General features: G+C 41.4%; 6 protein-coding genes across 13 annotated transcripts; 5 read left to right on the forward strand and 1 right to left on the reverse strand.

The window, feature by feature from the left end:
* The first annotated feature begins 3427 nt into the window (after positions 1-3427).
* On the forward strand, positions 3428-19009 carry pik3cd (phosphatidylinositol-4,5-bisphosphate 3-kinase, catalytic subunit delta). 3 transcript variants are annotated; one of them, XM_084014753.1, is made up of 23 exons: positions 3428-3764; positions 4431-4637; positions 5342-5570; positions 5685-5914; positions 6033-6215; positions 7000-7155; positions 7970-8056; positions 9168-9389; positions 10679-10775; positions 11043-11173; positions 11263-11313; positions 11408-11575; positions 11941-12062; positions 12155-12298; positions 12392-12491; positions 12590-12756; positions 13190-13296; positions 13541-13619; positions 13710-13877; positions 15607-15730; positions 15956-16101; positions 16193-16325; positions 16421-19009. In XM_084014753.1, exons 2-23 carry the CDS (start codon positions 4497-4499, stop codon positions 16556-16558), a joined length of 3123 nt encoding a protein of 1040 aa, XP_083870879.1. In that variant the 5' UTR covers positions 3428-3764; positions 4431-4496; the 3' UTR covers positions 16559-19009. The 3 variants fall into 3 exon arrangements, with proteins under 3 accessions (XP_083870879.1, XP_083870877.1, XP_083870878.1); XM_084014751.1 differs by having other exon boundaries at positions 3429-3764; positions 7967-8056; XM_084014752.1 differs by having other exon boundaries at positions 3429-3764; positions 4440-4637; positions 7967-8056.
* Positions 19010-19802: 793 nt separating this feature from the next.
* On the forward strand, positions 19803-39039 carry ctnnbip1 (catenin, beta interacting protein 1). The gene is made up of 4 exons (XM_084015116.1): positions 19803-19960; positions 27735-27849; positions 28748-28838; positions 36240-39039. Exons 2-4 carry the CDS (start codon positions 27754-27756, stop codon positions 36296-36298), a joined length of 246 nt encoding a protein of 81 aa, XP_083871242.1. The 5' UTR covers positions 19803-19960; positions 27735-27753; the 3' UTR covers positions 36299-39039.
* Positions 39040-55665: 16626 nt separating this feature from the next.
* On the forward strand, positions 55666-92325 carry clstn1 (calsyntenin 1). 4 transcript variants are annotated; one of them, XM_084015765.1, is made up of 19 exons: positions 55666-55872; positions 71309-71431; positions 73538-73567; positions 75146-75341; positions 75752-75960; positions 78105-78254; positions 78545-78730; positions 78856-79104; positions 80826-80947; positions 81097-81259; positions 81599-81649; positions 82570-82727; positions 83261-83409; positions 84964-85208; positions 86748-86918; positions 87186-87331; positions 87506-87641; positions 88500-88684; positions 89075-92325. In XM_084015765.1, exons 1-19 carry the CDS (start codon positions 55791-55793, stop codon positions 89267-89269), a joined length of 2946 nt encoding a protein of 981 aa, XP_083871891.1. In that variant the 5' UTR covers positions 55666-55790; the 3' UTR covers positions 89270-92325. The 4 variants fall into 4 exon arrangements, with proteins under 4 accessions (XP_083871891.1, XP_083871893.1, XP_083871892.1 ...); XM_084015767.1 differs by lacking the exon at positions 81599-81649; XM_084015766.1 differs by lacking the exon at positions 73538-73567.
* lzic (leucine zipper and CTNNBIP1 domain containing) lies at positions 89821-96019 on the reverse strand. Its single transcript, XM_084015776.1, has 7 exons — positions 95840-96019; positions 95423-95550; positions 95155-95290; positions 94961-95059; positions 94749-94844; positions 94431-94512; positions 89821-94159 (listed from the first exon to the last, which is right to left on the reverse strand). The coding sequence occupies exons 2-7, from the start codon at positions 95521-95523 to the stop codon at positions 94104-94106; spliced, it is 570 nt and encodes a 189-aa protein (XP_083871902.1). The 5' UTR covers positions 95524-95550; positions 95840-96019; the 3' UTR covers positions 89821-94103.
* Positions 96020-96250: 231 nt separating this feature from the next.
* LOC311017755 (nicotinamide/nicotinic acid mononucleotide adenylyltransferase 1-like) lies at positions 96251-102267 on the forward strand. The gene is made up of 9 exons (XM_084016333.1): positions 96251-96422; positions 96542-96664; positions 97167-97350; positions 97868-97992; positions 98661-99059; positions 100756-100845; positions 101131-101309; positions 101430-101531; positions 101656-102267. Exons 1-9 carry the CDS (start codon positions 96344-96346, stop codon positions 101713-101715), a joined length of 1341 nt encoding a protein of 446 aa, XP_083872459.1. The 5' UTR covers positions 96251-96343; the 3' UTR covers positions 101716-102267.
* Positions 102268-102980: 713 nt separating this feature from the next.
* On the forward strand, positions 102981-121687 carry ube4b (ubiquitination factor E4B, UFD2 homolog). Of its 3 annotated transcripts, XM_084015761.1 has the most exons (29): positions 102981-103306; positions 104653-104872; positions 106234-106369; positions 106764-106851; positions 107186-107330; positions 107460-107685; positions 107948-108427; positions 109224-109328; positions 110528-110669; positions 111384-111484; positions 111679-111793; positions 112406-112489; positions 112910-112966; positions 113444-113560; positions 113751-113849; positions 113935-114048; positions 114571-114769; positions 115218-115356; positions 115471-115570; positions 115745-115872; positions 115967-116065; positions 116279-116514; positions 116599-116725; positions 116864-117008; positions 117847-117981; positions 118142-118333; positions 118951-119125; positions 120163-120309; positions 120527-121687. In XM_084015761.1, the coding sequence occupies exons 1-29, from the start codon at positions 103283-103285 to the stop codon at positions 120589-120591; spliced, it is 4140 nt and encodes a 1379-aa protein (XP_083871887.1). In that variant the 5' UTR covers positions 102981-103282; the 3' UTR covers positions 120592-121687. The 3 variants fall into 3 exon arrangements, with proteins under 3 accessions (XP_083871887.1, XP_083871888.1, XP_083871889.1); XM_084015762.1 differs by lacking the exon at positions 109224-109328; XM_084015763.1 differs by lacking the exons at positions 107948-108427; positions 109224-109328.
* The last annotated feature ends 209 nt before the right edge of the window (positions 121688-121896 follow it).

Consider the following 121896-nt stretch of genomic DNA (forward strand, 5'->3'; position numbering starts at 1 on the left):
TATGAAAAAAGCTAAATTTTTGAAAATAATATTAAGAAAGCTTAATATCTGCAAATGTATGAAATAAGCTAAATAGCTGAACAAATATGAAAAACCTGAATATTTGAAAAGAATATGAAAGGCAAAAAAATGTTGAAGACATGTTGAAATGTCCATAAAGAGCTGAACATTTTAATATTTGAATGTTCTTTTTGTTTTTAGTATTAGTAGGGTACTAATAGAAGTAGTAGGAGTAGTATCAGTAGTAGTAGTAGTAGCAGTAATACTAGTATTATTAGTAAAAGTAGTATTAGTAGTAGCAGTAGTATTAGCAGTAGTACTAGTAATATTAGTACAAGTATTAGTATTATTAGTAGTAGTAGAAGTAGAAGTACTACTAGTACTAGTAATATTAGTACAAGTATTAGTAGTATTAGTAGTAGTAGAAGTAGAAGTACTAGTAGTAGTAGTCCTAGTACTACTACAAGTAGTGGAGGTAGTATCAGTAGTAAACTAGAAGTAGTACTAGTACTAGTACAAGTACAAGTAGTGGACATGGTATCAGTAGTAGGCTAGTAGCAAAAGGAGTAGTAGTACGAGTAAAAGTTCAAGTAGTGGACGTAGTATCAGTAGTAGACGTAGTAGTAGTACTAGTACTACTACAAGTAGTGGAGGTAGTATTAGTAGTAGGCTAGTAGTAGTAGTAGTAGTACTATTACAAGTAGTGGACATAGTATCAGTAGTAGTACTAGTACAAGTTCAAGTAGTGGACGTAGTATCAGTAGTAAACTAGAAGTAGTACTATGACTAGTACAAGTACAAGTAGTGGACATGGTATCAGTAGTAGGCTAGAGGAGTAGTAGTACTTGTAAAAGTTTAAGTAGTGGACATAGTATCAGTAGTAGAAGAAGTAGTAGTAGTACTAGTACTACTACAAGTAGTGGAGGTAGTATCAGTAGTAAACTAGAAGTAGTACTAGTACTAGTACTACTACAAGTAGTGGAGGTAGTATCAGTAGTAGGCTAGTAGTAGTAGATAGTACTATTACAAGTAGTGGAGGTAGTATCAGTAGTAGGCTAGTAGTATCAGTAGTAGTACTAGTACAAGTTCAAGTAGTGGACGTAGTATCAGTAGTAGAAGAAGTAGTAGTAGTAGTAGTAGTACTACTACAAGTAGTGGAGGAAGTATCAGTAGTAGGCTAGTAGTAGAAGTATTAGAAGTAGTATCAGTAGTAGGCTAGTAGAAGAAGTAGTAGTAGTAGTAGTAGTACTAGTACTACTACAAGTAGTGGAGGTAGTATCAGTAGTAGGCTAGTAGTAGTAGTATTAGTAGTAGTACTATTACAAGTAGTGGACATAGTATCAGTAGTAGGCTAGTAGTAGCAGTAGTAGTAGTACTAGTACAAGTACGAGCAGTGGACGTAGTATCAGTAGTAGGCTAGTAGTAGAAGTAGTAGTAGTATTAGTCAGACAGACAGAGAGTGAGACAGAGAGAGATAGACAGACTTGTGTATACATTTTAAAGTTTAAATGGAGTTTCTAGGTGAAAGTATGTTTAAGCAGAAGATGTTTGACAAAAAAAACTACAAATCCCACTGACTGCTCCTGTCTGCCGCTCCTGTCCGCCAATCAGAGCACACCTGCTGTCACTTCTAAAGATCAAAGCCACAGAGATCAAAGCCATCTACGCGCCTGTGTAACTGTCAAGAGCCTGTCTCTTTTCCTCCATTTCGGACGGTCCGAACAAAAGCTTCTCACGCTCACACCGAAAGTCGTATTGCCAAAATTTTCGCACCGTTAGCGCCACAAGACTCTGCTGAAGACACTGATCACTTTTATTTTTTCCTAGTCTCAGAAATGTGGACGCTAGGGCGAGTTAGAAAATGCTGTTCATATCAGGTTTCTTTGAAAATCTGCTTCTCAATTAACATTAGAGTGGATGAGGAAAAAAAGAGACTTGGCCGCACTTAGAGGTTGCTAGTTCAAATTCTGTAACTGTCACAGAGTTTTTGATCACATTGATAGAGACAGGACAAGTTTGTCTACAAAATTGGAAAATATCACGTCTGTAACGTGAAGTTTGTGGCCAGGAGGAGTTTGGAAAGAAAAAAAAGCTGAAGTATGACGAGCAGCTCTCACACTCTAACGATGATGTCACGCACTCTAGCAGGCGCAATACACACCCATTGTAAACTCTGATCAGGTCTGAAAAAAACATAAAACATAAACTGTGATTATAGAAAAACTGTAAAAGATATCAAAAAACTGAATATGAATTGAATAGTTCAGAATCTTGTAGGTTGTTTAAAGTTTAAATGGAGTCTGTAGGTGGAAGTATGTGAAAGAAGTCGGAGTTCAAAGAGGAGGATGTTAAAGAGGTTTTCAGGCTGATCTCCATAGGAATGCATTGAAAAAAAAATATGGAAAAGGCTGAATATATGAAAAAGTATGAAAGGTAGAAAAAAGGTTGAAGGTGAGCATAAAAGAGCTGAAAAAGCTGAACATTTTGATAGTTGAATGGTTTTTGTAGCTGAAAGTATGCAGAAGTTAGAGACGACCAAAAAAGGTACGGAAGAAGAATAATAAAAAAAAAAATAATAAAGATTAGGATAACATAGGTTGGAAATGCTTTAAAGCATTTCCACCAATAAAATGTGAATTATTAGATCTGTTTGTGAGCTATAAAATAGATTTAAAAAATGTTCCACCACCAAAGACGGCAGTACTTAGAAATGAGTCAGTAATAATAATAATTTAAAAAATGCATGATATAATTGATAATATGGAGCATTTTTCTGCATTAAATCCTTCTGCACCTTTCCTATGGTGTTTTTTTTTTTTTTTACTCACAGGATGAACTGAACTTCCTCCACCACTATCCAGTTAACTACCATGTAAAGACAGTTGATGAGTAGTAGATGAGTTGTTTTTTGTTGAACGTTGTGAGGAAATGAGGAATACATTTAAAAAAAAATAGCTTAAAAGAATTAGATGCTCATGTTCACTTGAAAGGTTGTAAATGGCAAACATATATATATATATATATATATATATATATATATATATAAATAAAAATCATCCAAGTAGTTCACTTTTTGTCAATTAAGCAATCATTAAATGCGCAATTGTTTCAGGGAAAACAGGAGATGGGGGCGGAGAGAGAGAGGGGGGGGGGGGAGAGAAAGAGAGAGAGGGGGGAGAGAGAGAGAGAGAGAGAGAGAGAGAGAGAGAGAGAGAAAGGGGGGGAGAGAGAGCGAGAGAGAGAGAGAGAGAGAGAGAGAGAGAGAGAGAGAGAGAGAGAGAGAAAGGGGGGGAGAGAGAGAGAGAGAGAGAGAGAAAGGGGGGGGGGAGAGAGAGACAGACAGACAGAGAGACAGAGAGAGAGAGAGAAGAGAGAGAGAGAGAGAGAGAGAGAGAGAGAGAGAGAGAGAGAGAGAGAGAGAGAGAGGTACTTTCTCTTCGCTTGAACTCAAGTTTTGGTGGACGGTCCCTAGACCCGGACTGGCAGAGCGCAGCCGCTCAGTCCGGCTCCGCGCGTCAACACCGCCGCCGCATGAATGACGGCGCACTTGACCGACGCAGAGGAAACACTTCGCCGCTTCACGGGAGCGGAGTCCGGGGCGCCTCGTCTCGTCTGAGCCGGATTCACCTCACCTCCACGGGACGGATCCGCGTCCCGCAGCCCGCAGCCCGCAGCCGGCCCGAGCGAGCCGCGATGTCACCGCCTCCATCTTCGCCGGAATAAAGCCAGGGAGAGATGCCATGACCGGCCGGTAGACCCGACAGGCGAGTATCTGCGCACAGGTTGGCACGTTGGACGAGTTCCAGTCCAACAGCCCATATATCACGTTGTGTCTGTTGTCTGTCTCTCACTGAGTTTAGAGATGTTTCTTATGCTGAGATCTGTACATGATGTGGATGTTTTAAACGCAGCTCACGTAAGGGCAAGTTTCCTCTTTCCAAAATCAAGAGTGTAGAATAACTTTATTTAAAAATGACACTTAAAACACAGTGTGTTCTCTCTGAGTATGTGCAGGAAGCAGGGTGTCACATTGGTTTCATTCAGTGGATTGAGGTTTCTTATTTAGGGTGTTTCACCTTATTTGGCCCCTGTGTGCCATTCAGTGTGTGAAGGCGGGGATGTGTGAACCGAGTCTGCATGCAAAGTATTAAACTGCAGATTATAAACTAATAGCAGCACTCCAAAAACATCTCATTATTGCCTCTGTTAACCTTTTTTTTAAATCTTCTAATACAAACATTAAGTTGGAGGGAGGGATTTGGTGCAAACAAGGTCCTTCAACTACAAGCTGGTTCATCATCACTCTTTCATTCATGTCAGACACACTCTACATGTGCTTTCTGATCCCACTGAACAACATTTTGAAGATAGGCAGCACCGTAACACACATTAATGGTGAGACATATTAACCCAAGGCTGTGTTTTCTCAGCGTGGACAGCCGGCTCGTGTTCCGGTGAGCAGCAGAGGAGCTGACGGTAAATGAAAGACCGTCACCATGCCCCCAGGGAAGTATGGGATGCAGGAGGAGTGGGAGAAGGAGGGGGACCAAGAGATAGTGATGGACTTCCTGCTGCCGACGGGGATCTTCCTCAAATTCCCCGTGTCTCCAAATGACACCATAGAAACCATCAAAAAAGTAAGTCATTTTCAGCTTTTAGAGAAAATCTGGTGGAATATATGTATTTTTCTGCCACGACACACAGTGTTTTATGTCATCAGCATTGAATTTTATGTTAGAAAACAACGCTGTTTCTTGAAGATACGATTGATAGACTGCAGTAAACATTGCTGGTGACCACAGCTGCAAAATACTGTTGTTTACATTTACAATATTTGCTCAATATGCTTTTAAGCAAATTGGTTGACTGGAGACATTAAAGTAATTAAAACATGCTCCAAACAATGCTCTCTTGTGCCTTTGATTCATCTTGAAGTTCTGATGCAACTATTAAGAGAGGGAGCCACAGATTTCCTCCTCAGTAAACACGGCCAGCTCTCTGCTGAGGCTCATTCACGCCGTTAAACGGGAATGTGCCAGTTTCTATGCCAACAGGCTGTTTGATTTAGCTATGTAAAGTAATGATGCTCCTGGAAGCTGTTAAGATGGTTAAGAGATTAAATGTCTTCTCAAGGAGTTCTTTTAAAAACTGCCAGGTTCATTGTTTTTCACATTTTGAGTGGTGGCTCATCTGTTATTCTTTAACAGCATTTAGTTGACATATGAAAATATTAATGAGGATGTATTTTTGAGTCGCTTCCCCCCCCCCCCAAACCACTTTTGAGAGTGGTCAAAAACGCCACTCTCTCAGCCTCACGCATTGCCGGCGTCTCTTGTTTCAGATGGTTTGGAAAAACGCCAGCGGCGAGGCCCTGTTCAGTGGGCTGGGCGACCCCAACGCGTACGTCTTCACCTGCATCAACCAGACCGCGGAGAGGGAGGAGCTGGAGGAAGAATCGAGGCGCATCAACGACGTGCGGCCCTTCATGTGCGTCCTGAGGCTGGTGGCGAGGGAAGGCGACCGCGTCGAGAAAATCACCAACACCCAAATCAGCCTGTTAATTGGCAAAGGTCAGCAGCATCCTCATGCCATAGAGCTTCCGTATAGAAGGGTTTTTTTGTGGGGGTCGGAGGTGTTGCTGCCTTGCTTGTATCCGCTCACGTCGCCATGGTGATTTTGTTCAGGTCTGCAGGAGTTCGAGACCCAGAAGAACCACGAAGTGAATGAGTTTCGGACGAAGATGCGTGCGTTTTGCGAGGAGAGGGCTCAGGAGCGGCAGATGTTGCCATGGCAGCAGTGGATGAAGTACAGCTTCCCGTGTGAACTGGAGCCATGCAGCTCTCTGACGGCGGGGGTCGCCAAGTCCAAAAGCGTCAAGAAGATTTTCATCAATGTCAAGTTCGAGGCTTGTGATGTGAGTCGAGCCGCTGTTGTAGTTTGTGAAGGTTGTCGAGACAATTCGTAGCGTCATTCGGGGACGACCTCCATCGACATTAAAGCTGTATATTTCTGTGTGTGATTTTCTCTGAAAGCTGGCGGAGAGCTTCATGGTGCAGCAGGACCCTCAGGACTTCCCCGTGGCTCTGATGAAGAGCGCGCTGAAGAAGAGGGCCACCGTCTTCCGCTCACTGCGAGAGGATCCCGAGGACTACACCTTGCAGGTCAACGGGAGGTGGGAGTTCATCTACGGGAAACATCCCATGTGCCAGTTCAAAGTGAGTGATTGTGGCCGCAGCGGATTTTTATTGTTTTGCCCATTTTATTTACTTTTTCTCATTTCTCATTTTCTCACTAGTTCTCATTCAGACTGAAGCCAGTTTTCCTCTGTGATATTTTTATTTTTTTATGCTTTAATTTCACCCTCTACCCTCACAAACCTTTAGGCCCTGATGCAGAGAAGCATGATTTATTTTTTAGCTGTGATGGTGTTTTGATGATTCCATACAGCGATTACTACGATGAGCAAAAAACTGAATTCTAATCGCATCATAAAATCAATTTCCTCTTTGCGTCAAAGGCTCTCGCGTGCATTTTTACAACAATCACTTTCTTTTGCCATGAGTCACCAAGAGCTGACGATTTGAGAGGATACAACGGCACCTTTTGACATGACCTTAGAACGTTCCGTGCACTGCAGACATTCTTGTGTCATTTCTTTAATTACCATACCAAATATTTGTTTAAAAATGCTTTGCCCTGTAGCCGAGACTGCCTGTCAGATCAGGAGCGGGGTGAGTCAAGGTTGTGGTGGCAGGAGACTCCAGTGTTGACTTTGAAACTCCAGCTACCCGCAGCCGTGACTCATATCTATCTGGCTGCCCCGCAGAAAGGAGCTGCATCCGTCCACACATAATGAGATTTTGGTTGCATTAACCTACAGCAAATGAACCGCCTCCAGGAGTTAACCAGCGTTATCAGACCACTGACATGACGGATGGCGTTACCAAATAACAAAACCTCTCCTTCTGTCCCCCTCCTGTTGTCTACCTTCTTTTGCAGTACATATTCTCGTGTTTGAGAAATGGCCAAAACCCATATTTAACCGTGGTGCACCACTCCACCATCCGCAAATACCAGGAGGAGCAGGGCAGGATGTGCAGCCAGATGTACAAGAGTCGCTCCCTGTCCAGACCTCCTCCGCTGCCCCTGAAGAAGGTAAGAGTTCAGCGGACGAATGTTTTCTTTCATTAACAGAGCAGCCGCTCGTCCTTCCTCTCTCGTCATCACAGTTGTTCCTCAACCGGACTTTGGCACGTTTGAAAAACATGCCGTGGAACCATGTTGATAATTTACACTTGGCTCCTTTGCTGGCATTCACTCTAGTTTAACATAAAGCACACATTAGCCTCTTTGAAATGGATGAATTGTGTTTTTAAGCTTTTATCTATGACATTTGGGAGAAAAAATGTAACGTTTTTATTTATTTTAATGTTTATTTCATATGGACATAGCAATTACATTGGACAGACCAGATGCATTGTTAAGCGTTTTAGCACATGTGCTAATTTGCCACACTTGTCCATAGGCAGCTTTGAAGAGATAGGGCAATTAAAATAACAAGAATGGAAAAAGGAAAGACCAGACAAAGATAGGGAGAAAAAAGCAACAAAAATGGGAAAAGAAGACAGAGAAATACAAGCAACTTTCAATAAGGAACATAAAAAGGTAACAGAGCAAGGGCCATATGAGCAAGCAGTGAACCAGTTAAGAATTATTCATGTGTGCACTGTTGATTAGATTAGAAAATGTTTTTCAGAGTGAATCGAAGTAACTTAAGGACTGTTTATCAGTTTCTTCCAGTTTGTTCCCCTTTTTTTAAAACTTTTTATTTGTACGTTGTTGTGTATCTGTCGTTTGACGTGTTGCCAAACAGGAAATTGTAGCAACGCTCTCATGGCGGTGGAAGGTGCTGATTTTGAAGGTGAAGAACGTCGGATTAAAATGAAACCCTCTCTCCCTTCCACAGCAGAACACCTCCTCTCTGTGGTCCATCAACGAGCCGTTCTACATCCACCTGCTGCAGGGCAGCCGGGTCAACGCCGACGAGGGGATGAAGGTCGGTGTGGCTTCGCCGCGCGGCTTCGTCGCTCAATGAAATGTGGCATCCACTTGTTTACCAATATCTCTGACAATTTCAGTTGTAGGAAGAGCGAGGTTGACATGTAAATGACAAGGGATCACATGGTGCAGACCGCACGTTTCCCATAATTCATCAAGGCGGTTGGTTGAAACTTGAAAACAGGAAGTGGGGAGGGCCAATCTGCTTTTGACATCTCATTCTGAGGCCTAGATTCTAAGAAAAAAGACTGCATGCTGTCTCTGGCTCTCTCGCTTTCAATGCACTTCTTGTTTTTAAACGCGATGCAGTCATTTTGTTACTAGTGCAGACGGCCCAATCCAAGTGCGGTGTTTGTTAAAATGTTTGTTCAAGGCTATCTCCCTGTAAACGAGCACGTCCAGATATCCAGCCATACTCCATCTTCACTTCTTCTGTCAGTTCCCTGTATTTCCTCATCCCCATTTGACAATTTTTGAAGTAGGCTAGTCTGTTAATGTGTGTCTGCGTTTGTGATTCGGTTTCATAACTAACTATGTTACTGTTTAGAGGGGTTATTAAGTGCGAGTGCACTTCCGCCTGCTGCCTCAGAGCACCATCATGACTCATGGCAAATTTGTCCTGTGACATAATTATCAGTCATGTCTGCAGTTGGCAGGCAGAGGTTTGAAAACGCGCCCCGGGGCGGGAGAGAATAGCCACTAGTATATATTTAGTAAATATAGATTTAGAATATCTTGATTTGGCAACAAAAAAATGAAGAAAAAAAAAAGTGGGAGCTTAATGGCCGGTACGATCTTGAATTTTGACTCCAGGGTGATTGTTTGTCATTTTGGATGGAGTCTGTGTAGCATTAAGAAAAGGCGACGAACTCACGTTATGAATGTGTGGACCCTTTGACTCATCGCCTGAGTTACACAGGAAACTCTGAATCATCTCTCGACGGCTGTAAATCTTCCACAACACAATCTCCCTCACTCAAACTTCACTTCAGCATTCAAACCACATGGCGTGCCTTCATCTAATCACTACTGTGTGTGTGTGTGTGTGTGTGTGTGTGTGTGTGTGTGTGTGTGTGTGTGTGTGTGCGTGTGTGTGTGTTCCCCCCCAGCTTGTGGTGCAGGCCGGTCTGTTCCACGGCAGCGAGCTCCTCTGCAAGGTGGTGACGACCTCGGAGGTGACTGTGTGCTCGGAGCCGCTGTGGGATCAGAAGCTGGAGTTTGACATAAACGTGGCCGACCTGCCTCGCATGAGCCGCCTGTGCTTCGCGCTCTATGCAGTCATTGAGAAAGCCAAGAAGCCCCGCGGCACTAAGAAGAAGAATAAGAAGGCGGTGAGCTTTGCCAGAAACTCGCATCATTTATTTTAGGTCTCCTCAACGTACAACTCCAGTGATGGAGGAGGAGAGTGTTAAGGCGGGGGGGGGGGGGGGGGGTGTTAGCAAGCACAAACAAGATCTGCTTCCTCTCTCTGTGTTGTGCAGTGCGTGTAGCCGGTGTGTGTGTGTGTTGTGCAAGTGTGTTCAGTGGCAAGGGCTGCGGTTAACATTTCATCCGCTTCAGGGCTTTTATCTGCATATCGCTCCGAGGAAGGAAGGAATTTACAAACGTTTATAAGGAATTCTAAATTCATCTTCTCACCAGCCGTCGTCACTAAATATATTTCGGGTTAAAGTAGAGGCTAAAACTATTTGGATCCTCACAATCGTTATTTCAACGAATCCTTCAAATGCAAACATTTTTCAGAGAATAAGAATAAGAATGCTAGTCGTTGCAGCATTAATTACAGTCATACATAAAAAGGAATATGCTACTTCAGGCCACTATTTGTAATAATAGTAATATAGCAATAGAGGCACACTGAGGTTAAGGTTGTACTTTCCTATTGTTTTATTAAAATCCTGTTTAATGCATGCAAGTACAACAGCAGCAGTAGGACACTGAGAGAACGCACCCACTCATTTTACTCTAACAACAGGGAACAACAATAGATTCCTCTTTTTCCTGCGACTGTGCTCTCAGCTTCTCTCGTAATGAAGCGTGAAGCTTTGGGCGACATGTTTACGAGCTCCTCCCTAACGCGGTGCCCAGGTGTGTTGAAGAGATCACTTCTGCTTTCTGAGCTACTTCTCTCTTCTTTTTCCCAGAACTGAAGTCCTGCAGACAGACAGCAGTTTATCTTTTTTAGCTGCTCTATCAACTTTTTTTTTGCTGCGCCTTATTTCCACTTCTGCTGCTTGACGTTCCAGATTTAGACCACATGAAAGCAATTCATGTTTTATTCCTTTCACTTTATAATTTAACCATGATGATTGTGATGTAAAAGTTGCCTTGAATCATCTTTAAACATTTTTATATCATTGAATATTTAAGTTTTCTCAATGCTGTTTAATTTGAATTCAAGTGAACATCATTCAATACCTTTCTTTAAACAATGTTAGATATATTTTTTGAATGTTGCAGAACTAAGTCTGTTAACGTGTTTAACACGTTTGACAAATGACTACAAATGACTGTATGTATTTTGATAAATAATATTTTTTTTGTTGATCTGATGGTCAAATCTAGCAGATGGTCTTCAAAGCTATTTAACAACGCTAACCCTCCCCGTCCCTCTCTTCAGGACTGTCCGATCGCCTGGGTGAACACCATGGTGTTCGACTACAAGGACCAGCTGAAGACCGGGGAGTTCCTCTTGTCCACGTGGCCATCTGTTCCTGGTACTTTCACGCCTTCTTTTTTTCTCTTACATTTCCTCCTCTTCAAAAACACACTTTGCATGTTAACGGCCTCCTCCACCACCGTGGCAATGACATGCGGCGCAATCACTACAAGACTGCCCTTTTTAAGATGTGGAAATGACAGTTGTCCGTTGGTGTTGAAACGCGTCAATTACGACTACGTTTTTATTCCATGAAATTGCTTGTCGCTTTTAGAGATGTGTGAGTGATCTGCAGACATTTGATGTGTGGTAATTGTTTCCACAGATGACAAAAGCGAGCTTTTGAACCCAATGGGAACAGTTGAGAAGAACCCCAACATAGACAGCGCCGCAGGGCTCCTCATTCGCTTCCCTAACATTCGGCCTCATCCCCTGTATTACCCTCAACTCGACAAGGTATACTTATTCTCAAAAAGCTCGTATTTGAATACATAGTGAAATATTTTTACTTGTATTAGAGTCATAAAATCCTTGTCTATTTTCAGGTGAGCGACGTGGAGGAGAATGGTGAATCGGCTATTGCCACAAAAGAAGAGGTGAGACTTTTTACATTTCACATTTTCCACTGATCACACATTTAAAGGCACGCTTTTGCAAATTTGTTTTGGGGGTTGTTTTTGCTCTCTGCAGTACATGAAACTCAAAGAAATCCTGGACAACAAAAACTCCACCGAGTTTTTCGAAGACGAGAAGGAGCTCCTGTGGAAGCTCCGCAGAGAAGTGCGTGACTGTTACCATGAAAGTCTGTCCAAGCTTCTCCTCATCACCAAGTGGAGTCGGCGCGAGGATGTAGTTCAGGTATGAATGGGCAGTTTTTCCAAATGTTTCATGTTTAACAGATACTGTATAATGTTAACCTTCACCATTTAGTGGTAACTTATGTAGAGCTGAGGATGATGGGAATGTCGTTAATTTTGCAGGTATTTGGTCATAAAGTAAAAGTCAGGGAATCACCAGTCAGGAGTGTTCAAGTTTTAATTTTCAAGATTTTTTTTATTGTCACACACAGTAGAAACATAGTTCACACTGAGCAATGAAATTCTTATTTTTCAGTTTTCACACAGTAACCTCAAATAGAAAATACGATCGTAAAGCATAAAAATATATACTAAAAAGTAAAGGTATACGCATATGGTGGAAAATGGTCATTTGACTCTTCTCAGATGGTGAGTTTACTGAGGAACTGGCGGGACCTCCCGGCCATCCACGCCCTGGAGCTCCTGGACTACAGTTTTCCCGACCCAGCAGTCCGCTCTTTCACGATCAGATGCCTCAGGAAGCTCAGGTACGCCCACATTTCTGTTCACGTTTTCACTCCATATAGCATCACACATATAACGGCGTCATAATTCATAGAACATTTTTCTCTGCACACAGCGATGATGAACTGCTACAGTACTTAATCCAGTTGGTCCAAGTTCTGAAGTACGAGTCCTACCTCGACTGTGACCTCACCACTTTCCTGCTAGAAAGGGCTCTGTCCAACTGGAGGATCGGACATTTTCTGTTTTGGCATCTCAGGTGAGGTGCAGCCCGGCAGAAAACACAAGTGTGTATATTGGCCGGTTTTTGTTTGTTTGTTTTTTTTGACAGGAGAATATGTGTTGATTGTAGGTCAGAGATTCACGTGGCGTCTGTGAGTTTGCGTTTTGGCCTGATTCTGGAGGCCTACTGCAGGGGAAACATCCACCACATCAAGCCTTTAACCAAACAGGTAACGTCATCACGCAGATACACTCCGAGGTCAAGCTCCGAAACTATGTTTTTTTTTTGTTTTTTGTCCTGAATCTCCGCCTTGCCTCTCCCACACAGAACGAGGCTCTGGGCAAAATGAAGGCCCTGAGCGACTTCGTCAAGTCGGGCTCCCAGAAGATGACAGCGGATGACTTGAAGCTGTGTATCAGACAGGAGTCCTACCTGGAGGCTCTGTCAGACCTGCTGTCACCACTCAACCCCAGCATCCTCCTCGCTGAGATCTGGTTAGTGCCACACACACACACACACACACACACACACACACACACACACACACACACACACACACACACGACAAATTACATTGTTTTTTACTCCTTAATTGGATTTTCAGGGGCCGGTTTGTTCCCTCTCTATGTTTACTGAATTACAAAATAAAACATTTACATACGTCTTGACAAATAAAGTCATAGCAATACCGGTGGACTACTTTACATTTCTATATGCCATCTTACACTTATTTCCTCACCACTAAAAGCCCTACAGGTGACGATGGTGCACTTGTTTTTATTATATTGGCTCTTACCTTGTTTGCCCTGGACATCATTTCTTACACTGGCTCACAGGGGACATAATCGTGTGTGTGTGTGTGTGTGTGTGTGTGTGTGTGTGTGTGTGTGTGTGTGTGTGTGTGTGTGTGTGTGTGCCCCGTTGCAGTTCAGACAAGTGCAGGTTTATGGACTCCAAGATGAAACCACTCTGGCTGATGTACAACCCCAGCACCCAAGGAGACATGGTGGGCATCATCTTCAAGAACGGAGACGGTGAGATACAATTCAAGGCCACACATGATTAGTACGCGTTAACATACAGTCGTAATGAAGTTGTAGCTCCGTTTAGTTTGGGCCAATACACAGAAGGATTAAAATGCAGGGATGGTCGCACATAAAAATGCTCTGGAAAGAAGAACGTACACTGCAGGTTTGGAAAAGGATGTCCAAGTCAAACGACAAAATACTTTTGTAACGATGAAATCAACATCCACCTTCTTTCACTCATCACCTTTAGATCTTCGACAAGACATGCTGACCCTCCAGATGATCCAGCTCATGGAGAATCTATGGAAGAGAGAAGGCCTGGATCTCAGGTAGAGTGCCAGCAGCTGTTTCGCAGCAGCTGTCCATGCTTCTGCACAAGGAGCTCCGCTGACGCTATTCATCTCTCCTCACGCTCACAGGATGATCCCGTATGGCTGCTTGTCCACCGGGAACAAGATGGGGCTCATCGAGGTCGTAAAGAACTCCGACACCATCGCCAACATCCAGCGCAACAACAGCAACAGCGCCGCCACGGCTGCCTTCAACAAGGATGCCCTGCTCAACTGGCTCAAATCTAAGAATCCCGAGTGAGTGTGATGAACAACGTTGATGCGATGGTTACTAACCTGGCCATCTTCTGCTGTGTTGATGCTCTGTTGATATCTCTAGAAGTGATGGCCTTCTTTAACCCCGGGAACCAGACACTGAGTCCGTTATACGAACAATGTTCAATCTGCAGAGTTTTACCTCTCCATCCAGTTTAAAATTGTTTATCAGGAACAGCAAACTCGTCTTGGCGGGATTCCCCAACTGCTCCCAGGCCAGCTCGGTCATAAGCTGTGTCCCAAATACATCCGTTATACCAGTCAGGTTTTGTTAGTATGTAGTGTGAACAACATATTTTCTACTTCTTGTTCATGAAGATTTGTTCAAATTTGAAATGGCCATTAAGATTCCACAATCTCATTTTCACTGAAGTCTCTCAACTTACGTTATGTCTTATTTGTTATATATAAAAAGGTAAAGTACGATTTCTTGTTAACTACTGCATTCTCAAGGATGTGTCTAAGTGCATTGCAAGATGTGTGAAAAAATACTATAAATAATAAGGGCAAGGGTCAGTAACACCTTTACTTTAATCCTAACCCCTTTTAAAAATGATTTCTATAGTATAGAAGCAATTCATAAATAGTCTATAATGCTGGTGTAAGTAGATGGGCATTTTAACTGTTGATTGATGTATTTGTCAACAACTATTGTTACGTCCATGAGGCACCCACAAGTAGAGGCTGATGTATAAACATAGTGAGTATATATAGAAATGCCCTTTAATATTTTAATACATCAAATGACTGTATGAAGAGGTTATAATACTTATTAATCAAATAATGTATATAAGGACACACAAAATACCCTAAAGTCTGCTTATAATTACATTATAGAGTGTTATAAAGCATTATTATTATTTTATACAGTGCTTGAAAATGCTAAATAAAGGGCGGGGGGCTAATAACAAATATTGTAGGGACTGGTTTAATATTCTAATTAATATCCAATAGCATTTTAACAGTTTTGTTTTTTTCTTTGTGTAATTCAATGCAGTTATCAGTAAACATTTCAATATTTCACTGAATATTAGTTTTATATTTCAAAAATCTGCATAAAAAGGTGTTTTTTCTTGACAGTAGAAAAACTTTTTTCCATCTACGAAGGCAGCATGGAAGTGTTATGTTTTGAGAAAGGCCTTCTGGATGTCTGCACCAGCGCCTTGAAGTGTTCCCTTCCATGTATTTATTGTGTTTTAAAGCCATGACAGACCAACACAAAGTGCACAGGCGTCTGCAGGTTTAGCGATATTAAGTGAGAGTAGATTTTGATTTGGTGCCAGACAGTCTGAAGGTCTTGTCTATTCTAAAAGCTCCTGGAAGAGAGAGAGAACCATTCATTGTAATGAATGAGCCTTTGTACGTCACGTTGACAAGACAGGCCCAGCTGACCGCACGACAGACCAGAGAGGTAATTAGCTCCAAATGCTGCAGCGCCCGCAATGGACCGGAGAAAATTAGTAAAAAGCTTAACGCAGTGAAACCCCCAGAGCAAGTCTAGACTGCGAGAGGACACGAGGGCCAATCATTAACCGGCCACAGGATCTCCTGCTGTGAATGTTACATGTAGCAGAGAGGACATTCCTCATGACGATGTAGTTGTGTGTTGAAGGAGTGCAGGTTATATGACCACCAAGTGTAAAACGTACTGTGAGGACAAAAACCCAGCCGTGCTCTGTATCCTCATGTCTCTGCTCTTGTACGTCACCAGAGACACACTTGATCAAGCAATAGAAGAGTTCACCCTGTCCTGTGCTGGCTACTGTGTAGCTACTTACGTCCTGGGCATCGGAGATCGTCACAACGACAACATCATGATCCGGGAAACCGGCCAGGTGGGATGGTTTTCATCACGTTACAACACTAGTCTACCACAAGGGGGAGACTAGCTATGTGGGAGGTGGGACAATAAGTGCTCTGCTTCATAATATAGTATGTTGCAGTCACTGCTAAATGTTGGGGGTAAAAAACATCAATTATTCTTCCAAGACAAACTTTTTTAAATCCTTCATGAGGTATTATTGAGTCTTGATTGGGTTTTTTCACCTTTTCCTCCTCAGTTGTTCCACATCGACTTTGGACATTTCTTGGGCAACTTCAAGCGTAAACTGGGGATCAACAGGGAGCGTGTGCCTTTTATCTTGACTTACGACTTTGTCCATGTGATCCAACAAGGAAGGACCAACAACAGCGAGAAGTTTGAGAGGTAAGGTGTTTCTGTATCTGTCTGTTCACTGACCTGGGATTCCGTTTGCCCTTTTTATAACCGATGACTGATTATTGCGCCATGTGGTCAGGTTCAGGGAGTACTGCGAGCGGGCCTACAAGATCCTGTGTCGGAACGGGACGCTGTTCGTCAACCTCTTTGCTATGATGAAGGCAGCAGGACTGCCAGAGCTCACTTCCTTCAAAGACATCCAGTATCTAAAGGTATGCAACGATGACCATGCTAATGATGATGACGGTGATGATGATGATGATGATGTTGATGTTGACATGTTTTCTTTTGTTTTTCTTTCAAAAAGGACTCTTTAGCTTTGGGAAAATCAGAGGAAGAGGCACTGAAGAATTTCAAAGTGAAGTTCAATGAAGCTCTGCGGGAAAGCTGGAAAACGAAGATCAACTGGATGATGCACTCCTTGGCCAAAGATAATAGACCGTGAAGAACGCTGCACCAAGGAAACACGAGGACAGACCATAAATGATGGATTTTAACTTATGGAGACAAAAGGGAAGAAAAACACGTTTGTCCGGCCGGCCTGTCCGTGGTACATAACGACTAACTGGAAGTATCCAAAGATCATCATAGTGTAATCTCAACACGCAGCTATTTTCACGACGGAGGAAATTCATCGCATTTATCTTTCTCCCGTCAAACATGGGAATGCCTTTGACTCCAGGATATACCATCAAAAAAATGACCAACATGCTCTTTTTTTATGTGTTAAAATAGCTACTTGAAAACCACCTGCACACGCAAAAAGTGTCATGAATCACTGAAACCGAATCAGAGACTGGAAGTTCATCTAACAGGCGACATGGAGTGGAGAGCGAACTGCAAACGAACTTTAGACGACGCCGTTGAGTCGCGGAGTTCAATAATAGCCACAGTTTCACCTCAAGTCTTTTGTACGGCTCTGATGGTGGTCTGTCTTATTTCCTCTCATTTCAACTGCCGCCTTGCAATTGTGTCTTATTTTTTTATTCTATTGTATTTTATTTAATTCGATTGCTCTGAAGTACTTGTAGAAAGCCGTGAAGGATATTTTTAAAAAAGATGTTGTGTTTTATTGCTGTATTGATGTGTAATATTGCCTTGAAGTGCAGTTTTGCCTCCAGAGTGCCAGGCAGGAAGCATTGTAACAATTGCAATTTATTGAAAGATGAGAAAATAACTTTTAAAGGGAACTTAATTTTCATCCATGTGTCTGTGTACCCAGCAGACCCTTAACAACCAAACCGCTACTACACATTAAAGGAATAGTTATTATTTGTCTATCCGTTAGATGTGATGCTGAGGCCAGCAGGCTTTAGTTTGTCATAGATTAGTTTAAAGCCTGGAAACATACAGAAAGAGCCTGGTTCAGTCGATACGTGACAAAATCTGCCTGTTTCAAGTCTTACAGTAAGCGAAACTGTCTCCAGCTCCATATTTAACTGGACATATATAAGAGTTGTATCCCTTTCTTCATCTTAACTCTCTGAAACGGTGTATTTCCCAAAATGTTGAACTATTCCTTTAATGAAAACTACCAATAACATCTGGAAAAACAATAAATGATCTCAGGTGCTAGGCTAAGCTACCACATGGATGAATAATATTGAAAACAACTCAAATAAGGATCTTGTACTAGCCACAGACTTGTGGTTGTGTTTCTCAAAATGTTGCCCTTTTGAAAGTGTAAATCTTGACTACTGGTATGTGTTCTATTATAGATGATGCAGTGTGTGTGTGTGTGTGTGTGTGTGTGTGTGTGTGTGAGAGAGAGAGAGAGAGAGAGAGAGAGAGAGAGAGAGAGAGAGAGAGAGAGAGAGAGAGAGAGAGAGAGAGAGAGAGAGAGAGAGAGTGTGTGTGTGTGAGTGTGCCTGTGTTTTTCCTGATATTTAAGTTATGCACTGTGATTTCCATTTCATTTTTGAACTTGTGTGCCATGAAAGGGATTTGCCGCTTGTACTGTCAAACACCTGGATGCTCATGTGCTGTATGATTTCACTTCATGCTGCGCTCAGGATACTTTACATGCTGTGTGTCTTGCTGTCATCCGTGCAGAGAAGAAGATGTGCTTTTCATCTTTTCTTTCTTTTTTTTTTTACTGAAGATAAAGTATAGCTGTAGATTACACAGTGAGGTGTTTTCATTTCCTTAAGCTACTGAAATATTCACTGTGGAATAGGTTTAAAATCTGAGTCGTCAATGTCCCTCAGTATGAGCTCAGCTACACGGCTCTCAGCCAGAAGGAGTGAGTCTACTGAGTTTATGAGCTACTTTACAAATTGTAAAACATACTGCTGAATTAGTTGTAATTTATGAACAATCAAAATATTTTAACATTCAGGCCTTACTTACATGTGTGCAGCTAAAGCTGCTAAATCATTGTCTGATCTGAGTACCTGTCCTTCTGCATCCTGTTTTTGCATTTGCTTCACTGTTGGGAGGGAAACACGCTCAGTGAACAGTTTTGCTACAGCAGAGCTCACTGTGGCTTTCTAGGATTCAAGCCATATGTTCGTTAATTTAATGCATCTTTAAAAAAAGAAAAGGGCTGATCATGGATGAAAGCCAGAGCTACCAACATCACCACTCTTTTCCATTTTTTCCCTGAGTCCTTAGTGTTGGCCTTCTGTCCAAGTGTGTGGGCGTTTTCACTTCACAAAAACATGTTTTTTCCCCCTAACAAAAGTGTACGCAGGGTGGTTGTGGCAAATGTGATAAAGTATGTTGAGTGTGTCCCCTGTTGTTTATGGTTTTGGCAATAATGTAACACACAGATATACTGCAATGCGGGAAATGTCTCTCTTGAACAGTGGAATGTGCTGTATAATGCTGTCAGTGTTTTTCTCATTATTGAACACAGAACCACATCATCAATGAATACAAGCAAATGTCATCTATCCTATGGGTCATAGATTTTGACTGCTTTCACTATTATGCACATGAGAAATGTAAATAGCATTGATGTTGGCTACACATTTGTATAACTTAAAACAAGCCAATATACATGGTTTGATATTGGAGCAATTTCCATTTGTGTGGGTAATCCTTGCAGAGTCGTCAGTTTGCCTAAACATAAAGAATCTGCATTAGTGCCTCCTAAACAAACAAAAAACCCAATTGTAGAAGAATATTTGACAAGCAACGAAGCAGGTACAAGTAAAATATCCCCCCAGACATTGAGACGAAACATGATTTGGTTCCATACAGTAAGGTTTTTGTATTTTCTGAGGCTTTTGTTTAGCCATGACAACTAAGCTAATTTATTCAGTTAGTGTACTTGTACTTCACTTGGATATTTCCATTTCAATCTACTTTACACTAATACTCTGCTGTAGTTTGAAAGCCAACAATGTACTTTTTTACTCCACTAGGTTTATTTGATAACTTTAGTTACTTTGAAGATTCATATTATGATTACAAAAAAATGTCATTATGGATGGACCATTAAAGAAATTTTAAATTAGCCCCAAATGTACCAGCTGCAACATTAGTTATGCTTACATATTAATGCATAACTAATTATAACCCAGTATTATATTAGTTACTATGGGGACATTCTGCACAATGACTACTTTTACTTTTGGTAGTATATTTTGAAGCTAACGCTTATGTACATTTACCTACTTCCTCCACCACGTACAGTGGATGAGCGGTGTTGCCTGTGCCGATGGCGACCCCTGTGGCCGGCAGCGGTACTGAAGATCCAGCAGGACTCTCGCTGGCTGCATTCAGCCAGTAGTTCGACGAAGCTCTGCCGACTGGAGGGATGTGACCCCGGAACAGGACGCCCTCCTACAACAACACACCATTCAAACAGAGCACAGAAGAAAGAAAAGCTGGACCAGGAGGGGTAAGCTCATACGTGCCGTTTTCTTGACGAGGCGCACATCGTCAGGTTTTCTTTAAAAAACGATTCGCGTGTGTGATTCCCGGCGTTCACACTTCTGGCTGAGCAGCGGTACCTGGATGGTGTTTGCACCCATAGGAACTTCATTCAGGCTTTTGTCTCGGGCATGCTAGCGAGCTAGCTCGGCTGGGTTAGCATCGGCTACTTTGCCCGAGGTAGCGCGGGTATGGCCGCGACGAAATTAAAGCGATTGACGGGTTGAAATGAAGTTGTAAAGTGCTTGAATGTACCGTTCGTATATGTGTTTCCCACGACGGACGTTGACTGGGATTAGTGTCGGAAAAAATGCGCTACGGCTCGCTGCCTAGCTAGCAAGAAGCGCTGCTACAGTTTGAACGGTCTCTGTCCCGCAGCACGATAAGATCCGCTCACAGTCGTGATTGCTGTCCATCTCCCGGAAAACCAACCGTTTCTCCCTTTCAGTTGTGCGTCCGGACACGTTTGTTTTCCGTATTATTTTATTTTCAGCCAGAGTGAGACTTTAAAGAAAACTAACATTTACCTTAAAAACTCGAAAAAAACATCTCAGCTAGCGCGAGATGTAACGTTTCGCGTTAACGTTACAATCCTCGTAACGTCGCCAACGTTTACGTTGCGGTGTTGACATCGTATTTAAATAACGGCAGCGTGACATGAATTTAGCAGACTAATGTTACATATAGATGGGGCTCGCGTACATGTCACATTAGCGTTACATATTTATAGCAGAGCCATTCGTCCTCTTTACGTTACCAGCCAGCCACGGTGATGAGTATACTTTAGACACAAAAGCTTCCGTACAATTCCTCCAATTTCTTTCACAGTTTTCTTTTCACATTTAACTCCATTTGTTTTCTATTTTTGGACCATGCCACCCATGGGTTCATTGTGCCACGCTACCATTTACAGTGTCTGCTTCCCCCCCTGCACATGTCAGATAGCTGACAGCCCTTTGAGTGGTGAAGCTGGCACCCGGCCGGCAGCAGGGCACAGATGAGTGCTGCAGCCTGGTGGGTATCAGGGCTTGGCCACGGGCGGACGCTCTGAATCCTCCTGGCAACCGGCAGGGTTGGTCATGGACCACAGTATGTCAAGCATCCCTTAGTTTGCACATTCTCCTAACTGGATGGATTTTGGAGAGAGATAAGGACCCCTGGCCCTCCCTTTCCCTCGCCTCTTCGCAGTCAGGGCAGGTGCTCTTGAGCGACCGCTTGAGTCCCACAGGGACTTCATCAGCTGCCGGCAAGCAGAGTTTGGAGGGAGGGATGGTACAGATCATAACCTCTCACTCCGTGTTGGAACACATACTTGTCAGCCTGTCAGCATTTACTCAGCCCTCGTAGTGGCCCGACATGATCATACCAGAGCTCCCAGTCCAAATGACAGGCATTCAGATGACCAGCAAGCCGAATCGAACTTGAGAGTGTAGCCATCTTTTCCTTCTTCTTTCTTTGTCTGTTGTGCATGGTACCCTGCACATTTGCAATGCATTGTTTTTTCCAAGCACATAGATCCTATAACTTTCAGGATTTTATTCCTTGCCTTGACATTGGCGCTTTTGAAATCTTGCAGCCACACCCCCCCAAGGGACCAGCTTAAGGCAGAAGCTTCTGTTTCAATTCCTTTGAGGGACCCTGAGCAGTGAGCTAAGATGTTCTGAGATCATAGACCAGATTTAATTATGTAATATAGTATGAGCTGTGAAAAACTGTAGTTGAATGTGGAATTGTGGACATATTTGCAAGATCAGGTTACCTGAATCTTGTGAAATGTTTTTACTGTAAAAAAAATATCTATACATGTTTTTAATTGCACTGTAGCATTAAGAATAAACAAGTTATTATTTGTTGCCTAGTAGAAGCTAAATAATGGGGAAAATGCTTCTTTACTATTGAGTAAATATTTCCCATATACATTAAGTATAAATTATTTAATTACCATGTCCTGCCTACTGTGGACTACTACTCTGGAGGTCTTAGTATCAACTTTATGTTATGTTATTACAGAAATAGTCAAAGGACAGTCAAGCACACCCAGAAACCCAGCTATGAACTAAGCCTGTACAGTTGAGCAGGATTGTTTGAGTTCATGCCTCACGTGGTGACAACAAGACATGACCTACTTATCAATCATGTTTTCACAATCCAGTTCATCACCATTGTCCCCAAATACTGTAGCCATTGTTGTGGGCACTGTACATGTGAGGGGATGGCTTCACACAAAAGCAGCATGTCGACATCCAGCAAGTCTAAGCCAGAGCCTTTCTGTTCCGCGATGTCTGCTCGTCTGGCTCACGCTGTTTCTGGACCCCAACTTGCCCCGACTTAGAGGGAGTCAATCTGCTGGGTGTAAGGCTGGTCAAAGGCTTTTCATTATGTCTCCTGCAGGTTTCCCCCCTCTTCTCTGTTTTTTTAGCATCTTTGGATTTTGGACTGTTTGTTTGAAAAGTAAAACATTTAACAACAGACATTTAATCGTAAATCAAAAAGATCATTACTTGCAGACCAATTGTTTCCCTAAACTATTATAGGGTGTTTAATTCCGTAAAGTCACAAGCTAAACAGACATATTTGTGTTTGCTGATCTATAGTGATGAGTGAGAATATTGCTCTCCTAATTTCAGCATGACCACTAGTTGTTTTAATAGCTTTCGTTGACATGGATAGCCATCAGTATTAGTGAGCGTCTGTACCTGCAGTGACACAGCTGCTCTGCCGAACCAGGCAAGGTTGCTGGCAGCTCAGCTGGCAGCCACACCAGACTTCTAGCCTCCTGAAGTTTCTCACACATTCGCTTGGGATGTTGGCGCAGCTCATGATTGAATTCTTCGTTATTTTTCCTTCTCGGTTTTTGCCGGAGGCTGTTGACCTCCCAGGGTCTTGTAGAGTTCAGGATTTTAGCGGCATTTGTTTAAAACCGAACCTGGTTTGTCGGTCAACTTTGGGGTTTGTTTCTTGTTTTTCTGCTTGCTGGAGGAATTTGATTTCTTAAAACAATCAGTCATTGTGCATTATGTGCACAGCTGATTCTAGAGCCAATAACAAGTCTGACAAGTGGACCGGGCCATGTGTGACTGGGCTGGTGCACTTTGGCAGCCTCAGGCCTTCGTGACCCTCGGCAAATGTGAGGTCCTATCGCATTGCATACAGTAATCTCTGGCAGCAGATCCCCATTGCACTGTGTGGCCTGGTCACAGTGCTGAAATGGTCTTGAGAAGTCTCCATGTTTTTGTTTCTCCGAGACACTAATGGACACTGATACACAAGTGTACATAAGAAATCTGGAATGCAGTGGCCATGGCTTTTTTATGCAGCGTGGCTAAATGTATAATTTGCAGTGATGTGAATTAGCTGTGTGAAATTTTGCTGTCCACTTAAGTTATTCTAAATCACAACATTATTTTAGATCTTGACCGTTTTTAAACGGGGCACATTTTGATGGATATATTTTATTCCTCAGAACGAGAGAAATCTGTCTCTTTATTTAAGGTTAAACTTGTTTCACTGGTTGACATAACATTGCAGCAACCCTTCAATGTTTGAAGCTTACTGATGTAATATTTATCACAGAACATATGTTAATACACATTTTAAAGCTTTTTTTCCACTCAGCCAGTGCAATTTATATACTTCAACGCACATCATTTAAATTTGAAAATGCCGCACACTGGAACAAGGCTGGACTGCTAGAAAGCAAGCTGTAAGCACAGGTACAAAGATATATTCATTTCCATATTAAATATGTAGCCCATCACTACAAAGTGTGACATGTATTGGAGATCTGAAGCTGGTCCTGGTGTTGCTTTTTTTCTCTTTTAGATTACCCGGTTCAGCAACAGCGATGCTCTGGTTTAGCTGGGCTGCCTAGAGGGGCTCAGTGTCTCAGCTCAACCCAACATCACAACACAGACAAGAGCCCAACACAGGGGAGGGGGGGGGGGGGGCGCGGGCGCGGATTAGGCCTAGATCAGCATTAAAGAAAGCCTTTGATTATGTCTGGAATATTAGCACTATGCGTCTGAGGCTGGCTGAGCATCCCTCGAGGGATTAGTGTTGAGCCAACCCACCTCAAGAACCTAACATCAGGCACACAAAAAGGACTCTGACGGGATCCTCATTGTGGCCCTTGAAACGGTTTAAGGCCTGTTATACAGAAGAGCGTGTACATCAGCACAATGCTAGAATGACCCAAGTAGGCTACACATAGGAAGGTTTATTTCCAGAACACTATAGGTTTTAGCAGCATGTCACTAAAGTTACTTTTTTGTGAATGCATCCTGATCAAATAAATCATTTTAGACAATTTTTTTAAGCAGTATTATTTAAAACGACTTAGCGGATGTGTCCGATCATACAAGCATCATATAAAGCATCATATAAAGCAGCTTAGCTCTAACTGTCTGTCAAGTAGTGGTCGAGATTGGACTTGGTTGTTTGACAAAGTGGCAAATAAGTAATTTGTTCACTGTTCCCTATAAAAGAAATTCTCTTCTCAGAATAGTTTGATCGGAACGCAGCTTTAAGATATATAACATAAAATACACAAGTCTCTTACAATCTTATTGGTCAGTCTGCATTTTGTGGAATAGAAAGGTTGATGGGAGAGCTGGTTTTGTCAAAAATAGAAGTTTGTGATACATTTATTATGTAAGCGTCCCAAATATAAGAGCATGTGAAATGATTAGTAATAAAATCACAAGAATCAAAATCAATTAATTATAAAAAGTTTTAGAAATCACGTTGTCCCAGATTTTGACACATGTCTCTAATAATCCACCTTCCTATGAGCCCATACAGTACGTGAATCATGTTTAATCAGATTTATCTTGACCCACTGTGTTTAAAATGTTGTCATCCAGCAATGATACCCAGGAAGACATCATTTAGAGGTTAAATCTGTGGCAGTGAGGCACTGTATGCCAGGCAGCCTAGTACCATCTAGCACATTGTTGTAATTATAAACATGGTTGGAGAGCTAGTTTGTTCAGCAGGACTCCTTGGATAAAATGTTGTGAAAAAGAATGGGTGAAATCCATAAAAAAAAAAAAGACTCCTGTCTCTTTCCTCTTTTTAAAAGTGTTGCCACAATAGAAGTACATCACTGATCAACCTCATTTACATTTGCACGTTCTCTCTACCTCCTAGAGAGATTATCCCAACAGGATTTCGCACACCACGGTTTGTTCTTATAGTTGTAAGACTGTGAAAGTCGGATAAGATAAAATGTGTTTTTCAGGCTGGCGAAAATACAAATTGCAACCCTCAAAACCGTCAGCAGCCTGGGCAGAGATGGTACTAAATATGGACAGTTTCAAACTTCAAACACAAACATCAGAGGATCAGAAATGCCTCAGTCATGAAAGCAGTAGGCCTATTTATACAGATGATGAATATGGAATATATATCAGGCTTTTGTGCAGCAGCAGAACAGAAAAGTTGACAAGTCTTAAAATATGCCTGAATAATAATGGATGTTTGTTGTATCGTCCTTGTCTTTTAAAAATACCAAAACATGATCACACCTCTTGTGGCAGTTGGAGTCATCCTGTTCTTTTCAGTCACTGTACTCTTTAAACCCTCGCAGGCAGTGGCCATTTTATTCCCGTTGAGCTTCTGAAGCATCGCGACTGGTGCTCCTGAGTTTATATCAGGCTTCATTCTGTGTGGAGTCTTGGCTCTTCCATTTGTCTGTCGAGAGGGGCTTGGAGACCCGATCAAACGTGTTTCTGCTGCCGATATGACGACACTCTCCCCCCCCCTTCACCCTCACCAACAACATCATCCCTATAGGTGTACTGAGAGACTGACTCCAGCTCTCTCATGTTGCTTTGAGACCTCAGTGGCTCTCAGATAATGCCTCACTCTCAGGTGGAAGTGAACCCATCATCTCTCCCCATTTCGTTGTCCTGTGGGCACTTTTGTGGCTGAAAACAGACAAGTGGACAAAGTCAAGTGTTGTGTTAAACAGCCACCAAATTTTAGAATTATAAGAACTACAGCCAGAATCTTGGTCTCCAGCTGCAATGATCTGGATGAGTCCACACACTCACAGCGGCACCCAAACGCCAGCCAATGGCCAATGGTGCCCCATTCATCCTTTCCCCCCTCCAGGCACCGGAAAGTGGGGACGGCAAGCCAGCTCCTCAATTAAATATAACCCCACATCAAACAGCCTGTCAACATGCATTAGTGGTCCTTTGTATAGATAAGAGGCCACAATAAATTGCCAGAACTATCATAGTCACTGCGGCTCCCTCCTGGCTTTTTATGAAAAATTCTTAGGGGAGAAAAAATCCTGACTTGCATACTGATATTCTCTCCATTAAATCGTATTATTTTTAGTGGATTTGTTCTTTTTAAAGATATTTTTCTTCTCTGAATAATTTCTGCTTTTAGCTATATCAATTAGTAAATTTAGGCTGGATGTCAAGCTGTGCTGTATGCCTCGTCTTGTTGGTGCATTATAGTGGAGATCTAATGCGACAACAGCCGACCTTGATGTGTGTGCGCTATCACAGCGGAACCTATCCCTTTTTCTGTCATCCGCATTAGATTTGGCAGCTCCTTTTATCGCCTTCTCCCTCCCCTTCCTCCCCCTTTGCCTATATTTTGCATCTCTGCAGACTGACGGAGAAAATAGGTCATTAGTAAGATGCAGAATAAGAGATGGAAGGAGAAGGCAGGGGTGAGATCTGTGTGAAAACTGCCATGCAATATTAATGACGGCCATTCCTGCTGTGAAGTGCCAAACCTGCACTTTGACTGCACTGAGACAAGGCCTCTGACTTCTAGTATCATTACCGTTTGTTGTTATATTATATAATTGAGGTGCCTATCACACAGACTGCTCTGTATTATTTACCCTGATACCCTGCTGTAGGTCTGAAACGTCTGGTTTGAAAAATGTTTGATTGAATTGCAGGCGGTCATTTATGTTATAATTTCTTCTAAAGATTAGTGACTATATGACAGGTAATCCTGTAGTCATACAGAAGACTAGAAGTGGGCTTAGTCACTGTGAAGTCATCCACTAGTTTGTGAACTGGCCTTTTCAAGCCATGTTTTCTGCAACCAGAAGTGAAACAGAGAGTGGAGGGGCACCGAACGATGAGTAAGACATTTTAGGGGACCAAAATGTTATAATGAACTTTTATGACCTGAATTGTGATTTGTTAAAACTGCAACAACTGGGACACCACCCAGACCGAACAAGGCTATGGTAGCAACGTGTCAACCATAAGCTTGACAAGCCCGAAAGCATACCTTGTTTATCGTTTGTTTTACTCTATATGGGACCATTATACATGAAACAAACATGTTGAATTAAAGAAGACTTGAAACATCCAATCAAACTTCTTTACACCCAGAAGAGTCGCCCCCTGCTGGTTATTATGAAGAGTGCACGTTTAGCTTAAGTCGGCTTCACTTTTTAGAACCGGAGATTATTGCCTCAGAAGGAAAACATACACACACACACACACACACACACACACACACACACACACACACACACACAACATACAGAAAAAAAACAAAGTCAAATCACTATTTAGCGTTTCAAGTCTGCAAGGCTGAGTGTTCACAATCAAAAGAGTTTTAATGGAGTATCAGTCCGTCTTTCATGACCTGTCAGAGCATGTGCCTCAAACAACCCTAGTGTTTAAGTGTTAAGTGTTTGCTTAGCTGTGATTTTCTTCTTTCTTTCTTTTTTTTTAACATGAATTTGTTTGTGTGTCCAGAGCCACAGGAGCAGGGGGGATGAACCGCGAGGAGGCCCCGGGGAAGTCTCCTGAAGACATGTACGTCCAACAGAAAGTGCGGGTCCTGCTCATGCTAAAGAAAATGGGATCAAATGTGAGTGCAGTGTCTCGACTAACGCAAACTATGGTCATGTGACATTTTTAATTTGGACATTCACATTTTACAGATTAAAAAAACCCAGCAAGAATAACGTTAAGTGTTGAGTTTGACCAAATCGTTGTTTTCTGTCACGATCAGAAAGCATCATTTCCATGTCAAAATGTTTGAGTCAATGTTTGAGACTAGTGCACATGCCTGTTCAGAGCAGGCTGAATGCTCATACAAACAATTTCACACTCAACGCTGTGCTTTCTTGCTCCTCCCAACTAAACTGACCCCAAATAGATTTCAGATATGAATAATATTTACTTATGTTCTAATTCACTTTACCCTGAAATAACAATAACAATACAAAAGAAATACAATAATAATACAAAAGATCCCCAAATCACTTACAAAAGTATGCATCTCAGCTGTATACTATTTACTGTGTACTTTTACTTCAGAGGAAATCATAGTACTACATACTGTACTGCAGATTAATGGTCCACTCACAAAATATTACAATTAAAATACAATGTATTGTTATTCATAAAACTATCTGTTTTACTGTGTAGTTTTAATAGTTCATATTTTTACTTCAGAAAGAAAGTTTTCGGTACTGTTAATAAAAGCGGTTAATATGATAATATGATGGTAGAATAGAGACGACAGAGATGTGTTAATGACAAGGAATTAAACTTGATGAGCTTACAGAATCAAATACATATGTAAACATATATCCTTCAAAATGCTCTTGTTAAATGATAAGCGGATGAAGAATGATTTTTATTGAATTGTATTTAAGCAAACGACATAAGAAAAGCATTCATGTGTTCACTCTCACTATAACATTGAGTTTGATTTGTTCTTTTTCATGACTTGAAATCTCACTTTGATTCCTCCTCTCCAGCTTACGCCCAGTGAAGAGGCTTTTCTCCGGAATTACGCAGGTGTGGTCCACAGTCAGATGAGCCAGCTACCACAGCACAACATAGACCAGGGTAAGGCTTCAATACACACCAGACAATAGTTGTAGTTTATATAGCTTAGGTTTTAATATTTAGTTGTTAGAAGAAGAAGGCGTTTACGAAACACATTTACATCCGCTCACAAACACCACCCCCACGTCACAGAAGTGCTACTTTGCCCACACTGAAAACAAGGGAAAATCCCTCCACACATGTAGCTCCTATTGCGTCCTTAACCCGAGCGGCCTAACGGGTTCCCTGACTGTGCATGGAGGCTGACGCAGCAGCCCACCAGCATTGTGAGATTACTCGCACAGCAAACAGTGTGGTTGACTAGGACCGAGTGACTCACCCTCAGCATGAGTGTTGCTGCCTGGCCTAGACAGTTCAGACATTGATGTGTACATTTGGTGAAGCAAATCACTTTATTATGGTTGTTATAAGACTTATTTTAGGTGTTCTCTGTCATTTCTTTTTACATTTGATGGGCATGATTTTTGAAGGCTTGAAGGCACCAGATGGCACTGTTGAGCTTTCTTTATTTCCACAGTTTTACTTTTATTTTAACCACAAGGGGGTGCTACATCAAAATTAACAGATTGTGAAGAAAGACACTGCAGTCAATTTAATATATATATATATATATATATATATATATATATATATATATATATATATATATATATATATCTCTGTAAGGAGGCTCATCAGCTGCTTTCCAGGCTCAGTCCAAACATGGCTGTCAGATAGGAGTCCTGCTGTCCTCCTGTGTTAATTTGCTGGTGCCCAGTGCTTATGATATTGGTCCATAAGGGGAGCTTCAGGAAAATTGTCTTTGACACTTCACCTACAGCGAAGTTGTCTCCTTGTCCGTCCTTTCTCTGCAAGGAAACAATCAGCAGTGTTGTTCATTGTTGAATTGATGAATCTGTAGTTGGAAAAAGGATTTCATTGCACAGGGTATTAAGGAGGCAATGAAAGGCGTGATGACTTTGTCTTTTTGTCCTTCTCTGCTGTTTTATTTTTTAATTAACTTTGTTTTAACCTGCGGGCTATTAAAACTATTGTTGCAGTTAAATTCAACCTCATTCTGCGATATGTGAGGCATCATAGGAATTTGAATGTGTATGACTACATCATGGGCGTTAAGTGTAGGCCGCATTGTTACAGTGGGTTTTTTCGTCCAGTAGCAGAACATTACGCATTTCTACGGTTAAGGTGGTCTCACATTTTAAATACTGCAGAATCAAATGTGAGATCAGCACTGATTTTAGGTCGTTTCATTTTAAAGGATGCTTTGTTTTTTTTTTAAACAACTACGGACTAGCTGTCTGTCTGTGCTGCATCCCATCACCCCCCGTCTTCATGCCCTTTAGTAGATACAGGACTCCATGTCTCTATTCTGTCAATACTGCAAAGAAGAGCCTTATCAATTATGGATGAATATGACTGGTGAAAGGTGCTTAGAGCATGCATTATACATCACAGAAATAGACACATTTAGCGTAATTTGGCAGCCTGCCACCTCCACAGTATGCCAATAAATTATTTGTGGTCCGCATTTTATCCAAAGTACTGTGATTAGGCATGAAGATAGCTGAGAGTTAATCACATTTAAATATTCAATGTTGAAGGACAGAAGTTTGTAGGTATCAGCTCATTCGGGATCCTTTTGAGGTGGTGCAAAGATCTCATTGATAATGTATTATTGATTCAGGAATGAACAAAAAAAGCACCGTTTCCTATCATTGTTCCTTAGCCGGCAGTTTAGACTGGATGACTCGTGTCTTTCAGCTTGGCAAATCCGAACTATTTTAAAGGTTTAGAGAATATTTTGTTCTCCTTCTACAACATTACGTTGTTTAAATGTAGTTAAATTGGAAAAGCATTTTGTCTTTTTGCACTGGTGCCTCCATTACAGGTCAGATTTTTAACGGTATGAAACGGAGGACAGTTTGAACATGCTTATGCAAGATACTCCAATACCAGCGTCCTCGTGGGATCTTGGCATAGAGCGATAGTCAGACATGGCCTCATCGATCGAGTGGCGGCATGCCTAGAGGGCGCTAAGGGCACTATTGTGGAGAGAGATATTGATCACTCCAAGTCAGGGCCGGGCTGTAATCAGGTCAATAAAAAGAAGTGAAACTGTGAGAGCAGATAAAAGCTCATATTACAAATGGATAACGTCATTGCCATTGTCAGTTTTAGCGAATTCTGACAACAAAATATATTTGGAGGTGATGCAGTCTAATCTATCCATCATCATGTGTTCGGTCTGACTGGAAATGCTGCTCAAACCCTGAACTATTCCCTCAAACTCAACTGTCAAATGTTATTCTGCTTCCTCCTTGTCAGACACGAGAAAATCAACTTGGGGATTGCTGCTCATATTTCTTTTAAGTCTATGGGTCACGGAATTTGCATTTCAGTTTTAATGGGCTGATTACCATACGTGCAAATACATAATTTTGCTTTGCAATTTTAATCAGGCCAAAGAGGAATTCTCCGCCAAAGGTTCTGGAGCTTTTTTTCACATTCTGCGGCATGGAGGGCGGTGGGCGAGGAACATGCTATGTTTAAACGCTGTTATTTTGATTGAAAATGAAGTGTGAACTCAATAAGTGAAGGCTGGTTTGAGGGCCTCGATTTCACCGTTGGTTTTTTCTTTTTGGGTAATACTGAATAATAATCGTTCTGGTGCCGAGTGTTTTTACAGCATAATATGGGGAGTACAGTCATTTTCCTTCACACTCAGGCTGCCTCCATCCCCCCTCCCCCCATTATATATTATTATTTATTCATTATTCAAGGCTTTTATGACTGGTAACATCTCACCTTAAACAATACAGTTTGTGAGAGCACAAGTAAAGCCAGCAATCTCAGGACTTGTTATCTCGTCTAATTTCATGAGGAAAGTTTGCTCCTCCAGAAGGATGTCTGGAGGCCACAACAAGAGAGGATAGATGAGGATGGGGTTGCCATAGCAACCTCAGTTGTCCCAGGAAAGCTGAGGTTCCCTGTGGGCTTTGGTGTTGCTGCAATGTGCTGCATCGGTAGATTGGAGCAGGTGTCATTAGGGGGCCTGGAGGCAAGCTGGAGTGCTAATTACACAACCGAAGTGTGATATTCCAATCTCTCTCCCTGGCCTCATCCTTTCTCTTGTTTCAAATCTTACTGCAGCCTTGTGCTGTCATTACACAATTGTGTTTCTATTTTTTATGTGTATTGCAATCTATAAACCCACCTTTTCAAATCACCCATGTGACAATAGGGACCTGCCCCTGCTTGGCGACTCAGGTGGCGAGTGTGGAGTGGTATTGATTCTTGCTTGATCTTGTTCTGTACTGCAGTGTAAATCAAAGCCAGAGGCTCACATTTATGCCAAGTCAGCCTGACTACACTTTCTGAGAGGCTTTCTTCTTAAATACATTCTCATCACCGTGATAGTGATAGTGAGCTAGATGTCTTTTTTTAAATCACTCGTGACGATATTTACGATTATCACGATTAATGGAAATTCTCCACAATCTATGTCATTCTATCTAATTAAATATTGTGAGTGTTTTTTCCCCCAATGCACATTAATCCCTATATCATCGCTATCTGGCTGTATAAGTATGAATCATAGTTTTAGTTTCTGTTTCTGAGAAAAAATGTCCTACCGATGTGACTATGAAACAGCAGATCATTCCTTAAATGTGTTTTTTTTAAAGTAGACCAACTGTGATTTGTTGATGTCAACATGTTGAGCTGGACCACACACACTCCCCTGTTGTGTGTCGTGCTTCTTAACTCTCCCCGGCCTGCTGTCATTTTCCGTGGGGGGATCCCATGCCTTTATCCTCTCAGCTGACCCAGCTCAGACCTCTGCTGACGCTCCGACTAAACACCAACACCGGAGTCATCACACGGCTCTTTCTCTGCTTATTCAGACTGGAGGGACTTTCAGTGAGGCAGCATGGGGCTTTTTATATTCACACAAACTCCCTTTGGGTTCATTTCACAGTTTTATCATCCAGAAAGCTTTCATTTAATTTTAGGCTACCGTTTCTAAACCACATATTGATTTACAGTCTCTCAGAAGTGTGAAGACAGACTCTGTTTGCTTGTGAATTAGTTCAGCTGAATAGATAGATGTTCTAGTCCTGGCTGCTTTTGGTGGGATGATTATGATATGTAATCATTAATCTGTTTTTTGTTTTTTTAACGTTTTGACTATTTAATGTTTATTCAAAAGGTCCCTTCAGAAAAACTCCCAAGGTGTTGTCTTCAAATTGCTTGACCTCTAAAGACCATTTGAGGGGCTTTTCCTCCTCTCAAAGTGTTGATGGAGGACAAATCGGATGACATGCCTGTTGTTGGTGTTATTTATGTAATCCGCTGTCCGGAGCCACTGTTCACTCCCTCTGGGCTGGCTGAGGAGGGGATCAGTGCTCAGAGGAGGGAGGGGCCACAGAACGAGCTGTTTGCTCATAGGCAGCAGCAGCCTGCCATCCACTGATGTAGTCTGATTTTTATCTGTCGCTAGGCAACAGCTTTGAGGGACCTGACGTCTCCATCACGTTGGCTAGAGCTTGTGTGTGTGTGTGTGTGTGTGTGTGTGTGTGTGTGTGTGTGTGTGTGTGTGTGTGTGTGTGTGTGTGTGTGTGTGGGGGGGGGGGGGGGGGGGGGGGGCAGGGCGAGGTCCACACATGACTCTCAGGCAGAGTAAAACCGATATAGCCCGGCCATCCATTTGGCCCTGTAGATGTATTTTGAGAGCAGTTCTGCTGATCGTTGGGTTCACATTACGCCGTCTGACATGTCCTTCCTCTGAACTGCCCGTGCACACAAGGGTTAACTTCCTCACACACCGAAGTAATTATCTAGTCTGCCATTTATTGTGATAAATGAGTTTTATTACACATTCCTGCAACAAAACATGATCTCAAACAGAAGTGCTATTCAGCAGTGGCGCTGACGAGATTCCTATTGTGTTTCATTACATAATTGTCTCTTGTTCAAGCATCATTATTCCTAAGTACGGTCTCAAAGCAGATGAGATTTATGTTATTAACTGAAGTCGAACAGCGTGTCTATGCCAATATTATTAATTTTTTTTCTAGCCGTCTGAAGATTCTTCTCCTTGTGCTGCTTTTGGCTTCTTTATGCCGTAACCTAATTTCGCTTGGCCAATGAGCTTTCAAGAGGAACTCGAGAGTTCCTTCATATGAACAAGCACCCTTCCCCCCAAAAGAAACATGCTAATCATCCTCCCTGTAGCGACACCCGAATGGAACACAAGTTTGGAGGGTCTGAGCTGTCTGACGAGGAGGGTCCGCCTTTTGTGCCAAATACATGTGGAAGCTCACAGTCCCTGGCCTACTTTCATATCTCTACAATAATTAAATCTAACAAGCACTTGAGGGCTGTAGTGAAGAGGGTTTTTGTTTTTTTTCAAACATGCACAAGGTGCTTTATGAAATGCTCTCAGCTGTCTGTTAAGGTGTAGAACTCTTTGTTCGTGATATTTTTGTGTGCGTAGCTTGTCAGATGTTTTATTTCAGTGCTGCTTACTGCAGGCTGACGCACCAAAATCATTTGCTCCCTCTTGTTTTTAAGGACTGCATTTTTAATTCAGGGTTTGAGAGACTAGATATATTGCTGTATGTACTTTGTGGTGTCGCTCAATTTACTCCCAATACCAGGAAGCGAATGCATTTCACCAGGCTGCCAACCTGACACTGCAAGGGGGATTTTAATACTACTACCTCATCTGGCAGATGCATAGTGTTCTCTCTCTTTTCAGATGGTCCACAGACGGAATTGCTCAAAATGAAAACATGTCTAGCCCCTTGTCAAAAACTCAGTTGGATATATGATGTGCTGAATGAGCATTGTGTACCTCAATTCATCTTACTCAGACAGAACTTGAAAATGTGTATTCATTTATCAGAGAAAGTGCCTCTTGATGAATTGCAGTTGGCAATATACTAATGAGTGATTCCTTGTTAAACCAAAGCCAGCTGACAAAGTCTTATTGTTTAGCTGGCAGGACCGATTAGTTAACTCAACCCAAACGAGTCTGTAATTATCGGTTTGTCCTCATTAACTTGGTAAAAAGTGAAAGAGGCACAAAAGGAGGAGAAAGAAACCAACGCCTGTGTGCTGTAAACCATTTCAGTCACTTTATCTGTGGGACCGTGGCTTCTTCTCCCACAGCTTACTGAGGTTAATATCACCAGCAGGAATCTAGGGTTGTACCTTGTGCCTCACAGCTGCAGCAGCGGAGGGCATCGAATGGCATTGAAGCCTGAGATCTAAGTGTTATCATGGCAGAGCAGGATGCTGCTGTCAGCCACTCACTCACTGTGTTCCAGTATCTCCCGTCAAGGCGCTGTGATGGCAGGCGTTCACTTCCCGTAATAGGTGAACTTAACCTGCTTGCAACCGAAAAGATTTCCACAGCGTTGTATTCTCTCGTGGCTTTAAAGTCGCACGAATGACAGGATTTACAGCATCCAGTGACTTGGAGAAAACTCTGCTCGCTTCACATTTGACAATTCAATCTGTTTTGGGTGATCCAGTCACAAGTGGGTAGTTAAAACATGTTGAAGACTCACCAGGACCTAGTGATTTAAGCAATCAGACAGACAGGCTGTGTAGTGCAAATGTAGATGGAGCACTACAAAGGTGTTGGGCACTTGTGGATACAGCTCATTAGGGCTGCAACTACCTATTATTTTCATTGTTGGTTAATCAGTCGATTTTATTCTCTCAATTAAGCGGTTAGTTGTTTGCGCTTTAAAGTTTCTATTCAAGCTTCAGTTTACTCTCCCACAGGAGTAAATAAACCAGAAAATATTCACACTTGAGAAACTGGAATTTTCTAAAAAGAATATTACTCAAATTGATCAATGGATTATCAAAAATAATTGCATATTAATTTAAAAGTTGACTCATCGATTAATCTTTGCAGCTCTACAGCTAATTTGCCCTTTTCTAAACGACCCAGTCCACACCCACGGCAGCATCCTCCTCTCATACCTACAGGGAACAATTGTGAGCAGAAAAGCAGAATCTGATCCCAGTGGATTACTTGTGACACATTTTAGCACCTTTTGTGCGTTTCTGTCAATCCAAGTGTTTGGTTCGCTTGGACAGAAACGGCCCCTTCCAGCTCACACCTGGTATCGATGATCAGCAAAGAGATGACACATTTCCTGTTAGTCATAGAAGTAAATAGGATTTTTCTGTGCTGTAGTGATTAACACCTCATTTGTCAAGATGTCAATCTAATCAATTCACCTGATGTAAATAATGATCAACTGGTCTTAAGGTTACATTATGCTTTGGTTTGTATTATGAATCAGATTTCGCTCTCATTTCCAACAAACACAACAATGAGAGTAAAGTATATCATCCTTTTTCCATTGTGCTGTCGGTTCACAGGTGCAGAGGACGTGGTGATGGCGTTCTCGCGGTCAGAGACAGAGGATAGGCGACAGTGACCCTGGGCCCCCTATCTGCCCCACTGCATCCCTCCCCGCCCCCGTCCCGCCCCGCATGTGACCCACAGCAACTCCACAAACGCGACACTGACGAGCTCAGGAGAGGAGGGGCACCAGGGAGGGACAGAAGAGGAGGGGAAGAGACACCAGGAGGTGGCCGCCTCGCTCTCCCCCCCAGCCTCTTCCATCCCCGACTCCTCCTCATACAAGCTGGCGCACCATTACCTGAGATGCACTCAAGTGCTTCACTGTGGGTTGAAGCCTCGGCAACAAGGCAGTCAGTGAAAACACTCACAGATGGTGTGGATGAATATCAAATGTAGTTTTTTTTTTTTTCTTTCTTCTTCGTGGGTGGGTTGGTTTTGTTTTGTATTATTTTGTCTGTTTTGAGACTTTAGGCAGTGTTACGTGTTACATCTGCTGTGGTCAAAGGAGGAAGTGACCAGTCAGCAGCTGATTGAAGCAAAGAGAAATGTCGTTTTGGTCAAGCAGCGAGTGTGATGATTGATTGTGTTAGGGGAGAGATTTTTAATTATTTTTTGCTTACCCTATAATGGGGCTGAAATTGTTTTTGAGTTAGCTGTTGTGTTTATAAAGGCTTTTGTATTCTGTCACACAAGGGGCCTCATTTATAAAAAACGCTTTGTGTTTAAAAAGAGCCGTCAAAGACGGGCACGCCGTCGCCCACGCAGATTTTTCTGGAGAGCGTTGACATCTGCTGGAACCTGCATGCTGAAGGCAAAGCAGTCAAATAAAATCCAATGTATTAATAACTTTTCTCAGACAATTAATTTCACTTCAAATCAAATTCTGTCCTGTTTATTTATCACCGTCTTACGGCAGGAAATCAACCGTAGAATCCAGACTCACAAAGTGCAGTGAGCTCCGGTGAACTCTGACGTCTGTTTTTCTTTAACATCAAACTTGGTGTGTTTTCATTTTAGAATAATTTGACTTTATGATTACGCAGCGCTCACTGCTGCTGTGACACGCTGATTGTCTTTTAGCGGTCAAACCAGACACAAAACAGTTCAGTCGATTTGACTCCAGATCCAATTTCTCTTTGTGGATTTGCAGTCTGACATTTTGTTTATGCACCAATATTAAAATTACGTTCTGATTGATGCGTGCATTAAAACCCACAACAGAGCCCTCATTAATCATTCATGTTCACGCCGTTTTCTTCTCGACAAAAACACGCAGACTTTTAAAAACGAGGCCCCTCTTGTTCTTCTGCTGCTTTATTTTGAACCATAGGCTGTTGTGAGTGCAACGGCGCGTTTCTCTCGATGAAGGTGTAAGAATTAAAGACACTAGCAGACGTAATCACACGAAACACAGGTGTACACGTTCTCCCCAAACAAACACTGGTTTTGGGTTATCGTGACATGTAAAACCTTTTTTTTATTGTACAGATAGTTGGGAAAATACAATAATGAATTGATTGTGCCAATTTTTTGTCGTTTTTTTTTATCTGTAAGATAACATTAACATAATGATTTAAGACAATTGATTAGAGGCGAGCTGTAGTTGTAATTTATTGTTTACTGAATTGACTTCCTCGAACGCATCGTTAAAGATGGAGAGCCAGTAGATAGTTTGATGTCATCAGCAGTGTTGTTCACACTAAAAAAAATCACACAAACTCTAATTTTTAAACTACCTGTAGCTAAACACATGAAGCCAAACATCAGAGCTGTGTGCTATTTTTTTCTGTACTGTATCTCTTGCACTATCATCAATGGGATATTTGCAAAAAATACATTTTGATAATTAGGGCAGAGATTCTATGTTTGGTTCAATGGGTGAAAGGAAACTTTGTAACCATGTTTGTATTCCTTCAGTGATTTAAAAAAAAAAAAAAGTATCTCCGCAACTGGAATAGCTCAAATGAATATTTGTTAACAACCGACATGTTTTTTCTAGTGACATGCTCAATATTTAATGTGTTTTAAGTACAGTTTGTTAACTTGTATAACTTAAAAAAAAAAAAGAATTGTAACGTAATGTTTTGAAGCCAAGCATGTCTGCCTCGTGGTTTATAATGTTCATCCAAGTGGAGCTGAGGATCTTCGTAGCCTCGGCACGTTGACCATTGTTTGTACATTCTTGACGTTTGTGGAAGCTACTAGCTCTTTTAAAATGTTTCAGAAAAAGAAAAAAAAATAATATTGTTTTGTATGGGCAAAGTGTTATCCATTATTTGTTGTTGGCAATAACTTCTATTTGAATGTCCTCAGCAATCATTGCGATGTAATCAGCCAACAGATCTATCACGCTGTCCGCCTATGAGAAAGACATTTGTCTTTTTGTGTTTACTTTTGTTTTAAAACATTCTTATTATTATATGTCTATGCATTGTTTCTCTCTCTCTTAAAGGCGTCTTACTGTACATTTTACCTATCAGGTTGTGCTACAGCCTTCCTTCGAGTTGTGCGTGTGTGCGTGCGTGTGTTTGATCATCGTTGGACTTGCTACCGGTTTTGATTTTCAGCATGCTGTTGAGTTTGACTAGGATCAATGTATCTTTTTACTGTGATGACCTGACATTGCCTAATTGTCCTTTTTTTTCATTTGAGGTTGTTTTTTTTTGTTTTTTTGCTTTTTGTATTTTTGTTTTTTTCTCTCAGTCCACATTGATTAGTTGGTTTTGTTTTTGTATGGCTGCTGACCATGTCTTGACTTAATGCTTCCAAATCCTATACCAACTGAACCATTAAAGATATTTTAAACAGTGAAAAGTAACTTTTCCTTCTTCTTTCCCTCCATAATTAAGTTACACGTCGCCGTACATGCAAGCTGTGAGATGAGAAACTGATCCTTGGAGCCCAGAATGGCTGCTTGCCTTCAGATAAGGCCTCATGCTGGGCATCCGGGGAGGAAAGTATTCATCAAAGTCATAATAAGGGTAAAATCTTTGTTCCTCTCAACATCTGTATGTACAGAAGAAAATTATCCTTTTGTTCAGTCTGAAAAGTGAATAATGCAGTTTGTATACAAAGACAAGTCTGCATATTTGATCAAATCTGAAATATTCAGTCCTTGGGAGCTGCAGACAAAACAATCTAAGGTCTACTTGTTCCAACATATCTTTCCTTTCTTTGCTCTCATTAAACTATAAAAGTTAAATCCTTCTGTTATTCTGTAACTCAAGGCCCACTTGCGCTTCTTCTGGGCTTTTAAATAAATCACACGGTCTTCATTAGTGAAATCCTGAGAATTTCTTTACAAGCCTGCTAAAAAAGTTCTCCAAATTATAGAAAGTTTAAACTTTTGCAGTTCAATGTCAAACTTCATTTGTTGAGATGGAAGCTGTATGATTTGGTCAAAAGCTGTGGAACCAGCGAGTAAGAGGTCCTTGAGGTGGGGGTGTTGAGTCAGCATTTTGTATTTGTTTTGACATTACATTGAAAGACTTACATTCTCACGTATAGAAACACTTTATTTTCAATCTTCTTGTCAGATAAAAATGTGAGCGTTTACCTAGTTAACTCCCGGTTACCACCCACGGCCTCGTCGTTCAGATGTTCAGGCAGATGTTTTAAATCGCCGTCTGGTCATGGAGTTGGGACATGGGGCCTCCATGTTTCTCCTGTGCTAATGATGAACATCTGTTCCCTGTCCCCATGCCCTTCTCTCACAGATGCATAAAAAAACCTGCGATTTAGAGGGAGCCAGCTCTGGGAATAACTCAACCAGCTGCTTGCAAATTTTTTCTTCTTCAATATTCATGCACCGCTTTTACGCTGTAGCCGTCATTTACTGCCATTAAAACTTACGTTTCTCACTCGGAACAAGTTGCTGCTCAGTATTCACACAGATGAATCGGTATTGGATTGTGGTGTGACGTCATGCGCATCTCTCTCTCCCTCCACATAAGCTCCCTCTCTCACTGTACACGTGAGCCGTGACACGTTTATCCATGTCAGACAGATCAGAGCCAGAGCTCGGCACGCAGCAACCGGCCAGCTGATAACAGTGTGTGTGTGTGTGTGTGTGTGTGGTGCCTGCATACACAGGCCTACAGCTGTTTAAGAACAACTGGGTGACCCAGGATCGCTTTAAGTGAGTGTTTGGGAAGTACAGGCTCAACATGTACTTAGAGTGGATGAAACTTAAAGTGGCTCTCCATCTAAAACTGTATATCTTTAGTATCGGACACTGTACACATGTGGGCTGCTTGAATTCATGTTAATAACTATGGATTCCCAAAGCACGCCTGCAGCATGATCTACTGTTATTCTCCTCTAACCGTTCATATGCTCGGTATTTATCACCCAGTTGATTGGATATAGCTAAATATGCTACTTCCGAGTCTGATGGAGCTGAGGTGCTTCGAGGCGAGTGGCAGAATGACATATTTATATTATGACATTAATAAACATATATATTAATAGGACTATACGGATGAGAAGTGATCCAATAAAATCCAGGTTAAAATGTTTAATTAGAAAGAGAATTACTTAAATCATAAATTGCTTTTGAGTTTAGGTCATGTAGGATTGAGTCTAAAGACAACAGTCTCCCGTTGATTTGAGTGAAATCCAAACAAGCCCAAAGGTGTGACACAAAAAGTGGATGTAAGCTTCTGTTCAGCCATGGACTCACACATACTATCTCACAGGAATAATGAGCACATTGCTCAGCAGTCCAGAAACAATCAGTGCAGTAAGTAATCAGGGATCTCTGATGTCTCAGTGAGGGAGCGGCCAAGACAAACAGGCCGATCCCTCTGCTGATGAGTCTGAAAGGTGTTGCCAGAGGTTCATTATTTCCTTATCAAAAGTTACTGCATTATATGCACTTTGAAACACATTCAAATTATATAGTCTTTGGACAGTTTCAATTTAACTTTTATCGACTTCTCTCATCTCAAAGCCTCCAATTTCAATATTTTGTAAGTGAACAACCATGCATCCTCCATATTTACAAAGTCTTGTTTCTACACTAATTTATTCAGGTTTTTCCCTTCTAAGGAACAGGTCATTTGTCTCTGTGGGACTTTGGAGTGCTGAACATGCATAGAAGGAAATGATCCACTCAGTTTTATCGTCAAACCATATCAGACGTGTTTGGACAGAAAGAAAACTAAATCCACTGATTGCAATTTTTGTCAATTCAGAAGAGAATGCCTCTTAGGAGAAGGAGTTAGAATACAGTAATATTATTTTATAAAGATAAAAGGTTCTTTTATTTTTTTAGGCAAGACATTTTTTGACTTAAAATCCCCTGAATTTTAGGAAAAATGCATTGAGTTGAAAATAGGAGTTTCTTTCTTAGCTGATGTCTGAGATGATTTTCACAACTCGGCCTTGTTTACAGACAAAACAAAATAATTTAAATATAACTGAAATAATAAAAACATCTTGAGACTTTATTTCTGGTATCACATTCTTCTGGGATAATTGGGCTTTGGACTGCTGATCTCGGTATTTCTAAAATCTTGACAGCTCAAAGCCAAAGTAATTGGAAGGGAGACCTTTATTTTCGAAAGAACTTTTTTTTTTCAAGTCATGTTGAAGCCACATGACTTGCTAAAATAAATCGACCCCATAAATTTGAGAGGAAGGAAATAACTTTACAGCCCAAAATGAATGTGATCAGCTCCACCTTTCATCTTCAAAGTAAAAAAAAAAAAAAAAAAGAGCATGCAGCAGCTCCGAGAGCGAGGAAGGTGGCTCCCTCCAACATTATGACTCAACATTATTAAGCAAAAGCCAGGAGGGATGCAGAGGAGAGGAGGGAGAGGCCCGCAGGCAGGGAGGACACATGCTGTGGGGTAATGCACGGCACTTTACAGTCGCAGACACAAACCTCTGCAGAGACGCTCCGGTCCACCACGAACCTTCAGGTTCTCTATCCTTCAACTCACAGCATACAGGAGTTTATATATTGTATAGACGGTGAAGGAATAAAGTAAAAATGATGAATGATATGTATAGTTGGACTCATTAGCAATATTCTACACACTAAAGACAGAGCTTGGCTCATACAGTATACACAGTATGATTAAATCATCATCATTTTTCTATTATTTTATTGTCCCATCTTTTTTCTTATGTATAGCAAAACAAAGGGCCTCGGCTGTAATTTGTGTTTTGTGCTAATATTAGCATGCTAGCAAGCTACGCCATATGGAGCACAGGAACAAATGGAGACCGATCTATGTCAAACTAACATGGTGAACATGATAAAACATCATACCTCCTAAATACCAGCATGTTAGCACTGAGTGTAAGCATGCAGTCTCTCAATCTCGTTTTGATGATAATAACTGATGAAAAATGTCAGAAAACATGTTGTAATTCAACATTCAACCCATCCACATCCAGGTTCCCCTTTTATTTCTCCTAACCTTTAAAGGTTGGAATCTTCCACTCGATCGTGTATATTTTGTATTGATTTGCACCAGATTTTAATTGAAGGTAGTCAACACTTTTGTATTTGTTTGCTTTGCTTTGCCTCAAAACGTTGCAACAAAAGATTTTAGCAGCTTCCACTCTGTCTCCTTCCTGTGAGTTATCGTCGCTCCCCTGAAGGCTGCTGACTCCAGCCATCTGCTCGAGCTCTTTGTAACTGTGATATTTCTTTGACAGAAGCTTATTTCCACAATATACTCCCTGGATCGGCATACCTTTCCACCTCCAGGATTCCCACTCCAGTGTTTTCACTGAGGGAGATTTATTTCCCGTACGTGACACCGTGTGTAGGCAAAACGCATGGAGATGTCATCTCTGGTTTTTACATATGTGACATGTGGAGAGGAGAACATTGTGGGAAGAATTCAATGGTGTTCAGTCTTTTTGTGGTGAGGATATATCATTGCATGTGTCTGACTTTTGACTCCTATTATCTTAAGTACAGTAAATCTAATACATAGTCGAATGCATATTGTTATATTTTCCATCTTAAAGCTTGTAATGTGTAAAAATTCTCATAATTTGACAGGTGCTTAAAAAAAAAAGGAAAAGGCCAATCTGGGGAGTCCTGGACATCAAAAATGTATTCTGTGTGCAAATATAAACACAGCAAATGTTAGAAATGTACTAACTATTTATGAACATACACACACGTTTCAGCTCCGGCCTAAAAATAACAAGGCGGCCTGTAACTGGCTGTCATAACAAACAGATCCTGGCAGTGCTATCACGCCTGAAGTATGCATCATGTTGACTGAAATAAGCACGAGTGACTGCTGTTGCTGCCGTAGCAGCGTATATACTTGGACGGTGTTAAAAGAAGATCCGACTGCAACAATAACGAGTGTCGAAGCCAACTGCAGCGTCTGAAGCACAAAAGCACCCCTGGAATCCATAACAGCGTCTTCGTCTGATGTGCCATTTATTTTTTTCATCTTTATTTACCTCTGAGTGTAAAGCCACCTGATAAAACTGATGGCTATATCTCTGACGTGTTGGGATGAGAGCGAACCACCGAATCACACCCTTAAAGGAGTCATCACCCGGAAATCGCAATTTCTCTTGTTAAAACATGCATATCTGTGTTTGACCTCAGTTGAAACTTGCCTGAAAGGCTGGAGTTTGAAAGTGGCGCCGTTTTTTCGCTTCTGCTCTTTTTCCGAACAGGAATAGCACACAAGGGTGTGCATTCCTAAAGCACGAGATTTTGATTCTGCGCCTTCGGTGACGTCACCGTGGCGGCTACTTGCATAAGCCCACCCCTCTTTCACCACCCAACCCCGCCCCGTCCGCTACCTGAAATCGCCGAAGCGCCGCCATTATGTTTTGGAGTCTGCATGCAGGCAAGCCCCCCCGGCTCTGTCCTTCCTGCGGCGAATCAACGCGCGCCTCATTACATATTATACAATGCACATCCGGACCAGTCAAAACCTCGCGCGTAATCTCGCGTGATAAAATCGCGGTACGAAAAAGGGTCAGAACAAGCTCAATGTTTGATTAAATTTTTTATTTTTTTTTCGAATAAGTTTTACGAATTGATCCAAAGCGATCCAAGGGGGGCTGGATACGTATAAAACCAGGTGATGACTCCTTTAAAAAGCAAGATAAAGCATATTGTGACTTGCTGGCGGCAGAGCTATATGGGGAACTTGACCCCGGATAAATAATTGGAGTGAAGCCGCTGCAGCATCCCGCTGAATGCTGGGAATGCATAGAATGACTCAGCATTATCGGCAGGAGTTGGCAGGGGCGGACATCCATCACGCCACTGCCACGGTCTGGTGGTAGCCTATAGGAACCTCACTCTGACTATTGGCTCGCAGTGCCGGCAGAGCAGACACTGCTGACTGCTGAGGAAATATCACTCACCTTGTTCATCCCAGGGGTCGCACTCATCTGAAGTCAGATGGGGAAATAAGGATGTCATTAGTGGAATTAGCAAAGATTTGAGCCGTGCTAACGACTGAAACCACACTGACTGTCTGGTATCACACTGAGATCTGCTTTCGCATCTCAAAATACGATGGCTAGTAATTAACGTGACAGAAATCCATTAATGAAGAGGAAGAGAAACGAGTCTCTCCTCTGAGGAGGATGAGTTTTGCTGCGACTGTATCTATGGCTACCGCTTCCTCACTATCCTACTACGCATGCAGGGGATGCATGAAAATAACAGGAACAACACCACTAAACTAGAAACATCCATTTTATTGACCTCTCTGTCAAAGCATCAATCAACTTTTTTATAGGTGACGCGTTAACCTCGCGTAGGTTTTCGCCAATTACCTCACGGTTGCTTGTTTAGACACCCCTGAGCGTGGCGGCTGACAGACCTGCACCCCAGCCTCTGGAGCTGCTCGTTGTGACGCCCTGTACGACCTCCACGTAGGAATTTGCAAATGCATATGTCAATACTAATCCCTGAAAGCTTTATTGGCATGGATGGAGGAAACCCGATGCCGCCAAAGCGTTTCATTACATCAATAGGCCGATGGTGATGCGCAATAATGAACCGGCTGGATCTTTTTTGCAACAGTGTAATTGATGACTGACACAGCAGGAGCTCTAACCTGCGGCACCCGTGATCACGAGATGGTGACGGCGATGAGCGGCCGATGATGTTAACAGCTGATTATCTGCAGGATCTGCACATCCGTGGACACAAACACAAACAAGTGTTGCTTTATTGAGGTACTGTGTATTTTCTCCTTTTCTCTCCTCACACACACGCCCTGCATTCACACTCTCACTACAGAGAGGCGGGCGGGTTCCCGAGGTGTCACTGTGCATGCTTTCATCTGTTGCCATGGCAACGGCAACTGCAGACACAGCGGGGGAATTCTCTCAGTGAATCGTGAGTTCACTGTGGGTTCACTGGCCGCCCTGGGATCAGGTCCTGACCTCCTCTGGGAGCCCCCCAGAATAGTGTGTCAAGAAAATAAAAACAGCGAAATGAGATTCTGACCTGCACACGAAGCACGCTGCTTTTTTTAAACCATCTGTAAACATCCACCGGCTCTGGGCTCTCTCCATGACACCCGCATCCTCGGGCCCTACACTTAAAATTAGAGAGCACCTGTCCCGGGATTATCTTATCCTGAGACAGATTCCTTGAATACCCGGGACAGAATTATCCTGAGAGGGCGATGCAGAGAGGAGGAACTGAGCTGGGGGCAGTTTTGGGAGGGTGGGTGTACGTAAATTACTATTTTCAACTGTATCACTATCCTGGCGGTGGCCTGTCAGGCATGAACGCCGGTTAGTGTTTGTGTTCCTTCATTCAGGGGTTAGATGTCAAGGAATGGGGGCCATGTATGTATTTTCTTTTTGTGTGAAAACCCTTTAATCCCAATTTTTGGTGTTTTAAATTACAGTTGCAAGCTTTTAAAAAGCAATTACAAATTCGGAGTTTACATTTTCTATTTTAAGAATAATGTAAAAAAATAGCCAGAAAGCCAAAATCAAATTCACTTTCCTTAGTCCCTGAAGAGGCTGTTGAGAGAGTCACTTAGTCACTTGTCACTGGTAGCGTTGCTGTAATTTCCTGCATGTGTGCTCCTAGGTTTCCTGACAGGCCGAATGAGAGCTGTGACAGCCTATTTACAGATGCGTCTCTCAGGGCTGGGCTGGCGCTCGGTGGAAATAATGTACCCGAACCTCTCGTGGGGTTCAACACATCATGACATCGTCATAAACTGACAACCCTGAGCGTCTCGTCAAGAGGGTCGCTGCATCATCTCAACAGTGAAATATGCAGTCTTGACCAAATTCACACCTATAAATACACTTGAAGGGAGACGCACTTTTGAGTGTCGCATTCATCTCAATCTGGGCTCTGACTGTACAAATGTGGAAGCACCAGGAGCATGTGGCTGACTGCTGAGACTGTGGCGAGGCTGTCGTGGGGAGGGGTGCTGGATTATTGATGCCTCCGAGCTCCTCTGCTGGTCTCATTTCTGGCTGTTTCCTCGGGGAAGAGGTGTGCTCAGTCACCTCCAGCCTGACAGCCGCGTATGAATTACCTTCCCCGTTCCCACCCTGCTGACACTGCAGCAAGCGGCCAGCAGCTACGCATTTTAATATGGAGACGAGAGGAAGGATAAGCGAGTAGGAGTGTAGCGTGTGTGTGTGTGTGTGTGTGTGTGTGTGTGTGTGTGTGCATGCGGTTGTTGTGAGCGATTTTCTGCTGGAAGAAAAGACGAGTAGTAGCAAGGAAGATGGAGCGAGATGAGAGGAGAGATGAGGCCATGCGAGTTGGAAATCAATAATTAAAAGGTCATGTGGAAAGAGAGAGAGACACAGAGAGAGACAGAGAGAGAGAGAGACGGAGGGAGAGAAGGTCTTTTAACTAAATAATACCTTAATCCTCCATTAGCATGCAGCAGCCAGAATCTCCTGCTTCTTCGTCACGTGAGATCACAGGGGATAGCAGCACCGAAGCACCCTGGGATTTATTCATGCAAAACTTCCATCCTGCTACATGAGTGCACACATGCTATATATACATATATATATATATATGTATATATGTATATATATAGCATATGTGCACTCATGTTCACATACTGAATATATACACACTGAAAATCCATGAATTTCTTCCTCTGAGAAGGCACACACAGCGAGGTGTTGACCAGCTTCAATGTCCAGATAAAAAAAATCGATTTATTTATTCAGTCACAGAAAAATGTAATAATCATCCTACAAGTCTAGCTGATAACATCGCTGTGAATCTTTAAACAGGCCTTGAAAATGGTGTATTAGTAATATGAATATGAGCTGAATATTATAGTGAAAAGATTAAAGCCTTCGTCTGCCGCCTTTGAACGAGTCCTGGGTTTGGTGTTACCCTTTGTGTTGTCTGTATGTTGTGCAGACTTAGCAGCGCATTAATTAATTAGCAAATAAATTAAATCAGCCAATCAAATGCCCCATTTAGACTCCCAGCGTGATCAGTAAGTGCATCGCTGGCAGTCGAACTCGGACAAGAGTCTTTTGTAAGGAAAAGGCCAAGCTTGACAATAATCTATAATGAATTAACAGAATTAACAGAATGGATGCATTAGGAGCAGCTTTCCACCTTCCTGAGCATGGCGTGATGCACTGATGCGTTAATTCTGATAAGCTTAACGAGAGACGTTCTGAAAGGGGGTAAAAGATCTCTAGAAGTGGCATGGCATGACAACCCTGAGGATCAGCAGTCGACTTTTATCAAAGCTCAGAGTAATTTCCCGTTGCTCTAGCTGGAGGGATCGTGAACTGAGTCTGACCATTTTACTTGCTCCCCGTCTGTGGCGCTGAACTGTTCGGTTAATAATCACAGATCTCGGTTAATGGCGGGCTAACAACATAATGATGAGCAGCGAGGGAGCAGGAACACCGTAATGGGACCTGAGACACAATATAGCCAAGCAGAGACCCTGATCCTTCTGTGTGATTAACCCTTTTAAAGTAATAATAACAAATATTTTAGGTTCTTCTTTCTTAACTGGTTTGCACTCTGTTAGTTTGGGCTCCAATATCATTTGTCATCTTATAATTTAACCATTTTTTTTTTGGTTGTGCGGTCATGTTTCAGGTCAGGTCAGAGGCGATGGAGTACACGCTGGCCCCGAGCCATTTTAGCCTCCTCCACTTTAATATCGCCCACTCGCCAGACGAGCCTCCTTCAAGGGTAATGAGGGAGCAGATCGCTCACTTCCTCTGTCTGGGCAGCAGCTTTTCTCATACACAAACAGAGGGATGCAGATTTTAATCACAGACATGCCTCGACTTGTGGGCTGTTAAAATGAGTTGTTAATATCTTTATCCGGTGTGTGGGTGTACACATGCGAGCTTCTGAGTGATTGTTCCCAACCATTTTTTGTGTGACTGTCCCACAGCTCGGTCAGATGAAGGACAGCCCCCCTTTATCGTCACCAGCCATCCAGTTCCACATGTTCAACTTTTAATTAGAGAAAAGAGGACATTATACATGCTTTTCATACAGTTTAACTTCTTTTGGTCAATTTGGTCACATTAACATTTAGATTAGATTCCAACCATCCTTTAATTTTTTGCTAAATGTTTGCTAACCCTAACATATTTATTATCCACAGTATCTTAAACATGCATCTACTGCTTTTAGGTTTTTCATCGTTTTCCCAAAAATGTTTAGCAACTATTTAAAATCCATCACTTACTTCAACCAGGTATGATATTATAGCAAACTAGCCATTTATCCAATATGTTGAGCTCTCTTTCAACCATCTATCCATGACTTTTACCATACTATTAACCATTTATCCATTACTGTTAGCTAACTAGCCATTTAGCCGTTGGGTATTTAGACCTTCTGCTAACCTGCTATAGTTTCCACACTGTTTCTACATTATTTATGTTTAGTTAACAGCTCTGGATATATTTTTGAAATCAAATCGTTATTTCTATTTTGTCATTAGTTGAGTTACACTATGATTTTTATACCCCTCTAGCACCTGCAGCACCTCGAGGACCCTGGATTATGTAAGTACGCAGGTTGGTCTACGGTAGGCTACTGTGTATAGGTCTGTATACACACTTTTCTAGCTACTACTTAAAGACAGAGTTGGTCATTTGGAGAAACCATAGAAACTTTGACTTTGAACGCATCGCTGAACCGAATAAGTCCCGCCCCCTTCGTTCAGACCTCTGTTCAAAGCCGCTCCCCCAGAACGCCAAATGAATGCTTAAGATCAGCAGAGTGCAATCAGGAAGTAAACATTGACAGACAGGCAGGCCGTCCAATTATTTTCTCTGGCCTGACGTTTTTGATTGGACGGGGTTTTTACAGTCCTGCTACGGCCACAGATGACATTTAAAAAAAAAAATGATGTCAGAGGAATTTCATTTATTCATTGCTATCGGTATGTTATGAGGATTTCAAGTAATATAACAGAAAATGTTTCTGAATAGAATCACCTACTCAACCTTTAATTAACATTTGAATGCAAAAACTTGACAATGTGCATATCCATCAGCTGTCATCCTCGGGGACTTTAATTTTCAGTGTTCAAATGGAAGTCTCTGGGGAGCCAGAGCACCCTGCCTGTCACAGATGAATGATTGGACTTACTGTGACAGCCACGTCAAAGCCCCCTCCCTAAACTCCACAAGGCAATAAAGCCAAGTAGGTGATAGTTTAACTCCAGCGTGACCCACGGTATGAGCCCTCCCAATGGCATGTCAGAGGTGACCTTCTGTGAGGGTCAGGGGTCATTGTCTTGAACATCAAAATCCTCCGAGCAACCTGATGCCCATCTGGAGGAATCCATCACACGTGGGCAGCAAACAGAGATGTCGTATTCTGTTTCCCGACGTGTATAGCGAATGCAAATGCAATCAAATGAGTTTGACATCTGATATCTGCGATAAAACCTAAAATATGGCTCTCGTGAATATGGATGTGGCTTAAGGTGCCGACTTAAATTTGAATCCAGTCCTTGAGCCCTATAGTGATGCCTGAAGTATTCTGTGAGGTTATCAAGCCTCCATCTGTCCGGTTCCCACTCACTCCTCCTGTGTGTTTTGAGTGTCCTGGCCTTGTATCATATATAACAATGGGGCCTGAGACACAGCTGAAACACACAAAAGGGCCACATATCCAGAGGCTATTTCACAAGTCAGAGATTGTCTAGCGTACGAGGCTTTGGGGGAGATGTTTATTCCTCAAAAAAAGGGCTTGATGAGGATGTGCATATGGAAGCACGGCCATCATCAGAAAACTCTCTCAGCAGCTCCTTTGTTCATAAACCAAAATAGACAGGCAGGGCTTTTCATATCATCAACGTGGAAATGAAAGGGAAAAAACAGGGAAATAAATAGCTTTCTTGTCTCATGAGGCAAGTTGCCTGTGGTAGTGACTGGAGTTGCACTGCAGCTTCTGATGAATGAGGGCAGGATTAGTACAAAATTAAATCAAATAAAGTAAAAAAACAACTGACAGGGCATTTTCAGGACCTTCACAGTGAGAGTATGTTCACATGGAGGGAGAGTGTGGTTAATAAATGACTGCGAGCGACATCCCAGGCTGTAAGATAAATGGGAGCAACTTAAGTGGAAGGGAATCAATCACAGAGGTTTTAAATGTCCCCTGTGGAGAATGTATGAATTAGACAGCAGAGGCAGCTTAAAGGTGCACGGCTTCCAGTCCCCTGTGTGGTTTGTAGCCACACTCCTGCACATACTGGCTTAAAAAAATAAAAAATAAAAAAATTCCTGTGAAAGAAGTTGATAACAACCGGAACTTCTAACGTGAGATTTAATTTCCCCCCCAGCCAAGGATTTAAAAAATGTATTCATGAGCAAAGTCAAGCATGCGACCATGCTGAAGCAGAAGAAAAAGATTGAAGTCTTGCTGTATATGAAATTAATCTTTCAACAAAAACTTAAAATTGAGGTCCATAAATGTATGAGGTTGCACACATTCAGGTTTTAAATGGGTATATATTTGATTATCAGATAAAGAATTTGAGAGTGATTAAAATAAATTAAGGCAAATTGTCTGCAGAGCATTAATCCTCTAAAATAAATTTCCCTAGCTCTTCCATTGGCCCTTTCAAATACTTGCTCAAAACGAATAATTGGCTTGTATACATCAACATAAAACCATGTGTAAGAAAGTAATCACGGAAAAGCGTTGGCCTCTCTGAGCAATTACGTCCCGTATCTGTGCTTATTATCAGGAAAGTGGAACAGAAAGGGGAAGCATCTTCTAACCGGGGAGGAAAAGGAAAAGTCTGCGGTAGTTCTAGACACGCTGCAGTCCGGACACGATTAATGGTCACGACCACTTTGATTCCCTTGATGGCAAAGTCTTTTTCATGCTCCGTCTGCTGCCAGCCACCCACCCACCGTGAAGATGTCTCTGATAACGCCCCCCCCTGTCAACACTGGCAAAGCGTCTCACTGAGGCAGAAGGAAGGAAAACTGACGTGGAAGGATTCTGAATAATGAGAGCATCCGTGAGGCATTCGTGACCTTCGACCACGCAAATAATGTGGCGTATTAATCCCCAAATCCTTGTCCTTGGGCCCGAGAAGGAAGCTCAGGCTCTGAGATGGACGTTCAGGATCTCTCCCATGCTGAGCAGCCAGGCAGAGTGCTGTTGCTATGGATAACTCATCGCTTATTTGTCAGAATGTTCTTACATTTGTAGAAACTAATCGATTAATCAACACATAATGGATAGATGTGTTAGCTGCCACTCTGCATATGACACACATCTGTATCAGGCCTATTTTACTAGATAATTATGATAATAATAATAAATAATAATTATTATTAAGACAAGAACTTCTGTATACATTGGTCACAGCAGACACTTTTGTTTCTCGAGCCTCTTCTGCAGCATTCCTTCTGTTTCCTCTTTAATTAACTGCTTTTAAGTGACAGAAGAACAAAAGTCTGCAGGTTTTAACTGGTCCAGTAGTGAGTAAGTAGAAGGGCATGCGTGTATCTTACAGCAATTCTTTTCTTGATAAGTTGTAAAGTATATAAACAATTTAAAAAATGTAAATAATAATAATAATCATGTCTTTGAATAACACTACAAACCAAATGTATTAAATATACTATAATGTGAGAAAGAAAAGCAGCACATTTTTTAGGAGCTGGAATCACCATTTATGGTTGAAAATTGACGTAATTGATTAATCTGTTATTTTTAAATAAAATGTCATGTAGATGTATGTACCAATCACTCATTTCAATTTTTTTTTTTTTTTTTTTTGTCAAATGTTGACACCTTCACCTTACTGTGAGGATATTTAACCCCAAATAAGATGACACATGTCAGTTTTATTTGAACTCTCGATTTGGTTAATGAAAGATACTTTCTTCAAAAAATATTTTACATCTTTTTAAAATGTCAGATACAATTGTTTATTTAAGTATGCATTTCTTAAAGGTTCGGTTCACCCAAATACTTACTCACTTAGCACTAGGCATGCACATTTAAGGTCACAGTTTTCTTATGGACTATTTTTCGGTTGAATATCATTCCAATGAAAATTTTGCAGCGAGGTCTGTGGGCGATCCAGATTAACACGGCCATTGTTTCACATCACACAACTAAAATATCACAGACGGAACCTCAATATCTCAAAAACTGAAAGGGACTCTGTGGATAATATTGCTGGTGATAGTAGAAAAATATTTTTTCTCATAATTTGGAGTGAATACCCTTTAATATGTGGCATTCAATGTGTAGTAGATGACACCTTAGAATGGTGAGAAAACAATCATTAACTCACAACCTCGCTGCAGTTTACAAATGAGAAACAAAGTGATTGCTAGCGAGCTTACAAACCACCAGCAGTCATGGCGGTCACTCACGGCAGTGGGTGAGGTGGTCTGGAGGAAGTAACGCCTTTCTGATCATTCACTGATGTCTCACACCTAAACGCCATTGTCCCCCAGAGGAATGATAACAGCCACTCTGTCTCTTCCCCAGAGAGCTGGGGGGGAGCTTCCACTTTCTCTCGGCCACTTCACTTATTGCCAAACTGGAAACAAACAGGCATTGTGTTTCAGCTTTGCTGCTGCCCTGATGTCCATAGACTGTCTCTGTTTATAGACCCGTCACTAAATTGTGGCCTCACACAACTATGTCCATTCTCTGCCGTTTCTCCGTGTTAATTGCAACTACTGAGGCTGCTCTGAGGTCTAATGGATGCTGTTTGATCTCCATCTCTATATGTTTTGGGTGTCTTTGGGGAGCAGCTTTTCAAATGTTACTTTTTATCATATTTCACAAGATCCTCTTTGATTCCTACAAAAAAAAAACAAAGGTGCACGAGCAGAAAGGTTGCTCAGTATTATGCGGAAAGCAACTGATGTCGTAATTCTCTGATTGGGCTGCATCCTCCTCTCCTCAGGGGTGCTATCCATATCTGAGGGTGTTGATTAGATAGCACCCACCCACCTACATTTGCAAGCCAGGCCTCGCTACTCTCACATTATCATGCACTTGTTGTTGTGTGGTTGTGCTGCAAGGCGAGGACAATGCCCACCTGATCATTGTGATGCTCATTTTCATTGAATGTTGTACAAGTCTCTTGCTGATTTTGACTTGGGCCAAAATGAAAGCACACCTCAGATTGAAGATTTCCCAATTTGTCTGTCTGGATCAAAGTCAAACAACTTTTCGGGCTTGAGAGGCATATAAGCATTTCCCCGCATTTCAGTTTGTCGCTGTAGTTTGGGGGTGTCATGTTGTTGAATTATCCTTTTTCTTTTTTTAATGATGCCTGGGATATGTAGCTGGGGACCTCAAGGCAGGTTGGTCCACCCTGAACCCTTTAAAGGGGACTAAAACATATCATTTCTGTCCACCAACTATTATAGAACAAACACATTTATAATGCAATCTGTCCTTGTCTTCAGCCAAACAGAAACCTTAAAGGGTCCATGTTGGCCCCTGAGCTTTATCTGTAAGTGTTGCGTTTAATTCGGTCATGCACTTCTGATTATGATTAACACTGGGTGGGTATTTCCTCAGAGACCCCTCTGTAGCACCGGTATATTCAGCCTTGCATTTGGCCACCGCCTTCGCTCTTAGTTTAGCCGGCTGTGCTAAACTAGCTGCATGCGCTCCCACAATAACAGTATTGACGTCACTGGCCATCGCTGGACAAATGCTGCATTCACGTTCTCCTCTAAAGCTTCGATCTCTGAGTACTTGAGTTGTGGATATGACTTCAAATTGAAGAGGGGAAGCAACAGAAATGACCCCAACACTTTAATTCAGGTTGAATGACAAAATACTTATAAATCACTTATATATTTAAATGCAACCCGTGTGTCCTTGGTGTTTTCACTCTCCTCGAACTGGTCAAGCAAAAAAGACACTTATTTATATCTAACATGAATGAATGTGTAATATGTGTCGATGTTCCTCCCCAAAAAATGCAAATAATGTATTCACACTGACTATTAAAGGATGCTGTCTGAGCCATATCTGATGCTGGTGAGCGTGTGCCGACTTTTTTTGAGTTGCCTCAGAGATCTTGTTTGTGAACACAGAAGTTGGGCTCTGTGAGCGTCACATCAGCTCTTTACACAAACACCTGCAGACAGAATATGTCAAACGTGCCACGTAACACAGATTAATTTAGTCTGAGGTGGGAAGTGGAGCATAACTTTTGTTTGGTGTTTGTTAACACTGGGAAATATTTATTTCACAAGTTAAGCGATACCTTCTTGATGCCAGTTTGTTATGCTGTTAACCTACATGTTTGAAAAAATAATAGTTTTATAACATTTGGCAGCTTAATTTGAATTCATATGGGGGACTATGGCTTAAGAGAACAAAACTGACCTCCAATGCATTAGGGGATGACAATTACCTCTTATAGGCCCCGATTACTCCACCACTCCTCGTCTTTGAGCAATTGTTTTTCCTGTGTTAGAATACAGCCTATCTACAGATTTGCTGTGCTGTAATTTTGAATAATACTTTAAATACAAAACTGAAATAATGTGGCCTCACAATCGGGTACCAAAGCATCCTTTATTATGTCAGTTGATATTGTGCTTTAGTATTGCATAATTAGACTACCACAAACCGCCATGAAATAAACAGGGAGCTCTGAAGGCCCCTAGAGTGTAGGGGCTCCTTGCCCACAGTAAAAAAAACTGTGTACTTGTATTTATTTTTGAATGTACTGTACATATTAGCCTAATATATTATATGCACTCTGTGGTTAGGTATCACATAAATTGCCTGTCATGGTGGACGCAAGAATGCAACACACAAAAGAAAGAATGTGGTGATGAGTCGGTGTGTTCACAAATGCCCGACAGTCCCTGAACGCGGCGGGCTGCAAAACTGCGAGAGAAGCGGTGATTGAAGGGGAGAGCAGCAGCAGCAGCAGCACAGCAGCAGCAGCAGAGCGGCGGCGGCGGCGACGGCCATCTTAGAGCTACCGTGGTAACCGAGACACCTCTCCTGGATTTTATCTTTCTTGTTGGAGAGACACCCCCCCCCCCCTGACCGACGAGGGAAGAAGAGGGTTTTTTTTTTTTACTTCGCCGCGGTTGAACTCGAAGTCGGGATGCGGTTCCGAGGGAATACGCAATTTGCATCCGCTGCCGGACTGGTCCTCGGACTATTATGCGCGGTGGAGGCGGCTAAAGGTAACTAAGCTGGGGATTTGTGTCCCGTCGTGTGTGTGTCTGCCTGGCTTTCTTTGTGGTTTTGGGTAAAAAAAAAACCGTTGTGGTTGTAAGATAACGGCTCTCCGGAGCTCCGTTTGCTCCCAGACGCCGAGGGGGGATTTAAAGAACGGACGTTAGCTAGTCTGTGCGGGTCCTGAGGGGATGTTCAGGGACCTGTTCAGGGATGGTCCAGCTCCGGAGCCGCAGCGGATGGATGTAGCGGCAAGTGCGTCCCGCGATGTTGCATCGATAAATAAAACCCCCCACAGAATAAACGTATCCTCACGACAGTTATCATCTGTAATAGATCACCGTTAAGCATTAAATCCCGAAGAAGGCTACTTTTGGAGATGATATCGAGGCCACGAAAACGACCCCCTTCTGTCATCTGCATCCAGTCTATTTTGGGGGCCGTTGGTTTCTTCTACTGGCTTCTCAACAGATAGAAGATTTTATTTCAATAAGTCGTTTTTTTTGGCGTATTTCTCACCCTCTGAGATTGTTTTGGACTTGGTTGTGTCTGGTACTCATCTCGCCCTTAAAAAAACATATCTTTACATTTAATTCAAGTGATGATCTTTATTCAGTGTTATCAAACCACACGGGGGTTTATTCTTCCTTTCAGCAGGCCCGATGCTTGCTTTGGCAACCAGGACGGAGCTGGGTTGGCTACGCATTGCAGATCTTCTTCACAAGCCCCTGTGTTGTCGGTGGATTTAATAATTTATGTGCTGTGATCACAGGCTTAAGTAAAAAAAAAAAAAAAAAAAAAGCCCTCTTGTAGGGCCTATTTATGATCAGAGACTTATGGAGAAGTGAATGTGCAGTGTCACTGATGGACACCATCACAAAGTAAAAGGAGAGCCATGCTTTTATTTGCTGCAGGGCGGTCCACCTCCCTCCCTAACAGCCCTGCTCAGACATGAAACCCCCCCTCGCTGTGTGGATTTATAGACTGTGTTTTCCACGTTAAACTCAATCCACTGACTCTCCAGTGTGAGCCTCCAGTTTCAGGGTGTGTGAAGGCAGGTGCGTATTAGTCACCAGGCCGTATCAGCATGCCGGGGCAGTCGCTATCGCAGGAGGTGTTACACCCAGTTTTATAATATATGGACCACAGATTACCCATCAAAGTCTGCACAGGGGCTTCTTCCCTGTTGCCATGTGAAGCAGCCGGGAATGCACAGAACAGGGAGCATTCAACTTCAGGTCTTTTTTTCCTTCAAAAGGAAAAGGCCTGGTATAGCGAGTGGACGTTATGGCAGAGCGTGTTTATAAGTGCACCTGCTGACTTCCCTGCTCTTATCAGGAGACCTGTGAAATCACCATCTTGGTGCGTGGGCTTATCTTTTATTAACCAAAGGTCACTCGCATGTTTTGGTTTCTTTTCTTTTTTGATATCAGCAGTCATTGCAGTGGATGAGGAGGAATGTATCCCCCCCCCCCCACAAAGTCACTTTTTCCCGGTTTTAAATTTCTACAAAATATTTGATTTTTATGACTAATGGAAGACTGAGCTTTGGCCAATCGGGTGAATTTACCACCGTTGGCGAGAGATGTTGTGGTCCTCAGCCATTCGCCTACACGAACGTTGATCTCTGATGACGTGGCGACAACAAACCTTGAAGCTTCTTTTGATAAACAATGAGTTTTCGATGTAGATTTTATGATTCTTTGCACTACCAGCGAGAAAATGTAAGTGTGAGTGTTGCAAACACATATCTTCTGTGGCAGGCCTGCTGATGCCTCACCACGTTTAAGGCTTTTAACTCTGTCCACTGCTGTTTTAATGGGAGGGTTTTTTTTTCACCTAATCATGTATTTTGTCACAATTATCTCTTTTGCTGCTATGAGCAGCTGCTGGTCGTCTTCGTGTTCTCGGAGTCAAACATTAGGTTTGCTGAAAAACATGAGCTTCTTCTGCGCACTCGCAGCCAGACAAAGGAAAAGCTGGCTGCTGGGAAGTTTCTCGGCCCATTCATCATCAAATTAAGCAATTGCATTTGAACAAATTGGACGCCCTGCTTTGTGCGCTGCTGAGTTAACGCGTGTGTTCTCCAAGTCTGCACATTACAGGTTAGCTGCAAGTCTTCTCTCCCAGTCTTCCCTGCGTTCACTGAAGCCTACTATCGATTCATTGAAAATTACATGTCAGTTACCATTAGAGCAATGTATTGGGTCAATATTTCTCTAATTTGTAACAAATCCGAGATCTTCTTTGATCAAACCCTCATTAAATCTTCTGTCGCTTTTATTCTCACATAAGCATTCATAAGACATCCAGGAAAATCTCTTTAAGTTAAGTTATTTAAATTATTATGATCGTTACATCAACTAATGTATAATTTGCCAATCAATATTGCCAAAGTCTAAATGCTGGTTTACAGGCTTTCCTACCTGTACAAGTGACCATCAGCAGCTCCACTCACACAAATAGTATTGATATTGGCCTTCAAAAACGAATGTTGGTTGAATCTGGCTAATTGATCTCTCATCACATTTACAGCAGGTCTTTTGATTTAACGGCCCTATCAGTGACCTGGTTGACCCGACAATAATAAATATGCTCACATTTTCTATTTTGTTGACACTCGGATTCCCCATTGCAACCCTTTTAGCTCCCAACCATCTGCATGACATAAGACATCTTGCTATGTTATGGGAAGCAGAAAGTATGTGGTTGCACAAGCTGACAATGGCCACATTGTTTTCCACTCTCCCATGCAGCTCTTGTAACACTGTTCTGTGCCGCCATTCAGCGCCACTTTGCAGACGCGCAAGCTTTCTCCTCAGAAATAACATCATTAAATAACGGCAGCGTGATGGATACCGACAGAAAATCAGTTTCAGTCGTTTCACTTTGAACATGTCGGGGCTTTTGTCAGACGGTAGAACAAAACAAAAAGAAAATGTCAACTGTCGTCAGCAATGCTTCAATCAAGTGGTTTTGATTGATGGGACCTGTTTAATTTGATGCTTGGTGAGCTGCTCCACATTTTCCAGTGTGTCTTATCACATGCAAGGTTCATGGCTTAATTGCCATCAGCCACTGGACATGGATAAAAGGGACTTAAGAGAGTGCATACCTTTGCATATTCCACAAAATGTGCTATTTTAATTGGCTGATAGCAGCTACGAGTTTTGAATATCAGGGCTTTGCTGAAGGATGAATTTTGAAACATTTCCAGCAAAACAAACTAATTGCTACGGAGCTGTGGCCTTTTATTGTCTTAATCTTGTACAACCTTTTACACAAATGCCACAAAATTGCACGTCATCCAAATTTGATTGCAGCTTCATTATGTATTCAAGAATCAAGTCCGTGTCAAATAATGCCATCCCCGCAAGATATTGGCAGCCAATTACAGGATAACAAAAGGTCACAGAAAACGCTACAAGAAAGGTTTGAAATGGTGGAATCAGTTCAGGCAGATAGATTTCTCACAATGCTGGGTATATGGGTACACCCTGAAATCTGTTATTGCTATTAAAGTGGAGTAGTTTAAAAACCTTTACCAAACATTTTACCCAGTCTTTCTCTGAATAATAGTTTACTTGCCCTGTGCATAGGCCCTGTTCCTACTTGTTCACTCTTTAATTTGTCCAATATTTATTCAGATTTCTCAGAGGAACAAAGGGCTCTCAGGCCCAGACTTCAGGGGTTGGGATCTTGACTAAGCGCGTCACAATGTGGTCACTGTTCGAAGGGTCGCGACACAAGCCCCTCAAGAATGTGTATATGAGATAATCCCCCCCGAATTTGCTAAGTTGTTGAAGCATTTCGATTTGGTAATTTGCCACTTTAGTGTTGGAAAGATAGGCCACGAGAATACTGGACTCAATTTGGGTCGGTGGTGACTTTCCTGTCATTGGTGCGTTCACGGGCTGAATGGAGTCAGTGAACTGTTAAGAATGGGTCATTCAGTTGTGAATATTAAGTTGTGCCAGATGACTGGGGAAGTTGTGTCGGACACCGAGAGAAGAATTTACGTCCATGTGAGCCGGTAATCCTGATGCTGTACTTTGGGACTGCAAGTGCAGACCAAAAAGTAATATTCAGAAAAACAACATGGGAAAGTGTCGGAATATCCTGGATTTGAATTAATTTACCATCATATTTTATAAGAATAAGAACTACTTAGAAAGTCTGCACAATTAAGTTTTATCAATGCATCTGCAGTTTAGGGGGTGTTACCTTCCCACTTATGTCTCTGTAGCTTCCAGGAGAAAAAAGAAACTGGCCCTGCAGGGTTGTTCACACTTGGGTGTGTCCACATTAAGATTCAGGATCCATGGGAAAACGCATAACCAAAGAGCACATTACCTGCCGCAGGTCAGCTGCGCCCGACTGCTTGCCCAGAGCGCCGGCCGCCTCACACTCACATCTTCACTCTCACTGGCTCTTTTGTGCCAGTCGCACAGAGAGGTGATTGAGTTGCATTCAAGGCCCCGGGAGTCCCAACCCCCCCTCTTCAGAGGAGCACCACGGTCGTCGAGGGTGTGTTCGTTCAGTCGGGCGGTTGAGACCGCGTAAGGGCAAACAAATGTTGTTGCCTGGCAGAGAAACTGAGAGGCTTTCCTGTGTGAGCCGAGTGTTTGGGGAGTGCGGGCCCCTGAGGTCTGGGTTTCCTTTAAGGGTCCCTAAAACAGTCCCCAGTCTGTGATGGAGGTGGCTTGCGTCAACAAACTGAGAAGCTTGTGAGGCAAGACAAACAGAGAAGTGTGCCCACTGTTTCAGACCGTGAGCAGGTTGTCCATTGATTATTCCCTTTCCATGGAATTAAGAGTCACTCGCCAGCATAATTGAAGTCATTGCTTGACTCAGTTCTGCATGCACCAAATACCTTTTGACTATATGGCTGCAATTTCTCTTTGTCTCACTGTGTTTGATATTTCTTGTCTGACATCAAGTCCTGAAGCTGTCTTGTAAGCTGCCATGAATCAGTCCAATCAGTCCATAACTGCTTTTTTTTAATTTCCTTCTGTATTTTTGTTGTTGTCACTTTAACTTTTCCAAGGTCTTCTTTTTTGCCATCTCCATGGAAACGCAAGGTCTACCTATCACCTGAACACAGGCACTGCCCTGTCCTTTCTTCAATGCACTGCTGCAGCTAATGGAACAAATATTAAAAACACCCTGGCAACAGAGAGGCTTTATTTAGTCTCAAACAAAGAAAAGACGGCCGGCACACTCTGCTTGTAGACTGTGCTGTCAGTCTCCAGTGTCGTCTGTGATTGAAGGATTTTGCTATTAATCTCAAGTTATTCACATGTTTTTGGATAATCAAACATTTGCAGCAGAGAATTGACTGGTATTTTTAACCAACCAGCCTGACACTTGGCTGCAGCTTCACCATTACACAACATGCCCTCAGAGGTTCCCAGGCATTATCAGGCTTCGGCTGATAATTACAGACTGGTCATCTGCTGCAGTGATGCTGCTAAAATCTGGACAGCTGTGGTGTATTTCTCTGGCTCTCCCTGGGTGAACAGTAGCCTGTGTACAGTCTGGTATGATTGCATTGGGTTAAGTCCGTGGCAGTAGTGAGGGTTATACAGTAGCCGGACACGTGCAAAGCTTTTGGCAAGCGTTTTGTGAAGGCAGAATGATTTGAGGAGGAGGAGAGGCATCACATCAGTGTGTACACGCGGCCTGTTGAATCTCAGGATTAGCAGGAACTATTGTGGCCCTGACATTGTCGCAGGAAGTATTTCATCACGGTTAATAGGTCAAACTGTAAAGGTTAGGCTTCAGTAACAGAGCTAGGCAACCATAAAGGGGTTGTCTTTGTGTCCATGTGAATGGTCAGCGTGTTTCCCGGTTCTTTGGGGGGTCATTAAAGAAGTAAGTGATCGCATCACTCTTTTAAATATGTGCCTCCACAGAAAATATTTAAATCCTTAAAGTTTCCTTAGTTTTATGTTTTGGATTGTTGGTGTTGTTGATAAAGATTTAAGAAAAATCCACAAAAAAAACTGTGTTTCTGTCTATTGAGCTTTTACAATGTGAGACCATTTACTGTGGGTAAATCAGTTGCAGTGCTAGTCACAATGGGCAACAAATAGTTCTAATAAAGGAGACTTGATTGCATGCTCCTCATCTTGCATTGTCTGCTGCCTTAAATTTCAGCCATCAGTAGTGGGGATAGCTACTGGCTGCATTGTCTCACCATTAGTGTTGCAATTTAATTTCTGCCATAATGAATTAAAGTTTTGTACTTCACAGGCACCAACAATTTGCCCAAACAACAAAAACAAGAACATGCAGCAAGTCAAAAAGTCATCCTACTTATTGAGAAACCATTCTGTACCCTTTTTGTCTGTCGAGCTGTTCAGTAGATTTTGGCACGGCACAACTTGGCAAAACAGTGACACACAGCTCCCTCCCTCGGTTCATTCGGACATCTTAAAAGTGGATTGCCCGGTGTTGGCAGGACATTCTTTACTCATACCATTGTATTTGCTCCACACTTGACCTTGTCAGTGAATGAAGTAGACGCATCCCTTTATAGGATTAAGTGCCATTGGCTTCATTTGCTGCATAACAGGATTGCATACCAGGTACCGTGTTGCTGAATGCCGGGCTGTAAGTGGGTCCAGCGACTGACCATCTGTGCTCGTACAGTGCATGCTTTAAATGAGCTTCTGACTCATCATTAATTTCCTAAAGACTTCCTCTATTGGCTAGTTTTGGGATGAATTTGTTTAGTAGTGGATGCAGTATTTAAGTATATTAACTGTTGGATCTTTGAGATTGAAGCTTTTTTTTTTACTGCCATATTACTGCTCCGCGGTTTTAAGGCCCATCACCGGTATACCTAAATTATTGAAGATAAGCTAGAGAGAAATCAGCCTGCAGTGACCGACACAAGGCATCGTACGGCCAGAAAAACAGACAAATAAACTGCACAAAAAAACCCACCTCATCGGTGCAGGTAAAAACTAATCACGCAAGGGGGGTTGGCCGCGGTAGTACCCCAAACCGCAGGGTGGCGCTGTTATAACACCCCTGTGTGGAAAATTGTATACTGCTGTAGCCCGAGTTCATTCTATCATCAGCATGGGGTGACACTCTCAGGTTAATATTTATTATTTAAAAGAGGCAAACATCAGTCTATTATATGTGTTTATTTATCCTGACTCTCCATCTAATATTTATATGGAGGCCAAGTGTTTGTCTGTGGTAGAAATATGATTGTGGCTCACTCCTGAACATCACTACATATGCATGCATCAATATAAAATCTTTGTAGCCAACCCATTTTTCTTTAACTTTTGGACCTTTGTTGACCTCCAAATCCTCCTTTCCCCATCAGTCTGCACTCTAGCAGGACAACATGCATTCCATGAAATTAATGAGGTATTCCACTTAATATTTGTTCTCCAAGTTATGGATCAGTGATTTTTCAAAAGGAAGTGTCACATCATTGTCTTGACATTGTCAAGTCTGCCGTATTTTTTGTTTCATTTTTTATCCTAGTATAATTGACAGCAAGGCTCCAGACTGACTTTTTTTTTTTATCACTCCCCCAAAGTCGGTGTAAATGATGCTAAATGTTATCCTTTTACTTTGTTATTGTCATCTATAGTGGTGATTAGCATGAACTTAATAGTTTTACTTAATATATAAGTTACTTAGGAAGTTAAATGGATCATAATTCACAGCTTAATATCTATTTTATACTGCTATATACCTTCAAAATACTATTTATCCAACTTTCTTGCCAAAAACTAAATATTACAAGGTTAGATTTGAACACATTCATGATAGAGTTACAATTTACCTTCTTCCAATACTTGGATTTACAACTGAGTGTCAGATTATTATTAAGACAAGACATCACGTTAATTTACAGTGGATACAGCACACAAACACTTTTAGCTTCTCAAGCATCTTTAATGTTGATTATTTGTTAGAAGTCCTCTTGAATCATCTGCTTTTTTGTGAGTGAAGGACGGAGTGTGTGGGTTTTTTTAATTGGGCCAGTAGTGTGTATACAATGCATTAGAGTTATTGGTTTCCTAATTACGTTAAATTAATAAAATGGCATTCCACGGTGCTGCAGCAGTAGGCCCCTTCTCAGACCGCCTCAAACACTTCAACGCCCTTTTCCTAATCTCATTCCCTCTTATATCTAAAAGCTTCCCCTCATGAAATAAAAGATTCCCTTCCTAACAATGCAGAGAGTCTCTCCCTCACAATCATAGAAATCCTACCTCATAGGAAATATTTAATAAATCCCGCCGTTTCCAAGATGGACGTCTGTATTTGTGTCTTTGTTGCTCTGTGTCAAATGTTCACAGCATAACAAATGTTCTTCCCATCACTGGAGACTTGCAGGGCGATGAGGAAGCTTTTTTGTCAAAAGGGCCTGTTGGCAATCTCACACCATGTTTTGTGAGAATTTCAGGCTTTGAATAAAATCATGCTTTAGATTTAATTTCATGGGAGGTGTGTGTGAAAGGGGCTTTGATTTTAAGGGGGATTTGCAACGGTGGTGCACTTTGCTTTTGAATTTCTTCAAAGCCCTCCCGGATCTGCCTCCTTTGTCCTCGTACCTACACTGTGTCGCATTTTCTTTTGTTGCCCAATATCACAGATCACAATTTACAAGGGGCGTTACAATCTGTATAGCCTACACACCCTCTCGATTAAAGTGGTTTAGCTGTGACAGAACTGTCTGACTTCCAAAGTACGTCTAGTTTGACCTGTACCAGCATGCATTTGCTTGTTTACAATGGATGAAATGTATTTTCTCAAGTCAAACTCTTTTTCTAGGTCCTTGCTCATCAGTCGAGTTAGAGAGAGAGAGCCTATACAAATGGACATGGTGCTTTTTAGACGAAGGGAAATTGCATTTGAGAAATCAGCCAGGAAAGGCACAGGCAGACGGCCTTCTTGGCTAATTCATGTGTTGTCATTGCTCAGGATCAAGCTGAAATGTTTTGCATAGACCTGCAGGAGCTTTGAGAATGCAGGCCGATATTGTACCATTCAGTGCCGGTCTTGGTTCAGTGCACCTCTCCGCTGAAGGCCGTGAGCAACTCATGCAAATGTGAGGCCCACATGTCGCCGGCTAACAGTGACTGTGACTCTGGAAGCTAAAGCAGATTATTGTAGTAGTCTGGCCTGGAAGGTCACATGATGCTCAGCAAAGACGATTTATTGGCTTTGATCAATTCAAAATTACTGGCAACTGGCAAGAACCACTGTTTGTGTAGGACGAGATTTTAACCAAAAATACTATTCACAATAAATTCCGATTATATACATTCATGGGCACTTTTTAAAATGATTACTTTGGACCACCTGACTTTGGCCGGCAAAAGTCTCACTGCTATTTTAAGTTTCACTTTCAGTTGTGAATCAGTTCATTTCTTTTGAGTTTTTTGGTGTGAGATTTTGCTTGTAGCTGGCCATCACTTGGATTCTTGCGGGTCGAGTCATTCGTATGCTTACAATACTTGATACAATACAAGAAAGGTTGTTCTCCTGCATAATTATCATCTTCGACTTGAGTAACGATCACTGTGTGTCTCAGCCCCGCCCTTAGTGATACAGACAGAGGAGAGATGCTAAAATGAAGCATTGTGCCCCTTAATTACACTAAAATATAGTGGAGACTCTTGGCAACTTTTTTTTTTCATTTCATTCAGCTTAGGTGCGGTGACAAACGCTTATAATGTTAGGGAAAACACCGATTTTTATAAATTGCATCCAGATTTTGACAAATTCAACGAAATTTGTTTTACAGTTGATTCTATATTCATTGTCAAATTACCCGATTCTGTCCCTACTAAAACAAGCAAATACATTGAAGCCATGTTCTTTTAAATAACCAGATATTGTACCATAATGCAATTATTGAATGTTAGAGCACATTTGTTTATGAAGCCATCAGAACAAAATTTGAAGGTATGTCTACATCTATCTGAGAAATAATCTCTGGAAATAATTTGTTTGGTGGGAGACTAATTCACCGTGGTAACCACATCACACCAATCCTGTGAGAGTAGCTTGCAATTAATTTTCATGGATTGTGTAGGCTAATCACTGACTGAGAATAACACCAAATGATGTAAAGACACCCAACGCAATTTAATTTGCTTCGCTGAAATTGGATTTTAAATACTGACATTTAAAGTGGCCTAGAAACATCCTCATCATTTATTTATGCTTTTGTAGATTTTTGTGTTTAACAGCTTACAATGTGGAGCTCATGACATAATTGTTGCACAGATTGGGTTATTATACATAAGCCGTCTTTCGATTAGTTGATGAATGCGTGATGTTTTCTGCAGCATGACATGGCTGCGGATTTAATTTCTCTACACAAAACAAACTTTAATTAAGATTTAACTATAAACACTCAAAAAGGAATTGTATTGCCATTAATTCTGGATTATTCTGGGGTAGGCTGATGGGTCATTCCGTGTCATTTCATCAAATGCCTCCCACCTGACCATCTCAGAATGTCCTGAAAAAATTTGAGTACAAAGACGCACTTGTTAATAGGAGAAATCCAAAATATTACGTCTCTACTCTCAATAGTTTCCTCATGAAACGTCATTGAATGAAGGGTAGTTTAGACGGTTTTTGGCATCATACTCTGAAAAGCCATTTTTAAACGGCATTATCTGGAAAACTATCTCACCTGTGGCCTTCAAAATTTCTACAGTGTATATCTGTTACTAAACGCCTCCAGACATGAAATATCAGGGGTGTAGCTCAATAATAACCTAGTATGGTAGGTACTTAAAATGAGGCTTGTTGAAATAAAGTAGTACATTTGAAGAGTGGCTGAGCTCCCATTTTTGCAGATAAAAGACTTCTATCATTTCTGCCTCTATCTCTGGGGTTAGCTTAAACATTCTACAAAATATGGTCTCTCTTACATTATTAGTTTCACAGATATTAAGGCTCAAAAATGGAAGTTAACACATCTTTGCCCAACTTCAGAGTCATATTCCAAAAAACTGACAACACGTATCAGGTCCAAACTTACTTTTTTTGAAAGATCATATTCTTGTTAAAATCATATTAAAAAATCAGGAGGGTGTTTTGCCTCATTTTGTCGCAGTGATTTTTTAAAATCCTGATATTGGTGGGGGTTTTGTGGCTGGTTTTGGTACTGCATGTCCTAATAGCCTACCAGTAAACATCACAGGAGGGCAATTCAATTGTGCTTTTTACCATTTACCAAAGACTTACATGTGCCTAAATGCTACTGATAAATGTAGCCTTACGAAAACATTAAAATGTAGCGCAGTTGTAGTTACAGAGGCAATAAGTCCTTGAATGTGAGTTAAACGTGGGCCGTTTCTCAATACCCAGTACGCCAAGTTCGAACTCGTGAACTCCGGGAGTCTAGACTTGCGGAGTTCAGTTGGAAGAACGAACTCCCGGGGTACGGGAGGACGGGAGAACGGGAGGACGGTGTTTTTTCTGCATTTGGAACAGGAACGTACTTGATGACGTCATCGTTTTTGCCGGTTGACGGCGTTCAACTTCCGGTTATTTTCACTGGTTAAAATAAAATAAAAAACAACTCCGTTTCATTTGTATATTTTATTATATATTATATGAGGATATAATATGATGTTTTCTTTTTATACAAATATGAATATAACTTACAATTGTGCGTCTTCTCCTCCGCCATTGCTTTATTGAAATGCATTCTGGGATATGTAACTGCCCAAAGTCCACACAAGTCTCCTCCGATGCATCCTCGGTGAAATGGGCGGGGCAAGAACACATCCGGGGTATTTGACCGTACTTGGCCAGATGCGAACTTTGAATTGGAACAGTACTCGGTCCGACGCTGATGACGTTTCTCAAGTCCACAAGAACAGAAGTACAGAGAAGAACGCATATTGAGAAACGGCCATGGTGAAAGCAGCTTTTAATGTCTTAAACCATGAACATAAATAGCATAATATTGAAGACTGTACATTTTGTCATACTTTAAGTATATAAATACCACAACCAAATCAAATAATAATCTTTATTTGAGCATAAGATTTTACATTACAGTACAAAAGTCTCCAAAGTTTGATATTGAATAACAGTTTGTCTCTATGCTCACTATGAGGGATCACACATTTTTCATCTTTTAGATCCAATTCCTTCGTTACATTCATTAATTTGGCAGTCAGTTTAGAAATTGTCTAATGTACATCTCTGCTCTGTTGTGCTCATCTTTTTTGATGGCATACATGCGCCCAGTTTCTGTAGAGGGAACGTCAAATCTTGCAATTCTATGCTGCAGTGGGACATTGCACATCTTCTCTTCTTGGCCAGTAGAAACTCTTGGCAGGGCCATGTGGGTGCATGAACTGAACCAGTACATCTTCATCTGAAACATCTCTGATACTTCCTATCCACCATTTCTGATCATAACTAACATATTGTCTCATAGTGAGCACAGAGACAAACTGTTATTCAATATCAAACGTTGGAGACTTTTCTACTAATGTAAAATCTTTATGCTCAAATTAAGATTATTATTTGATTTAGTTGTGTAATTTATATACTTAAAGTATGACAAAATGTCTTCAATATTATGCTATATTTGTTCATAAGACATTAAAAGCTGCTTTCAGCATGTTTAACTCACATTCAAGGACTTATTGCCTCTGTAACTACAACTGCGCTACAATTTAATGTTTTCGTGAGGCTAAATTTATCAGTAGCATTTAGTCACATGTAAGTCTTTGGTAAATGGTAAATAACACATTTGAATTGCCCTGCTGTGATGTTTACTTGTAGGATAATAAGACATGCAGTACCAAAAACGGCCACAAAACCCCACCAATATCAGGATTTTAAAAAATCACTGCGACAAATTGAGGCAAAACACCCTCCCAATTTTTAAATATGATTTTAACAAGAATATGATCTTTCAAAAAAAGTAAGTTTGGACCTGATAAGTGTTGTCAGTTTTTTGGAATATGACTCTGAAGTTGGGCAAAGATGTGTTTACTTCCATTTTTGAGCCTTAATATCTGTGAAACTAATAATCTAAGAGAAACCATATTTTGTAGAATGTTTAAGCTAACACCAGAGATAGAGGCAGAAGTGATAGAAGTCTTTTATCTGCAAAAATGGGAGCTCAGCCACTCTTCAAATGTACTACTTTATTTCAAAAAGCCTAATTTTAAGTACCTACCATACTAGGTTATCATTGAGCTACACCCCTGATTTTCCATGTCTGGAGGCGTTTAGTAACAGATATACACTGTAAAAATTTTGAAGGCCACAGGTGAGATAGTTTTCCAGATATTGCTGTTTAAAAATGGCTTTTCAGAGCATGATGCCAAAAACCGTCTAAACTACCCTTCATTCAATGATGTTTCATGAGAAAACTATTGACAGTAGAGACGTAATATTTTGGATTTCTCCTATTAACAAGTGTGTCTTTGTACTTGAATTTTTTCAGAACATTCTGAGATGGTCAGGTGGGAAGATTTTCAGAAATTTGATGAAATGACACGGAATGACCCTGATGAGAAGTGATTAATAAAAGTTTAGGTGTTAAATGAGTATTAATTTTCAGTTGTTGGTTTTGGCTGGTTAGCCGGGTTAATCAAGATCAATGGACCACGATTTGTGTTGAACTGTATACCGTTAAACAGTTAAACTGAAGTTGCAGTTTTTTGAAAAGCAACAGAAATACATCCAAGTGCTCCTTTAAGTTCCTATTAAAATAGCATAAATTGTTTGGAAATGTGATTAGTTCATGAATGCTTGAATTATAACAAAATGGCAAACATGCCTTCTCTGCTCTGCAGTGCAAGCTTGTCCTGCAGTGGAATAATTAAGAGGAGAAAATGCGCACCCGGCGTTTAACTGATGTTCAAGTAATTTGCTGAAAGTCATATATATTTGTATTGGACTAATTCACACAGAATAATAATAATAGACTTAAGCCATCAGTCGCTGTTGCAGCTTAATATCTCAGAAACTTGGGCATTATAGTGAAAGCCTACTTTTAGTGTTTTATTTCCCACTGCCTGAGATCCTTAATGTGCGCTTTCATACTTCTGAAAAACAAGGGGAAAAAGAAAGCTCCTGTATGAATGATTAAATACATAATTTTAAATCCCAGGTGAATTATTGTAACCAGAACAGGTTCCTTCATGACCGTTCGGCTAAATGCCCATTGTGCTGTGGCTGAGGATTTCCTGCCGTTTATTGTTTATTGCAGTAGTTCATTATTACCATGGATTAGCTTGAATGCATGATATGGCCACATTGAATTTATCAGAGTGTTGACCTTCTGGATAAGGGCAGGTTTAGGTGACAGCATGTCTGAACCGAACAGACGATTTGAACAAGCTCCGGATTTACATTCTCTATTAACTTCAAATGAAAATATATTTCCTATTTTTCTTTGAGAAAATTATTTCAACATTTCCAAAGATTTATCTCAACCAGAGATCAAAGAGTAAAAAAGTGGAACGGCTTGTAAACGGGCATGAAACAAGTATGCAATAGTTGCAGTCTGCAGCCCTGATTCATATTGCCACAATATGATTTTATGCCTGAACTAACATTATCTTCCCAAAATACTGTCAAAGAGTGTTACAGTTAATGTAAGTCTCCCGGTGTTTCCATCCCCCCATAGCACGCTGTCGGCCAGAGTTAGCATCACCTTTGCAGATCAGTAGCACAGGAATGCTCTCGCTCTGGAGTGAGCACATATTGGCTGTAAGAGAGCTGCATCTCCCCTGTGTCAACGTCGTTTTCCAAGCCAGCCCAAATATGTCACTCACTGCAGCTTTTTTTGCAGCCGCTAGCTACTACCTCGCTCGTCCTCTCTGCAGCTGGGATGATTCCCAGGCCGATTAGCACGCAGAGCTGTAAACAGTCCAACTACTGTTCCACAAGCCGGCCTGAAAGTCATAGCCAGAGCCATTCTCATCCATGTGATGCCCCTGTCCAAAGTCATTAACTGATATGGATTATGGTTCTCTCTTTGTTTTTGGAACTTAGTGTACAAAGTGTTATCATTAACGCATCTTTAAAGGACAAATCAAAACATCTAATATTATAGTACATTGTATTTAGGATGGAGAATGACATGCGTGTGAAATTCATCACACACCGTTCCACTAGTTTGACTCACTGTTGCCCGTTTTGTGTTGCAGGTGATCCCTTCATTGTGCCCGGTGCTTCTGAAAGTAACTTTAAAAGAATCCAAAATCTCATTAAAAATTTACTCAAGCTGCTTTGGGAAGAAAGATAAAAGTCAAAGCAGCAATTTGAGAAAAGCCTGATGAAATCTGATTTCAAAGCACAGAAAAAAATACGTAAATTGCTAATTGTTGCCAGTGAGGGGGAAAACAATTATCAGGATGTAAATTATTTGTATCGCTATGTTTAATAGATGCATCCTCTCTCTGTTTCTCGCAGTCAATAAGCACAAACCATGGATCGAGACAACGTACCATGGGATTGTAACGGAAAACGATGACAAAGTGCTCCTGGACCCTCCTCTTATTGCACTGGACAAGGATGCTCCTCTACGCTATGCAGGTGAGAGAGGAGGTTTAATGATGCTGCTGCTTTTCATTTACTCCCTCAAATTCACTCATTCTAAATACATAAATAAAAAAGAAATACTAATTGCCCTGTCCCATTAAAGTGATGAAATTGTGTTACATGTCAAGGATGCAGAAACTCTGTTCATCTATGAGTAAGATCAATTTCATAGACATTGATGTGTTTAAAGTATTTTACCAGATTTCAAGTAGTAAAATCTAGTCTCATAATGCTTTCATTTAATTATTTCTGTGATTTTGGTTATTTCTGAGATAAATGTTCACTGTAGTGAATGAGAGAATAACTTTGCTCATTGTTGAACAATCATTTAATACACGCCTAGTAGTGGCCTGTCATACTGACATACAGCTGGCTACCGTATCCACGCTTTTGATATTCATATCAAAATAGATATTTTAGTGTGCTTTATGTACAAAGGCAGAGCTGGGATTTTAAATCACACCAGGTTTGACTCCAGACTAAAGCACTGGAAGTGATTTCCCACCATTTCACATAAGATGATCTGTGTGATCTTCTGTCTGAATTCCACTCATATTCTTGATGAATTAAAAAAAAAAAAAAAATCTCTTAGATTACGTATCTGATAGATGCCACATGTAATATTCTTCACAAAGTTATGTGAAATCTGATTGTTCTCCAGAGCTGACCGACCTGGCAGTCATCGTCTGGGCAGCTTCAGATAGAGGTCCATAACGTCTGCAGGGCATGGAGTTAAATAATATGCCCCTTCTCACTATGCTATCACTTCTTTAACCCGGGGGCTTTGTTTTTCGATGAGCAGGGTTTACGATGGAACAGGCGCCTGTCCCTGTAAACTGGCTCTCGGTCCCCTCTTGAGACTAGAGCTAGAAATCTGGCTTCACGTGGCAGCAGGGGTGACCGGCTCTGGTGTGCCAGCCTCCTGCTAGTTGGGCCATCTGTGCCAACGAACAAGGTTCACTGTGAAGCTGACCCACAGGCCAAAGAAGCCCAATCACCAATCAAGTCCGATTAGTGCGAATATGTGAATATTTAGGATGAACTAGGAGCTACTGTATGAATTTGTGTGTGTTAGAGAGATACTCTATGGGACGACGACAACTTAAAAATGAGCTCCATGTTCACGGATGACCGTGCAATAAAACACAAAGCAGGCAGCATTTATCTGTTATTTGACCCACGTAGGAACATTAGACTTCTTTGTTTCTGCAACCCAGTTTTAAATTAATGTTGAGATATTGGTATATTAGCCAATTAATATTCTGAGATTATAATTCACTGTGTGTTGTTAGTGCCAGCCGTTAAATTACCACTGCAGGTCAAGTCAAAACGTAACAATTGTGGTGATAGCTGAGCAGAGCCGAGAGTCCCGTGTGACCACTGACCAGTGAGAAGCTGAGGAATTCCTGAAGGCCCTGGTGGGAGCCGGTCATTAGAGCCGCGGTGACCACGGAGGCCCACAACTCCCACTGCATGACTGGCCCCGAATAGCAGTCCCTAATGTGAAATCCATTTCTAATTGTTTAGTAGGTGAAAACCAAATGACCAGGTCAGACCCACGGGAGGCCCTCGCAGAGCTTTGAAACAAACAGCCGAGCACAGAAGGACTCCATAAACGTCAGCATTTTATTTATTTCGACTACCAAGTTGCTCTTTATCATTTAGTATACATTTTAATTTGTTTCCAACGTGAACTAAGCAATGCGTCTACTAGTTAAAATATATGTGCAGTGTTTTGAGTTAGATGAACTCTCCAGAATCCCCTAAAAAATGCTGATATCAAAAAAAAAGGAAAAAGATTCTGTTGCTCGTAATTGGATGTTCTGTCACTTTTCATTAGTTGTTTCTTCTAAAAAGTCTTGCTGAGACATAATTAAAACTTCAAAGGCTTTGACAATACTGGCTCTTCATAAATGTTTTAATCCTTCATTTCTTTCAACTGGCAGAAGATGTTTTGCTTGTGAGAAAGTGAATATTTTCTGTTGGTGATTTTGTAATCTTATTGCAAAACTCTGTTTCCTTCCTGTCCTCTGTGTCTTCTCTAAGACATTAACTTTTCTTTTAACTGATCTGGGTTTATCTTCTCTCCCTTCCTTGTAGAGAGTTTTGAGGTGACCCTCACCGAAGAAGGTGATCTTGGGCTCTTTCTTCTGCCTTGTTCTTAGTTGTTACTATTAACCCACTAACGCAAAAAAAAAAAAAAAACAGCATCCACACTTTTACACGGAAACTCCCGCCATGCTCTGTAATCTCCACATTTGATTTTCTCTCGATTTTATGTTTTTTCTCACCCTCAATGTTTTTGGACTTCCGACAGCTGGATGAAAAGTGTGATGTGGGGCTGACTGTACTTAGAAATATCAGTGCATGAGACATCCATTGCAGTTTGCAGACCCTAACAGTTTTTCAGCTGTCACCAGGAAACAGAAAGCTGCTTTAAAACAGGAGTTTTCAGTCACTTTGCTGCCTTTTTTGTCTAGTCCAATTCTTTCAATTGAAAATATGGAAGGAAAAGCCGAGTTTTTAAACATTTAATTATAAAGTCAAATCTGAAAGGACACATTAGATAATTCATCAACCACTCCACCTCCATTGGAGCAGGAATTGACACTAATTTGTATATAAAGACGATAAAAGGTCTGAAAAAGTCTTTAAGGCATCATCCGTTGTCATGGTGCCTCTCTGTGGCAGTGATCGGATCTATACAGGTACAGTGACTCCTGTGGACTTTTCTGACATTAAAGTCGCCAACTGAAAGCTGCTGAGATTGTTAACTAATGCAAACTCTCTCTGCTAAAAGTTTCTGTCGTTGCATCTTTGCCTCAGTGGATCTCTTGAGTTAATTCTCCACCACTAATCTCTACCATTAGCATGGCTGCAGTTGTCATTTGATGTGGATGTCACGCAAGTTGATATTTCTAACCCCAGTTCTCATCCAGTGCGTTTTGTTTTGAATACTGTTATTGTAGCGGTTTATTTCTCTTCTATCATTTGACTTTATTTTGATTCATTTTGCAGTAGTTTTGGGTGAAATTACACAGGAAGACATTCTTTGATTAAGAAAAACATTTTCAGTGGTGTTGCCTGTTTTTTTTTTCTTTCACAGACTTTTGGGGGTTTTGATGGCTGGATTGGTGCTTATCACAATGCTATTACGTTTTTAAAAACTTTATTATGTTAATTATTGTTTCTATCATACGACGGGCTGTCTTTTTTATTCATTACAGAGATAAATGGTCTTCACTTCAAATACTGTTACCTGTGTACCTACTTTTTTGGGATTGGTTTCATGAATTTGATTTCTAATATCCTAAGTACCCCTGTGAAATGCCTGTCCATATCTTTTTGGTTTCTGCCTGCATGTCTGGATGCAATGTTTCAAGTGGCTTGGAAAAGACACTCCGTCTTCTATGATACTAAATGTCCCACATCCTCTACCAACCCTCCCAATCCTCTCCCTCCCCCCCTCAAATACTCACCCATATGACAGTGCTTTTGGGCTTCCTCCACAGACACCACCCACCCCAATCTACAACTCCCTGGCACCCAAAACCTGTGGCTGATATTTTTTTTTATTACATTTATTTATTTATTTTGCGTGAATTTATGGTTTCTTTGTTAATGATAACTTTTAATTTGGACAATAATATTTCACACTTGACGTCAGTTATTCTGAGCAAACTCTCTTTTGGCTCTTGACGTGTTCAGGTGAGATTTGCGGCTTCAGGATCCACGGGCAGAATGTCCCCTTCGAGGCAGTGGTCCTGGACAAGTCCACTGGCGAGGGGGTCATCCGGGCCAAGGACAAGCTGGACTGCGAGCTGCAGAAAGAGCACACCTTCACGATCCAAGCCTACGACTGCGGAGAGGGTCCTGATGGCGCCAACATGAAGAAATCCCACAAGTGAGTCAACCGATTCAGACGTTTCTGCATCTGATTGGAACCACGAGTTGCTCTCTGTCTTAGTTTGACTGTAGTTACAACAATCCGAGTGCAGTCAATTCTGCTACAAAAAAGGGATTTGCATTCATATAGGCACCTCACGGAAATAATTAAGATAATGATGATAATGAAATACAGACTTTTTTTCCCTTTTTTTTAACAATGAACTCCAAAGCTAGACTATAATTAAATCCTTCTGCCAATTGTGGGAATTGTCATGGCGGTGATGTCCAAAGTGACCCATATTATTAGTCAGTGTGAACATGAACGGACTTGGAAGACATTATCGTAATAATGTAATCATTCATTTTGAAGAATGTTTTTGAACATCCACAGCTGACAGTGTACTAACTCACGCGTGTCCCATTCAGGGCCACCGTCCACATCCAGGTGAACGACATCAACGAGTATTCACCGGTGTTCAAGGAGAAGTCCTACAAAGCCACCGTTATCGAGGGAAAGAAGTATGACAGCATCCTGAAGGTGGAGGCGGTGGACGCCGACTGCTCTTTCCAGTTCAGTCAAATCTGTAACTACGAGATTGTCACCCCTGATGTGCCCTTCACCGTCGACAAGGACGGTAAGAACCTACACCCAGCAGCATTGTGTTAGTGCACGTCGGGGAAAAGCGGCAGTGCGTGCCTAAGAGCCAGGGTTTTATTGACACGCCACATTGATTTGTGTAAACGAAAGACCGTCACTTAGAATTCAAGGCAGCTTTTTGCCTTTGCGAGATGACGATGGTCTCCTTGAAAAGTCGAGTTGGTCATCCGTGTCAGACTGTAGGTTTATTTATCTTTGAGTCTTGTAAAACAAAATTAAAGATCCCGTAAAAGAAGGCTGAGCCTGGATATCTGATGGTTGCTTTGATGAAAAAGAAACGCAAGCGGGTGATAATATGAGGAGAACAATCAGTGGGAAGATATAAAATAAGTATTAGAGTCCGACCGATAATATCGGCCCGCCGATATTATCGGTCGATATTAGGCATTTTCCAAACTATCAGTATGGGCATTTATAATGACCGATAAACGAATATTTTAAAAATAAAATAAAAACGGACGAAACACCCTTATAGAACTTAACAGAATTTGTCTCCAGTCTTGTTCGAAGTTATATTTATGAAGCTTACCAAGTCTTTTAATACTGGTAACTTTATGTTTGGTTGTTATTGTGTTTTTGTTCAAAGGACTTTAAGTTTTATTTATATCTTAAAGTGTAAGTTTGGCGGAAATTGAAAATAAAGCTATTTTCTGAATGAAAATATATCAACTAAGCCGTGGAGGAAGTAATTTTCGCTCATCACGCAGTTCAGAGCTAGCACGGGCGGAAGCTAGAGTCCAAAATCGCAAACAGTGGGTTAGCATGGGGCCAACAGCCACACGCTTTCAAAATCGCATTTTTAAACCACTAACATTGCTCAAAACAGCGCCAAACCTCGTCAGCAGCTTGCTCTGGGTGTCTACACATAAAACGAAGCACCAACAACTCAGTTCATGAACCCGAAGTTTATAACAGAAGACAGTTAAGAACACTCACCAATTCTACCCCTGCCAGCTCCTCGCGAAGGATAGTCCGTAAGTGTCGATTACCGAACGCAGCTCTCGTGTTCCCGTGTGAGATCTCGCGTGACATGTATGTGCTTCAGATAAGGCTGCTGTCTTGAACTGATTGGAAGTGTATACAAACTATCCCGACGTTTTTACCCACCGTTATTAACTTATATTTGGCCAAACTGCCACTAATTTAAAAGTATACTCGTTTTATTCTGGGCGAAATCTTCAGTGGTCTCCCTCGTTTTGCATTGCGTTCGGTAATCGACACTTACGGACTATCCTTCGCGAGGAGCTGGCAGGGGTAGAATTGGTGAGTGTTCTTAACTGTCTTCTGTTATAAACTTCGGGTTCATGAACTGAGTTGTTGGTGCTTCGTTTTATGTGTAGACACCCAGAGCAAGCTGCTGACGAGGTTTGGCGCTGTTTTGAGCAATGTTAGTGGTTTAAAAATGCGATTTTGAAAGCGTGTGGCTGTTGGCCCCATGCTAACCCACTGTTTGCGATTTTGGACTCTAGCTTCCGCCCGTGCTAGCTCTGAACTGCGTGATGAGCGAAAATTACTTCCTCCACGGCTTAGTTGATATATTTTCATTCAGAAAATAGCTTTATTTTCAATTTCCGCCAAACTTACACTTTAAGTTTGTATTTTATACATTTTATTTATCAGAACTTTAATATATTTTGATGTTCCTCTGTTCTGTTGTGACAATAAAATAAACAAGTTTATTTTTAAACTGCATTATCATATTTTTGTGAACAATCACTAATGTTAGGGAAATCTGTTAATGTTTTGTTACGCGTTTCTGAAATAAAAAAAAATAAAAAAATATCAGCCGATATATCGGAATATCAGATTTTTAAATCAACAAACTTTTGTATCGGTATCGGCCTTCAAAATCCTTTATCGGTCGGGCTCTAATAAGCATATATGTTGGTGAAGGTTCTCAACTGTGACATCTAATTAGTGTTTGAGGTGGCGGGAAAAGGACCTGAGATAAGATGTGATCTTTATCAGACAGATTCCATCACTTTCTTTTCATCACTTGCATGCTTATCAGACTACACATTAGCTTGGTAATGAACTCTCAGCTCAAAAGCTCTTTATGAATGTCTCAGCATAGCTGTAGCTTTGAAATTAAACACACTCTTATTTTCCTTTTTTGCTCAGGCTTCATCAAGAACACTGAGAAACTGAGCTACGGTAAAGAGCGCATGTACAAGCTGACGGTGACGGCCTACGACTGTGGAAAGAACCGAGCCTCCGAGGACGTTCTGGTCAAGATCAGCGTCAAGCCCACCTGCAAACCCAGCTGGCAAGGTATTAAAGCTCTCTTCTAGTCCCTGCAGCTCGTCATCCATCGCTGTTTAGGTGTGTCTCTGTGTTGAACAAAAGCAATCTACCGATGCAGAATCCACACAGGCCACCATTGTCAAAAAGGTTATTTAACTCCTTTAAGCTGCAGCTCCTTTTATCCATTTTCAAAGAACCGAAGTGCTTCTCAAAGAGTAGTTTCTATTGACAGCTGCCGTATTGGCTGGTCACATGTTGTTGGTTTTGTGCATGAGAACATCTTTTCATTATTTTCTACCCCTCGCTTCCTCTTTCAGGCTTCAATAAGAGGATTGAATACGAGCCTGGCACGGGTAGCCTGGCTCTTTTCCCCAGCATGCACTTGGAGACCTGCGACGAGCCAATCACGTCCATCCGCGCCAACATTGACCTGGAAACCAACCACATTGGGAAGGGCTGCGACCGCGATACCTACTCTGAGAAGTCACTGCACAAGCTGTGTGGTAAGTAACTGCTCCGCTTGAAATGGTTGTTCTCAGTAGTGCATCATCGGAATGTAATTATACATTTTTTTTTAAAGAAAAATCAAGCGCCCTAATTGCCATTGTACTCTTTGATTGTTTTGTAGGAGCAAGCTCTGGCACCGTGGAGCTTCTGCCTGCGCCCAGCAGCTCCACCAACTGGACGGTAGGGCTGCCCACCGATAACGGCCACGACAGCGACCAGGTGTTTGAGTTCAACGGCACGCAGGCCATTAAGGTTCCTGATGGCATGGTGAGCACCAGCCTGAAGGAGCCCTTCACCATCTCTGTGTGGATGAGACATGGCCCCGGGGCCCACGAGAAGGAAACCATCCTCTGCAACTCTGACAAGACAGGTAACAATCCTGGAGAGGAGAACAATTTAATTGTTTGAAGGTTTTTTTAGCGACATCTTGACTGTTTTAAATCCCTGGTTTGACTTTTAGTTTTTTGAGGTGAAACCAAGCTATTTTACTTAATTTTCACGTTTCTGGTGTTATTAAAGAGTTCTTTTCTTATGAGTAATATTTGTAAAACTCTGGTGAACAATTACTATAATTATTTGTAAGTCAAACTATGAACTTGTACATGAATATACCTGTTATTTATAGAGTTAAAAACTACTGATTGGACCATTTGACATGAATGCGAGAAGCAAATTGAAGCAGCACTATAATTATACATACAACTTGTACCCCACAAGTGTTTACCATTGTTTAGACCAGATGATCAGATCCGTTATTTAACACATTTTCATAACATATTTAGTATCTAATGTCAACTAGATATTATTGCTGAACCTATAGTGTCTGAAAATATGCCTCTAAAATGAATAGTGGCTGACTGCCAGATGCAGTGATTAACACCGAATAGCTTCGGTCCAGTGAAGCACTTCCTCTGTGTTGAGGCCAAACTGGCGGACTAACACACGGAAACTTTCTCACCTCTACCGAGGGCACTCTGACCTTTCCATTTCTGTCACTTGTTGTAAAATTTTCTGGATCTTATTGACTGTAAAGTCTCTGCGACATCAGTGAGAGACAGTTCATCAGCGACTGCTTATATAAGAAGGATTACATCAGAACGGCTGCGCCCCGGACAGGAAGCTCCCATAACCATGATTTCATCAGCACCATTCATGACCTTCTTTCAGCGCAGTGTCTGTTTCACAGAAACATGAATGTCTCGCATTCATTTCATCTTCAGTTCTCATACTGAAACTACATCTTAGCATACACATTAGACTTTGGACCACATTGTCACTAGAGAAGGGGTGAAACTATTATCAAATGGATCTGTTATTTTTTGATAAATTAATACATCAGTTAAATGCAGACTATTAATTGTAAAATGTCGGACCAGCCACTTAAATAACATGATCGCTGTGATGAAAACAGACAATCTGTGTTGCATCAAGCATGGCATAAATATGTAAAAAGATTGTACACTCACATGCCCACCGGGCACAACACACACACTCCTACTAAGGCCTTAGTTATTGATGTACTGTAAAACGTTTGCTTAATAGCCAAACAGAATTAAACTACATATGTAATCTTTGTACCAATTGGTGTTTGGGAAAAATATTTACTGAAGGAAGAGAAGAAAAATGAAAGATGAATCATGCCTTTTTGAATTCTCTTGTTTTTGTTGGCTTCCTCCACAAAGGAAGGTACTCGTTATGGAACTGGTTTCACAACTGGTTTCACTGTGATTTGTTCTGCCAGTGTGAGGACCAGTTGAGGCACGCTTGTGCATTATCAAATTGTTAACGGCTGATGATGACAACGTCTCTGAAATGTGTGACTTCTGGGATTTATTTGTTTAAGCATTAGGCAGACGGCTACAGGCTTGTGCTTGTGACTTCAGTGTTTACATTCAAGTAATTTACTGCCCTCTTCTGTGTAATCATCAGTAAATATAACACAGTAATGCCAGAGAATCCACAAGACTTTTTCTTTTCTTTTCTGTAGTTACTTTTGTGTTTCTCATGGGCTCTACAGAAGTCATGTTTGGTGGCAGTTGATAAAAAATGAATCACCACTCATCCTCCAAATATTCACATTCTCCTCTGCAGAGATGAACAGACACCACTACTCGCTGTACGTCCACAACTGCAGACTGATCCTCCTGCTCCGCCAGGATCCGTCAGAGGCCGAAAACTACAAACCAGCCGAGTTCCACTGGAAGCTCGACCAGGTCAGCTGCTTCTCATATCTTTGTGTGCAGGGTTTAGAAGATGATACTCTGTGTCCCACATGATGTTTAACCAAGAGTAAAGTTAGTTACAGACCACTGTGTAACTTTCACCCAATTTCTTTGTATTCCCTCTGCTGTGTTCTTCACAGGCGTGTGACAAAGAGTGGCATCACTATGTGCTGAATGTGGAGTTCCCCGCCGTGTCTCTATTTGTGGACGGCACCACCTTCGAGCCCTTCCTGGTCACAGAGGACTACCCACTGCACTCCTCCAAGATCGAAACGCAGCTCACCATTGGTGCCTGCTGGCAAGGTAAACTCTTGCTATATCAATGCTATAATATTAAATGAGACATAATTCTCAAACAAAGTGACAAAACGTATTAATTTACGAATAAGTTTAAAGCACAAAAAGGTGTTGTTTTTGGTACATTTGGTGGCTAAAAAACTGTTTTAAAGCTTCCTGATAATCTGTTATTACATTATAATTCGAGTTTGTGTGAAGATGTAGCGTGCATGATATTCTCTAAACTCTTAGTTAGATTCTCAAATGATGCACTATGGCGTATGCATTTACCGTCTGAATCTCTACTGCAGAATCCTCAACCTTCCTCCCTGTCTCTTCCTGCTCTCTTGTTTCTGTCCTTTACAGACAACTCAGGACATGACAATGACACTGAGTCAGTCTCTGAGCCCACCTCAGGTTGCTCAAAAAATTCCCTTACTCTTCCTCAAATGTGTTCATGTGTCCTCCATGTCCTCCCACCACCCTAACTGCATCTTCATACCATTTTGACTAGAATGACACATTGTAGATGCAGACAGATTTGGGTTTTTCTGTAACAGTTAGGGGCATGATGCAGTGTGGATGTGATTTTTTACGTTTTCTTCATTCTTCATTTTTACACTTTTCTCACTGCAGCAGCCAGTTTTTCACCTCGACTTGACACGCCTGAGCAGAAATAGACATACCATGAGCACAAAGTTCTGACCTGGCTGCAGCATTTTTAGTTGTGCAAGCTCTTCTTTTATAACATGACCTTTGGGTCAGAAACGGTAACGCTTCCATATCAGTTAACAGATGTACTGCAGCACACACACACACACACACACACCACTGGATGATGGTGTGACCTTGAGACGTGGAGGTCTGCAGTGGCGCAGACTGATACAGGAAAATACGACACAATCGTTTCGCCTCTCATTTGACGGGTTTGGTGAACATCACAGTTATACTGAAATACTCAGTTATATTTAAATTTTAAGAGTCATCATTTTTATTTTTTAAGCATTTTGCAGTCCTTCAATAGAGGGGATTCATTTCATTATGTTCGATGCATTTTTTTTTTTCCTATTGGTGTAATTTTTTCCACAGTAAGGCAGCATTGCATGGATAAGGCATGTACCCTCTCATCCATCATTCTCCTGTCTGCCTCACTGGGCCTCAGGCCTTGTAAGGGCACACATACTAACTTGCATGAACACCATTCAGGCCAGCTTTGCATACTGAGACAGCATGCTTGAATCACCAGCCCAGAAATGGTGAAGTCTGTGGGATGTACACTTGAGTAACTACTACTATGTGTGTTTTCTTCTCCTCTTCACTATCCCGACCTCCCCCAGGTGGAAATGCTCGAATGGCTCAGTTTTTCCGGGGGAACCTAGCGGGGCTGATGATCCGCTCTGGTAAGCTGGAGAACAAGAAGGTGATCGACTGTTTATACACGTGCAAGGAAGGACTGGACGTGCAGCTGCCTGAGGAGGTAGCTTCAGCTGTCAAGGTGAGGAGAGCGTCAAGAAAATGGTCTCAAGTCAGTGGTTCCAGACATTGAGGCCGTGTGATCCTTTTGCAGGTTGCATTTATGTGTGGATTGTGATCAGTAAAAATCAAATAGGGATCTGAACAGTTTGTAGAGGCCTGAAGAGGTTGGAATATCCTGTAATTTACAATGGAAAAAGCAGAGATTCCAGCAAAATAGGAAACATTAAATTATTTTCTATTTTGTCAGTCACCCTGCAACCCCTCAGATTAATCTTGCAACCCATTTGGGGAATCCTAACCCCAAGGCTTGAAGCCACTGCTCTAACTGAAGTATGAACTATGAACTATGTGAATTAAATATATATCAGCCAGAAATCGACAATTTCAGCTGTATGGTCAATAGTTCCAGGTTCCTCTGGAATATGGGGAACCTGGACAGGGCTTTGTGTGTGACACATTAATTAAACTTGCTTGTCAGATGTTTTATTAATAGCTTATTGTCAGCTTGACGGCACACTTACGCATTTTGGGTGTCACCTTATATTTTCTTAGGTTGAGTTCAACCCCAACCAATCCTCTCTGACCGTGGAGGGTGATGACATAGATGCCTTTGACAAGGTCATGCAGCACATCTCCTACTTGAACTCCCGCCAGTTCCCGACCCCTGGAATCAGGCACCTTCGCATCTCCACCACTGTAAAGTGAGTAGCAGAAACCAAAAATGCCAGCTGTTATCCCATGTCACCTCGTCTGTCGGCAGCAGAGCCAGAGAGGGTTTGTCTTTCTGCTTTAAATGCAAGGATTGTTTCGTGAGTTAAAATAGAGGTCAAGAGTTTTTCCTAATTTCCATAACAAAGAAAGTAAACACGAAATGTTTTGGGGTTGGAAAAAGAGCTGTGCGAGTCTGCATTTTGTTTTTCAGTTCTCTTTGATGTAGGTTTTTTTTATGTATTCAGGGAATGAAATGTGAATAACAAAACAACATTACATTTACAGATATATATGAAACGTAATAAGATTTGAGGTTTCTGCAGAGTTTACTCTAAGATCACTTCCAGTTAGTGTTGCAGTTTAACATTGCTTCTTATTTGCATATGTGCAAATGTGTATCAACACAGAGTTTGATTGGGTGCACTGAATAATAAATGATGAAGTTCCTTCAGTTTATTTCTACCTGCGAGGGCAACTTTCCAGCTGTTGGTGCAATCCAAATACATGTAGTGGAAGCCCTGTAATAAGCAATGTGGATTTGTATTCACAGTGAAATGCAAAATGACTCCCGTTTTACCCTGTAAGCTTTTCTCCACGCCATCAAGTACACAAATACAAAACAGGAATACATTCCTTTACTTCCTGGAAAACAGCATTGTATTTCTTAGTACGACACATCCAAACAGTTAGAACACGTAAAACAACTGCACACAGTTACTTAAAGAGTTTCAAAAACAGTTCCTCAGCCATTTCTATCAAACCACTTTAACTACTTCTCAGCTTCTGGAGATTACTAAATTGTGGGCCAAATGTATAAATGATGGGTACAGACAAAAAACATGCATAGGCCTAAAATCCCCACACATAAACTGGTATAAAGGAGGAATGTGTAGAACACGGATTGTGTTTATGATTTTTGCAGGCTGTAAAATCTCAATCAAAGGCACATTTATTTTTATTTACATTTAAGCCATCATCACACTGTTGGTGTTTAATTGTGAAGCACTTTGCACAGTCTGTTTCAATATGAACGCTGTGAATAAATCATTGATTATCCTTCTGAGGTTTAATAATTATGATGTTTGAGAATTTACCTCAATATTGGTTTGCAGAAATGTGATAATTTAGTGGTATCAACACTTTAAACAGCCACCGTCGTGTGTAAGAAGCGCTAATTGAAAACCTTGCCAGTGTGACAGTCGGTGAAATTGCACATTTATTTACCGTATTTCTCATTGACGGGTCTAACGCGTGGTGGAACAGAAGCAAGGTGTTGAAATGAAGCTTGTACTTCACATTGATTGAGATTGTCTGTTTCTGTGTGCATACATCTGGTATTCACTTTCATTTGTCATGTTTGTTCTGAAGCTGTAAAAGTCCATCTTAGTGTTTGTCTTCCCCGTCACCTTGCCTGAACCAGACATACATGAGGATGTGGAAGCAGTGCACATTGAAAATGCCCCTCTTGTCTTTCAAAGCAGAGGGAGAAGCAGCAATACATGATAAAAGAGGTCCCAGGTATTCAAACTTAAATCTTCCCCCAGATGCTTCAATGAGGAGTCCTGCGTAACAGTGCCAGACGCCGAAGGTTATGTGATGGTGCTGCAGCCCGAAGAGCCCAAGATCAGCCTGAGCGGCATCGACCACTTCGCCCGCAGCGCTGCAGAATTTGAGAGCCAGGAAGGCGTGACGCTGTTCCCCGAGCTACGCATTGTGAGCACCATCACCCGCGAAGTGGAGGCCGAGACGGAGTCTGAAGCGGCAGAGGGAGCTGATGACGACCCTACTGGTGAGAGACGTGCACATATGTCCCCTACAGTAACCCCCGGATAATGTTAGAGGGTATTTGTAGATGTAACCCATTTTTCAGTGTGCTCATCCTCTGAGTTTATACACTGAATTTCTACTTCAACATATGTAATCTTACTCAAGTGCTCCCTGATGCGGTGCGATGCTAGTGTGACGCCTTATCCGCTGCCTTGGTTGAGCTTCCTTACACACTGAATGTGAATGCAGCGTAGATGACAGTAGCAGGTGATGGCGAGGATTATGCCTCGTGGCCGAAGGGATTGGACAGAGACGGGGCGAGGGAGGAAAGAGATAAGTTGTTTACTCCTTTATGGGAGGGGCAGTGGCGAGCCAGCCATCTGTTGGGCCCGTAAATGAGCTAAGACGTGGAGAGACAATAGACCTGACACAGTTACAGCGGGATGCAGTGTCCTGTGGTGAACAGCAGGCCATGTGGGTCAAAATGGCTTACAGTGATCTGTAGCTATTACCTGCATTACTCCGCCCCACCGACCACATACAACAAACAAGAGATGTCACAGGATATGACCAAGATTCATGTCATAGTGGCTTCCAGGGGGTCAAAAGGTGAAAGACTGAATGTGCATGGAATATTTATTTTATTCAGAAGAATGGTGCATCAGCAGGGCTATTAAGATATAGTTACATTTGAATTATTCATTCAAATAGCTTTGATTTGTATACGAGTTTCTGAGCTGCTTTCCATGTTTTACACTTCTGTTCTTAAATTGTTTTTTTCGTAGATGATATATTATTAACCTGACCTCTGTTGATAAAGTACAACCACACTGCTATTTAACACTAAACATGGAGCTTATTTGCTGCTCACAACATTGTCAACCTGTGTTATATTGATGAGGAAATTTGGAGCCGCTATGGTTGGACTGTTAATTGTCCTTTTATGATCATGCATCATATTAATTATGAAACTGTGGTGGCCCATATTATGCTATCTTGGATGCTTCGTCCTCTAGATTCACTTCTTCTTCGGACCCTCACCTTTTTTCCATTATCTGCTCTCCTAATAAAACTAATACTAGTCTTTGTATTCATGAACTATTAACTTGATGTGAACAGGAAGATGTTTTAATCTTGAAGGTGTTTGGTAGAGAATATCATGTTTTTCTCATCTTGTATACATTCCAGTGTTAACATGTTTAAAGGGAACTCCACCAATTTTACACATCAAGTCTGAAGGTGTTGAGTTACAAAGAAATGATCTTACTCATCTCCGCTTGAGGCTGGCGGCTAAGCGCGACATTAGCTGCTTCTAGCATAAGAATCTCTGATCTCAATCTGTGGCCCAACTGTGGGTTGAGTTTGATTCTGGGTAATGTAGGCAGCAAGTTCTGCTTTAATCCATGTGTTTTTTTTAAGCCGTGAGTCTGACATGTTATAGGAGTGTAATCCTAAATAAGTAGAGTAGTCTACCAACACTACCAACAAACTTACAATCCAAAATTTGAGAAGAGCCCTACAACCCTTCATTCTAAATAATTTCTCCCCACTGTTCATCCAGTCCAAGAGACGGTGGTGTCTGAAGAGATCATGCACAACCTGGACACGTGTGAAGTGTCTGTGGTGGGAGACGAGCTGGACGGGGAGCACGAGGGCCTGGAGGTGGACATGTCCCAGCTGCAGCAGCATGGCCTGGAGATGAGTTCCTCTAACCTGGGCCTCGTCGTCACTGGTACGGACACAGAGCTCAACTGGCACAAAGCAATGTTATAATGATAGCTTTGCAGAATATATCTGCTTTACATAAGAAGGAAATTATTTGGCCTGACATGTAAAAACATAAATAAATAAGCATCCTTATATAATGCAAAATTCTGGAGTGATTTGAAGTCAAAGTTACCAAATCTACTGTCCCCCATGAGAATAATTTACTTAGACCTATTGGGCACTTTCTGGTGATCACATTTCTCTTTGACACAAGCTCCTCTCTGCGTTCCAGGTGTGAACACCATGGCCAACTACGAGCAGGTCCTGCATCTTATCCGCTACAAGAACTGGCACACCGAGGCTCTCTTTGACAGGAAATTCAAACTGGTCTGCTCTGAACTCAACGGTCGCTACATCAGCAATGACTTCAAGGTTGAGGTATGACCACGCATTTGTTTGATGGCTCACAACGGTGACGCATTATAAAACAGTGCAAGCAGTGCCTTAATACACTAAAGCATTCGTGTAGCCCTTAACAATACTTCTACATCTAAAATAGAGATCTGTTAACAACATTTTGTGACCATTTCTGTTTTTTTCTGTTCTTTCAAGGTGAATGTAATCCACACAGCCAATCCCATGGAGCATGCCAACAATGCCATGGTGCAGCCTAACTTCATCAACCCTGTGCATCATGCCTCTGTTGATCTGTCCGGACACAACCTGGTCAACGCTCACCAGGCATCAGGTACTGTAACATGAAATGCTAGGGTTAGAAAGAAACCACAGAATGTTTCTTTCTTTGTCCTTTGTGTCATACATTTACACACCACACGTTTTTTACTCTACCAACGCACAGTCTGAGCAACAGTAAGTCATGCTTGAACTGGTCATTATGTTAAATGAATGAATCCCGGTTTCGGTTCCACCCAAGAAACACACACTTTAGGCATAAGGATATAAATTACAATCATTTGATGATGATGATTCAACTTGGTCATTTTTGCAGACAGCCCTTTTCTCACATGTTTAAATGAATACCAAATGCCATAATCAAACCAGTAATCTTCTTAATTGTTGTTGCTGGTGTGGCAAGCATGGCTCGGGATGGATTACAATCTATTAACCCAAAGTAGGGCACATATGAAACACTGCTGTATTTTTTTATTTTTTTTTATGGCACAAGTTTAGGGATTACACTTGAGTGCTGTCTGTGACATCTGTACACACGGCGGTTCTGAACACAACCTTTTACTTCCCGGCTTCAGTAATCCTCTGGGCTGTCAAAGTCACTAAGCCTGCCACGCAAAAGAGAGGCCCTTTCCTGCTAACACGGGGCAAAGTGGAGCAGGTTGGAGACGGGCGAAGCTATTTAAGGAAAGACGCACCTAGAGCTGCCGAAAGCGTTCATCTGCAGTTTATTAAGAAGCCATTAAAATCAGCGCTGGCACACCATGAAACTGGAGCCCTTGAAACGCCCTCAGACAGACATGGAAGCTGTGTCTCCCCCCCACATAAAGCTCTATAAGGGTTTTTAATGTGCAGATTGAACACAGCTTATGTCTAACCTGTCATTTGGGTTTTATTTTTGTTTGCCTCACCACAGTGGTTCCCAGCGCAGCCACCATTGTCATTGTGGTGTGTGTCAGCTTCCTGGTGTTCATGATCATCCTGGGCGTGTTCCGCATCCGAGCCGCACACCAGCGCACCATGGGAGACCAGGAGAACGGCAAGGAGAACGAGATGGACTGGGACGACTCGGCCCTCACCATCACCGTCAACCCCATGGAGGTAAAAACACACGCAGTGTTTGCAGCGAGGCAACATGGGTGGAAGTATTTTCTGGTGTTTAGCCAGCGAAAAGCTTAACAGAATGTCACTTCTCCACAAAATGTGGTGCTAATGCTCTCCACATGATGTTGTGACTGCAGCATAGTTTCTTCTGAGCTGGTGCAACCACCTCGTGGAGATTTAGAGCATTTTTTTGTGCCCCAGCCAATAAAGCAGCACCAATATTTTTTTTATATTAACAACAGTGTTACTTTATACGTACATAGTTAGCACAGGTTCAAGAACATGTGAAGCTATAAACACGAAGGGGCAGTTTAGATCTCTAAATATTTACAGTCTTGTGCCTCTTCACGAACAACCCCGCCCTCTTTCCCTCTGTCGCCAATGCAGACGTACGAGGACCAGCACAGCAGCGAGGAGGAGGAGGAAGAGGAGGAGGAGAGCGAGGATGGAGAGGAGGAAGATGACATCACAAGCGCTGAGTCGGAGAGCAGCGAGGACGAGGAGGGCGCGGAGCCAGAGGACCAGCAGGGGGCCAGCAGACAGCAGCAGCTGGAGTGGGACGACTCCACCCTCACTTACTAAAACGCACACACACACACACACACATGCTGACACACACGTAACGCTCAACACAAGCTCACACACACACACACAAGCACACACACACACACCACCAACTCACAGTCACTGAGATCCTCATACACACGCCCACCCCTCTACAAGGAGCCATGATGTAAAAAAAAAACACAAAAAAGCAAAACAAAAATTCCCTTCAGCGTATATATGGTCAAGGCTTTCCTGTTGTTATCTTAGTGGTGGTACTCAGTGTAGTGTAGTCATCACCGGATTGCTGATTTTTACTGTTTATTTTTTTATTTATTATATTTTAATTCCCAGGAAAACTTGGCCTACATTTGTTCTGAACTGTGAGGAAGCCTAACCCTGCACTTCTTTTGTTTTCTCTCAGACGTAAGGCTTTCAAATTGAGACTTTCTCCCCCCCCCTAATGTCTATTCTTTGCGTAATGCTTTTAGATTTGTTTGCCGCTAATCTCACGTATAGCTTTGACTTGAGTTTTCTTGACTTGTAGTCCACAGTGAAACAAAACGATGCTTTTAAAAAAAGTAGACCGCTTTTTCTTTTCTTTTCTTTTTTTAGTGCATGAGGATATTTGAGAAGTCATATGTGTAGAGAATTAAATTGCTTTTTAAAGATTTTGTAAATATAAAGAAACCATGTAATTAGTTGATGTGTTAGTGAAGGCCTACTCGACGGGTCCAATATCTAATATTTGTGTCACAGGCTGTAGCATGTCGCTAAATTTCCTGCAAAAGCTGTTCAATCATGCTTGTACAAAAATGTCTGCTTCACGTTGAGAAACCCAGGACTGTTGAGCGGTGGTTTCCATGACAAAGTGGTGTCCATTTTGTCTTCTTTTTTTTTTTCTTTTTTTTTGCAAAGACGAAAATAATTTCTTCTGCTTTCTCGTCGGCAGGACTGGATGGTTTCAGCTTCATACATAGCTTTGCTTTTGCTTGCACAGGTGGCAACGCTCCACTCCAGGCGTCAGTGTGTTTCATTCCCAATAGATCTCACTGTTGTACAGAAGGGATTTTCTTTTTGTTCTGAGTAGTCGTGCTCGGAGAAATGCTAATGTACAAAATCGACATTTGGCGCGGAACAGTCCAAACACTCGGCCAGCAGGTACTGTAGCGCTGTTGATCTTGAATTATGGGTTCGAACATTTCTGCCAGTGTATTTGGACAAGTGGAGAGATTTCCTCAGCAGCAGCTTTAAAGCCTTTCGTCTGTACCCCGGTCTCGCTGTGCTGACAGAAGTAGGGAGGGAACAAAAACTACTGAAGGAGCAGACAGACAGAGCTTTAGTGGAGCCTGGTTGAATAGTGCAGCTGCTGGCATTGTTTTGGGGGAGAGAAATGAAATGAAAGTACTTTTTTTTTCTCTTTGCTTTGTTGCAAACTTATTTTCCCATGGCACGGCTATTTAACCTGACATAATTCAATGCAAATTAGATGCGTTTTTAAACTGGTTTCCTATTGCAAAACATGCTCCGTCTTTATCGTACTTCGACGGATTACAACTGATGTTTTGACCGCATCGTTTTACAAAAGGAAAACGCGTTCAAATGAATCTTCTGGTTTGAATCTTAAAATTAAATATTTCTCATTGCCGTAGACCACTAGATTTTATTGTACATGGAACTGTACTCTAGAGTTGTTCTAAGATATTTGTTTACATTTGGTAAACTTCTTTTCCTTCTGGCGTTAGCATAAAGCTTAGACAGTTGATTGGGAAAATGTATCCGACCTCTATCTTCTCTCAGACACTGTTGTCCATCACTGTTGTATATATCGTTCACAAAAACCATATACAGAGATGTTCCTTCATACTTAACTATTTAGTGTTCGTCTCATGTTTTTGGGTTCCAAGTTAAAATGTCAACATTTCCCAAACCTGTATTAATTAAAGCAGAGCAGATTTTGGGCATCGAAGTGAAGAGAGTGTGACGTTATATCGGGATTAAGAATTGTTGGTGTTTTGAGTCTCATATTTTGCATGCAAATCTATTTCCCGAGGCCAAAATTGAGCTTAAAAAAAAACACATTCAGGGCTCTTTTTTTGTTTGTTTTGTTTCCAGTCTCCAGGCAACCCTTGAGAGTTACACAGATGTGCTTCTTTGAGTTCAATTAATTTATAATTTTAAGAGGTCTGTGGTGGAAATGTAGTGATCAGTCTCCCTTCCATGATGACCTGGACTTTAAAAAAAAAAAAAGGGCCCAGGTCTGAGCCGGCTGAGATGGGAGTGCCTTTTTCCGATCATAGCGTATTAGCAGGTCTAACAAAAACACTCATCCGTTTTCTGATTTTCTTACAGAGCTGGGGATTACACCTCGTTTTCCATTTGTTGTAACAATAGTCCACTGCTAGTTTTATTAAAAGTGAAACAACATTTTACATAGATGTCATGTGTCCATGTTGATGTGTAGAGGAAGTAGATCCATATTGTATCTTCTATAGATATTGTACTAAATCATTGACGGAATACACCTTTAAAACGATGTACAGTACATTATGAAATTGCTTTGGCAGCATACGTGGGTATACTGTTAACCGACCTATTTGTGTATAGTGGAAGGTAATTTTGAACAGCGTCCTATTGCCTGAGTTGAGAAATTAATTTGAGGGCAGCATGAGATTCACAAGAACCAAGAGTGCACGCCTGTCGAAACTTCTCCGTTTCATTACGTCAAACACTTAAATGTCCACATTTCATCTGCAAACTTTAAAGTACAATACCATCGGGTCACTGATATGTGCACACAGTCTCCACAGTGGCTCCACCATCTCCAGTTCTCTGGGTTTTAATGCTTTCCGATCATTTCCCCGAGCTAAGTGTAAGTTGGTTGAATTGAATGTCACTGCCTAACAAACTGAAATGCAGCCATGCTGTAATAACACTAAGATTTAAGGGGAATTTACTTTGCATGAACCACAAGTTTGTGTACGTTCCATGTGGGGTTGTGAGACAGGAGACGTGATTCGCTACCGATTCAGAGATCGTCTTGTTTCACACATCCACAACACTCCAGATATATATATATATATATTTTATTTTTTTCTTTTCTTTTCTTTTCAAAATGTGCTCAAAATGGAAGGCGACGATGTTTTCAGAACGGTTGAATGCTTCCTTTTTGCTTGTTGGAGCTGCTCTCACTTTTCTACCAATTGAAAGGCAAATTGTAGTGAAGATGATGCTTGCTCTTAAACAAAATAAAGGATGATAAGATGGGGTATAACTTCTGTCTGCTCTTGTTTTTCTTCACTTGTCACAAAGTCCTGCTGAAAGTTTTAAACCTTGAACATTGGCGCCCTCTCGTGGTGAAACTGTGAATTTATCTAAGCCCTAAAATAAAAGGTGTGACAGAGTTCTACAGGTAAAACAAATTCAGTGAATACATAAAACAAATCACCATTGATTTTTTTTTATTTTACTGTCATTCAAAGAAACATGGCATCGATGTTGAATATCACGACTGATGCTGTAAACATTGTGACATTAAGTTCTAAAGAGGTTCAACTAGCTGAACTTGAAAGGCAGTATTGACAATTACTACTAATGTATAACTACAGTTTACAATGCTTGATAATCAATTCGATTCGATTCATGTTCTCAAACATGTGAGTGCGTTCTGTTTTGATTTTCAAGCTGATCCTGTAGTTGTTTCTGAGGTGAAAGTCTGTCGTATTCAGCACTCGGGTGTGTCCTTTAAAACAGCTCAATCACTCGTGTTTGGTGTTATTTAGTAATTTGTTACCCTGGGACCTTTTTCATTTTCAAGAGTGAGGACACTGCATCAGGCAGCGTGAAGTCACCTTGTGTTGGTTGTTAAACGTCTGCAGACTCTTAATCAAACAGAATCACTCTCATGAGTTGGAAGCTGAAGTGATCTGCAGCGTTTAACAGATGGCAGCTAATCCACTAGATTGGCTCTCATTTCACCTCGTCATGTACCTTAATATTATGTTTGTACTGAGACCAGTTTCCAAGGACCTACAGAGTGCATTATGTCATGTAGGTTGTGTCCTATTCTGCCACGTTTACATCTAGTCAGTGAGCTGTGACTTTTACTGCCGTCCCTCTTTGTCAATATCACGTGTTGTCAATTATCTTTGAGTCATTCGACAATTACAAACCCTTTGTGGCTACTTACATACCTGTGGTGCAGGTACCGTTTGGGTGTATGTATTGGTCGATTGCTTTAAAACGCCACATTAAAAGAGGTAATTGTCAGATATGTTTGCGCTGACATCCTGCCGCACATTGTCGAGTTGTATGCTGTGCATTCTGCTTATAATGTAAGTGTGCTGCATACAAACTGAGTTACTAGTGTTACGGTCTTTGTAGTATTAGTTACTCTGTATTAGTTAGTTGCTCAAAGTTCTCTTTCGTGTGGTATTTCTGTCATTTTTTGTCCAAATCCCTCATAACAGCACAGTTTAGTCAAAATAAATTGAGATCTTGAACGTTTGCAGCAAATCTACAAACTTAAAACAACAATGTTGAACTTTCTGGTTTTAAGACAGACAGACGCAGCAAAACCAATAAGAAATACAGACCAGTATTTCTCTTGAGCTGCCTGGACTATCTCTTACATTCATGCACATGCTTTTACACTCCACAAATCACGTGATCGTACCTATAATACAATTTTACTCAAATCTGGACAAATAAAAGACATTTACAACAAAAGGCTATAAAACAATACTGTTAAAAAGTGTTAGCATCTAAAGCAACACCTGCACTGATTATTTACAAAACCAACAAATCGATTGGCACATTTCTTCCTTGATTAAAATAAAGACACGCAGTTAAAATAAACACTTTGGTACAATTGCTATGCTTTGGTATTCACACCAGAGCTAGCTAAAGCCAGAATTTTGTCTTCGGAGCCTGAAAGAGACAAGAAAACAAGGTAAATACGAATGTTCATCCAATGACTTGATCGTTATGGTTAAACATTTCAAGGATTTAATACAGGAAATTAGTTAGAGCCCCCAACTCATGCTGCACACAGAAAATATAAACAGGTATTTAAACATTTAAATTAGAATATAATATAATGGGAAATAAACGCACACACAAAACTATGTGCAATATCAGTGTTTTTAGTTAAAGTGTAAATATGAAACTTTGGTTATATCAATGAAATGTTGATTCTCACCAAAGTTTGCAGTCACTTTCTCAAACTGGCTCAGAGTAGCTGTCGCATTTTCTGTAAGAAAAGTCTCATCCTCTGCAGTGAGCTGTCCAGAAACAGAAACAAAAATCAATCATTGTTAATTCAAGCTTTGATCAGACAATTTCTTTAACATGCTTCAGCTTCTTCTGAAGGAGACGTGGGCCTGTTGTGGCCAACGGTCTGTCAGCCGAGTGACAGCTGACTTTAATAAGTCGTGTGGACTCATGAGCACGAGCCTCTGAATCACCCGTTGGAAAAAAAAAAACCCCCACCACATCTCTGCTGTGGCGCTTTCCTCACCGTCTCTCCAAGTTTTCTCAAGGCTGTGAGGATTTCCATCTTCTGCTGCGTGTACACGTCCCGCGACAGTTTCCCCACAATGACATCTCGGTCCATCTGCACAGAATATAACACACCAGTTGTACAACTTTGAGGCCATGCAATGCACAGATAGACACAAAGGACTGACTGAGCATGTGCATTCTACTTGTGATCATATCCCATGTGCAAACCTCTGATAGTCTGGTTCTCAGTTGTCCCGGCTGCTTCTTGGCAAAAAGTCGGATCACCTCTGGGGTTTTGAAAGCTTGGCTGATGGCAGCCCGGATTGCCTGATGAAGACAAACACATTGTTCTATACGCTATGACCCTCTTTAAGCCACCCTTAATACACAGCAATTGCACACCATCGATGGATTGTCCATACCAGCTGCATCCCACTGAGTTCATCCACTAGTGTCATGTCTCCCGTCATGATCTTCTTCAGGGAGTCGTTGAATTCACTCAACTGCTCCAAGGTTTCTTTTTTTGTCTCCTCATACTCTTCCTCGTCCAGTTCTTCTCTGGAATAAACAACGACGCTGTGAGGAACTAACAGAGATACAGGGAAGTATTTCTGGCATTGACTACATCTTTACTTCACAGCTACAATAATCAATTTGCCTGTAGTGAATATGAATGTATCGCTGATGCACCTGCATTCCTCCAGATCCTGAAGCTGCTGCATCAGCCTGTCAAGTTGCTCCTCCATATTCTGCCTCAATTTCACGGTTTCTGATTTCCCGCGAGAAGCCATGATTAGTTATAATATCTTGCTCCAAACCTACGAAGAAAGCGAAACAGAGTAAAACAGTCAACAGACATGAATCTTACTGGACGTGTTCACCTTCACTATAGCACAAATTACTTAAAATCAAACAAGCACGCCCTGTTGTCTTCATCACAACGGCGGCGTTGGAGCTAGCATCACAACGAGTGTTCAACATTTGGCGAGATTTCAGTTATAATGTCAAACGATCTATTTACCGAAAGCTCGGATCGTAGCTATCTAGCTAACACTTAAAGTTGTTCAGTTAGCTCAGTAGCTAATATGCTAAAAGAAAACATCTCACCGGGACTGTTTTTTCTGTCAACAGCTGAAAATCAGTCGTGCGATGCTTTAAATATTCCCACCGCCTTGACGAATATTCAGTCGCGTTTGCTGTATCATTACATTCCTCGAAAAATAACTACTTTCAAGAGCGGTTACAGCATTTGTAATGTTTGTCGAGGCGTCTGTGGAGGTGGATTTGTGATTGTGAACGCAGCTCGTGAGTGTGGGTGCGGCTCACTTCTTCTGGTCAGTTCATCCAATCAGATTTCAGGATTTAACGTCCATCCAGGAAGTAAGTGACGTATTTACAAAGGCGACTGTTTCCCCTGTTGGCAACATAACTGAGTATATACGCTATATTTATCTCTCTTTATATGCGAGAAAATGCATTGTTGGCTAAACTAAAACGTTACTCGTCTACTCGAGCATCCCGACTAACCAGCACTCTCGCGCTGCCTAGTTACAGATGAGGCTAACGTTAGCTAATTAGGCTTTAAAGTGTAATGGCAGCGCTAACGTTAAAATGAAGCAAGCTAATTCAGCGTATAGTTTTCCTAATGTGTGTAACTCTTATCACATGTGTACAGAGCTTCCCCTCGAAGGTCAGAGAGCCTGAGGGACATTTGACATTTGACCTTCGAGAAGCGTTAACATAGCTAACTGCAGTCTTTGTTTGTTGTTTTTCTCCCTATGTGCTGTTGTAATGCAAACACCACCCCAGTATGTCGCATGGAGGGCCAGAATATAACCAAAGTGGTGCTGTTGGCCTGCGGGTCCTTCAACCCCATCACCAACATGCACCTGAGGATGTTTGAATTGGCCCGAGACCACCTGGAGGACACAGGTGGGGGGAAGTTAAAATAGACCTTTTAGAAATCTCGGGGGCTGATGTGCATGTTTAAGAAGTATTAAGATACTTTATTTAGCAATGCAATAATATTACGTACTCTCCAATACACTGCATTATGTCCTGCATTCATTAATAACATCAAGTACCTAATAATTAGGAGGGACATCTATCAAAACTAAATCATATTATCATGTTTATTATATTATCAGATTATTATTATAATTGCATGTAGCTGGTCATGGTTGAGCTCATTTTAACTACAACACTGCAAAAATGTATCATATTCAACAAAGTTTTTACAAATAGTTTTTGTCTATGTGTAAAGCAACTAGGAACTATAGCTGTCAAACACATGTAGTGAAGTAAAATAGAAATGCCCAGAATAGAAACTCTTTTTTATTAATTCATCATATGAATTTAGAAAAATGTGTGGATAATAACAGCGGACTGCGTCTGCTTTAAACCATCTGTTCACACCACTTCTTTAATGTCTAAGGTCGGTATAGGGTGGTGAAAGGCATCATCTCTCCCGTTGGCGATGCCTATAAGAAGAAAGGTTTGATTGAGGCCCGCCACCGTCTGGAGATGGCCAGATTGTCCACCGAGAACTCCGACTGGATCACAGTAGATTCTTGGGAAGGCTTGCAGTCAGAGTGGGTGGAGACGGCCAAAGTCGTTCGGTAAGCAGACAATTTCAGCCCTGCCTCCATGCTCTTACTATAGGTGGGACTAAATTTGCCAAATTATCTGTCAGGGATTTCAATATCCTCAATCAGTGTCCTTGCTTGTTTTTTCTGTTTCCCTTGAATTTTTCTCTGTCAGTTACAACTTAAAGCACCCTTCCATCAAGTCTCTTAGCATACCAACAGTAGACTCCCTTACATGGGAGTATCATTTAAGTATCATTTATATATAGCTCTTGCAGAATTGTCTTTTTTGGTTATTTTCCTAGTTTTCTCTATACCTTTTTAAAGAAAAGTTTGTCACATAAATCCGTTTTTATATGCATATGCATATAAAAAATATTATTTACATGGAATTGGATTAAAAAGTAATTAGCACAAAGAGAAATATATTTTTCATGTGGTAAATAACAGACATATTTAATGCACAAAGTATTCAGTAAAAAAATCCACAGTATGAAAAGGAGTATGAAGTGCTTCGGCTGCAAACTAAATTCTGTCTGCTTCCACTTAGCCATCACTATGATGAACTGCTTGAAGCAGAGCAGAATAACGATGATGTGGACACAGTCCAGTACGCAAAAAAGAGACGCGTAGAGGAGAATTACTTTGAGGATTCATCTCATCACAAAAGGAGAGGTAGGCCACACATGATTATGTAACTTTAATAATGTTCTTTTTAACTCCTCCCTTTGGCAGGTCTGATCCTGCTTCCACTGTATTCATGATTATACTCAGTTTAACTCACAGTGGTGTGATGGGTGACACCCATTCACACCACCTGCCGTAACGACAGGAACAGTGTAAGACAGCCTCTGTGCATCAGTGATACTACGTGGATTTGCAACAGTCTTCTTTTTAAAACTGTGAATTTCAAGTGTCTAGCTGTGCTGCAGGAGAAGTGCATATCGTCCTCATTTGTATCTATTTTGGATATTTACATTTTGTTTTTAAGAAGTCTTTAGAGCTCTGGTTGGTAACAAAACTGTAAACCACTTTAATCTAGAATCTAGTGCTCTATTGGATTCTCAGCGATGACCTCCATCATAAATACATTAAAACATGATATAAGACGGATTCCGTCTGTAATGTCTCTTGTTAAATAATTATTTTATCAAACCGTCTTTATAAATACTTAAAGCTGCAGTCTTTTAATAATCTGTTTGATTATCTAATTTTTAATGCTATGATCTCACTCTCTGTTTTGGCATTTCTCTTTTCTTTTATGGTTTGCTCTTTTCTTTTCTCTTTAAAGCACTTATTAACTTTATGAAGACATCCAAATAAGATTCTTTCTTCATGCTCAGATGGCCCTCAGCTAATGCTGCTGTGTGGGGCTGACGTCCTGGAGTCCTTTGGGGTCCCTAACCTGTGGAAGCAGGAGGACATCGCTCAGATCGTGGGCGGCTATGGTTTGGTTTGCATCACCCGCAGCGGCAGTGACCCAGACAAGTTCATCCACCAATCAGACGTGCTGTGGAAGTATCGCAAGAACATCTCCGTGGTGCACGAATGGGTGACCAATGAGATCTCAGCCACTCAGGTGCGCCGGTTGCTGCGTCGAGGTTGGAGCGTCAGGTACCTGCTGCCAGACGCCGTGGTTCACTACATACACGAGCACGGCCTCTACAGCGCCGAAAGTGAGCAGAAGAATGCGGATGTGGTTCTGGCACCGCTTCAGAGATACACGGGGGCCTCGTCCAGCTGAGGACGTCTACCCGTCTGCACCAAGTGCTGTGTGTTTACTGTGAATCTAAAACAACGAAATTCAGACATTTTGACAAGTTTCCACAGAGCCTACTGTAGAGAACAGTCTTTTCTAGTAATGGGTGGGGTTTTTTAAGGTTTTTAATGAATCTGCAGACTTTTCTGAATGAAGTGATTAGTAAGAAATAGCTTGTATGTGTGTGTGGGAAAGTAATAGTCAACAACAGAATAACTGAGCAACTGGCTGGGAGGTCACCTCAGTGTCGTAGCTCCTCTAGAACTCAATCTGATGTGAGGTTACTGAATTTGGATTCACACGTTTGTGTGAAGTAGTCCGCCTACACTGCATCTGTTTGGTTTTTGAAATATGATTCAGGACAAATTCATTTTAATCTTTCTTTTTCTCTCTCAACTCATCACATTTTTTGTCGAGCAGGATTTCTTCATGCACTCCGTCACATCAAAGGCAGGCAATAGGCTTTCTCCGTGTTTCATATTTGTGCTGCAGATTTGAAAATAGATTTGGTTTGTCTGGAAGTGAAATAAATAGACCTCTTTGTTTTCTACCTCAAGAGCTTTTCATTGCTGCTCCGATAATCTTGTCCCACAGATAAGAATCTCTTCACATCTTCAGTTGATAAAATGCCAAATCAACACTTTTTTTTTCTGTTTGACTTATCCTTCAGGTAATCATCACACAGAAGATAATAGTTGAAATAACCCAAAGCAGCCAACAAAAGCCCCGTTTGCAGTGTGCTAAAAATGAAAGTGTAACCGATTACATAACATTGGTATCAGAGTTGGTGCCTTTTATATTTGGAGTAATTGGGTTAGATCACCTCAAAGCAAAGATTCTCCTTACATCACAAATTAATTTATATGTTATTAAGCAGTTCATGTCTGCATCAAATGCCTACTTAATGAAAAAAACGTGACAATGTTTTTCCGCATCACATCTTGGCTGACATTTAAGCTGCTTAGTCGAGGTCACGGGGGAAGAGAAACTACCTCAAGGTTTTGACACGCTTCACGATTATTCTCTTTCAAACTAGAGGTGTGTCAATGCGTCGTTTTATTTTCCTCATTGCACAGATAGGTGTGCCATTTTAAGAGGTCATCACGATAACAACAGCAGATGTTTTTAAGACGGTAGACAGGCCAGTTTCAAAAATAGGACCTGTCTTAGATAGCAAACCTCAACAACAAAACCCTCTTTGGAAAATTGTTTTCATTTAAATATGTGTAATAAGTATTTCAGAGTTGTAATTATCCTTTTTTAATACTTACTATATCCATCTATACATCCATTGTCTACCGCTTTATCCTATAGTTACTATATTTGCATTTTAAATGTGATTATATAAAGAGGGGCAAAAACCCTCCCCAACAAGAAGGATAATAATTAAGCCTTCCTCCAAATAATAGTCAATGCGTTTCCATTGTGCCTTTGTGCACAAATAATGTGCAACACCAAGCCAATTCTAAAGGGTTTATTAGAGAGTGAATGCTGTGGTAAGACCAGTCTGACATGTCTGACTTCCCCTGGTCTTCAGGTGCCAGCTGAGCTAAAGGAACACCTACTTTTATACACCAGGTCTCTCACAAAACAACATTGTTTTCCAGACTCTTCTCAGAACTCATCAGCCCAGCGGCTTGAGGATCACATTTTATTCACTCACGCCTCATAACGAGGAGCAAAAACAAAAATCAAAATGCCAGCCAGCCTCTGTGGTACGTGGGACATCACCAGCAATGTCAACTTAGAGGGCTACATGACTGCAATGGGTGAGTCCTAAAAAAACAACAACGTTATCAGACATTTCTGTTGAGTGTCTGAAGCATTTATATTGACTCTGATTTTAATTCTACTGTAAAATGCATGCAGATGTAATTACATTACATTAAATGGAGCACTAGGAGTGAAATAAATTGCCATATTGGGAGGGAAAGAAAAACATTAGCAGTGCTATTTGTGGTATGCATGGGACTGTGTGAGGGAGGTATGGTCGTTGTAGCCCGTGGGTGAGTTTGTCCCCCAGACCAAGGGAGACACTTGCTCTGCCTTTCCAGGTATCAGCCGTTGCTTACAAAAGATCGCTCTGCAGCTGAAGCAGAGGAAGGTGATTGAGCAGCAGGGGGACCTGTACATCATCAAAACTGTCAGCATCGTGCGAAACTACAACATCGCCTTTAAAGTGGGTCAGGAGTTTGAGGAGGTTACGCGGGGACTGGACAACAGACATCTCAAGGTGCAGATAAATAAATGGCCGATGAATTGATAATAAGCGACACATGATTGCAGAGTGTTTTGCATTTGTTAAATCTGTGCTGTGATTTGCACGCCCTCTTCTTCTCCGCCACCTGCGCAGTCGCTGGTCACGTGGGAGGGGCATAAGCTGGTGTGCAAACAGACTGGGGAGAAGAAGAACCGGGGCTGGGCTCACTGGATTGAAGAGGACAAGCTACACCTGGTAAGATTTAATCATATTTGTTATGGATGGTGCACAAAACGGAATTTAATGCCTTTCCCCTTTTTTAATGACATTGTATTTAGTATCTCATTAAATACGTTGTTCTGTGACATTTTATCCTCAGGAGCTGTTCTGCGAAGGACAAGTCTGCAAGCAGGTTTTTAAGAAGAATGTGAACGAGTGAAGACAAATGGAAGTTGATTTTTGTTTTGGAGAAGTTACTCTGTGATGACAGGCATTTTATGTCAGATCTGCATCTCTATTCCTGAATGAAGAAACCACACTCATTTCAGTTTGTGGTACTTTCTCTGTAATGTGACTTCAATTCTGAGGAGAAAATGTTATTTCCTGTCAGGGTTTGGATTTACACCACTAGATGGCATCACTGCATTATTTTTTGTCAGAGGTTGTCAACCGTGGTCAGTAGCTAAGTGGTGGTTTGTCTCAAAATACTGAGTCTCGGGCCTGCTTTGGCTCCTTTAAGCTGTCTTTAAATACAAGCTTGTCAATGAAGGCTCTGTCTAGTGCAGTTTGTTTCTTTCACATATCTAATATATGATGGGGTAAATGTGAAATACCATATATTCTTTGTATTGGCTTGTGCTGTCCATCTGAAATTTGGTTGAGCTTTTTGTAAAAAAATAAAAATCCCTAATTTGTAAATGTTTATCTACAGTATATAACCTGCATCCTCTACATGTACATGAAGTCCTATTGATTAAACACCTCAGGCATATTGTAACACGTGTGTGAAATGCATCAATAATTTTGCATCATTTCCTGCTTTATTGAGGATTTAACAGTGTGATGTGTCATAGTGAAGTGTGATGTCATAGTATAATGTAATGAGTCATAGCTGGGCGGCCATGAAGTACGGGGGCTTCTGTTCCAGGCTGCTCTGACCTACACTGTCAGCAGCTCCTTCTTTTCTTTTATTAATAGAGCATCAAATCTATGATAAAAACTCCCATCATGCATCTGATAGGCCTATCTAAAATCCGCTGTCATTGAGGAGTCTACACATATGGGGGGATTGGTGATCTCCTATATCCTGTTTGTTTGAGTTTGACCTGCGAGCTGCGTGGGCAGGAATCAGGGAGGTGGTGAAGGTGAGGAAACACCAGATTTTTCAAAGGGGGCTAACATTCCAGGTGGGAAAATTAATAATTCCAGTCACAGCAGTTCCTCTCATTAACAGCAGGCAGTTTAATGAGCAAAGCACACCACTGAACAGCCCCAAAATACCTCTTTGCGATGACTGGTGTTCTGACTGATGATGCAAGCGGAGTTTATTAAATGACTACAGGAGGTGCTGTTGGAAACATAAACACGAATCTGACTAGCATAACAGCTAGCAGTCACACTATTAGATGGCACAAATACACACATAACAGGTGAAATATCGGTCTGTGCGACAGTGAAGTCCTCCCTCCCCTCAGCAGAAGTCACGTGACACCGTGTAGAACCAAAATGGACGCTCTTGTATTTTAACGTATAATAGCTAGCTACTTTTCTTTTTGTTTCATTCTTGGTAGAAAACTGGCAAACGAGGGACTTTTTGGAGGAATTGTACCGTGCCACCCTCTGTATACTGGCGTCGTAGTTTTTGCCTTGAAGACAATCAAGACTGACACATATTTGTTGATCGAGTTGGACTATGCATATTTAGTTCTAATATTGGCTAGCTAGCTGGCTCTGGCTGGCACACATCAAAGCACTTGAAAGTGAAATCGCTAGCTCACCTAGCTGCGATGGAGGAGTTAAGCGCAGATGAGGTAAGGCGACAGTGGAAGAGAAAAACGCTCAAAATTAGTGCCGAGGATATATGTAGCCCTATTTTTGCATGCGTTGCAATTTAGACTTAACTCAAATTCCTCGGACCTCATGTCAATTTGTTTTTCACTAGCTGACTTGCTGCTAAAGTTAGCACCGAGGCTAGCCTAGTCCAAATTGTAGAAAGGTATACGCTATAAAATCCCAAATTTAACGCCATTTCAACACCGTAATAACGTTACATAAGTGCGTGTTACCCAACGCGACCAATACGATGTTTATTTGGACCTCATGTCAGACGTTTTGCCACTTACCGACTACTACTACAGCTAGCCCCGAGGCTAGCCTAGTCTTAACTGTAGAAACTGGTCAGCTATAAAACCCCACATTTAACGCTCGTTCTACGCCGGTATAACGTTGCCTTGGTGCGTGTTACCAAACGCGACCCATGAGATGTATATTTAGAAAAGCTATTTAATGTAATATAGTTAATGAACTTAGAGTTGGATGTGGTTCATATTGTTGTTTCACCGTTGCCAGTAACGTACGGTAATTAAAATTGCCGGAGCAAAAATGCTAACAAGCTAACGTAATGTTGAGGCTGTGCACAAGCTGGCCCATGTATAATATTGCTTACATACAAAACAACACTATTTATACAGACGTATTGGATTATGTTTAACCTGTCGTGTGTTTTTTTTTACACGCTGTATTTTGAAAGATAACGTTACATTTTGTGTACCGTTACTGAGTCGATTTGGCAGATTTTCGCCTGGTAAGCTAGCTGACAGTTGCTAACGTTGTTTTGCTAACAGCTAAAAAAAATTAGCCTGCGAGACGACTCAGCATAAAAACACACACTGGACCACCATTGTGCAATCAACTGTGGCTCGACTATGTGGCCACCGAGTTGTTCCCCTTACACACTTAACATCTCACCAAGTGTCCCTTCTTATTGTATTTAGCTAACGTTACTCGATCAACTCGCAACAGTGTGCTGTTGATTTACTGTCGCCGACTTACATCTGACTTTGTTAGAAATGTAGTTTACCATGTATGTATTCGACAAGGTCGATGAATGGCAACCGATTTATGCTTCAATTATGTCTATTTTGCCCGCGGCTGATCTTCAAAAATGACCAATGAAAATAATGCTTATCGCCATAACGTTACATTTCTTATGTTATCCAAGCATATTGTGCCAATAATTTAGCAAGAGATATATGAAACGAAAATATTAAATATATTTCAAGTATTGTTATAAAAATTTTAATATAATACAGGGCTGTACAGTTAGCTTCCATAGTACCTGTAGTGACTATATACATTTCCTGTTATGTTATTTAAGATCCGCAGAAGGCGACTGGCACGACTGGCAGGGGGACAGACGTCACAGCCCAGCACCCCACTCAGCACACCTTTGACGTCCCCACAGAGAGAGACTCCCCCTGGACCCATCCCTGGACCCTCAGGTGCCGCACCCCAGCCCCTGCCACCAGCTGCCTCTCAGTCATTGGGGCTAAATGTCCACAGTTGTACCCCTGCCACATCCCCTATGGGCACCTCCGGTAAGACGAACTGAATAAGATCTACTGGTTTGAGATGTATCTAGACAGCTTTTAATCATTATGCTATTGAGTTTAGGATAGTAACGGGTCATCCAGTCAGCGTTCCCCGGTTGTGACTGTAGAGTTATTGTTGATACCATCTTTTGTGATCTTTAGTCTAGCCCTTTCATCTCACTCATCCAGTGATAAATTGTCATCTCTGAGTCTTTGAATATTAACAGTGGCTGTTTGAGTCTGAGCTTAACACTGAAAGGGACCTTTATATTGGTCAGCTTGATATTTGAACAGCAAGAACCAGTCCTACACCCAGCAGTAGCTTGTTGTGATCACCATTTGCTCTGTGCAGGCTCGCTGTACGTAATGAGAATTGTTGCTTTCATACATTGCTCTAGAAAAGACACGGGTGAGCAATGTATCAATAGTGACAATTTCCTGTCATTGTTTGTTGGTATGCATGGATGTGGTAGTGTTGCTCTACAGGGCTGCCTTAAATGGCCTCTAGTGCCAGTAGTACTATACATAATTGGTGAAATGTGTGATATTCTGGATGCCTTTTAGGCAAATTCATTGCATGTTAATGTATTTGTTATGAATATTGTCCTTGACACAACCAATGTGTACAGTATTTATTTGACTGAACTGTAATAATATGATTGTTGTGCAAACAGGAGTGAGTTGTTAATTCCGGCCCTTCCCCCACAGTAAGATCAAGGGTGTTAATCAGCTTTCTCTCTACCTGTTTGCTTTAATCAGGGCTTATAAAAGTATGGCACAACATGTTGATCTAAACGTCGGGCTGAAATGGAAAAAATGCCCCAACAACCCTTTTAAATCACATCTCTGTTCTTATTCCACACATATTAAACAATATATAACAAAAAAAAAATGTATTTGTATTTTTAAATCAATCAAATATGTTTTTCTTTGTGGAAAAACATCAGCTAGTACCAACCAATTTCTTTTCAACAATCGAATAAAATTCCTCCCAACCTTATGTCACGCCTGTTATCCTGTTTCACTCTGAAATACTTCACAATACAGAAGCTAGATACTCTTCATATGCCGTTTCAGCTTGACTCTATGAACTGAAATTTGAGCCTTTGCTGAGCTAGTGTGGCTAAACAATTTGTTCTTCAATGAATAATAGCCCTGACATAAAGATAAGTGGCTGTATAAAGTACATACAAAAGTGTATAATAAAAACAGACTAAAGTCAAAGGTTGCACAGGCTGCAACTACAAGAATATGAGTGAGCCATTAAATGTTTTAAGGGGAAACCTAGAAGATGAAACTGTCTTGGCGAACCTTGTTTCCTTGTAGGTCCTCTGAAGGTGTTCAGTTGTGGTGTTTTGCTCTTGCAGGTGTGGCATATGGTAGTCAGAGCAGTGAGGGTGTGAGCTCCCTCTCCAGCTCCCCCTCCAACAGCCTTGAGACTCAGTCCCAGAGTCTGTCCCGATCGCAGAGCATGGACATTGACACGGCCTCCTGTGAAAAGAGGTAAGAGTTTTTCTAACGGCATATTGTGCTGCCCAGGTTAAAGGCTTTCAAAACAACGCTGCACCAGATCTATACTGTCACTCATTGTTTCTACATTAAGGTGTAACTATATTTAAAAGCCACTTGTTCCTTTATTTACTCCAGAAAGTTATGATCTTCTTTTGAGGGCCGTCCACATGCGTCAATGTCACATTTTGGGTTGTCTATACCATAATACATTTAATAGTGTTCCATATTATGGCAAAATGCAGACTTAAGAAGATCTGGTTAGGAAGTTGGCTGTAAAAGACATGAGATAAATGTGACCCTTCATATGGACCACTGAGTCTTTGGGTGTTGGCTTGATCTGCTTTGGGATGAAGATACTAAGCCCTGAACCTATGTCTTATTCCAGCATGTCCCAGGTGGATGTGGACTCAGGGATAGAGAACATGGAGGTGGAGGACAGTGATCGCAGGGAGAAGAGGAACCTGACTGAAAAGGTAAACTGCAGCACCGATCATTACTCAAAATTGTGTCTTTTACCCTTAATTACTTGGCCTACTTAAATTTGATCATACCCATCTTGAGATCAATTGAGTCTTTAAATGAGTAAACATAAAAGCAGTCTTTGAGTTTTTACAGAAGGTGATTAGGGACTTTCTAAAGACGGTATTCTTGGTTTCATTTTTAGTTATTGCACGTCATTGACACATACCTGTCTCTCGATAGACCAGAGTGATCATGACATAATGAGTATCATGTGAATAAATGTAATGCTAGTCCATTTGGCATTTACTCTGGTAATGATGTTTGCCTCTTTTTTCTGCACCTCAGGAATCCTCTGCAAACTCGGATGTCTCAGAAGAACAGGCTCTGCAGCTCATTTGTAAGATCCTCCGCGTATCGTGGAAGGAGCAGGATAGAGATGTCATCTTTCTCCCTTCACTGGCTGCAGAGTTCCACCACAACCCTAAAGATGGTATGCTATTGAATAACATCTTCATCTCATCATTATAAGCTGACTGACTATAAATAGGCAAAGTTTTGTCTCCATCTGAGTTTTTTGCACTTGATAACTTGACTGATATCTTCTTTTCCTCTCTTGTAGTATATTCTGACTTCAAAGACCTGATTGGTCAGATCCTGATGGAAGTCTTAATGATGTCCACCCAGTCACGTGTCCACAACCCCTTCGCCAGCTTGACCGCCACCTCTCAGCCAATTGCTGCTGCCAAATCCCCCGACCACCGTCTGACGCTGGTGCAGCCCTCCAGCCAAGGTGGCAGCCCCATGGGTCCCAGTGCAGGGTCCTTTGGAGCCAGCTCACTGTCCAGGCAAGTACCTAAACTCGGTAGCTCTGTCTCTGAGAGTGTAACAGAGACATATCGTAACGGAGACATATCAAGGCTCTGGATCGGTCACCCACGCTCCTCCTCAAAGTTGTCCTTGATTGATATTTAATTGTTGTAATTAGAAGCTGCCATGTGTAATTTATTTATATTTTTCTCCTAGATTTTCTGATTTTACTTTGATCAAATTTTTAAGACATTGTTGTTCGATGAGTTTTGCCAATCATCGTCTTAATGTTGTCCACAGTCTGTATGGGTGTGGTAGTCCTCACTCGATGGCTTTGGATGCAGCCAAGAGGACCTCCCCATCTCTCCCCACCCCTACTACACCCTCTGTACCTTCCACGTCCTCTACCCCACAATTCACTGTGCCCCGTAGCCCAACCGCTACTGCTGCTCTGCGACAAACACTCAACCCTCCATCTGCCCCCATGCCCATCTCCCAGCGCTATCGGCCTTACTCTGTCACCTCTCCCTGGGGTGCTCCTTCCCCATCTAGCCCTGGTCAAAGAGGACTTAGTTTCTTTGGACCCTCGCTTAGCCCTGCAGGGCCCTCTGTTCCTCCTAACACCCCAGTTCCTATGCCACCACCCAGCCCTCAGTCCCTCTCCTTGAGTTCACCTAGGGCTCGCAACCAACCTTCTTCCACACCCCCATCCATGGTGCCCCCATCTCCCAGATCGAATTCCCGACAGGCTGCCTTTGCTTCCAGGATCCCACCGTCTAGGTATCTCATCATCCATTTGCATGTCAGTGTGTGGTGCACACGCAAGCAAACATCCTAAAATCACAATTTAAAAAGAAACATCACCAGATTTGAGGTTGGGTGTGAAACCGATGGATCGATTTTGTTGTAAACATTTCTTCTTATGTTAAGATTCATGCAGTCGGTTCTCATCTTCACATCTTTGATGATGATCTCAACTGACTATTATTTACACTTCTTGTCAATAAGTCAATGGACAACTGGACATTTTAGCATTTCTCTGTTTAGCATCTTAAGTTTAAGGCAATGTTGGGTTCTAGCAGCAATTGGGATGTTCAGACAATTAACAATTTTATATTTTTTATCAGTATTAAGTTAGTATTGCTTGTTGTTTATACTGTTGAGATACAGTTTATCAAACATGTTTTATAGCTCCTATTGCTATGAAATTCTTAAGCAAATAAGATGTGGCTTACGCCTCTTTGAATTTGCTTCCTCAAGACAAGTTGTATGAGTGATGGTGACGGTCAGCGCAGTTATCGGTCGAAAAAAATGTTCTGGCAGTGTATAAAAGCTGCAGACAAAATGGTATTAATGCATTTTTAAATAGCAGCACAAGAAGTAGTCTTCAAGCAAGCATGCAACCCTCCAGCATCCTTCCCTTAGTGCTCCCCTCTTCCTTCTCCTCTTTTCTTTTGACGTGTCACCATTCCACATTTGTCTTGATGTTTTTCACTTCCCCTCTGTCTCTTCATGCTTGCACAACATCCTCTTTTCTTCCAACCTTTCCCCTTCTGTCTTTTCTTCGTCATTTTAGCCCCTTCTCGTTCCTGTTCTTTGCCCTTTCTGACATGTCTCAGGACAGCAGTGATGAAGATTCTGAGGAGGAGGAGGATTTTGCACGGGTTCAGTTTGGGTCCAGGTACACCGCTGCACGGTGTGTGTGTGTTTGTGTGTGCGCTTCCTCAGTTACCACTAACGGCACACAAACACACCAGGGTAGAGTGGTGAAACATAAATGTATGTAGGCATAGCCATCTTTAAAGAGTGCTGTCTTTTTCATCAGACGTTTAGACTTAAGCTTCCTTACCTATAACTTTTAATATAATAAAATTGGTGATAAGTAATAAACACTGTTTATATAGATTATATCCACTTTCACTGTGGTTTAAGTCTGCCAGAGTTACTGAAAATACTTTCATTCCTGTAGGCCTGAAACAAATCAAAATCTTTTATTTCTTAAAATATTTCCTCGCCTAGTGGTCCCTCTTTATTGGGTTTAATTGGGAAATTTTTAATTAAAAAAATATCCTACATAAATTAATATACTTGTGTACAAGACAGTCTTACAGATCCCAGATAAACTATCTTCAAACCTGAAAGAGCATCTAAACTTAAAGGGGACATTTTCAATATAATTTGACCCTGTTAGTACAGCATGAGACTGTTATGCCTACTTTACACTTGAATGGTGTGTTTTATTAATTTAATGCATGGGCAGTATCATTAGGCGAGGCTTGATTCACTGCTCTATGGCCGTTTGTGTTTCTTCGTAGTTGTTAAGTGTATAGGTTTAGTTCAACTTGCAGCTCATCCCCATGCTGGACAAACATAAAGTTGTAATTAACGATATAAATGGTTGATTTCACATTTGCTTCGAGAGCAATAGTAACCCAAGGAAGAGGTGATACCCCTCTTTGTCCGGTGGACCAAAGTTCATTGTATTACCGCCTGAGGTTTGTCGTGCTTTGAAGCAGCTTGCATACAGGTTTTGCAGTTACAGCTGACCACTAACAGCAATTCAAACCATTCGTCACCACATTTGTCAGTTTAAATGTGGCATACTGAATCCTAATATCGGCTTCAAAGACTTTCTGCCAACAGCTCTTGAATGTTTAATATTATCACTTTTTCTTTCAAGATCCCATTACTGAGGCGCTGCCATGCTCTCACTAATGCTTTACAGTTTGTTTCTTTCAGGACCCTTGAGAGTGGGTTTGTGTTCTTTAACCCTACATACGTGATTACATTTGATGCTGACGGTATTTTTCTTTGTGCTGTGATGTTTTCTGTTATTTAATGAGCCCCTCTGTCATGTTTGTTTTCCCTTTTTGTTTCTAGTCTTGATGCGTGTGGAGGGGGTATGTCCTGTGATTCAACCAGCGACCGCTTCACCATTGAAACATGCAAAGAGACAGAGATGCTGAACTACCTCATTGAGCGTTTTGACAGTGTTGGCATGGAGGAGAGGAAAGCTCCCAAGGTATAGATAGGCAAGATATATGTATTGTAAAATTTAAGCTTAAATATTGTCTTCTTTTCCTTTTTTTACTAAACTGTGTATATTTTAATATTAAGTTAATTGTGTAAATTATAGAAAGGGCAGGACCATTTAAGTGTTAACCCCTTTTGGATAGATGCTAATTATTTATTTGGTCTTTATTTGTTTATTACATATGTGTTTACTATTCATTTGATTGGTTATTTGTGTTTTGTTGATGGTAACAATCCTAATAGTAACGACTGCAAATTTATTTTCAGCTTTTTCACCATGCCTCAATTTTCAATTCAATTTTGTTTTTAGTGATTACAAAGGTTATCTCAGGATACTTTACACATTGAGCAGGAGTACAACGCGGTCATCATTTTCAGAGTCAATACATTTTCAAAGTCTCAACATCACCCGGGAGCAAGCGTTACAGCGCCACAGTGGTGAGGAAAAACTGCCTTAACAGACTTTCAGGCAGAAATCTCTAATGTCTAAATTGATTACAAAATGTCCAGAGGACAGAAGAACAGTCTGTACTTCATACTCGCTGAATGCCAGATGGTCTGTTAATAGGCGGCCGTTATGCTCATCGAAAAACACTGTGATTCAACAGAGAACCTACTGTTTTTTTTTTTTTTTTTTTTTTTTTTTTAATCACAACTCTTAACTGTTTATCTCTTCCCTCCCATCATTTTCTGTTTCTCTCAGATGTGCAGTCAACCAAATGTCAGCCAGCTTCTCAGTAACATTCGCTCTCAGTGTATTTCCCATATTGCCCTGGTCCTGCAAGGCACCCTGACTCAGCCGCGGTAAGAAAGCCAACCTCCCACGGTGACCGTCTTTCTCGTCACTGTTATCTTCTTATCTGTCATTGTATTTGTGCACATTCTGTTCCTTTTCTCGTATAAGCCCGAGTCTCCATAGCAACTCATCTTTCACCTTGACTCCAGAAATATTATTTATTTAATTTCAGCACATTGCTTCTCTGTGTTTTTACGTGTAGGAGCCCTCTTCATCAGTCTTTACTGGTACCTTATCTGCTGTGTCGGAACCTTCCATATGGCTTTATTCAGGAGCTGGTGCGAATTACTCACCAGGAGGAAGAGGTGTTCAGTCAGGTGGGAAGCACATCTGTCCATTTTTGATGCATATTACACATGGTACATCACTCTTATTTAGGGTCACTTTGGCTGTTACCATCCCAGCGTACAGTGGGGCAGGAAGACAACCCAAACACACTCTTACTCAGTCCTATGCGCAGATGAACTTACACTATTCCATGGCTTGATAGTAAGGGTTGCCATCTGCAATTATTTTGAGAAATTGGCAACAAATTCTTGGTCTTTGGTTGCCAGTAGCAATCATTTTTTAATGTGTAAAAACAACAAACAGTAAAATAAATGCATGTTTATTATTTGTTGCATTAGAAATATTTAAATATTCCCATCACAGTCAGAATGGGAATCATACAATGCTACACTTGAATACGCTGAACATGCATTTGTGCATTTACTCATGCGTGCAAAGGCATCTCTTGCAGAGACAATGGCAAAGCAAATTAAGTTGTTTGACTGTTGTACGAGGAAGAGTCTGCAAGAAATGTCGAACCAATTGACTAGCTGGATGCCATTTGTGAGATTTTTAATATTAAGCTGACGTTTAACTGCATAGTATTTTTAAAAAGAAAATGCAATTCTAAAAGTTGACATGTTAACTATCTGTTTTTTCAGATCTTCATTCCCATCCTCCATGGACTGGCTCTGGCAGTGAAAGAATGTTCCTTTGACAGTGACAACTTTAAATTTCCCCTTGTGGTAAGGAGATATTGTCCTGGTCTGACCCATACTGTCTAATGTAAAACTGCAGGGGCTATGAAGTACAGCGGGTCCGCTCAGTAGACGGACGGCTCCAGATGTACAGTAGATGTACCATATGGTGCAGATGTGCTTAAAAATGCAATATTATAGTGTTGCCATTGTGCTGCTTCTCCTCTTGGATGACCATGATGTTGGATTTGTTCAATTGTGTTGCAGTCTGTGTGTTGTTGGTTCTAATTTGCATTTCTTTCCTCTTTTTTTACAAATGTAGCAAGTAAATAATGAAGAATCAACTTCTTTCCAACTTTTTACTACTATTTTTCCTAACGTTCGATGGTCATACCACGTAACCCAGTAAACCAGTAAAGCAAACCAAAGTCAAGCATTTCTCAAGTTGTGTTGGTTTTGTGTTTACAGGCATTAGCTGAACTTTGTGAAATCAAGTTTGGAAAAACTCACCCAGTGTGCAGTTTGGTGAGTATACCTCTGGATGGCCTAAGCTACATTAGTGCTGAAGTATTCATCATTATGTCCTCATCACTCAGATAATTTTAGGCTGTTTATTTCTGCAATCAAGTTGCCAAACATTTTAGTTTTACTAAGTATGTGCAAGTCTTGCTATTGTCTTAGTTGTGTATACCTTCATCATACCAGCGTGGCCAGGTGACATCAGAGTTTAGATTAAGTACACTTAGTAGCTTGTTAACGTTATTTTATTAATGTAACTCAGGCATGGTTAATGCAAGTGACATCGAGGCATTTCATATTTCTTCGAGACTTAAATCTGTTCATTGTCTTCCTTGGTTGTTGCCACATACTTTCATTGGAATTCATCCTTTGGATAATGTGATAGTTACTAGCACGACTAGATAATAATAAAATGTGTTAAATATTTAATAAAAACCTGTGTACCCATATGTAATATGTGTCTGGCATGGCTCTTCTGTGCAGGTAACGTCACTGCCTCTGTGGTGTCCCAAAACTTTGAGCCCTGGTTGTGGCAGAGAGATCCAGAGACTGTCCTACATGGGAGCCTTCTTCAGCCTCTCTGTGTTTGCTGAGGATGATGTGAGTTGTCTGATCAGTTAAATAGTCAAAGAACCGGAGTAGCACTAGATTATATGCTGAAACATCTCAGAGAATGGAGAGTTGACACGATGCAGTTTATGTTGCAAACTAATAATAATAATAATAATAATAATAATAATAATATACATAAAATCTTCAAGGAGCAAACTTAACACTTTTTTCCTTTTAGACAAAAGTAGGCGACAAGTACTTCTCTGGCCCAGCCATCACCATGGAGAACACGCGAGTCGTCAGCCAATCACTGCAGCACTACCTGGAGTCAGCAAGGGTGAGGATTGGCTTCATAACATAGTTGTTCAATAGCTGTCCTTTGTATGTGGAATAGTGTGGAGTTATTTGTCATATTGTTTCAGGGTGACCTGTTCAAAGCTCTCCATAACATCCTACTCAATGGAGAAACGCGCGAGTTAGCTCTTAATTACATGGCAGCTCTAGTCAACTACAATGTGAAGAAAGCTCAGATGCAGGTAAGATGCAAAAGTCATTCATTCCACATCCGACAGAATTACTAACATAAATATATCGATTAGTGTAGAAATGTGATTCTGTTTAAATGTTTTTTTGTATTTTGCAAAAAAAAAATTAAAAAGTCTATTTCTATAAGAAGCATAATGAGTATGATTTGTAAGATGTGATTTTTAAACAACATTCAAAGTTGGCCCATTCACACCAAATTAAAAAATACAGGCTGAGTTTGCAGCTACAGAAACCCCCACACTTCTATGGGTGATATGTATAAGTGATGATTGAGACTGATTATTTTTGTGCGTGTTTTTTTATTTATTTATTTGTTTTTTGGGGGAAAATCCCTCAATGTCCCTTTTTAAGTTTAAAATATAAATAAGTGAAAATAGAGGGATAACGATATAACCCCTTTATTGTGTCATTTGGACTTAATGTACTATAAACAGTCTAAATATTGTTTTGTTCTCAATCAAATTGTAGCCTTTCAACATTTGTTGTTCTGAATTCAACCTCTATTCTCCTAGACCGATGACAAGCTGGTGTCGACAGATGGCTTCATGCTCAACTTCCTATGGGTGCTGCAACAGCTGAGCATGAAGATCAAGTTGGAGACGGTGGACCCTTACTACATTTTCCACCCACGGTGTCGCCTTGTCGTCAGCCCGGAGGAGACGCGCCTGAAAGCCACCATGGAGGAGCTCAAGATCTGGCTGACTGCACTGCGTAAGTTGATATAAACACACAGATTTCTGATTTTGTTTTTTGATAAAAATGTTATTTACTTGAAGTTTGAAGTCTGTTATTTTATATATTTTATGAAATGCATGTTGACTCCATCATTCATAGCCTTCTGTCATTTTGAGGAAATCTGTTAATTACAGTTAAAGGAGCCATTTTGCATGCTGTCAGTTTGAGTGATTCATCAAAGATCTGTGATTTCCTTTTTTCCCAATTAATCTCCGATGAATCATCCTTGTGTTACTGTCTCTGTATCCCATCTGCCTCTGCTTTATTTTGAGTCCTCTACAAAATAACAGCTACACATGCTCTACTGTATACAATTTAATGTCATACATTGAGTTGAAGTTATTCATAGAAAAACGATGCAGATATTTGTCATGATACTGGTTCTGTATTTCTATATTGGAATTGTATTTGTTCACATGGACAGATGAAGACCCAACCAAGTTCTCAGAACCCAAGTTCCCCACGGAGTGTTTCTTCTTGACGCTGCACGCCCACCATTTATCCATCCTGCCAGGCTGCAGGCGTTACATCCGCAGGTTGCGAGCCATCCGTGAACTGAACCGGTATTTATTTTTCGGGGACAATGCGTGTTGATCAACATCGATGCAAAAGTACACACACACAGTCACAAATCTATTCATAGCATGTGTGTTTTAATGGTGTTCTTCCCATATTAGAACTGTCGAGGAGCTGAAGAATAGTGAAAGCCAATGGAAAGATTCTCCCCTGGCTAGTCGACACAGAGAGATGCTCAAGAGATGCAAAACCCAGCTCAAGGTTAGTTTAACAGCGCTGATTTAAAGGTACAGACCTACAAATACGCACCTCAATTTATTGTAGTGGACATTAAAGGGCCCTGCACTCTCCTAAAATGCTGGAACATGCAAGATTCTATGACGGAGCATATTTAGGGAGACGTGATCCTTATCGTGTGTGACTTTATCCTGTCAGAAACTGGTGCGAGCCAAAGCTTGTGCTGACGTGGGCCTTCTGGATGAGAACCTGCTCCGCAGATGTCTGCAGTTCTACAGCACGGTCATCCAGCTCATTCTTCGCATGGTGGACCCTGCCTACCCCAAGTGAGTCTCCCTGCCACTGACGGACCATGTTACTGTTTGTCGTGATATTGACGTAAATGCACGTACCATTCTCGTTTCTTCATTCCTTGCACAGCATCAATCTGCCACTGCATCCAGAGATTCCCAAAAGCTTTGCTGCCCTGCCTGAGTTCTACATTGAAGATGTGGCCGAGTTTCTGCTTTTTGTTGTGCAGTAAGTTTACGGTTCAATCTTGTGCACTCGTCTCATTGTTCAACCATGTTTTAACAAACCACGTCTTGTGGATGGGAGTCATAAATTGTTAAACATGTCTGTTTATATATACATTTATCAATATAACTTAAGTGACAATTCTTGCTATACAGAAGCTAAAGCCAAGAGTGATGTATTGGCTGTTTAACTTCCCTTCCTCTTCTGTTCTTCAAGGTATTCTCCCCAGGTTTTATATGAGCCGTGTGTCCAGGATATCGTCACCTTCTTGGTGGTGTTTATCTGCAGTCAGAACTACATCAGGAACCCCTATCTTATCGCCAAGTTGGTTGAGGTGCTGTTTGTCACCAACCCTGCTGTACAGCCTCGTACTCAGCGATTCTCTGAAATGATGGAGAACCACCCATTGTCTGTCAAACAGCTGGTCCCTGCCCTCATGAAGTTCTACACTGGTGAGTTCTATTCATACTGCAAGGCTGTTATTGTAGTGATTGGGTTATTTTTCTTTTAAACTAAAAAAAATCTTCTCTGGTCAGATGTGGAGCACACCGGCGCCACCAGCGAGTTCTATGATAAGTTCACTATACGGTACCATATCAGCACGATCTTCAAGAGTCTTTGGCAGAACCTTGCCCACCATGGCACCTTCATGGAGGAGTTCAAGTGAGTTTGCTTTTGACAAATGCTGTGTCATGTAAAAAAAAATTACATCATTTAGGTTTGAATTAGTGGCTTCTTGGACCTGGATCGATTCTAACCTGACCTACTTCTCCACCTTCTTTTATGCTTTCTCCCCTCTAGCTCTGGCAAGCAGTTTGTGCGCTACATCAACATGCTGATAAATGACACCACCTTCTTGTTAGATGAGAGCCTCGAGTCGCTGAAGCGTATCCATGAAGTTCAAGAAGAGATGAAGAATAAGGAGCAGTGGGACCAGTTGCCAAGGGTCAGTCCTCAGCCTAATGGGGTTCTGTGTACAAACCACATAATTCCTGCATACGGACTACAGTTATCATTGAGCCTATTATATATTTCAGCTATAAAACACAGAATTTAAGTAATAAAAAGTATTCCAAAACATTTATTTAACCAGGTTATGTCTCAGTGAGATTAGAAAATCTCTTTTCAAAGAGAGCCCTGGCCAAGACTGCAGCAACGTGTTTAAATGAGGATGTATGTGTGCATACATACATGTGCATAAACATTTATATCATGCACAACAAGCATACAGTATTTCAGATAACATGCATAGACAACGACATTTAAAATGCTTAAAAACAAAACTGCAATATCAAGTCACAGTATGCTATTTCAAACAACAAACACGCACATTTAGAAACTCATAAAACATATGGTGTACTCAGAAAGGAAGTCAGGAAGAAACAAATTGGCGTAAAAAAAACCCCAGGGGCAAAGAACATAGAGGCCTTTGTTGGTTCCAAACATTTATCAGTTTCACAAAATCAAAATTAACTACTCTTTACAGCAGCATAAATTAGTAACACCCCATTTATTTAAAAATAAAATACGTCACCTTTAAAGCTGGTTGCTGACCTTTTACTGTTCATTCGAGAATAAAATGCACCAGGGCTACATTACATCACTTTCAACAAAGGTCACAAAACTAGAGGACATATAAACTAATAATACTTTGAAGAAGCAGAAACTCAAATGTAAATATTTACCAGCCCCTTAAAGGTTTCAAGATCCGTCCACACATAGTCTCATAAAAACCTGTGGGACTCACCGAGAATAATATTGTTTGTTTACCTGCACACTTTCAGGAGCAGCAGCAGAGTCGCCAGTCCCAGCTGACTCAGGATGAGCGGGTGTCTCGCTCCTATCTGGCCCTGGCCACGGAGACTGTTGAAATGTTCCACATCCTCACCAAGCAGGTCCAGAAGCCTTTCCTCAGGCCCGTGAGTGTCGCTCCCCCCACTGGACATTTAAGAAAAACCCAATGTGTTCCACGCTCTATGAATATACATTCTCAATTATCCAATAATAATTAATGTGAGGGCAACCGCCCTAATTGGGCCCCAACAAGCTATTCTAAACGGTACCTTCTTTTTCATACAGGAGCTGGGGCCTCGTTTAGCCGCCATGTTGAACTTTAACCTCCAGCAGCTCTGTGGGCCTAAGTGCCGGGACTTGAAGGTGGAGAACCCTGAGAAGTATGGCTTTGAGCCCAAGAAGCTCTTAGACCAGCTGACTGACATCTACCTGCAGCTGGACTGTGCCCGCTTTGCTAAAGCAATTGCAGATGACCAGGTTTGCAAGTTTACAGTTAAACACGAATCCTATATTTCAGAGATTACACCTTACAGACATACATGCTGACTCTGACCAAACACAAAGGGGGAGGTTGTTATGAGGAGTAATGGCCACAGGACACATGACATTGTGGTAGATCATCACAGGCACAGCTGTATTGCCTTGAAGACATCGGCATGAATTACTGTATTGTATTTGGTGAATGTAATTCAGTCTTTTACCCAGTTTTCATGAATTCACACTTCTTCACAGATAATGCAGGTGGGAAGCAGTTGGGCGCCAAGTACTGTAGATTAGGTCATTTTAATGCGTGGCGTTTCAAACAGTCACTGTGGTTCACACTTACTTGAATGACTCGTTGGTGCTTCTTCTAATTGTGGCAACAGTTTTGATTGATAATATAGGTTTTGTTCATGTAGAATACTTTGGATGATTAAGTTCCAGTGATATACCAGTTACTCCTGTGCTTGCAAGCTTAGTTCCTATAAAAATGTTGGGAGTGTGAGTCAGAAGAATGATATAGAACTCTGCTGCTGCTTGTTTTCATACAGTGTCATTGCAACCTATGAAGAAATGTCATATATAAATGTTTCCTACTTTTGGTCTATGTGCAGCGGTCATACAGCCGTGAGCTCTTTGAAGAGGTGATCTCAAAGATGAGGAAGGCTGGTATTAAGTCCTCCATTGCCATTGAGAAATTCAAGCTGCTATCAGAAAAGGTGGAGGAAATAGTCGCCAAGAACTCCCAATCTGAAATGGACTACAGTGACGCACCGGACGAGTTCAAAGGTGCGTATGTGTGTCCAGTTTGTCCAGTCTTCTTCCCCTCAGAATCTGTACTCACAGGCCACCTTTCTATGTGCTTTACTTTCAATTCCATGTTATTAAAAGATTATTTTTAGTAAGGAAGTCACACAAACTTTGTCGCGAAGCAGAAAAAAATCCCCTTGCTTTGAAATCAGGTGTGCCCCCAGGTCAGTCAGTGCAGACAGAGAGGGTCTTCAACAGCCACTGTTGCTGTTGAATTCCAGACATTTGCCGGGGCTTTTGCAGCACATAGAGGTCATATAGACAGCTTAGTGCAAGGCTATCCTGTAACCACAGACTTAATATAATCCAGAAAGAGAACGTGGCCCACATACCTCCTTTGATGCCCAGATATGCCAGCCAACCCACCACGGTTGACGGGAGTGTGCCGTACAGTCAGCTTGAGTATCGTCTTTCTCTGTGGTTAAAATCTCCCACGCCAAGATTTATTTTTGTAATGCACAAGTCCTACTGTAAAAACCTTATGGCTTTCAACATAGGGCACACTTTATCAAAAGCTTTCATTGAGTATTTATTAGATATTTTCTTTACTGGTGTTTTGATAGGTGCACCAATATTTCTGTCATATAAAAGACATTTGTTTTAGCAGCTCGGATGCCAACGGAGTCACTGAAGTTGAAAGTCATGCCTTTCTTCTTGATAGTATTGATAGTGATTGTTCTCTCTCTGACAAAAAAGATTTTTATTTGTTTCATTTGTTTATTCTTAATTCATAGACAACTGCAAAAGCCAGATAATAGATTATCTAGTTGGCTCCCTCTGTTCAGATGTATGCACAACATTTGAATACTAACCCTTCTTCAAACACACAGAAAAGAAAAAACAAAAAGGAAAAAGGGATATGCTGATGCTTTCACTGTGACAAAGGAAAGGTGTCTGTGTTGATGCTGATCTCACTTTTAGTGTTGTCAGTTGAAGCGTGTTGCTTACTGTTTCAAAAGGGTTTGGATCTCAAACGTCTGTATAATGTAGAGTGGCTTTGTTCTTTGTTGTGACAGACCCTCTGATGGACACACTGATGACTGACCCTGTGATTCTGCCTTCGGGGAACATCATGGACCGATCCATCATCCTGCGCCACCTGCTTAACTCCCCCACTGACCCCTTCAACAGGCAGCCCCTAACCGAGAGCATGCTGGAGTCAGGTAACCCCATGATGCCTTTTCACCAGTAATAACATAAAAAGATCTGTTCAAGGTCAGCAAGACCAAACATCTTTCTCACTAGGAACAACAGAGCAGTTATCTAGTTTTAGATTTCAGGCAAATTACTTCAGGACACCTAAATGTCAAATTACACTGCCTGTTAAATTGCATGTATCAGCTTTTGGATGCTTCTCACAATCCGTATTTAATTCTGCAGTCCCTGAACTAAAGGAGAAGATCCACACATGGATGAGAGAGAAACAGGGCGGCCGGCCTGTCTGAGGACCATGTCACCAACATCTGGCCTCCTAACCATCATTAAGAGAGCTGTCCAAGTCACCTGAATTCAGTGTCTCTACTACCAACGACAACAAAAAAACATTTGAATGGAAAAAAATGACTCTGATTTGATTTGTATTCACATTTCCCCCCTTATTTTCTCTTCTTTTTTTTTTTTGCCTCAAAACTTTATCATGGTTATAAAAACAAAATATAATAAAGTTAAGACTTTAAAGGTTTTTTTTTCTCATAAGTTTGTGTATATATATCAAAATATATACATATATTTATTATATAGTTAGTCAATGCATTATAGTGCAAGAATGCGTTTCCACCACCAACGGGTTTACCAGCAAGATGCATAGAATCACTTCATCGATCATTTTCCCTTTATGGTTCTCAGTTTGTTTTGTAATACTCTGCTGGCCTCATTAAACTATTATGATTTTAGGGAGAGGGGAGGGCAATACATTTGGGAGAGTGTGGGTCGGTTCTGTTATAATTGCTATCACAGAGTTTTCATTATCAAGATTGTGACAATGATGACCATGAGTCCACATAATGTTCGCTGATTTCCCAGAGCTAACAGAGGCACAATTTGTGCTTGTAGACGAAGTTCAGAACTGGGAATATCCATTAAGGATGTAGCCTAACGTAAACTAATCCTAAATGTCAGCTTCCTTTTGAGTACAGTAGGAAGATAAGCAGTTATTTACCAAAATACAGTATGTTAGGTTGTTCCTTTTTAGTCACATTTTCCCTGCTGACTTCAATAGATTGAATTTACTTCTTGTGTGTGCATGGCCTCAAGTCCAGAACCTCCTAAGCGCCTCATGGAAAAATAACCCTCTTTTAGGCAAAAAGGAAGGAACAAGAGAGAATGTAGTACGACCACCAGAAAACACCATCGTTGGGAGCGTACCATTAAAAGTCTGCTCTTGAGAAACACTGACATCTCACGTGAAGGCGGTCTCTTTCAAATGGCACTGTACCTAACATGACCTTGCTGACTTTAACTGTACGGGAAATGATTTCCTTTAATCACATACGTGTTTTGGAAGCTAGGATTTTGAACTGAAATAAATGATGATGCACATTATTTCACAACTTGTCACTGTTTTATTCCTTATCGTCATAAGACTTGGGTTGAGGTTACCTCTGGTCAGAACCTACATGGATGACCTCACAATGCTCACCATGACCAAGGCTTGCACTGCACGACTGCTAAAAAAACCTCCAGGAAAACATTGAGCTGACTCGCATGAAGATCAAGCTGAGCAAGTCCAGAAGTATCTCCATTGTCGTGGG

Source organism: Eutrigla gurnardus, assembly GCF_963514095.1.
Source record: "Eutrigla gurnardus genome assembly, chromosome: 8".
Taxonomy (NCBI): Eukaryota; Metazoa; Chordata; class Actinopteri; order Perciformes; family Triglidae; genus Eutrigla; species Eutrigla gurnardus.

Excerpts from the sequence above, each read along its gene's own strand:
- pik3cd (XM_084014751.1), top strand. The coding sequence starts at position 4,497 with ATGCCCCCAGGGAAGTATGGGATGCAGGAGGAGTGGGAGAAGGAGGGG. Across the intron at positions 11,576-11,940 it reads GGCGCGAGGATGTAGTTCAG|ATGGTGAGTTTACTGAGGAA; the intron begins GTATGAATGGGC and ends GACTCTTCTCAG. Across the intron at positions 12,757-13,189 it reads ATCCTCCTCGCTGAGATCTG|TTCAGACAAGTGCAGGTTTA; the intron begins GTTAGTGCCACA and ends GCCCCGTTGCAG.
- ctnnbip1 (XM_084015116.1), top strand. The coding sequence starts at position 27,754 with ATGAACCGCGAGGAGGCCCCGGGGAAGTCTCCTGAAGACATGTACGTC. Across the intron at positions 27,850-28,747 it reads TAAAGAAAATGGGATCAAAT|CTTACGCCCAGTGAAGAGGC; the intron begins GTGAGTGCAGTG and ends CCTCCTCTCCAG. Across the intron at positions 28,839-36,239 it reads ACAGCACAACATAGACCAGG|GTGCAGAGGACGTGGTGATG; the intron begins GTAAGGCTTCAA and ends GTCGGTTCACAG.
- clstn1 (XM_084015765.1), top strand. The coding sequence starts at position 55,791 with ATGCGGTTCCGAGGGAATACGCAATTTGCATCCGCTGCCGGACTGGTC. Across the intron at positions 78,731-78,855 it reads GTCACTGCACAAGCTGTGTG|GAGCAAGCTCTGGCACCGTG; the intron begins GTAAGTAACTGC and ends ATTGTTTTGTAG. Across the intron at positions 87,332-87,505 it reads GCAATGACTTCAAGGTTGAG|GTGAATGTAATCCACACAGC; the intron begins GTATGACCACGC and ends TGTTCTTTCAAG.
- lzic (XM_084015776.1), bottom strand. The coding sequence starts at position 95,523 with ATGGCTTCTCGCGGGAAATCAGAAACCGTGAAATTGAGGCAGAATATG. Across the intron at positions 95,291-95,422 it reads CAGGATCTGGAGGAATGCAG|AGAAGAACTGGACGAGGAAG; the intron begins GTGCATCAGCGA and ends TGTTTATTCCAG. Across the intron at positions 95,060-95,154 it reads AACTCAGTGGGATGCAGCTG|GCAATCCGGGCTGCCATCAG; the intron begins GTATGGACAATC and ends TGTCTTCATCAG.
- LOC311017755 (XM_084016333.1), top strand. The coding sequence starts at position 96,344 with ATGAAGCAAGCTAATTCAGCGTATAGTTTTCCTAATGTGTGTAACTCT. Across the intron at positions 96,665-97,166 it reads AGACCACCTGGAGGACACAG|GTCGGTATAGGGTGGTGAAA; the intron begins GTGGGGGGAAGT and ends TTAATGTCTAAG. Across the intron at positions 99,060-100,755 it reads CACGGGGGCCTCGTCCAGCT|CAAAAACAAAAATCAAAATG; the intron begins GAGGACGTCTAC and ends CATAACGAGGAG.
- ube4b (XM_084015761.1), top strand. The coding sequence starts at position 103,283 with ATGGAGGAGTTAAGCGCAGATGAG. Across the intron at positions 103,307-104,652 it reads AGGAGTTAAGCGCAGATGAG|ATCCGCAGAAGGCGACTGGC; the intron begins GTAAGGCGACAG and ends ATGTTATTTAAG. Across the intron at positions 113,850-113,934 it reads ACTACCTGGAGTCAGCAAGG|GGTGACCTGTTCAAAGCTCT; the intron begins GTGAGGATTGGC and ends ATATTGTTTCAG.